This window comes from Pagrus major, chromosome 20, assembly GCF_040436345.1.
Source record: "Pagrus major chromosome 20, Pma_NU_1.0".
Classification (NCBI taxonomy): domain Eukaryota; kingdom Metazoa; phylum Chordata; class Actinopteri; order Spariformes; family Sparidae; genus Pagrus; species Pagrus major.
Genome location: NC_133234.1, coordinates 22517852 through 22636848, shown reverse-complemented (window position 1 = coordinate 22636848; position 118997 = coordinate 22517852). Strand labels below are relative to the sequence as shown.

Here is a 118997-nt window from a genome sequence, read left to right as displayed (position 1 = left end):
TACCATATATAATGGTAAAAGTAGAACTCAGTTAGGTAGTTTAAATAAAAATGCACAAAATAACATTGAACAATTGTAAATGTGTAAAACTGTATTGTCCAGGGTTTATAGCTTTGTGTCTGTGGTATAAAGGGAATTTTCATTAAGTAACTCCTTTTTTTTAAGTAAAAATGATCTGATTCCAGCTTCTTATGTAAATTAATTGCCAACTATTTTTGATAATTTGTTGATTTGAGTAACTTTTTGAGAGAGAGAGAGAAAAAAAGTCTTTCATTCCAGCTTTTTAAAAGTGAATATTTTCTGTTTTTTCCTCTAACTGAACATCTTTGGGTTGTGGACAAAACAACTGACATTGAAAGACGTCATCTTAGACATTGTTCACCTTTTTCTGATACTCTACAGAGCAAACAACAAATCGATTAACCGAGAAAAGAATCGACTTTGGCAGTAATCTTTAGTTGCATTTACCTGGCTGGTATCCAACACTAAATAAAACAGCAACATCCGTCCAAATGTCAAAATAATAATTTGATGTGACCATAAATTATGATGGTGTACAGACACTAGAGGACTGTAGGGGCATGAGGCAGACCAGACTAGTTGAGAGTACTATAAAAGCTTATGATTAAAATTAATGTAATACAGACTTCCTGTGGATCGACAGTACCTATAGAACCAACACACTCCATGCGTAAGTAAACCATCCTCGCAGTTCACCGGGTTCAGTTTGCATGTGCGCCTGCTGTGTGCGTGTGTTAGTGCGTGTGTGTGTGTGTGTGTCTATAGGTGGAGTTGTTTCCCAGCAGAGAGAGAGAGAGAGAGAGAGAGAGAGAGAGAGAGAGAGAGAGAGAGAGAGAGAGAGAGAGAGAGAGAGAGAGAGAGAGCAGCGCGCACAGAGCGCAGAGCGGCGCCCCACCACCGCCTTTGCGTCAGCCGTCCTCACCACAGCCTCTCTGACACAACACAACATCAGCCCCCTCGCAGCATCCGCATCTCACGGCCGGGGAAGGACCAGGAGCACATCTTCATCTCAGCAGCATCCATTCCACAACTGCCTGCCGGGCATCCGCACACCAGGCGTTGTAGCCCTCATCCACCGCTTTGCTTTTTTTTATATCGCATCGGGCTCGGATTATTTTTTCTGTGTTGCATTTATGATCCTCTCCGAGATGGTTTTGTGTTTTTATCGCGTCTTGTGAGGGGGAATAAAAAAAACAACAACCAAAAAAACACAAAAACAGGCGGAGCATCATCCTTACAGCGCGGTTATCTTCTCATAGAGGAGGAAATCTGGTGAGTCTGCTCTCATTTTTGGAACATAATTGCGTAAAAGTGTGGGGATCTTAACTGTGGGTGCATTATATACCTATATGATAAAACAGGAGATGCGCAGCTGCATCTATTAATAAAAAGGGCAGTACATTTAAAGATATAGGGATGTGAGGGTTATATGCAGCCAGACACATAGAGAGACACCGTAAGAGAGAGATGAGATGAGTGTTTTCTTCATGTTTAAGCCACCGCCTATGATGGCCAGCGCTTTCATTTCGACGCAGACGCTCAGTTTCAGCACCATGGAGAGCAGCCGATGTACACAACTACCCCATCCGATCAGCAACCATCCTTTTAATTTCAGCCCGGTGGAGTCACATTAAAAAGGCTGTGGCGTTGTGGAGTCTCTCCTCATTAGATCAGCCAGATTGATAACGAGGGTGAAGGAATGGAGGATGGTGGAGGCAGCTTTTTGCCAGCTCTGCGCAAGAGAGCAAAGTCGATCCATCGAGCTGTCTTTCATGTGCATAGGTGCTGCAGTGAGGCTGAAAAACATGTCGTGCAAAGAAGGAATCATGCTCCTCTTTGTGTGTCTAGTTTCTGCTAAAGGAGGTGCAGTGTGTGACCTTGGATTTTGCGCTTTAAACACGCTTGAATCTCCTCTGCATCGGAGGCGACCTTCACCTGTTATTAAAGGTGTTTACGTTTCTGTCATCCATTTTGGTGAGAGGGGAGGCGCGTGGTTCACTCGTCGGCCATTGCCCATAAAATATGGATCTCATTATGAAACGTTTATGATACAGTATAGGATGCAGATCAGTCGAGTGTGGGTTCAAACCCGCCCATATTATTATTACTATTATTATTATTTCCTTCTGCGTGTATTTATAATGTACTGCAGATGAATAGTTTGTGATATTCGCCTGATTATCGCTCTGATCGTCTGCAGCCAGGAGGATCTGTCCTGATTGAATAAATCAGTATCAGCAGGCTGATCCATTCCACCACTTTACTGAGGCAAATCAATCCTGCTAATAAGCCTGAGGTACAGTCAGATAAAGCATTACAGAGCTGGTGACTGCGATAATATCTGATCTGACTGCGGGATCACATACATTCTGTTTGCTGTTTGTCAGATTTCAAGCTAATTGATCCTTCACCAATTAGTTTTCTCATTATTGATCTTCTCTGCTCCCTGCAGAGGCCACCCGGAGAGCTGAGAGCCGGCAGAGACTGTTTAAGTCGAGGTGATCGTTATCCCCTGCAGAGGCTTTAGATGCCCAGCGGCAGCCTGTAGCCCCGGGACCCCCAGCTCCCAGCAGCACCGAGGCCCTGAGACCCTCCGGACCCCCCTCTCCCACCACCCCTGGCAGACTCTCTTCTGACCCAGCGCGGCTGAAGCCCCTGGACGCCCCCCCACACTCACCATGGGAACCGTGCTGTCTTTGTCCCCCAGCTACCGGAAGGCGGCTCTGTTCGAGGATGGACCGGCCACCGTGGGCCACTACACGGCTGTCCAGAACAGCAAGAACGCCAAAGACAAGAACCTGAAGCGCCACTCGCTCATCAACGTGCTCCCGTGGAAGCGGATTGTAGCGGTGTCGGCCAAGAAGAAGGGCTCCAAGAAGGTGCAGCCCAACGGCAACTACCAGAACAATGTGACCCACCTGAACAATGAGAACCTGAAGAAGTCGCAGTCATGCGCCAACCTGTCCACCTTCACCCAGGACCAGAGCACCCCAGCTCTCACCAAGAGCTCCAACAACACAGTATCGTCCGTGAAGAAGGCCCCTCTGGCCAACTCCAATGTGGCCCCCGGGACCCCGAAGAGAGTGATCGTGCAGGCCTCCACCAGCGAGCTGCTGCGCTGCCTCGGGGAGTTTCTGTGCCGGCGCTGTTACCGGCTGAAGCACCTGTCACCCACTGACCCAGTGCTGTGGCTGCGCAGCGTGGACCGCTCCCTGCTGCTGCAGGGCTGGCAGGACCAGGGCTTCATCACCCCCGCCAACGTGGTCTTCGTCTACATGCTGTGCCGCGACGTGGTCTCCTCCGAGGTGGCCACGGAGCACGAGCTGCAGGCCGTGCTGCTCACCTGCCTCTACCTGTCCTACTCCTACATGGGCAACGAGATCTCCTACCCGCTCAAGCCCTTCCTGGTGGAGAGCTCCAAGGAGACCTTCTGGGACCGCTGCCTGTCCATCATCAACCTGATGAGCGCCAAGATGCTGCAGATCAACTCCGACCCGCACTATTTCACTCAGGTGTTCGCCGACCTGAAGAACGAGAGCCAGAAGGAGGAGGAGAGGAGCCGCCTGCTCATCGGCCTGGACCGGTGAGGGGATGCTGGGGGGGGGAGGGGAGGAGGGGGAGCAGAGGGGTGAGGGATGAGGGGAGGAGGGGGATACTCCAGTCTGGCATTTTTGAAGGATTATTTATGATGCTTTTTTATTTATTATTGTCCAAACTGCAGGATAGGAAGTGTTTCACACTTACAACACCTTTGTTTCCAGTAAGGGAGGCTGACTTTCACTGGTTTTGAAATGTCTGCATTGAACCTGAGGGACAAAAGTTGCCTAAGAATTGGATTTTAAAAGCAAGAGCGCCCTTTCTGCCTCTTGAAAACGTATAATCATCGAGGGTAAATCCTATTTCCAAACATCGCAAAGGATGGATTCTCTGCAAAAACCTGAGAATGAAAGCTTTTTTGACAATGATACATAAACAAACAAAAGACAAAATGCCAGACTCGGGTGAATCCTTTGCTTACACACAGATATATATCTATATGAAATACTGAAAATCTTAAAAAACAAAAGACAAAAAAAACATTAGAAAAAGGAAGCATACATCTACAGCAATGAATGTGGACAGGACTGAGGCTGCAGCAGCCAACCAGTGACCTTCTGACTGTCTGACGATGTGATGTGCACTGCCTACTGCAGGAGGGTGAGGGCCATCGCCTGACTGGCTTTCTTCAAGCATCATGGATGAGCAGGCACCCACCCTGCCCCCCCACCCCCGGCTGCAAAAACCCCCGGCTCTCTTACTCTCTCTGGAGCGCCAACACCACGTCCCTGCTCCATGAACACGGATACGACTGGACTTTTTTTCTGCTGCGATGCATATCTGAAAGAACAGCAGGGGCCGTCGATGCTGGATCCATATTTTTGTGGTGGTGGTGGTGGTGGTGGGGTTCTGTTTGGGGGGGGGGCTCCACGCCAGGACTTCTACTGTACAGCAAAACACTGCATTGTGGGACTTTTGATAAGGAGACGACAGGAGCCAGGAAAGGACGTGTCCTATGGCCCCCTGTGATGAGTGGTCGTACTGTGTGTGTTCAGAAACACTTTATTTTCATCTAGAAAAAAAATAAAAGAACAAGTTAATGGATGTTTTACTCCCCAGAGGCTTACACCCTTATGGAGGCTTATTTATTGCTTTTTTCTGGAACAAGTTTTCTTTGATTTCTTTCTTTTTTTTTACTTAGAAAATGTAATGTTTTTGCACGTGTGCCATGCAATTTTACAGAGTTTTTCCGGGAGGGCAGGAGCAATCTTCTTCTTCTTTCTTTCTTTTTACTTGATTTGTAAAAACCAACTGCATCTGCATTAGAGAATGCTGTGAACAAAGTGACACTAGTTTCTTTTTTAGCTATGCTTGCTAAAATAGGCTATTTGTTTACCAGGGAACTTCTTTTTGTACTTTTGTCGATAGGTTGTGTTGCAACCACTTTGGAATGATGTTTGATTTTGTGCTTATGATTCAGCATAGAAAATGTTAAAACAGTGCCATATCTTTGATGAAAATCCCCACAGGTCTGAAATACTGTACTGTCTGTCCAGCTGTTGAATGACCAGGTGGATTTTCATCTACTAATAACTACTTACTGACACCTAATTTATTGCCATTTACGTATTTATTTAGGCACATTTAATGTAAATGAAAGATCACGATGAGAGACTTTGAAAAAGGGAAGGACACGAGGAGGGGGTTTGCTGGTAGAGCAGGTGTGCTTATCTTTGGTGGGAATGAAGATTGATCTGGTTGATGCAAATGAATGTTGCAGGAGTTTATCGATGAATATCTAATGAAACAGCCCCCGGTCAGATCTGACCATCACCAGAGTGACATCATCAAGGACACCTTGACAGAAACAACACACGCCCTGAAAACATCTTTTCGACCCAACCTGCTGTCCCACATATCAGACAGAGAAAGCACACACACACATTTTCTTCCAGGGGGATGAATTGTTCCAGTGACACTCGTTCAGAGAAGCACAGCTTACCTTGAGGATGATCCATCAGCAGCGCCTGCGTGTAAATCAAACGCGAGGCGACATCACATTCATCGAGGGGCTGTAGGGGATGAGGTGACCTCCACAGGAATAATCACAATTTCAATCATAGAAGACCACTTGACCAAAATTATACGGAGGACTGAAGCTGCAGAAACAAAACATAAATGAAGAAATAAATAAATAGTTTAATAAAGAAGTTAAAATGCCATTTAATTCATAAAATGTGGCATAACTTGATATTTCTGTTTTAATTTGCTTCTGTATTTATTTATTTATCTATTTATTTACAATCCCATTTATTTATTTATTAAATTATTCATTTACGTATTAATTCTTGTATTTATGTCTGTCTCCCTTTTCCCTTTGCATTTTGCAAGATAACACAAAATATACATAATTATGTAGATACATGTAAAATAATATGATGAATTCATAAATTAAATGGCAGAACACATTGGAAAGCAACTAAACATTATTAAATAAATAATACAAATTCAATCTGTTTAATGAATTAAGTAATTGTATATTTTTTAATATTTTGAATTTATTTATTTTAAGTATTTTCTTTGGTGTATTTAATCACATATTCACTTGTTTATTGAGACTTTTTTAAATTAATTGATTTATTTTTTGATTTTGGCAGTTTCAGTCCTCCATAAAATGACATGCTGCGGTGTGCAATGGCAACGACCTGACAACCAAAACAGAACGCATGCAGAACACTTGAGATGTGCATCCTTTTTGCTCCACAGGAGAACATCTGAAGCTATTTGTCTCCATAACGGCTTCAATCGCTTGTGAGGCGACAGTATTTCCGTCCAGAAGTGTATGAGAACTGGTTTTCACGTCTGATCAGGATGTAGACAAATTGTGCGCACTCTCTTTCTTTAGCAGTGTTGTGAAAACCACAATCGACTGCTGGTGCCAACAAAAGGCTTCTGCAATGTTTTAAAAGCTGTTCTCAGAGAGTGAAGGCTCCTCCGCTGCTGCGTTAGTGTGAATCAGAGGAAACGAGCAGCTGCGATGGGTCACGACCTCTTGCTGCAGGATTGTGTCTGGAGTCAGACCAGTGAGAGAAAGTTCATTTGGAGTGTTTGTACTGGCACAATAGGGGGACACGCACTTTGGATGGGCTTCTGCTCCGGCAGAACGAAGCAGGGCCTCAAAAAAGAATCGTTTTACTCTCCGTCCACTCGCCCCGACTCACTTGAAACGTGCCATTTCTTTTTCCACTTTGCATCATCGAGTAGTTGTTTGAGAAAAATACTTTCAAAAGCTTATAAAATATGAAAAAAGACTCAAGTGATAGTTAAAGATTTCTGTCAAAATTCTTTTCTGTATCTTGTTGCGTACTTTGTAGATAAAAAAACGAAACAGTGGTTCAGAAACTTCAAGAAGAAGAGAGGCATTCGATGGCTGCATGTGTGCGCGAATGTGTGTGTGTGTGTGTGTGAGCGAGTGTGTGTGACAGCGTTTTATTTGTACAGAAGAATGTGTGACATGTTGTTTTTCTTATGGACATGGAGCATACACCGACCACACTGGTACCAAGGAGTTGTTTTCCCTCGGTGGGGTGAGGGAGGGGTGTCGATGCTGTTCAATAAAAATGTTCTTTTTTGGAAAAAGACAAAAAAGCCGTTGCTGTAATTGAAACTTTTTTCAGTTAGTTTCTGCTTATTTTAATTTATTTTTGTACTGTGATGGAAAAATAAAAATGCACTGATCGTTCAAGAGGGCCACTTGTCTTTTTGTGCCTCCAGCTGCGGACTGACGTGGACTCATTTAGTCGAGATCTGCACAGAATGTGACAGTGAACATCTCTTTACAAACACAAACACAATTGGATCTGCTGGCCGGTTAACCTGGGGGTTTGCTAAAGGGCGTTACTCTTTCCCCCAGACTGGCAATTTGTGTGCTAATCTGAGGATCGAACGTGTGAACAAGCCTGCTTTACAATTCATTCTCTGGTTATCTTGTTTTCACTGAATCAAAACCAATGAGTTTAACTCTAAATATTCCTCTGGGGTAGCTGTTATTCTAAGAGTAGGCTATTAATTGTATGGTTGGTAGTTTGATCCCCACCTCAACCAATCAAATGTCACTGAACAATGACACTACGGCACCAAATTGCTCCCAATGTGTGCGTCTTTTTAGGAAAAATTTAAGCTGCATTGGATAAAAAAAAAAGTATAGATTGGATTTGACTGTGTTTTTCTGTCTGTGTGTCAACTTCCACGACCAAATAAAGGCAAAAATATAGAAAAACAGGATAAGGGACAGCAAAGAAATATGAAATATCCTTCCTCTCTTCCGGATTAGTTGTCTCCAGATGCAGCATGCAGGTTTAATTCTAACTAAACAGTGCAGGATTTGATTTTAGTTTTGATTGAAAGCGTGGCCAACTGCTGTGGTGCCTGGCTAATGGAGGACAGAGTTAAACGTTATTGGTTTGGACGGCACAGGGCTGAGACCAGTCAAAACAAGTCACTTTTATTTAAAAGAGCCCAAAACCACAAGTCAGCGAACAGATTACAACCTCCTCTGTCGTTAGATACTTAATTTTGATAGGGACAAACTCCGAAGACCCAGAGAAAAACCCTTAAACACAACAGAGGAGTGACAAGCATGCAGTAGATACGTTAAAAAGTGTAGACAGAGCCGGACCAACATCCTAAATTGTCTGCCTGTTGTTGAGATGTGACTCTATGTCAGGTATACAAACAGTTTCGGGTTCAAAAAGGTGAGAACACAGCGGTTTTAAACCCCTACAACCCTAAATTTAGATTATTTTAGGTGGATTTGATTTGAAAATTTGTTCCACTCACACCAAAGTTGTAGAAACTGTAGGTGCCAAACGTTCATCCATTACTTTCTTATGTCATCATCTCAATTTTCTGCCATTTAAAAGAAAATACTGTATCTATCTCCTTCGACTTGGTTGGTAAGAGCCTTGTTCTTGGCAGTCTGCCTCATTGTGGCTGGTAGCTTCTTCTTTAATGTGACGGTAATTATACTAAATATGACATCCATTTGTAATCCTACTCTAAACTACACAACAACACACAGATTTCACAAGATTGAGTGTAAAAGCAGTGACGCTGCAGCACTCTCTTATATAACTCAGAGGATGTGTGCTGTATTACAGTCACCTCTGTGGGTCGTCCTCAGTTGATCTGCCCATTATCATTATCATGTTGTGTTTATGTTCCTCCAAAACACAAATATGTGGATGATAAAACCCTCCGGAAGCTGCGGGGCTAACACTCAGCGCTGGATGGGAATCAGTGCTGCATCTCCAAACACACCGAGAGCCCCCCCCCCCACATATACACATTATACTGGGTCAGTTCACTCATCACGTATCACTCTCTATCCATTAATTCCCATTTACTTAACCACCAGGTCAGTCAGTAATGTCTTACTAAGTCACTCCCCTCAGGGAAAAAAAAAACAACACAGTCATCCCACTTTTCACAGCAGACAGTCATCCATCAGCCGGTGGATTATAAACCCCTGCTGAGGTAGCTGCCGATGGCTGACACACAGTGGCAGTGGGAAGTGGCGTTGTCATGCCGACTGCAGGGGTTTTTTAGCCTGTCTCGACGTCACCCGGTGAAAACAGCTGTTAGTGGGTGGATTAACGTTCACCACATCGCACGTTACAGGCTGCGGCCGGCCTCCAGGAAACATCTGAGTCAGTGTTTGCATGGCAACAATGACTTCTGACCTCCCTGATCACCCCCACGTATACAGACAAACACAAGATAAGATAAGAAAATGACTCCGGAAGCAGCTACTGAAGCAAATAAATTTATTAATAAAATGATTAATGAAATATTTTCATTATGGAACATCATGGAATGCATCATCTGCATTTATACAGAATACATTTGCACAAAAATAGTATCACAACGGTAAAGTTTTCCTTTAGACTTGATCTGGATATTACAGTATATTTACGGTATGTAATCACAAATATGCAACATATAAACTTAATATAAAATTAGGCACTTGCTGAATGGATGGTGCGTACGTACAGGTTTTTGCTTAAAGCAACAGAATATAGAATAAATTATGGGAAATAATTTGTTATTCTTTGGCTGACATGAATGATCCGTCAATCGTTTCTGGAACAAAACCACTGAAAAACTCCCAATAAGATCCAACAATAGAGAAGAGTGAAGGGAAAAACACAATGGCACAAGTCTCCATGAGTTAAAGGAACAGCTCGCCAAAATGTTTAAATTCAGTCATTATCTCCTCACCCTCACGCTGATGGAAAGTCAGGTGAAGTTTGGTAGTCAACAAAACATTTCTGGAGCTTCACAGCAAAACAGCGCTGCAGCCTTCTCTTAAACAACTGAAGTAGATGGAGACTTGTTTTTTAAAATGAGATAAAACAGCATGAAATGTTTTGTGGACTATGAAACTTAACTTTCCATCAGCATGAGGGTGAGTAGATAATGACTGAATTTTCATTATTAGGTGAACTTTTCCTTTAATTCATATTTGACATTATTTTATATCCATTTATGAAGTGTTATTTAGGAAAAGCCTGTGATAATCAACATAATGGAATTGGGTTTGCACACCAAAAATAATCACTTTTTGTAGAATTGGTTAACAATAATAAAGATATAGAACGACACTATCCTGATCCTTTAATGAGTTTTGGTTCCACAGTATTTACACGTCAGGTTAATGTACTTCTTGTTGCTGCATGGTACTCCTATTGTTCTTGTTGCTGGTGTAGTTTCCCTTTTTATTTCCACACCTCCTGGGCACAGGACGCTGAAGGAAAAAAAATACAGAAAAATAGGAAAACCTTCACTGCCCTGCAGGACGGTAGAGTCAGCCCAAGTGGGCGAGGAGTGAAGTGATTTGACAGAGGAAGGAAAGAGGGAGAAAAAAAAAAGAGGAGAGGGAGTTGAGAAGAAGAGGAGGAGGAGGCCAAGCGAGGCTTTGTTCACCAACCCCCCCTTTTGCCTTAAGAAAAGCCGAGAGAGAAGCGCTGAAGTGAGAAGTGACACGGAGTCCATCCTAATGATGAGCGGTGAATAGCAGAGCAGAGAGGAGGAGAGGCCCTGTGGGAGATTACCATGCTGAAGGATATGGAGAGCTGCAGCGTTATAGTCCACACACACACAAACACACACTCATCAGAGGCAGCTCCTGCGCCTGAGCTCCTTAAAGCTACCCATGTCACTTCCTTAATCCACGCTATGAATGCACCATTTTCCCCAAACAACTCCTCCCTGCATCAAAGTGCCTCATCGAGCGACAGGACAAGGTCAGCCGCCACAAAGCTGCTGCGAGGTAGAATGGAGATTTGCTTTTCCTCAAAAGACGCCGGCGCTCGCAAACTAATTAAGATAAACGACCTGTGTTTGGACAACAATTAGAGGGGCTGTGTCGCCGCGGCTTAAGCGACTGGTAGTAAGTTTTCCTCCTCGCTGAACTGAAGTGCCTCTGCCGCCTCAACTAGGCCAGACACCGAGGGAGCGTTGATTCATAACCTTGGGCTGTCGTTTCCTCAACCAGCAGTCTTTACACAGAGACAATACAGATAATTCTCTGAGGTGCGAGACGTGGTACAATTTCTATTTTCTCATCCTGACAATTTTTGATGTTTACTGTCTCTCCACTATGACGACCTCTAATCAGAACGAAATATCTGTTTTGAATAAAGAGTGTGAACATGACACTCCTTTTACAGTTAGCAAGCGAGCGAGGAACAATCATGAGAAGAAACTGTTAGGGGTCAGTAAACTGCCCAGCAAAGAGAAACTAGAAAGATACTGGAAAGCTGATGGACCAGCGTTACCGTGTGCCCAGTTGGAGAGAATATCAGAGGTTAGCGCCCGGCTAGCTTGAACGGGAATTAATGATTCAACCTTTGGGCTCTTCTAGACTTTCTAGATGTTATCGGACCTCATGGCTAAAATTCTGATGGTGAAACGAGTCATTTCCCAGCGGTTGTGATGCAAAAAAAAAATTACATTCACTGTTTTACAGCCATATTTACAGTCCTTTTGGGCCCCAGTGCATCACGTGACGTTGTTATTACACAAGCCTGGCGCTCTTTCTGAGGGCTTGGTTTGTTGGAGTTTAGCTCTCTAATAGCTTGTGGTGAGGTTGTTTCCTTAACTATTTCTTTACTCCTTATGTATTCAGTCTGTGCATATTAATATTAAACACACTGTAAAGCCAGAAAGCATGAGCTTCTGTGCTGCCACAAATGTTTGCAGAACATATTGTAAAGTGCTAACACTTTAAAAGCAGAGTGAACGTTTTTTCAACACAGTCGGCAGATTGTGAGAACAGAGAAAAACCAAAAGCGTTCGAGTGCTGATGATTTGATAAGTGTGATTTGGCTGAGAGAGAAGTGAATGGAGTTTAGCAGCAGCAACAGCAGCAGCAGCAGATGAAAATCAAGTCTCCAAATAGTCCTGCTAGTCTCATACGAAACGTCATTTCCATCATAAGACAGCGAGGTAAACTAGGCCAGCAGACTTCACACCCTTCTGTCTCCGCTCGTTCACTGTGGCCATTAGCCAGACGCTCGGTCTCAGAGCCAAGAAGAGGAGAGCTAACAGAGCTAATCGACACACTTACACTGTCGTACTCACACACTCTCTTTTCTCTGTGAGGAAGGGGATATTTGTCAAATGGAAGTCACTAAGCTATTCACTCAGCACAAAAGACAGCAAATGAGACTAAATGTTCAGGGGCTGGAGTTCACGCGGGATTATACAGCGCTGGCCTCTGCTGCGAAACTAGAGCATTAAATCTTACAACGAAAAAAGATCTTTACATTTGCCTTCTGTTGTAGTTATAGCATCCCTTTTTATACTGAATGCAGTATAAGTGATGTGCTGAATAAAGTATATTCTAACCTTTGATATATAAGCTGTATTAGAGTATTATAAAGTACAAACACCGCAGTAGAGAGTATAAGAAGCAGGATTTAAATTAATAGCTTTGCATGAAGCAGGCTGCGATGCTCAGGATATGCTCAACACATCCTGCGACTAACGAACTAACAATGAATTCGACACCGACTGAACCACCGCATCACATTTTCTGTTCCCACATGTGATTGTAAACATTCAGTAAAGTGAAAGCGGACGCTGCGTTTCCTTTCATTTACCGTGTCGACACTATTATTCCTTAGAATACAAATCACAAAAAAGAGTTTTCTTCTATTTTTTGATCAGATAATCAAACACACATAATCGTACATAAATATCGTCTTACTTCATTTTTTCAGGGTTTCACTTTTGATCTGGCTCCTGCACAGAAAAGCTGCAGGGATTATAAATTCCTGCAAAGCCCTTTGGGTTTTTTTTTTTTTCATTATGCAACACGAGTGGTTCAGAGAACAGTTGCCGTGTAATCTCCTCTCACCTTGACTACTACATTATTCCATCGACAGTGAAGTAAATATTGCACAAAGCAAATCATCTGAAATTTTGGATTTGAAAAAGGAAAGAACACCACTTTGGTGGATTATCCTGTAGTGCATTTTTCTAAACCTATTTAGCGAATGACATTTTTGCATGTAGGCGTATTGTACACGTCCCATTTATAGCAACATTGCATAGAAATCTACAAAACAGGTCAAATTTGGCATGGCTTTGCATTTTTTGAGGATTCAATTACTCCAATCCTCCTACAGAGCTGCTATATAAATCGTCACTTTATCAGCAGCCCTGCATGAAACACATGAAGTGAATCAGAAGTGAATCATCATCGTCATCATCTCGGCCTCGTTTCATATCAGCTGTCACTGTTTTTTCCCCCCCTCGTTTGGCCCTCTTTAATTGCCAGGGACAGCCAGAATGTAACCAGATCGGCTCTTGGTGAAGTCTGGCTGCGATTGGTTGATCTTGGGCTCCACGATGACCGTGCACTTCCTCCCGTTCATGCTGCACTGGATGGGACTGGCGATGTTGACCTGCAGCTTCCTCTTCTCGCTGCGGAGAAGACGATAAAAGATGGAGGACAGACAGAAAGAGAGAGAGAGACGTTATTGGTTACCGGCAGTTGAAAACATTTACGGATATAATCAAAGTTTACTCATAAACTCGTATTACTTGCAACTCTAATATACAAGCGGCGTGCCTCAGTGGCTTCACATTACATTCAGTCATAGTTTAATGCGCAGGAATAAAATATGAAGATCCATTAGTGACCCAAAGTGTGTGTGTGTTGGTGTGAGAGAGCAAAAAGTATGAGGGTCATAAATCATTCTTGCTCTCACACACATACAGCATAATAATCTCACAAATACACCACATTCATTCACACACACGCCACTATTATACACACTTCTATATGCACAGTCATACTCTCTCTCTCTCACACACACACACACACAGTACTGTTTGGGGCCATAAATCACACTCGCTCACACAAACACTTGAACTTTCGTACAAACACACGTATTTAATCACACTTTTACACATATTATACCCCTCACAGTAGTGTTGTCAGACTGATTGTGCAGAAGACAGAATGATTTTGTCCTGAAGATTAGATGAGCAGCATATTAAAGGCCCCCACAGGTGTTTTCATTTACCTACATGCTGTGCTGTGACCAAATTCTATGAACGCCTGTTTAGCGTTTTGAATGTATCGCCGCGGGAAACTTTAATTTCATCTTTTAACAGCTTGTAAATGTTGGCAGAGACAGAATCTTTTCCTTTTGGATTCAGCCACAACGAAACTACGAGGAAAATGTGTTTATTAGATTGTTCACAGTACTGCTGGTCCACATGGTGTTTTGTTTATGTGCTGCACAGGGCCGTCGATTCAAGTCAGAAAAAGAGAGGAAACCACAGTCTAATGACACAAACCGGCACAGTGCTGCTCAGGTTGTAAAGTGTTTAATTCTCCGGCGTTTACAGGTGCAGCAACACTAACATCAGTCTGTTGGCTTCAGTGGAAAAAGGCAACAATCAGCATTGATTCTCGGGTCAAATGACTCTGCAGTAGTCACGGGTATTTATCGGCTCTAGATCAGCAGTGATGGAAACACAACACTCTGGTGGAAACATACATTTTTGCCCCCTTTTCTGGCACTACGACTCGTGTTGAAGAAAAAAAAAACGTTTTCCATCCGTCTATGTTCAGTCGCTGTCTACTGTTCCCTGTTTTAATGACTTTCAACATACACAAACTGGTCCACTGTCAATGGGAAAAGAGTCGGTGTGACAGTTGGTGAGTTTACCCACGTTTAAAAACCTGCATACACGAGCTTATTTTGGTATAAAAACAGGAGAGCAGATGTGAGCTGTCAACCAAACCCAGAGGCCTAATGGCACCTATGACTGTGAGAAGTTTATTGCATCACAGATTTATTTAACTTGGATAGGAAACCAAGTTTCATAAATGTAGACTGTACGACTGAATTGTAGGCTACGACCGAGTCCTGCAGCAAAATGGCACAGTGGTTAAGCACTGTTGCCTCACAGCCATAAGGTCCTGGGTTTGAATCCCAGGGGCGGGGCTTGTCTTTGCTGGGTTTGCATGTACCCCCCATGCTTACGTGGGTTTCCTCCACGTATTTCAGTTTCCCCCACCATCAAAACATACACATTAAGTTGATTCCTTGGTCAGTGCCCTTGACCAAGGCACCAACTGAGAAATAAGAAATGTTGTGAAATGTTCAATCTTAATTTCTGCCGGTATCAGAATTTGTCCCAGGCCATCTTTGGTTGCAAGACTGTGAACAGCCTCTCACAGTTGGATGTAGGAGTCAAGATGTTGATCATCTTTTGTCTACGACAGCCCAAAATAGTAAAGTGTATTCAGACCTACAGAAGTAAAAAACACGCACGTCAGTGCAACATTTAGTTGTTGCATGTGACATAAACTTCTCATCTGTCAGCAAGAAACCAATTCCCAGGAAATCTATTCCTTTAAAAACCACAGTAATGTAATTGAACTGGAGGTTGATGTAGCTTGACTTGTTTGCAGCCTCGTTGAAAACAAAGCATGTAGCTGCTCAGCGGCACAGATTAAAAAAAAACATTTCACCTACCAGGAGCATTTAAATAAAGCCATGATGAGCTGTCTTCCATTTACTATCATGACAGAGTTTAATGTGGGAGTGCGGTTGTATTGTAGTGTGATGCTGTATATAACAGAGGATGAAGTCAGAGGGTATAGGAGTGTGTGTGGGAGTGAATGTGTGCAGGATTATGCAGCTGTATGTCCTCAAATCCTCTCATACAGGAGAGATTGTATATATGTGAGCATGTTTGAGCAGAGAGACGAATATTAAGACGAATAACAGAGAAGAAATCAAGCCTGGGTCCTGTTGAAGTAATGATCCATATGGCGTTGCCGGGCTGAAGCAGCAGCGGCGGCAGTGGATTGGCTTTTAGTGCCTGTCACATCTAGTTAGAGCCTTTCTGGGTGAACGGCTGCTTTGGCTCGTTTGCTCTTAAACAGGATCGATGACGGGAATCAACGAGTGAGAAGAAAAAGGCGGTTCAGAGACAGAGAGAAATGTAATGTGATGTAAATGTGAGGGGGAATGAGAAGATGACGGCCTGCTAATGTAAACCTGAAGTGGCTCGGAGAGGGAGAGGTGCTGACAGGAGGCTAAAAGCGTGATAAACACACACGCAGCTCTTCGGTCAAGTGCTCGTCGTGACACACTTTCTCACTGGCACGGTTACCCATTATGGCCCGCCTGCGTGTCGTTCGGAAACACAAATCCATTAGCAGCAATTACTGCGGCGGTCACACAAAGGCGCCGATCTCGGCCCCTCAGATCTAAACTTAGGAAATGAGTCGAGGACCTGATGACACCGACTTGTTGCGCAACAACAATAAGTCATAAACAACGAGCAAAAGGCTTCTGCTGCCCACGCCGCACTCCTCTGCAGAGCTCGTATCTCGGCTTATATGCAGAGTGGAGAAGCTCAGGGTAGCGCTGATGCTGGTTTCCATGGCAACCCCCATGAACTGAACTCCCCCATCTGTCATGGCTGCCAGCCAGCCAATGGTGCTGTGTGTATCCGTGTGTGTGTGTGTTTGTGTTGTGTCTCTTTCTCTGTCCGTCTCTCATCCCGTTACTTGTGCATCTCAGTGAAATGCCAGAGGGGGGAAGCAGCTCTGTGCTCCTCTTGAAGGGCAAACAGGGTTAGGCTCACATTCACAGAAATAAACCCACGTGTAAACACACACACACAATGTAACACACCCCTAACCAAGCTACCATTTGGTGCACCAAACAGGTCTTTGACACCTTTCCGATCCGATCCAAACCTTTGCCTCTGAATGAGCGCTCTGGCATCCCAATAAAAACCAATAAAACACTTCATCTGTGAATAGAAAACATGATCAGATGAGTGTTAAGGTCACAGGCTGGCCTTTCCCATCAGGAGCTGGCCTGAGCCAGTCAGACCCCCGAGGGCAGACTTAGTCCTTCACTGGATGGCCCTCTCTGACTGGAAAATCAATTCTTCCCTTTCCCTGCCCCCCTGTTCCCTTTGTGTGTCTTCGCCCTTCATGCCATGTGAGTCCAGGCTCACTTGCTCCCAAAAGTACCTCCTCTGTCTTAGGAAGGATGGAGGAAGGGGAAGAGGAGAAAGAGAAATGGGAGTTTAAGTGACACAGAAGTGAAAATAAAAAGTTGAAGACAATTTCTCAAGGAAGAGTTTCAGGGTGGAGAAAATTAGAAAAAGAGGGAGTGTGGAAAATGATTTATAGGAGGGAATATGTAAAAAGTACAGAGCAAAAAGTAGGAGTGCTGAAAGGTATCAGAGTGAGGAGAGGCGCTGCCTAAATGAGAACAGGGGAAGAGAAGTGAGAGAGGACGATCATGGCTATTTTCAGGTCGAGGAGCCCGGATTACCTCCAGTCTGTGAAGCCATCCGGTCCCACTTCTGAGTCATCCCTCTAATAATACCTGGCTCTCCCCCAAGCTCTCTGCTGCTGAAAAATATATGAGCGCTGCAGGTGGGGAGGAGAGGAGGAGGGGCACTCTGCAAAGCTGACTTGCTTATAAAGACTTTGAGGAGGTGATCAAAGTTGGAGCTTTCTTCACTTTTAACTATGATGACAGAGCCATTTCAGAACTAAAGAAGAGAATAAAGAGCAGCAAGTGAAGGAGCTAAAAGACTGACGGTGAAGAATCACGTAGAGCTGCAACGATTTATCGATTAGATGTCAACTACCAAATTAATGACCGACTATTTTGATGGTCATGGTAATTGGTTTGAGCAATATTTCAGAGAGAAAAGTCAATTTCCTCTGATTCCAGCTTCTCATGCAAAAACGAAAATTCAGCCAATGGCGATGGAAAGTTTCGTAGCCCGCAAAACATTTCTGGAGCTTCACAGCAAAACCGTGCTGCAGCATTCTTTTAAACAACTGAAGAAGATGGAGACTTCCGAAAAAACACCCCAAAACATAAAATGGCTCCATACAGCTTGTCCGGTATAATCCAAGTCAGATGGGGTGCATGCTAATGCTTTTAGCTTAGCGGCTACAGAGAAGATTTCAGCTTCAGAAAGGGTGAAAATAATGTCTTTTCAAATCAATCTGTAATCTTTGGAGGATCCGGAGACTTGGATTACACCGGAGAGCTTAATGAAGCCATTTTATTAGTTTTTTGGATTGTTTTTTTTTACATTTTAAAACAAGTCCCCATCTACCTGAGTTGTTTAGGAGAATGCTGCAACACTGCTCGCTGTTGAAGATCCAGAAACGCTTTGTGGACGCCAAAAAATTGACAGGACTTTCCATTGACAAGGGGTTGAGTAGATAATGACTGAACTGGCATTTTTGTGTGCACTGTTCCTTTTAATGTGATTATTTTCTGGTTTCTTTCCTCCTCTATGATAGTAAACTGAATCTCTTTAGGTTGTGGATGAAAAAACTAACATTTTGCAGACTAAACAACAAAGCGATTAATCAAGAAAATAATTGAAAAAGGAAAAAATCTTTAGCTGCAGCCCTAAAATCATGTTTCCAAAGGACATCTTTCAAACTAATTCAAGCTCAAGGACATGTAAAACAAAGTCTGCAGTAAAATCTGAATTATATTAACTTGTGGTCAGAGAACATCATCATTGAATTTATCCAATTTTGCTCTTCAAATTAGCATAAAAAGCACTTCAGCGTCCAACTCTCTCCGTCTTATAATTAGAGATTTCATTGCTAATTTTGGTGTCATCTTATTCAACCGGTTCTCAGGGAGACAGCAGTGTAGGAGGCAATTATTTGCATTGGTGGAAAGAAGATGAGACCAGTGGTTATGAATAGTGCAGACTCTGAGCCAAAAGTATCCAGAAACACAACAATATTTCCTCCTGAAGGAATGCACCGAGGATAAACAAATCAAACAGATGCATGTGCACGCTGACAGACACCTGTACTCCAGCAGGTTGATGCAGACGGGAGCAGGAGGTGAACTCACGCTGTTGATCTGTCAGAGAGCTGATCTCCTCCTCCACACACACACACACACAGCCCTGAACAAGTGACGCCACTTTCTTGTTTTGAAAAGTCTCCTCGCATCAATATTTCAGTTTGTGAGACCACACTGAGATCAAGACAGAAAATGCATGGAGCGAGGGAGAAAGCGTACACACATGTATACTGCATGTGCCCTCCTGACAGGGTGTGTGTGAAGGTCAGGCACCATGGGGCAGGAGTGCACACTGCAGACAGAACCACGCTGCCTTCATGATTGATGGATAGCCGGGCTCTATTTTTCCAGACTCCTTGTGCACAGCAGGGTCAGACACAATACATCAGTACGGAGGCAGTTTTATTTCAAATATGAGTGCGCTGCAAACCAGTCGCTGAGAAAATTAGAGCATTATTATATTTATGCATCGCAGGAAACCTCCCAGCTGGTTGAACTGCTTTTGATTATTCAGTTTTTTAAGGCTCCGCTCTGGATGAGATTATATAGCCACACATATTAAGGTGAGACTTTATGGCTTTGGGAAAAAAAGTTTTTTTAACACATGTCGAGGTGTTGTTATGCCCAAGTAAAGTACAAGTACAGTGTTTGAGCAAATGTAATCAGTTACATTCCAGCACTGCGGTAGAGACAGCCCACGTTTCTGTATCCCTTCACATCTTTCATTTTTCTCTCTTCCCACTTACATACATGGATTTGCATTTAACACCAAACCTCACACTTTGTCTCCCTTCCTCTCACTGTCACACCCTTCCTCTGTCTCACATGGCTGCATCACACATCTCACGTGCTTCAGTGTGCTACATCCACACCGGAGAGGAAACGGGAAGATGCACACGGAGCATGAAGCAGCACAAACACACAACACGAGACAAAGCTGCATCAAACTGAAACTAAAATCTAAACAGGCCTTTAACGATCATCACAAAGAGAGAGTGAAACTGTAACGGCTCGGTCTGTCCCAGTTTTAAGTGGCTGGGGTTTGGACTGGTTCAACGTGCGAAAACTGCCTAAGAGGCTTTCTGAGTGCACTTCTTTAATTAGCATCAGTGTGCCCAAGTTATACAGTTCTGCTTGTACTGCAGCTGCAGATGTGGTGTATGAATAATAGAGAAAACGCAGTGGGAGAGGCAGAACTCAGGCAGTATTGACGGCATGGTGGTTGTGTTGATGATACAGATGCTTTAGCTCAGCGTTACGGTTCTGGTGCTGTAAGGCAGGGGTGTCGCGATCAATGTTATATGCGATAACTGTGATATCTAAAAATTAAATACTGATTTCCTGCAAGTCATACACATATTAGGATAGTGTGTAAATAATACAGCACCTCTTAAATACTTTTTGTTTTGTTCTGTTCATGCTTTGTCAGAGTAGATGTGGGGAATTTATTTTTTTTGTCATAGACAGTGTTAAACAAAGTGTGTTAAGTCTTTCCTTACTAAACAACTCACAACACTGGGGATTTACCTCCCTCTTTATCTCCTCGCTCTCGCTGACTGTAGTTGATGTGGCTGCTTTGACTCACTCAGTATGTTCTGTTAAAGTTTGTTCAATGTTCTCAAAGTGTTGTAAATTGTTGTTAAAAACTGCGATACATAAGTTATCCTGGCCATTTACAGTGATGACTTTAAATCGACTGACCCCTCAGCTCCCTCAACTGTGACTGACTTACAGCATCCAAGGATATTGCGATAATATTGTAAATGTTAATTGATCAGTAAAAATCTGATATGGTGATAAAAGCCCTAAAAGAAGGCTGGAGGGATATCAACAAGTCGGAACCAATTTGAACTGTAGATAACTTCGGCATTAGGAAAAGTTGCCCTTTTCTTCTCTAAAGGTACCACTTCAAACTTTTCTCTCCTTTTCTTTCTTCTATGTTGACAAAATGCATCTTTTTCAGTGCTGAAGAGCCTCAAAGTTAAGCTGCAAACTACAAAGAGTAAAATGTTTAGAGGCAAAGAAAAACCCCGAAGACCAGATAAAAAGCAGCACTGAAAACCTTCTTGAACAACCGTCTTTGGTTATTTCAGCAGGTTTAGTGCAACAAATTATACCATAAAGCAGCCTTTGCTCACAGTATTTACTGAGCTGTGAAAATACAGAAAATACGGGTATAGATATCTTATTTTTATGCCTTTTTTCCCTGCCTCCTTCTAATTGTGTGTTCCCTTTCTCAGCTCTTATCTTTTCTTCTTTCAGCTGCACTCACAAGGGGGGAGATTACTAAAGTAGGTCATTTAAAAAACGGGGTGAAAATGCACTAACAGCAGAAATGCTGCCGGTTAAAATGTGTACAGAAAGGAAAAGAGAGGTCGATCTTGAGTCCACATGCAGAAGCGGTGGAGTTCAGAGGTGGAGCTGCCAGAGCGAGGCTTACATCAAAGATGCGGCTGAGCGTCAGCGCTGCTGCAGGCCTCTGCACGAGACAAAGAGAAGGGTCAGGAGATAAGGAAGGAGTGGGCAGTGGACGACGCTGTAAACCTACACGTTCATCACGCTCGCAGACATGAAGCTGCCCAGTGAGACACATTTGACTTGAAAATATTATGAGAACTAATCTCCAATACTCCCATGAGAAGCTGGATCATACATGAACAGTAAACACAAGCTTAAAAAAAGGTTGCTGCTTGTTAATATGCTAAGCTAGTATTTCTGCTTCTTTATGCACAGTAAGCGAGATCTCTGGAGCTGCAGTGGGGGGAATACAGGCGCTGACTATCAAGGGCGCCCCGAGGGTCCCCGGGGTGCCTTGAATAAAATGTCTTTTGTGATCATCAAGTCTGAAATTATAAATATTTTATAGATTTCCCCCCCCCCAGTTTAGGTTGAAATCTCTCAAAATGAAAACAAATATTCTGCAGCTGCTGTGTCATCTGATGAGAATGTAACAAGCAGCGGCTCAGTTTCTTATCTGCTCTCCAGATCCTGAAAAAATGACTACTGATGTGAAAAAATTTGCAATGGCAGCTAAATAGCCACAAAACTATGATTTTAATCAGGAGTTATTGTCCTGTAAGTGAATGTGTGAACAGTACATTTTTGCCTGATTTAAAGGTGATTTTGTATTACACTTCCATAAAGTTGAGGAACTTGCAAGAGACGGACAAAGAACAGATCTAAAGTGATGCAGCAGAGACCGTTTATACAGATTTTAACTTTAAATCTTTTTTATAAAGGCAAAAATATATCTTTAAAAGATTCTGAAAGGACTGAATTCACTCTGCATTATATCAGTATATTATTATATAACGATGCTCACTGGGCACATTACGCAAAACTGTTTCTCAGGCTTCCAGCTGCGAGCCTGACGACCGATGTGATAAAATAATTTGCTCGTTACGCAGAACCTTCTGAGAAGTCGTCCTTGGAAACTGTTGTGGAAGAGTGGAGGCTTTTTCAAAAAACACTTGGCAGGGGATTGGATCCACCACTTATCGCTGTCTGTCACATCTGTGATGTCGTAGGAGAGCCAATGGCGGTCAAGAGAAGAACAAAAACATCTGTGCCCTCCAGTCCTGACATAACTGATGCTACAGCAGCTACGCTAACCTCTTGTTTTCAAACATCACACCCGTAGTTCCTCATAGGATGCCGACTGGCCTGTACCACAAGCGCCGCCCATCTTTGAAGCTTTTCTAACCTCAAATTCTGGTGCATTTGTGACACTCTGTGACATGATTGTGTATGAGCCCAGCCCTGTTCCTGCAGGCTCAGCCAAGACAAAAACCTCCTGTGGCCAGAGCCCGTAACTCCTTGCGATGCCCCGGAGGAGAACATAAGATGGAGCGGACAACATGCAGGCTGACCCATTGGCAGGTTCCACACATGGCATCTGGAGATTCCTCCCACAGGACAGCAGGTGAATGATGGCCGTCAATAACAGTTACAAGCTGTTCAAAGGCCCAGTGTTCACAGATCACTGGTTAAACAAAGGACACACTTCTCACCTCTGTGTTTCTCTGTTTAAGAGATCAGTGGGAGATGAAACAGGACCGGAAACGGACAAAGCAAAGGCCTCAGTCTCTGGGGAGGAGACTAGGTGCTACACAGATGGCGGAGGCAACCTCACACTGCAGAGCCATAATAACCACACAGCAGGAGGGTTAAACAAGCGTGTGTTTATGTGTATGAGGTCAGATCCCTTCTTTCTCATTGTTGTGAAACCAGTGAGCTAAATCTTACTCACTGCTCAGCCGCATCTTCGGCCTTTTCAGGACTCTCCACGTTCTCAAGGCTGAATGGAGTTGGTTTAAAAACACATTAGGCAAATCAATAAGCTGGACCACAGTGAGTCAAAACAGAAGAGATGGACAAGGAGCTTCAATTGGTTGCTCATTACCGAAGGGAGACCGCTCACTTCTCGAGTGGCTCGGCCTCCAATTCTGTTCATTAAAGGCAATCAATACATCAATCAAAGGTTCATCTGTTCTCATCTGCTGACACGTGGCTGTTTTTCTGTTCAGTGGCAGGAAGGTTTGAATCTCCACGATGAATCACCATCAGGGACGTGCGTGGGTGATGCAGGTCTCAGTTTTGCTTCTCAACCAGTTAAATGTGGGTTAAAAAAGGGGCGATGTGCAAGATATGGCCAGAAAAAACAAGAACGTGTGATACACGTAACGATAGATTAGACTCTCGTTATTTTCATCATCATGGTCGTTTTTACAAAGACCACCACGTCTTCAAAATAATCCAGAGACGACGCACAACAGATCAGTTATAAAACATGAAAAAATCATATTTTCCAGCACTGTCGTTGTGCAGGGAAAAGAGGTTTTATTTTCAGATGTCACACTTTTTATTCATAGACTTGTCACTGAATTGGCCTATTGAAATGTCCTTGCAAATGTTTTATCCTAACTGTAATAAAGAGGGCTTTGTACCTTGAACTAGTTACTATTTTGGCCATGTTTCACAGTCTGAAAAGCACATAATGCAAAGGTTTTTTTGGAATTAGACAGCTTGGAGCGACTGAAAGAGTCAGACACTCCTTCAAGCTTTTGAGTCAATCTGTAGGGGTTTCTGCACTCCTTTGTGTTTTATCTGACGGAGACGTTTTACTACACGTTAGATCAAAGTCATAGCTCTCTTTGTGCAGACAGCCCCAGGTCAGTAGATTTGATTTGCTTCGAGGCTGGACATTACATAAGGTGGGATAATTAACAGATGACCAGGGAGGGTAAAGGGAGAAAAAACAGAGGGAGGTGGAACAAAGGAGGGGTGGAGGTGTAATGAATGAGTGATGTGAAGGAAATTAAAGCATGTGAGTAAAAGGAGGACGAGATGAAGGGAAGCAAAGATGGAAGCAGGAAAAAAGGCGCCTGACCAAAAGACGTTAAGGTGGAGGAGATTAATGGCAAGGTGGGAAATGAAGAAGGAAGCAGGTACAGGAGGATAGAGGGGCAGATCAAGGGAGGGAGGAAAAAGGAAAAGAGGAGGTGAAGGAGGGGAGGAGGGGAGGAGGGTGTGTGCTGAGCCTAATCATAATTGGCCTGACAGTGGGAGATGGTATGGTGCTGTTGCTGGGTGGAACATGTGTGTTTGGGGGGGTTGGGGGAGGGTAAACGCAGAGGTCACCGAAGAGATGGAGTCCATAAAATATCAAGGCTCCTACTGTATCGTCGTAACTGTTCAGCACTTAACCGATGCTTTTATCCAAAGTGACACTGAGCCGGTCGACTACAGTGAGAGCGTAGATACATTCAGCTCCTGTGGGAACGCAGAGGCAGCTTTAAGTGGCCATGAGGAAATTAAATATAGCTCATCCATCCACATCCCTTCACATTTTGACTACTATACAGTGTATATATATAGTACAGCAGAGTTTTTAGTTTTTCATTCTTTTTTTTTGTTTTTATTTCATTTTTCAGTTCGTTTCCAGAGTGGGTTTGCTCGTTTTAGTTCAGTTTTTACTGTTTATAAAGGTTCAGTATTAGTTTATTAAATTATAATATGGAGGTATTTTCAGGGGCAAGATTTAAGCAGTTCAGAATAGGTATTGTGTATTTATTCGATTCATTCAAACCGTTATTTAAACTCGAGGGAACCACAGAGAGGTGAAGTCATACCCCTTCTGGTGGACCACCATGGGACCTTGTTTCAGAAAAAATATATGGTAGTGATGGTGAAAGATAAATAATTTCAGTTAGTTTTCTTCTATTTCCTCTATTGTTTTTTGTTTAGTTTTAGTGAACCATCATAACCTCGGAGTGAAGAATATAAAATGTGCTTGAATTTAGGCGGTTAATCATGAGAATTATTAATCTAAGAGTACAAATAACTTATTTGCTTGATCATAAACCCCCCTGACGCCTGCTGGGCTCTGTACATACCATTTATAGACAGAGGATGTTTGAGTTTTACTGCAGCAGCTTTCCAACCGAACCCGACCACATATTTACACATCTTTGTGCCTCCTCCCGCAGTTTGTTTGAGTTGGACACGGGCCTGTTGTGCCCAACATTTACAATAACCACACAATCGGTTCCTACGCTCTTTGAAAAATGGTGGTTACACTGCACGTAACAGACAGGACTACACTGGACTGAAGACAGAAAACAGTCCTGACCCATCTTAGTTATGTAATGATGAAAAAAAAACAGTAAACCAGTAAAGCTTGACATCTGAGGAGCTGGAATCACTGAAGTTTTGGCACTTTTGCCTAAAAAAATGACATAAACAGTTGATTGTTTGCACTCTAATTGTGGTGCTGAGTACTGAAATTATGTATGTAAATATTCTGACCCAAACAGTTGCTGCAATAATTCAACACGCTGCAAATATATACATTTTTATACAAACACACAATATATTTTATGCCAAATAAAGTTGAAATTAAATGAAAACAAAAAAAGTTAACTGTTACAAAAATGATGAGGGCCTTATTTATGACATCAAAGCAAATTTGCGCCGAGCCTTTCATTCAATTTGCACTCGCAATCTGTTTGTAATTAGTGTGTGATTTACTAAGACAGAAACTAATCATGCAGTCAACAACTGGGACTGTGTTTAACTGCATTTTGCAGTAGAGGGGGAGCCTCAGAGGCAAAGTTCAGAGTTGCGATTCGTCTTGAGATCAACAAGCTAAAAAATCATGATCTGAAATAAACCCGCTCATTAATGAAGTATCAGCATTTCAAATAATCACTGAGGCTGCAATTAAAAAACTTCAGAGGCAGAGAATTTTTCCAAGCAAAACTGATCCTCGCAAATGAGTGTGAACTCGACTAAATCCAGCGACACTTTTATCTCTTCCCATTAGAACGCGTTTGAAATGAGGCTTAATAAATCTGTCCCCGAGTGCTGGATCTGTCAGAGGGTCAGAGCTCATTACAAGTGTGCAATTTTGTTCACATGTTGCGTGAGATTGCGTGCGTCGCTGCAGTGCTGGAGGACGGAAGATGATACAAACAGATGTATGAGCAGTATTCTGGTAACAAGCACACGACTGTTTGATCTATAAAGTGTCAGAAAATGGTGACAAGTGCTCATGGTCAGTTTTTCAGAGCCCCAGGAGATGTCTGCAAGATCCAAATATACGTATGTTATATTGAATTTGTATGAAATAGTTTTTGTATCCTGCATTCTGGTGACTAATAAGTACACCGCGACCACATGTTTATGTTTAATACTTTGAACTTTACTTTTAATTCTCAAGAAAGACTGCAGAGTAAGTTGCCACTCTGTTGTGAATCTCTGGTAATTTTCATTTATTCCACAATTTTTTACCCCTTTCACGAAAAGAGCCTGTGCACGCCACTGCCCTGCGTTTCACGTACCTTTCCTTTAAAAATTCCCATAAGAAATGTGAATTCTTCTTTCCAGGAAGTCTTAAACTTGCTTGAAAATTTCTTTTGCTTCTCCATTTCTCTGTACCGAGGAGGACGAGGTGCAACAGAACAGTAGACTTCCCGATGTATAGTGCCAGAAACAGGTTGTGCCAACCAAAAAGAGGAAAAGGGTGTGAAAAGGAGAATAGGAAATACAGGAGAATTGTGGCCCCGGGAGGAAACCTGGGGCGGCATATAAAAATGAGTCTCCTCTGGGAAAATCATCGGGGTTGACAAGTATGCATATTTGGATGAGATGGTGGAGCTGTAGAGGATATTCTGATTGGATCTGACTGAGAACCCTGTAGCAACTTGTAAATCACAAGGCTGCCACGCCCTAAAACATACCCAACATCGTGCTGTATTGAAGAAGACTTGAAACTAGCGGTTGAGACCATAAACTCATTAGGAAACTGTTTACAGAGGTGATAAATCAAGTGAGAAATGGGGTCATTTTCTCATAAGCTTACATGCAATCAGGCTTCTTCTTGCTAGCTGGAAGCTAAATCCATAATTTATTTGTCATTGATGAAATTATATTATTTTTTAAGGTTTGAACATTGTTGGAAACAGTTGTGATGAAATGTAAGTACAAAAATAAACACATATATAACAAAAATCTTGTCATTGTCAGACATGTTAATAAGGAATTGTTACATATCTTATCTTTAAAATATACACAATAATCTAAACAGTTTAGTACAGGGCTGCTGGAGTCATTATTTCGGCACTAGTTCACCTTGAAGCTTTATATTTGACCCGTACATCTGTTACTGAAGCTCGCTCCACTTCCTCTGCTTATACCGCATAATAAAAAACACAACATGGTGCTATTAGTGGGGTTAAAACCTCTGTAACACACTCCACTAAGTGTGTTTGCTCTTGTGTGTGTGAGGGTAAAAGAGATGGAGAGGAGAGAAAGGTTGCTTGGCAGTGATTCGGGGAGGGCTGCAGCGGAAAAAGTAGGTCAGACCCAAGTCTCACATCGACTCCTCTTTCATTCATACACAAACCCCTGATGCACGCTGTGCGTTTTTTTTTTTCCACACCTTTAATATTATCTCTAAAGTGTACTTACACAGTCAGCACGCACAAACACACACAAACACACGCTGGCCTGGCCACTCGCCATCCATCACTCCACCCAGCCGGCCTCCTCCCCCAGGCTGCAGCACAGTGCCAATGAGACGAGCAGGACTCCCCACTGGCCCACATAACAATGACTCTGAGTGTGTGTGTGTGTGTGTGTGTGTGCGCGCGCTGGTCTGCTTTATACATGTGAGAGAATTTGTGAACTTGCACGCAATTTTGACTTTGCAAATTGGAGGTTATATAACGACTATGCAGATAGATTTATCCTTGAAGACACTTTGGTGACTGCACAAAGTTTTCGGCTTTTGTCGAATCAACAATAGCTGTTTTTTGATGACAAACGATACTTTGACAGCTTGCTTTGAGAAATATCAACGTGTTTTTTCATTTGACAGAAGAAGTTCTTGTCGCAAAGGTGTACAAGAAGTTTGCCTGAGGAAAAATAGTCAGAATTTGATTTAAATCAGAGTGATGTGAAGAAAGAAGGTGGAAAATAAGATTACAGACATTTGGTTCTTGCAAGTTTTTCTACATTTGATGCTGCGCTCACATTTGAGTTAATCACAACGTATAGAGGATTGATATCCTGCCCTAATTTTCTGTAAAGCTCTATAAGCTTGAGCTGATTCCTCTCCATCCTCTTTTATGTCCTCCATCTTTCTTCCTCTCTAATCTTTACATTCCTCTCACAGTCTATACTCTTTGGTTTTGTTTGCATGTGTCTCCGGCCCCTCTGTCTGTGGCACTGGTAGGGAGATGTGCCGTTATTATCTCCAGCCAGCAGGGTTATTAATGGATCGCATACGTATCAGACAAACATGGGTCCAATGGTTGCCATGGGAACTGCATCCGCAGCGCCCCAGAAAGGATGGAGAGGGAGAGAGAGGGGGGAGAGAGAGAGAGAGTGAGGGAGGAGAGGATGAGGAGAGAAGTGGAATGTGAAGTGAAAAACAAGAGGGGGGAGGGTGAGCAGCAGCAGCGGCAGCAGTGGGGCGGGTGATTAATGGAGAAAGAGGAAATAGAGAAGGAGGGATGGAGGAGGAAGAGGAGAAGAGAGAAGCCCACTTCTATCAGTCTGAAACATTTGATTCAGCAGAAAGGGTGACCTTGGTGAGGAAGACAAAGGCAGCTTTGCTTTCTCTCTCTCTCTCTCTGTTTGTCTTATCACTTGTCTCTGCCACCGCCCTCTCTCATCCTCCCTTTTATTAACGATGTTCGTGCCATCTCCAGATATAAAGAGAAAATGCACTTTGACACATTTATTTAACAAAGCAATTTTTGTTCTTAAATATTCATCACTCTCTGGAGCTCAGCAACAGATATAACTCCTCCAGGAAGAAAAACAACATTACAATGACAGCCTTTATTTCATTATAGGGGCATAACAGCGATTTTGCAGGTTTTAGCAAAACATGCAGGTTTGTTTTAGAAATTTGGATGTATTTTTACCACAATGCCAGGTAGGTAGGGATATGCTGATCCAATATACAGGATCAGTATCTATAGAAATTGTTGTGTTTCATCCTCAGTTACAACCACCTCGTCACAGTGGGTTGTATTATAGTTTTTTGTGAAGCAGCCGTCCCTGGCCTATATGCTCCATGCAGATTTCAGTTGAGGATCTACAGGATCAGTGAGTCTGTATTGCAGACACTCTGACTTGAGGTATCAGAAGAGAAAATGTTGGATTGTTGTGTTCCAGGCAGGCAGCCATTGGTTTCCTTTAATTTCCATGGAAATAAATCACATTACCACTTAACATTTTGGCTTGAACACGCCTGAAATATGGACTTTCTATAGCGCTTTTCCAGTCTAACGACCACTCAAAGTGCTTTACAACACTTGTCACATTCCCCCATTCATACACTGATGGCAGAGGTTGCCACGTAAGACGCCACCTGCTCATCAGGAGCAATTTTGGGTTCAGTATCTTGCTCAAGGATGCTTCGATATGCTGGGAGCGTGGGTGCTGGGGAATCGAACCAGCAACCTTCCGATTACTGGACGACCTGCTCTACCTCCTGAGCTACGGCTGGCCCGATTTCCAGATTTAGGAAAAGAAGAAAGAATCCAGCCCACCTCCTCCATCTGCTGAATCACCTCACTTCCTCTTTTGCTCCCCTCATAATTACTACACCCACTCGAGGTCTTCACCCAACAATAAACATAAATACGGGTCATACTGAGCTGATTGCACAGGCGACGACAGGGAAATGCCTTTTGTAATGAACACTACATGAATCTGAAAGAAGAGACACAGTATTTACTTGACTGTGTTTCAAGACTGTGTGCAGAACAGTTAACAATACAAATTAAATTTGAAAGCAACTATTCAAAACTAAAACTTTTGGATTCCCCTATTAAGTGTTTCCTGAGTTTTTTAAAATTTACTTTAAATGATGATGAAATCTGTATCAGACACACTAAAATAACAGCTGTCGCTACTTATTCTGACAGTTTTTATGTCCTGTTGATGTATTCTGACTCCTGAAGTGAGAGAAGACGCAACACGGTTGTACAGTGATTGTTACAGAGTGGACCATCTTCTCTTACAAGCAATCAGACTTCAGTTGGCAGAGAGCACTTTAACCAGACCGGTTTATCTCGCCCCGATATCAAGTTACAAACGAAATTAGCTTAAAAATTAGAAGACGTTAGCTGAGAGCAGCTTAGCAAATCCTACGTTTTGTCAAGCCACACATGAGAATTTAACACCGATGTTGAACTGAATGGAAACTCACTGAGAACATTTGCAATTGAGGAGCTAAAATGTGGAAAAACACCGGTATGGTCCAGAACATCATAACTTAGCAAGATGATGAAGCCTTACGCAGAGAAAGCACCTAAAACACCCATGTTGACTGAACAGAAACTGAAGGTAAAAGACTGACAAAGCACACTGACGCCAACATGTCTGCACTGACACCATCTTATCTCTGCAGACTAATGTTCCCGATAGGCCGTCTAAAAACCTCGGATGACTCAGATTTGGTGTGTGTTTGTTCTTCATACCCGACACGTTCTATATTTCACCACTTATTTTTCACGTGCTTCATTTTGCATCGTTTGCACTCTCTTCTTTCCACCTCGATGTCACCTCTCTCATCATTCCTGACACGCTCTCAGCAACACTTTCTTTCTGTGTTTCCTCGTCTGTTTCTAAATCCACTTTTTTTGTCTCCCTGAGCAGTCCGGCTTAGCGCTCTCCCCCCTCTCCTAAAATCCCTTCTGCAGTGTCAGGAGCAAGCAGGGGGGAGGCTAAACGCTCAGGTCTTCGGGGAGAGGGGGCACAAGCAAGGGCAGAAATGGAATATGACCACATCACTCTGACAGATCAATGGAGGGCTGTAGACTACCGCTGACTCATACTGTAGGATGGGTGAGGGTGGGGGTGAAGACGAAAGGAGAAAGAGAGGAAGGATGAGAGCCAGTGGGAGGGAGACAGGAAGGACAAAGGGTGGTGGTGGTGGTGGTGGAGGTTAGAGGAGAGTAAGACAGAGAAAGTATGAATGGATGTAGCCATGCTTGAAGACAGATACTGTGTGCAGGAGGTAAATCTATAAACATCTGTCACAGAGACAGATGTGGACAATTTACAGTGGTGGAAGGAGGGAGGAGGGCTGAGAAGGATGTCCTCTCACACACTGTAGGTCTTAAGCACCAGAATAAATCATCAAAAACGGCAACAAACGATTAAATATCACTTTATTTAATTAGCAATTAATCCTGTGGTTCCCAACCTGGGTGTTGGGACCCTCCACAGGGTCACGAGATGACTGTAAGGGGTCGCAAGATTATTTCTGACGTATTAAACCACAAATACATTTATGAAAAAAGGGGGAATGTCTGCTACACATAATTATCTTGTTTATTTTTCATACTTTTTTAGAGGTGACAATGTCTGTCTGCACCACTGGATGGATGTCCATTAAAATTTTGCAAAGATTTTCATGTCCCACTCAAGATGAATTGTAAATACTCTGGTGATTTATATTCAGCGCAATCTTGAAATGTGTCCAGTTCTGCGGTTGAAGGCTGCAGCTAACGGACATTTTCATTGTCAGTGATTTTCTCGCTTCATCGATTAGTTGTTCGGTCTATAAAATGGCGATCAGTGTTTCCAAAAGCCCAAGATGACATCTTCAAATGTCTCTTTTTTTAGTCAATGTCTCTTGTTTAACTCTCAACGGGATACACAACAACAACGTTAAATCCAGACAGACAGAAGTACATGAGAGTGAGTGAGGAGAATCCATGCTGCTACTAGCAGAGCGGTGTGGAGGACGACACAGAGAATAACAGTCTGTGGAAAATCACACTGAAATAAATCGTCTGCTCCGCGACCTGACAGAGTGATTGTTTGAAGGCCGAGGTGATGGATCGACATTTCTCACGCTACCGTGTTGGAAAGCCGCGTCACGAACGTACGTAGTGACTGACGCCTACCAGTTACCACAGCAACCCACGCAGATAGGATGGTGAGTGACAGTCTGACTTCAGAAAAACAAGTCGGATTTGCCTGCAGTCTAATAATAGCCATAAAAACAGAAAATATTCATATTTAAGAAGCTGTAATCAGACAAGTTTTACTTTTTTCCCAAAGTTATCAAGAATAATGCTGATTAATTTAATAGTTGAAAAGTAAGTATGCTGATGCTAGCATTTAGCTCAAAGCACCACCGTGCTTACAGCCTCACAGATGCTAACATGGCTGCAGACTCTTGTTTTCTGTAAAAAATAAAAATAGTTTTGCTCTTTAAGGCCTCGCAACTCAGTCATACAACCTGTGACGAGGAGTTGAGGCTTTGTATTAATGAAGGAAAAAAGTTGAGAGCCTCTAGACTATTCTGCTGACATTTTTTCTTTTGTTGCGTCTATAAAATGAGAGAAAGTAGAGAAAAATAGTCCAAGGTAACACCTTCAAATGCCTTTTTTTATCTGACCACCGGTCCAAATATATTCAATTTCAATAATAAAAGAGTGAAAAGCAGCACATGCTCTCATTTGTAAAGCTGAAAAGCCCGAGGGATGTTTGGTATTTTTGTCTTGTGAAGGTCTTATAAAACCATGGCTGGTTATTCAGCATTAAAATGTTATTTGTAATGAAAGAAATGTGTTATTTAGTTATTCTTTGACAACATTTCTGCTGCACAGCTGTTTGTAACTGGACAAAATTAAACATGTAATTATTTTGCCTTTTGTTGTTAAATGAGAAAGAAAATGTTTCTATTTTAAATGATTCCCAACTCTTTGACAAAAATGATACATTTTCTGTCCATTGACGAATCAATCCATCATTTCAGCGCTGAGACCATCAATGTGCTCGATGCACCAAAACGCACACAGAGGACAGCAGGCTGGGGTTAATAAAATCATGTCAATGGCGTCCATCACACACACACACACACACACACACACACACACACACACACACACACACACACACACACACACACACACACACACACACACACACACACACACACACACACACACACACACAATATCAATCTGGTGCTCAGGGTTTTTCATTAGTCACTGTGGACACTGACAGCGGTGGTAGCTGTCGATGGAGCCGAACCAAGCTGTTGCTACAGAAACAACCCGAAGTGCTTTTCTAAGAAACCAATTCCAGCTGCTTACACAACACAGAGACTACAATGACATGAAGACAGAGCAGATTATGTGAACCAGGGATTTACAAGACTCGGTCATGGGGCAACTTTGTCATTAGGTCGTGACTGACACAGAGAAAATGTGCCAAGAGGCTGTGAACGACACGCTGTGCACGAAACGATCTCGACACATTTAACGTCAAAACATGTTCCTGCCTATAAGTAACAAGAACATTTCTGCACTTAGTGTGATGTTGTGTTGTGTTTGAAGGAGCAAAAATCTTTAAACTTCAGTTTATCACCTGTGAGATTGGAGGATGTGGATGAATAATTCAACACCAGGTTTATTTTTACATTCAGATCTCAGTGGGAAAAGTGTGAAGCAGCGTGCGAGTGTGTGATAACAGCGCTGACTGAGAGATAAACACTTAGAAATGTTTGAAAACTGAACAAGATGAAATAAAAATGATAAATAAAAGTAAAAATGCTTTTTCAGATTCAGCGTCAAGTCACAAGAGATTTTAAAATATTTTGTTACACCTCAGTAAAACACTTCACTAAGCAAGTCCAATACAGGGGTGCAGGTTAAACTTGTTGCTCAAGGGCACGTAGGTTGGCAGAGACTTTTATTTTTCCTGTTTGTCTTCAGTGTAGGGCTGGGCAATGTAGTACCAATTTCAAAGGTAATTCTGTCTTTCTGCTGCATTAACAGCCTAGTTTTATGCAAGAGCCATCTTTCCAGCGATGAAATACATATTTTACTTAGCATAAAACCTTTAATGAGATGACCCCAGGTGTACTTGCTTTCATCAAGCACCTGAAACAACCCCTATTCCTCATTCTCCTCATTATTTAACGCATGATACTGTATATCATAGAGCATAAAAGCTGCGATTGTGTGAAGTGTATATCATTACACAACACTACATACACAAGGAGATGGTCAATGGCAATGTTACAATGAGAGACCTATTCATCTGTTGCTTAACGGCGGCTGAAAAGACAGCAAAGTAGGAGTGATTATGATTATTAGTGAATGAAATCGGAGGCAGAAACACAGTGCAACAGCGATCCTTACATTTCTAAAGATCTTTGCGCTCTTTCTATTTGTGTATTTATAACTGACTTTCCTTGAAGACAGCTTTCCTTGTGTTTTCACATCAATAAAACTGATTCTGATGCGAGCGAGTCACAAAAGTGGAGTCAGGTTAACAGCAAAAAGCCAAAACCAGGAGACGTCTTATTAAAAGATGATAAAACTACGTATAAATCTGGGTTAATTGAGAATAACGATGATCTCTAATCTAAAAAACTAGTTAAAAAAGTCTTATATTCTATCTCTAGAGAATGTAAAGTAATCAATGCGAGGGAGGAACATGTAGTGCGGCTGAACGTCTTATTGATTTTGCAGAGTTTGTGTGTGACAGATGCAGAGTGTCTGCTCTGCTATCCTGGCAGCGGATGGTGGGAGTACTGCAGTCGCTGCTGCGTGGGGTGCATGTCAACACACACTCACCCACACACAGAGAGAGAGAGAGAGAGAGAGAGAGAGAGAGAGGGAGGGAGACGGAGAGAAAAGGGGGTGGCTCTGTCTCATCTAAATATAGGCCTCAACAGCAGCACAGTCTTAAATATTTCATTGCCTCCTCTCCAGAAATGAAGACGGGGGGAGCCGGGGGAGAAGACGGGGGAAGATTTGGAGAGAGAGACGAGGAAGCGCAGGGGGGGGCCGCAAGGGGTTCATCAGTACAAAGGAGATATAGTCAAAAATAGGAAACCGAAAAAAGGCATGAAGGGGGGGGAGGATGGAGGGAGGAAGGGAGGAGGCATGGGAATCTAATCCCCCCCCTCCATCCTTTTTATGCAAAATAAGAATGAAGTATTTCTGAATTTCTCGAGACAACTGGTGCGTCATGGCCGATAAGAGGGTTATCTTCTTATGGATGCGCTGCAGAAAAATCTCTGAATCACTTCAGCTTGAGACAACTTGGTGTGGTATTGATAAGTCTGCTCTTTAAAGAAATAAAAATAAAAAACTGAAATAAGTCAGCCTTGACGCAAAAAAAAAAACCCCCACTCCAGTCCTTCGAAATATCAAAAAATTCAGAATAACATGAAAGAAAACAGATTAACGCCGAGCAGATTTAGAAACTGTCATGAAAACTCAAGTATCCTGACACGAGCGATGACGGGAAGAGGGTTTTATTCCCAGCAGTGTGTCATTCTGCTTTGGCCTCACTGTCATTTTGAGGAGGATAAAGTGATGCTTTGTTGCTGCTGTAAGCTGCCCTTCTCCCTGCTCGCTATTGTGCATATTGTGCAGTGTGCAGCATGTTGAAGGAGAGATAAAGGTTAAAGCCACGTCTACGGGGAGGCTGCAGTGGTGGGGACGCTGCATGCAGAGGATCATACAGCGCCGATGCACAACCGTCGCATGCAGGCTGCCTCTCAGGAATCTCTCACACACATGCACGTCAATGCAGCCAGAGGAAACGCACACACATATTTTGCACATGCCGGTGTGCCCTTTGTTCTATCAGTGTTTCACAGTGATGGATGAGTCGGCATGCCGAGCACATGGAGGGTCATTACATGAGGCCCGGTGGAGGCCTTTTCTCAGCCCCGACACCTACAGAGAAATGAGCTCCACCGTGGAACGAGATACCATCACAGAATGAAAACGACTGAGCCAATACACACCTCCCCTACACACACACACGCACACACACACATTGAGATAAGCAGATTCAGAAACATCTGTCTGCACGCACACATGCTGTCTCTCTCACTCTCTCACACACGCACAGACAATCATAGACACAAAGAGAGACAAACATGAATACAAAAATCAATACGAGTGCCAGACTGTTGTGGAGGAGTCAATTCAATAATCAGTGAAATGAGCGACGTCGGTGATATAAAAACACGCTCCATCAAAAACAAACACAGCAGCGGAGGTTTAGAGTCATCAGATCATCTGAACTAGTCAAACATTAACACAAATTACCTTTTATTTTTAACCCATTGATTGGAAATCTTCCACAGCTCAATTAATGAGTTTACTTAAATACGAGATTGAGTGTTTAAATTTGGTGATGAAATTCTCTTTTTCCCTTTTACACACACACTCGTAGACACCAGACACCTAAATACGCCCCATTTCTTTCATCAAGATCCATGCATTGTGCCCTGAAATTAACAACAATCTGGCAATGTTAAAGAAAGTTAGAAAATCAATTCCTGGATCTGTTCTTTTATCTGGATCTGAACCAACAGTTAATGGGGTGTATTCTGGGCTCAGATCCATCCTCCATCCAAGTTTCGTGTAAATCCGTTCAGTCGTTTTTGGGTAATCCTGCTGACAATCAAAAAACAGACACAACTAAAAACAACCTATTTGGCGAAGGTAATCATGGACCACGAACTTGGAAGTATCAGCTGTGATGTCACTTTGGATTTGGGCTTTAATGAGTGATTGTTCCTGGAGCCAGAAAATCTCAAATTTGGCAAAGATGGGTCGAGCTGTCGAGGAACAAGACTGAACCTGTCCGTCTCTGATATATATCTTTTTTTAGCCTTGTTAGCGGCATAGCTTTGGATGGCAATGTTGATCCTTCAGATGGTCGGTCTGTCTAAAGACATAAAACCTGACGACTTTGTTGATCCACTGACTTTGCTTCTAGTGCTACCAACAGGTCTACATTTTGATTTGTTCAATTTCTAATGACCCAAAAACACAAAATCACCCATTTGGTTTGTGGACTACCGTTTTGAACCAAATAGTTTGGCACCACAGCCGTCGCCATCTTGGTTTTCTAGAGACAGAAGTGACCACATTTGGACAAAAGGGTGGAACTAGGGATGATAACCTGACTGGATCTGATTGAAAACCAGAGGACACGCCGTGTTAGCATCTTGTCAATCACAAGGTAGCCACGCCCTAAAGCACTCCCTGCCTGATCAGCTATTTCACTCTAAATGGGACCATAATTTACAAAATGAACATCAAACTGTGTTAAAGACGACTTGAGACTAGAGATTGAGACCATAAACTCAACAGGAAACTATTTACAGATGTAATGAATCAAATGAGAAGTAGGGTCATTTTTTCATAAGCTTACATCCAGTCTGACTTCTCTTTGCAACCAGTGGAGTCGCACACTGTTTCTCACCAGCTTCACCTTTGTGTTTACTGCTGCTTAGCAAATGTTAGCATGTTAACTAGGGCGGTGAGCACGGTAAACATCAGCATTAGCATGTTTGCATTTAGCTCACTGAGACTAGAGACTGCTGGCATGGCTGCAGACTCTAAAGCCTGTTAAAGACAATGTATTTTTAAAGACTACAGAGCCAACAAATAACAAAAGTCTAGAAGAGCTGTTGAGAATTTCCTCAGCCACTTGAACATACTTGTCAGACCACATAGCAGCGCAGTCAAAAGGTCTAAATAAAACTACTTAATAACCACAGTAGAAATCAGTGAAAGCAACACGAGGAGGGGAAGAAGGCCAACAACGTTTACAGCAGTACAGACAGACTTGATGACAAATCCAATTCAAAGAGCAAATAAAGTGCAGCGAGTTGAAGTGGGGACAAAAGGTCCAGTTAGTACAAAAACTTTTTCTGTGTGCAGTCAAATGAAGAAGTAGAAACAAAAGAGAAATCAACAACTGTAGGTGACAACAAACATGACCCTGAAGGACAAATACAGGACATGAAGTACTTCAGCTTTTATAAGTCTCCTTTTCTGATATTTCAATTGCATTTTGTGCTCTTTTTTTTATTGCTTTCATTTATTTTTCTGTGTGATAGTTGTCTTCTCCTAGGACACACTTGTTGCTGGAGCTGCTTTGTTTAAATTGTTCTGGGGGAGGCTGTCGGATGAGAAAAACACAAGGAGTCAAGTGGTGTCCCTGCTAATGTGTAGCTTAACCTTTCGGGAGCTGCTTGTGATAAGGAGACAGTTACCATAACACAATTAATAGCATGTGACAGCATCTTAATTTGTTATATAAGAGAAAACCCTTTGATTTGAACTACTACATAATGAAACGTACAACTCAAAGAGTAAACTGAGGACGACCTGAGGTCAGTTTGGTGTGAGAGGAAGCCAGTGGGTGCTTGATTTTGTTGACGCTAAGAGAGAAAGACAAGCAGACCTAATGCAGCTGGAGTCACCTCATGTGAACTGAATGAAATAAATAAACTCAGCTCAGGGAAGAGACGTTTTAATACCCTCTCCACAAGGTTTACCTTGTACTAACAACTAAACAAAACAGGATAATCTGTGCGAAATATTCTGATCGCCCAGTTCGTAAACAAAGTACTTAAGTATATGTATTAGAAACGTGCACGTGAATGAATTCAATAGGTTGATATCTGTGGCTATTCTTCAGCTCCTCAATGCGATAAAAGGTATAAAGTGCGGTATGAAAGGAGACAGTCCTGATGTGAACCTCACAGACTGCAGGATTCAAGGATTTCTTTGACTTCGTATCTTTCTCTCCGCCTCTGAGGCTGGAAACAAAATTAATGCCGGCCTCCACAGTATTATGTCCTGAAGAGGGCTTTGTTTAACTGAACATTAAGGTTCATGTTAGGACAGCTGTAACTATGAACTCCATCTGCCCTGTAATCCTCCTGCCACAGGGTCACACCGGTCAATGCCGCACATCTGGACAGATGCTATTGGATTTGACACAGTGTTTCAGAAATTCAACAATCGTTTTCTAACTTCACAAAAAATGAAAAGAATGAGGTGGCCTCTACGCTCACCTCAAGCAGAGGTTATTTCATTCAGCAAACTATAGTCATGTTTTTAAAAATGACAGCTCACTCCCAAATAAACCAGAAAAGTAAGGCCTTTGCACATAAATCTGTTATTTTCATATGCAATCTTTTAATCCATCATCCGATTAAAAAAACCTTACACGCAGAATTCTTGCACACTGAGTCAGAGGCGTTAATTATTCTATTTGCCAAAAAAATCGAGTTTCCAGCAGTGAACATGATTTTGTGGTGCTCTCACTTCTTCAACAAAGAAAAAAGAAAATACTTGGTCCAACACAAGAGCGAGGGGAGTTTCACCTGCTGATGAAGGAGCAGCAGGTGTGTCCTGATTGCTTCCTGGTGGCATTTCAGGATGCCAGTGGTCCAGTTTGATACACTGCACTGAACCACACATTATTTCTGCAAACCAGCTGATCCTGAAAATCTGCTGGCAGTATGTCTAAACTAGGGACACACACGCACACCATATACACATCACTTCAGGCAAAGACGCAGAAAAACAGAAAATCAAACCTGTTCCAAAAAATGTATGACAGACAAAGTGTTGGTCTAAGTGTTGGTTTACTTGTCTTTACTCAAGTACGACTTTCAGGTACTTTTTACAACACTGCTCTTGTATATAATGGAACTAGATGGGACCTTAGCTTTCTAAGCTAACTAAGCTAGCTAATGTTACAGCTCAGCCGAGGAGGACGCCATTAATGTTTACATCCTAAGCTGTCACGAGAACGAGCATCTCGTCCATGAGCAGGTGCTTCCTCCTGCGCAGTGATACGGAGGGAAAATAGTTCCAACATGAAACTGTTCAGTACACGGTCTGTGGATTATCTTGTGTAACCAGGTCACGATTTATGAAATTCTGAAAAAAAGGTAGATAAATTCAGCTTCTACCACCACTTGTTGCCCCATTGCCTCCCGCCGTCACTCACCTCTTGAAGTGGCTGAGTAAGGTGCCAACCAGCTCCCCGATGCGGCTCTCATTGGCAGGCACCATGCCCTGCAGGCACACCACGAGGTCCCTGCTGTCCTTGGTGTGGAACACAACCAGCTGGTCCTTCCCGGGGGACACGCTCACTCCAGTCACCTGGGACGGCGCCAGAAAGAGAGAGAGAGAGAGGACACACAGTTAAACACAGATAAACATGTACACAGAGAAACACAAACATGTGAAAAGGCAGGAATGCGGGTTGAGAAACGTATCACGTAACCATCTGTACTGTAGATGAACACAAATACAGCTGATACAGACACAGATGCATATCAGAGGTGTGAGCTGGGGCGTCCCAGAGGAGGTGAATTCACCGGGGTCGACAATTCATCATGTTTACCTTCCACAGGAAGTAAAGAGAGGAGACCTGGGGTTCGCTTATTCAGCACATCCTTTGCTTTAGTGGGAAAAGACAAAGGCACTGCTTATGTTATTTTGTTCTCAGTAATTAGGACATCTAATTCAGTGAACCGTTAAAAATACTTCCGTGTGGCTCAATGGACAAAGTGCTTGCGCTCATGTTGCAGCCACAAATACTTCAACTATCTGATCTGATGGTTTCATCAGTGAGAATACATCCCAAATTTGCTAATAGGGCTAATGATAATGAGGACATTCTGACACAGTGATGAGTATTTAGCTGCTTCAGTTTCTGGGTCCTGGTATCCTGCGTGCTGTCTCACTGTCACACTGGTGAAAGCCAGACAGACAATGTATGGATTAAGCGTGACGTAAGCCCTGAATTTTAGAATCAGGGCACATAACTGCTAGATTAGTCGGCGTTTGATGTGCAGACAAAAAGGGAGAAAGACTCTGCAGATCTTCTATGAATGGAAAGTAAGAGAAAAGAAAAAAGAACATTTGGAGGAAGATGTGGAATATTTCTCTGTTCCTGTTTCTTTTTTTCTGCAGCAAAGTCTCGAGACTACGGTTTCTGCTACAACATGTAAAATACTACTTTAATAATATCAAACATTGACCACATTAGAGTAGGAAAGCCAACTGTGGACAGCCAACTAAATCATCGTGCATGCCAGAAATCCAAGTGATCGTCAGAAAAACAGACTGTTGGTTAAATAAATGCATTTACTGGGACACTTGTGAGTATTTTTCATAACCTGTCATGGAGGCAAAGTTGCAGTGTTTTAAAAAATTTTGGCTCAAGTTTCACAACAAACACTGAAATGCAAAGAGCCGAATCACAGAGTGTGAAACACAAAATCGCCTGCTCGGTTCTCAGAGTGCTGGCAACTAATACCACTAGAGTTTCAACACTTATCACTAAACATACAGGTCACTCCATCATCTCAACATGTGTTTGGAAAACATAATTGCTAATCACTTCACCACCTCTACAAAACAGTTATTTTCCATTTGAGTACTCTCTTTATTTGTGATGATTAAATATACAAGTTAAAATATCTAATGTTTGGTTTCTTTGATAAAAAGCCCAACCATTACTGGACGAGTGGGAGTGACGCAGATACTGATATCTATATTATATTTTTAAGTGCCATTGATATATCCGCTGATATTCTTATATAGAATATAAACATAAACACACATTTTCTGCAATGAGGAACAACAATAAACGTATCAGCCGATGATTACTGGTCACGCTTTAATCTGCAGAGCCGAGTCAGACTCCTGAGTACATTATCTACAGTCACGGCGATAACGTATGTTTAATCGAAAATACTATAATATATATATATACATATTTAATGTTGTTTTAATTCATGCTTTGAGAAAATCACCGTTGCATATTCTGTTTTGAGGTAAATTAGTTATTGATTGATGGCATGGTACGGACTGGGCGGTGAAAAATCGAAACAATCCTGAAACAACATCTTAAAATCATCACAGTATAAAAGCCTGAATGAAATGCTTTAGGATATAGCTGTTTTTAGAGCTTTTCACATTTAAACTGAGCCAAAACTGGAAAAAACAGGCTAATATCTGGTGTCTATTGGCATATGGGATCTCTCCCACTCAAGGCTTAAATCAGTGCTTGCAGTATCGATTTATTGATCAGCATCCCAAAGGCCCAATCGAATTTTTTCCACTCAGAGCCCCTGAACGACAAACCAACGCAGAGCAGCCAGGCTAAAAGGGGAATCCCAGCTTTTGCGGTTGGGTTGTTTAGCGTTACAGGTCTTCAGTGAGGAAACAACAGGAAGAAACCGATATCTTCACAGGTAAACACATCTCAGGAGGAAAAAAGGAGCTCATTAACTCCTCATTTCTTTCTCCTTTCTCCTCTTTCTACTCTTATCTCTCTTCCTTTTAGCGTAGCTTTCCTCTTGTCTTCTTTGTTACTCCCTCTCTCAGGTTTCCAGCCATTTATTTCCCTCTTAATTTGTCTTTTTCGAAGCTGAACGGAGGCTTGTTGAGGAAAAACGGCCACAGGGCAGCCAGTCAGGTAACATTAATATCCACTCAGCAGACTGCTGCAATGCTTGGACAGATTCTCCATCAGGAGGAGGGACAGGATACCACCGGCGGCTAAAACCACCAGCTAGCTTATTTAGCTCCAACATGACTCCAGAAACAAACACTTCACATAATCACCGTGAATTAAAGCCCAAAGCCATGCCTCTCTGTCTAGCAATGCACCCGCAGTTAATTACATGGAGCCGATTACATTTACATTTATATTAAAGGCTTAATTGATTGGAACGACAGTCAGTGTTTCTAATGAGCTGGCTAATGATACATTCTGATTCGCTTCCTTGTCTAATTTTTTGTCTTGATTTACCCCGAGTACGAGATCTGTTAGAGGCATTTATCTGCGCAGCCATCTGTTCGAGTGTTTGTCTAGTCGACCCAAACAAATCCGACAAAAACTTGAGGGTGATGATACATTTCAGTCCAACTTATACGCGTTAATTTCCTTCAGTTCATAATGATCTGGCTCATTGTAACACTTAGCGAGACGGGACTAATAGATTTTTGGATGCAATCTGTGAATACGTCAAGATATCAATTGTTGAAGCTTCTCAATTGAGAAGATTTTTGCTTGTCTTTGTTTTGTCAGGAAATTTTGATGGCCATTTTCCCTACTTTCTGACAGCTTATGATAGATTTTATGTTTCGAGAAGATAATCAGTGAGTTGCAGCCGAGTAGGAGTAGGCGTTCTGACCATTTTAGATCGGGATCAATCTTGAAGGCGTCCATGATCTACTTTCAGGAGATCACATCATTTAGTATCCTCTTACTTCTGTTTTCTAAACTTAACTTAACCTCGCTGACTAGCAAATCTGCGCCAAGATGGCTAAACTGACTGAGTTATAGCTAGCAGCATGGTGGATGAGGAGCTTGTGCCAGAGAAATAACTATCTCTAATACAATATTGATCAAGTCAAGTCATACTGAATTGATGGATTGTTTTAACTCCACACAAGTTGGAAAGAATCCTCTGAAAACATTTCCAAACATCCAAATTAATTGAGAAAAGACAGATGAAATCATTTCTAAAAGTTAGAATATGTTTTTATCTGATAAAATATTCTGCTTTAATCCATATTTGTTTGGGCTCAGCCTTCCAAAACAACATTTTCACTGCGGTCAAAAAACGGTCCGCTCTCCAGTTTTGCCGCACATAAAAGGAGGCTCATCAACTTATTTTAATCTGATGAAACACTTTATTCAATTTGAGGCCCTTATTAGAGGAGTCATGACGTCATAAAATATGATGAAAGACACCGACATTCAAAGCTTCTTACGAAAACCTCACCAAAAACTTTGAATGTTATATAAATGAAGTTTGGTGCAGCCCTGATGATTACATTATAATTTCACAGATTGAGCGTGCAACCCTAAACAGTTTTTTCGTCCATGTGTCCCACCCTTACGTAAATGCTGTGTGCTTTTCCTCTTTTTCATTCTTTAACATTACTAAATATGTTTGAGAATATTTGGTCTTATTCACACCGATTGGCTGCAGGACTGTTTGTTACTATTTGTCCCAGGAGAACGGCACAAACTCTGAAGGTCAACTTCTTTTCTGATGTCTGGTCCGGGTTTAGAAACGCCTCGTTCCCAAACAGTAACACCAGCGAGTCCTTTTTGATAAAAGCACTCATGAACAAACTCCTGTACAGGCAGTACCACAATGCTTTTTTTTGTCAAGTGCTCTCGGGCCTGATCCACTCTGCTCTGCGGTTGTCATGAGGACGTTATTTTGAACAGCAGGTTCTCCCAGTGTATCCTCATGGGAGCAACTTATTGGTTATATAACACGTCTCACAGCAAGTCCTGTAAATATAGAAGTGGGGGGGGGGGAACAGCGAGCGCGCAGGGTGGGGCCTCTGTGATTAAGTGATTATAATATGATGAGCTAAGCTTTGCAGCCATTCATGTTGTGAGGCTATGAGGGCAAACAGTGAGCCAGACAGGGGATGTTTACGGGGCAAAAAACAGTGAAGTTGCCCCCGTGATATATGAATTTATTATTACAATTTTTGCTTCATCAACTTCTAATCCTGATCTTGTATACGACGTAAGTAGATCTGCATAATTTAAGACTTCCTTACAGACAGCAGACACCTCTTTTGTTAAACATATTGTTGCACATGCGCCCCATTTTTTTTAAATCTATATGATCACACACTGCAGCTGTGGGTGGTGGTAGGCTGAGAACAAACAGACTGGAGTGAAGGGATCAACGGGTGAATGAAGAAAAAAAAAAAACAAGGCGAGAAAGAACGCGAGGAAGACGAGAGCCGCAGGGATCACAAACAAGCCTCGCTGGGAGAAGAGCGCACATACGGGAGAGCGATTTGTGCACATGCCTGAACGACACCAGACATCAGCTGATCTGCCCTGCCGCTCGGTATCCATGACAACACTGTCTCCTGGGAAGTTGGCATGACAACAACGGGAAGAGAGAAGCGGCAGCAGCGAGAGGAGAGAGAGAGGAGGGGGAGGAGGAGGGGGGGGAAAAAGGAAATGTGAATAGGGAAGAAAAGATGGCGAGAAGCAGCGAGATGAGTCACTGATGCAGAATGGATATTTCACCGTATTTGTTTTTTTATGCAACGAGAGATACAGCGTGATGATGTCACTTTTGCTGCACTGGCATTAATTGGTGTATAAATCCTTTGGCAGACAGTCGTTGGCTCCTCGCTGTAGCACTGGCCATCTATCAGCCCGGGCCGTTCCACCTTTAGCTGCCCTGCAAGAGCAGCAGTAAATACACCGTGTAGGGCAGCCAAGGGGGATGCTACGCTGTTAGCCTATCAGTGCTAATCAACAATGAGCTAACTGCTCTCCCCTTCTGTTTGACCTTCCCCGATCGATAGCCTCGCGTCACGCTGCCGTGGCTCCAAGACTTACAGAACATCTCTATCTCTGCCTCCTCACCCCTCTCGCTTTCCGTCTCTCTACACTTCTTCTCAGCCGCCTCCTTTGCACCTTTTTAACTCTCCCACTCAGTTTGACATTTACGTGGTTGAATAAGGCCCGGTGTTATGGCTACAGAAGGGCAGCGGTTATAATCAGTGATGTGGAGGTGACGGAAAAGATGAATGAACCTCTCTGACAGCCATGTTTATGAGCTAAAACACATTATAAGTCTCAAGTCATTATTTTTGATCTTTTAACGCCACTTTCTGCACCTAGACTCTGTAGGTCTGGCAATCAACGGCTGTCTAGTGAAAAGGATGCTCATATTCTTTATTTCTGTCACGATGAACAAAAAAACGAGACCATAAACAATAATACTTGTCTCCTGTATTGAAAATGAAATATATTTGTGTGTTTTTAAAGCTTTGCATCTTCAGTAGGAACCGATGGGCTCGCTGATGAGTTTAATACACTTGAGGGATGAAAAATATCCGATATTCTGATATTTTCCAACACATTCTGGCTGATTGCCATGAATGCACTTATTTTTTTTCCACCTTTAATTGCAGATAACATCAAGTCTCTCCTGCTACGAGATTAATATATTATTATGCCCACTCTTGGAGTTGAGTGCAGAATATTAAAGCTTCATTTTATCGGCCTGTCATATTTTTCTCAGGCTGAAATGTTTGCTTCAGGCCGATGCGGATATTTAATTTTAAAGTCATTATTGGCTGATGCGTATATACAGTCTGAGCAGAGACGGAAATTATTGAGACAAACTAACTCCTTGGTGGTTCTGGCCTTTTCATGGGATTTGTCAACTATAGTAAAAATAAAAATGAGACCAGTCTTGTCCAAGAAAAATTACACAGATCAAAAACTCTGTAAAGGTACATCTGGGCATGTGAGTATTGAATGAATTAAGACACATTTTAGTGAATGGGAGCCGATCCTTTAATACTAACAGGACGTCCTTCCTGTGACACTCAGCCGAAAGCCACTTACTTCCTACTTAAGATGCAAATCTTTAAAAAGTGTTGTTAGGGACTTTTTTCAACTGCGGATTAAGAGACGTTTGGATTTCTGGTGAGTATTAACAGCATATTTATGATTTATGTCTAATTGAGCCAAATCCATGATGGTGTGTTTTTCAATGATTTTAGGGGCAACGATGGAGCTCGATTGCACAGAGGAAGAAGCTATAACAGGCTTTGGATAGACAGACCATACTTGTTGACAATAATATATCGTATAGAAGCAACAAATTCCTAATTGTAAAGAAACGGACACAAAATTGTTGTCTCGTGGTTTAAAAGGGGGATTAAAACAGCTGTAAATGTCTCTACCCTCGAGCAGATCTCTGGTTGTAATGTGTATGAGGAGCTCAGGGTGCACTTTACTCTTGTTGTGTCACTGTCGAGGTGTGAAAGCTGCAAACTACGTCCCCCCTGTCCTCCAACGCTTCCCATATGACTTGTGGATGGGAGTGAGCCTCATCTATCAAACTCAGTGTGTATCTGTGTGTGTGTGTGTGTGTGTGTGTGTGTGTGTGAGAGACTCACTCTGAATGAACAATAACTAAAAAATCTCCTTAACTCATGCTGCTCTCTCTCTACCACCATCTGTCTCAGCTCCATCCCCTCATTTCACTTCCAGATGCAGCGATACAGGCTTTCGGATGTCCGTCTCAAATCTCCCTAATTCCCCCTTGTCACTTTGTCAGATTGAAACACTGGGGCGTCTTGTCACAGTTGTCACCGCACACCGGCCTCATATCTCACTCATTCCACCAGACGACGGGGGCGTATACCGCCGCTGAGATTAATGCATTACACCTTCACTTCCTGTCTCATTTCTGCCTCACCTCCAGGGTCAGCGACGGTGCGAATAGACTGCGTAAGCAATATTTGTCATAGCGGAGCATCAGTGAGGGAGATGGTTGATTCAGAAATGTCACCAAAAGTTTGTTTACAGGAAGATTCGTCAGGAAATGTAAATTCAACTGCATAAATTAGTTTGTGAAAGCTCTTTATAAGGATCTATTTGATTTTTCTACCATACCTCTACCTCACCAACTGAGTGTTAAGACTTGGGTTTGGGATTATGAAATGTCTATAAAATGTACTTGACGTGATTTGATTAGTTGTGGATGTCTTGTCTTGTCCCTAACGCTGCTATTTTTGACTCTGTCTTGGCTCGGTCTCACTTGGAAGAGGGATTTTAATCTCAAGGTGACTTCGTAGTTACAGTTCGACATTCTGGGAAATGTGCTTGCCATAAATGTTGTGTTTTGTTTATGTTGTTAACCAAAACCGTGAAATAGGAACAACTGGAATTAATGAGTAGAGAAACTGTACTCCTGGCCTGCTTTCTGGCATCTTCCTCTCTCTGCAGGAGGTCGAATGAGTTTCTTTGAAGCCGGCCCTTTCAAGGAAAAAGCTCATGTTTTCTTTCCATCGACATGTTATGTAATAAAACGTTTTGTTGGATGCAGCTGGTTGCCTTGAATATTTTTCCACCATTGACCCGACGTCTTTCTTGGCTTAGATTGACAGTTTCTGACCGTCTTTTATATTCACTTGTGGATGTTATGTGAATATCTTAATAAGATAACCTTCAGATGTGACTATTTATGACCATGTAAGTACTAAACACTATTATTGCATTCATACTGTAAATGTATTCAATATAACGGATGCTATAGCAGCTACGCTAACCTCTTGAAGAGCCCCCATTGTTGATTTTTCAAACAAACAGTTGCTTCCGTCAGTTACAACATGATGTGTTCATCTTTAATAAAAATTGCCGCAAGTATAGTCGCTACTGCTGTCAGTCCTGCCTCAATACCACTTGACCGCATGGCAACAAGATCAACTCCCTTTTTCATGGGTTTGGGTGAAGACAAGACACCAGGAAGTCTCATGTGAGTGGTATTGATCTTCAGCGTGAAAATGAATACAAGTATTTCCCCGTCAAATGCCTGATTGTCTTTTCTTAGACCAACAAGGTTAAAAACAAAAGGATCCACCAAAGCTTTTTACTAGAAATGAATAATAACGAATATATTGCACAAAAAATAAAACGCAAGTGATTTTTGCACATGAAAACATGAAGTCAACACACAAACACACACAGGACACATTTGCCATGGAAACAGCCTCATGTGCTGTGTGCATGTAGCAGCTTAATGGGCCTATCACAGTGTGAATGTGAATTAAAGCCAGCCAATTGTAGAGCCGAAGGGGATTTTTGCATATTGACATGTTGCCACAGAATAAAGGGCTGTTGGGAAATCAGAGATAATGCTGTCACCTCTGCCACAGCTTCAGGAAGGATGGCTTCCCTGTGTTGTTATCACATACTGTATCACATACAGTATGGTTTACAGAAGGAAAACTGCAAGAATATCATATCGCTAATGTTTTACTGTACTTTGAAGTAACATTTCTGATAGAAAACCTCAGTCTGGGCAGCAACTAATGATTATTTTCATTAATAATAATTCTGTTTCCGTTTTATTTCTCCGGTTGGTCAAATAATTCTTTATTCTGGAAAATGTCAAGTTGTTTTGTCAACCAGAATCCAAACATATTCAGAAAAAAATAAGCAAATCCTCACTTTTGAGATGCTTGAACCACCAATTATTTGGTGTTTTTTGCTTGTTAAATGACCTTAATGGTCAACTGATTATCTATAAAGTTGATGATGAATTTACTGATGTTTACAAAGAAGTAAATCCATTAATTGTTTCATCACTTGTCGTCGTTAGGCTTGTATCCAGGGCTTTCTCTAAGCACTAATCATTTGTTGTAGGATATAAACAAAACTGTATTATCTGTAAACAAGATGATTGTAACCTAAATATAAACCTATTTAAAATGACATCTGTTCAACCAGTTTCAAACTATAATATATCCTTAAAAATGGGATGAAATGATGAAATATAGATATAATATTTCACTTATGACGTCTGTTTACAAAGATTAATAAAGTGCAAAGCAACATAATCTGTCAAAATCTACCTTCCTTCACCATATCCACCCTCAAACTCATTTTTCTTAATCATATATGAATATGTTGACGTGAATTTCACACCAGGCTACACGTTAGATGAATCACCAACAAAAAACAAAAGACTCATTTCTTGAGCTAATATGATTCATGGCGCTTCATTTTGAAACTGCTCAAGTGTGAAACATGTAAGTCAGATTGAATCAGAAGCAATTCTGCATAAATAAGTCAAATTCTGATGCATATTTATGAGCTGCACAGGAACCAGTGTTTTATTGATTTGCATCTAGAAGATCTTCTTTCGAGCTAATATCAGTAATCTCTTTGGAAATCTGCACTATAACACTTTCACACCTGTGTCTAATGAGCCGCCATCTGTGTTTGTACTAAAAGGAGGCTGAGAAAGGATTAGGGGATCATACGTTGTAGAGGGGGATGCTCTTCATGGGCTTGTACTGCTTCAGGGGGTCCATCTTGTACAGGTGGCGGTCAGTGATGAGCACAGCGCGGTCCTCCGCCTTGTGGAAACGGTTGATCTGGAAAACACAAAGCCCCTCATTAGTCACAAGTCCCACAAGTTAAAAGTGCACACACACACACATCTGAACTCCCTACAGGGAGATGGAGCAAACCAGGAGCAGTTGGGTTTATTTGTTTGTGCAGACAGAAACATGTCGTGTGTTCGTGTGGTTAGCGGTGGATAAATGCTTTAAAAAGCCTCCAACCTTGCGCACGTTGCAGGAGAAGAGAACTCGCATGAATTTGTCTTTCCGCTGCAGCTCGCTGGAGACCAGTGTGAACGATGCAGCTGTGTCGGGGCTGTCTCGCTTCTGTCGGCCACAAAGAAACAAAACAGAGAAAAACTGTTAAAACAGAGGAATTCAGAGACAGCACTGGTGTTCGTTAGTTGCCTCTTTACTGGTTAGCTTAGCTTAGCACAAAGACTGGAAACAGGGGAAAAACTAGCATTGTTATTCACAGTTACGTGTTTCTTGGCCTTGAGCAGTGACTTCTTCGAGAAGTGAATGAGCAGATTTCCCCCCAAATTTCAAACTTTTCCTTCAGAGAACAGCTACAACATTAAATGGCATCTAACCAGAAGTTCAATCAACCAATCAGTCCACAGTCTGATCAATAATATCCAACTTGTCATACTGTAATAAAACCAGTAAATCTACTATTAATTGAGGAAGAAACACGTGTCATGTGTCCTCAGTATTGAGTTGCACTTCTAAATTTCTGTAGTCTGTTGTTGTAAAGTCTACCTGTGACAAGCACTTGTAAATATGTATGCTGAGGTGTCTTGTCTTGCATAACTTTTAACATCAAGTCTGGAACATTTACATAAATGTTTATTCTAGTGTTCAGTCCCAGATAAATAGATACATGCTACAAAGTAAGTAAAAATCTATTTAAACATTATGCCAACAAAAGAAAGGATCATCCCATATCATTAACGTTAACGAAAGAGTTATTGCTGTTTATAGTTTGTGAGGTATTTATCATAATAAAGTGCATTTTTTGAAATACTCAACTCCATACTTTGAGAAATAAATGTTTTTTCTTGAAAACAGCCTTTATATTGAACCAAAGACGACAGTAAAACCTCCAGTACCAGACAGTAAAAGACAAAAAAACATAAGTAAATCTCACAAAAGATCTTTCTTTGTTTACTTTCTCCGTTCCAACATATAAAGACACATATTACTGTACTCCACCCACACCCTCACTGCAGTCCCATCTACTCACCAGGTAGTTTCCTTCCCAGGCCCTCTGCAGACCCAAGTCGGCCCTCTGGCCCTTCAGGGCCTCCAGGCTGGCTACCTTGGCTCTCACCTGCAGGGCTTCTTCTGGAGAGAGGCCTTTGATCAGCGTCCAAGCCCACCACCTGGAGGTAAACACACACACAAAGAGGAAAGTAAGAAACAGAGGAAGATCGACTTTCTCCACCGGGGCTGTTGCACAAGTTCTTGATAGTGAGGTCAACAGGAACTGCAGCAAACCCCAGCTGTACTGTACTTATTGGCCTTTCACTCACACATGCTGACAGCCAACATTATTCTCTAGGAAGGCTATTTTCTCACTGTGCCCAGCTTCAAATAGAAGAAAAGCAAACAAACAGACGTCGGGATGAAAGGCAGTGATGAGTCTTTGATGGAGGAAGGGAAATCAATGCCCAGTGTGAGCCCAAGGCAGAAGGAAACATGTGTAAGTTGCTTCAAACGGACTCATCTGGATGTAAAATTACACTCGAGGCCACACGTTTTCTCCTGCAGTCAGACCCACTTATAGCTCAGCCAATTTAAGAAACCCATTTTCTTCAGAAGGAAGCACTTTAAAACATCTTATTTGAAAAAGATTCTTCTTCTGTTCTGATTTATATTACTGTGAACAAAAGTTATACTGTTAAACATTTGAACTGTTTTAAATAAAAGACAATCGTCCCCAAACTACCTGAAAAAGCGAGAACCTTTGTCTAAATCTTGCTGCCGATTATTTTCACAATTGATCGATTGACGACGTCTTCAAATTGCTTCTTTTTTCCAAACAAACATTTCAAAAACAGAAAGACTCACACAAAGAAGCAAAGAAAAGCAGTAAATCCTCACATTTAAGAAGCTGGAACCAGCAAATGTCTGACATTTTTGCTTGAACGACTCACCATTTATCAAAATGTTTGCCAATTAATTTCCTTTTGATCGACTAATCAATTAATCGACTAAAGTAAGGTTATCTAGAATGTTTTATTCAGGAAATACCTGTTATAGATGCTTCTGAGAGCCTCCTCAAACTTGCGCAGGACTTTGGGCGGCGTGGGCCACTTCACATGCCTGCCGTAGTCCTTCATGGATCGGACATTTTTGAAGCGCCGGTTGACGTCGCGGATGTAGGACTTGACTTTGTAGCGTCTGTAGGCCCGCAGGATGACGAGGGCCGCTCTCATCCGCCGGTATCGCATCCTGGCTATGGTGCCCCTCCAGACCTGGAGACACAGGACAGTGAAAATGTACGTCACTGCAAGTAATGAAGCCTCTGTAGATAACACATTCTGCTTTTAATACATGCTTGGAACACAAAATCTGCAAAGATCCTCGAGAAATAAGTTCAGGTACACAGACTAGAGACATAAAATGAGACCTTTCTGATGGGGGTGACATTTGGAAGGAGTCTGACGCCAATCCTGGATCCTGGCTCAAAACTTAATCTGACTCTAAGGGTAAAATCGGTGGCGTTGCCCTTTAAGTAATGTCGAATTTTAATAATGCAGAAGGGATGAGGAGACGATTACAACTGCTGTTTCCAGATGTTTAAGTATTTACTAGAATATATCACTACCTTAATGTAATTTACTCTTCTTATTTAAGAGGTGCGGCCTCTGCACCAAACTCTAAGCCACGAGTGAATGTACAGAAAATAGCTTTAAATAATTGAAATAAATGTGCATTTCAATGTGTCACACAGCCATTTTCTTAACTTACAATTACACAAAGAAACCGTTTAGTTGTTGTTGTTGTTGTTATTTGTTCGGTGCAGCAGTGCTTGTATTGCTCTGATAACATGGATTCAGACTGAAACAAGGGCTAAATTAAGGACCCCGAAGCTGCCTGTAACCAAACATAGGTTGAGTGGCTATCAGACCCTCTAAAGCATGAATAATAGATGTAAGTGGGACCCCAGGGAGCCATAACTCCTGGTTCGCCCTCGCTAAAATCACCACCATATGCTCCCCTTTTACTGTAACCTCTCTCTTTCTCTCACACACACTGCATCTCAATTATTTACACTTTCATTCGACTGCATTGTACCTAAATAATCCTGAAGTATCAGTAAAACCGTGGATTTAGTGTCACAGACTAAACATTCATACATTAAAGGCGATACTGCACTGGAGGCTCACTTCAGGATATCATCTAAGTGTGATGCAGTATAATCATGGAGATATATTTAATCTTTTAAAGTGTGGGGGAGGCCCGAAGGCACAGAAAAAAAGGATTTCCTGCATTTACATATTATAACGGTGGAGGAGGCTTTTTTTCACCTGATGAGACTGGTGGTGTAATAATTGGAAGAGAAGAAGGTAAGTCATGCACCGCTGGAATATAGAGGCAGCAGATTCATTCACGTCTTCATCAGGACGATAACCTTTCAACCACATAAGCTGCATGTATGTGTTTAAGTTGCACTGTATTGCATTATTCACTAATGCAGAGTGTCACTAATGAATCAAAGTCATGCAGCATGGAGCCACTGGTCCTCTGAAGAAGCTGAATCATACTGAAATTAATAAAAGAAGGCCGGACAGACATCTACATCACCAAGCCAGCCTGGTCATACTGTGTTTCTCAGAAGAAGGACGGTTTTATTTGGATCATTTGAGTCCTGAAGTTTATGTAATCATGTGTTATATGTCCAGTAATCTGAGATCAGCCCTATCAGGCTAAAATAAAGGACAGATCTGTCCTCATGATGTCATCTGATATAGACTAAAGCCTACCGGCCTGGTTTCTGGGCTTAAAATCTCAGATTCCTAAATAGTTTAATTATTACAAGTGTTACTTTCACTTCAAATTAAAAGGTAAGATATCGTATTAAAATATAACTTATTCTACTAAATACTTCTTCGAGTGAGACTCATACAAATAGCCCTTTAGTAAAAGTATCTGATATTAACTGTACTAAAGGTGCACTATGTAGTTTTGGGGAAGAAATTTTAATCAGAAAAGAAAAAAAAAAAAACTATAAATGTATTCTAACATATGTAATTATACATATTTTTACATGTATGTATTACTGTATACTATGGGTTGACAGATTATTCACTTACATAAATCAATTAAAATAAATTAATTTGAAAATACGCTACTTTGGCTCTGATGCAGCATGCAATCTGCAAAGTAGCAAATAAATGTAGTGGAGTAAGGAGCACAATATCTGCCTCCAAAATGACGCAGAGTGGAAGTAAAAAGTAGTAGAAAGTGGTTAAGTACTGCACAAGTACAACTACGACTAACACTTTAAAAACACATTCAACTACCTGAACTATCTGTTTTTCTTATCTTGTGATTTATGTCCAAACATTACATACTCTCCTTGATTTCTTCATGTTTATGCAAAGCAAACAACATCTCTTCATGTATAAATCAGCTCCTCTAATGCTGCGTTACTGCAAGTCTCCAATGGTGCTTCTCTGGCAAAATGGCAGTCGACGACCTTTTCCTCTGTTTCCTCCGTGCTGCACCGTCTCTAATACATAATGTATGAGAGTGAGAAAAAGAGGAGCAGCTACATATTCATCATTAATCGACCCGTGAGATGACTCAGTGGGAGGAATGAATGGTTTTTACTGCCTGCCCTGACTTGGTTGTCTCTGTGGACAAGGTTAAAAGTTACTTTCATTCATATTCAGAGTGTTACGGTAAATTAGGCAGTAGTTTTAAGAGCGGGCATCGGGTCAAACATTTCAGTCAAAATGGTCCTGGTGCAAATGCTCCACTATGAGTGCGTTTCAACATGAATTGGAGCCTTTTAAGGTAAGTAAATAAAAATGTTATGTCTGAGCTCAATTTCCCGCTCATATCCTGAGTTTATGTGATTCTTAATTCATTTTTTATTATCCACAGCTTTTTCATTATATTGTCTGCCCGGATTTACTCACATACCTAAAGAAAAAACTAATTTCCTGTTGACGCCATGACGCAGAAGAAAGGTGAATAACTGATAACCTGCACAGTATATTTTCATATAGACAAAACAACCATGTCGTCAAGAAGTGGAGAGAAATCTAATTTTCACAACGCTGAGCAGACCCTTGACATTATGGATAGTTCTGACTAAAGGTGTGATTATGGCATGGATAATCGATATATGGATATTCAACTTCCTGGCGGGCAGGCCCCAGTTGGTGAGAGCATTGAACGGGAGCACCACAGGGTTGTGTGCTCGGCCCCCTTCTGTACTTCCTGCTAACTTACGACTGTACCGCCAAGCAAAGCTCGAGTGTTGTCTTACGCTTGCTGATGATACAACCATCTTGGTCCGCATCAGGGACAACATTTGATGTTATTGTGTCATATTAGACTCTTTACTTAATATTTCTTTCAAGCGATTATATTTTCCTGGTTTTTCTGTATGATTTGGTTCAATTAAAGGTTATCTGTCTCCCCTATCCCTATTTTAACTTGATGATAAAAACTACTATTTTTGAGGGATTTAAAGGGTTTACAGTTATTGTATCTAGTGTTAGAGATGTGGCTGCACTTTTGATTGTTATGGTAAAAAGATGCTATTTAAACTTTGATCTCTGATGAAGATCCATGACGTTTTAAACATTCATATCTATATCTGAACCAGTGAACCTCTAAAATGTACTCTCAGCACATAAAACACTCCTCTACCCTCCCAAACAGAGTCCCACCCCATATGTGCTCACATGATACACTGAGTAACAAAGCAAAAAAAGTGGCCAAAAGAGATCTTCAGTGAGAGCTTCAGTTAAGATGTCGCCTGTATAATATCCACATGGGGCACGGACCTATGCCAGATCAACAACTGTGTTTCTTAGCCACAAATCACTAATTAAATTATAAATGACTGAGGTTGGAGGTGCGAGGCAGAAGAGGAGAAATAAAAACAAATCCCACCATAAAGCAACAATGAATCAGATAACGGCAGACATAAAATGTGTCCACTGTCTTCTGAGCCTCATTAAGGTGTGTGACAGGTGGAAAGTGGCGAGAGGTTAGAGTTATGATGGGGCCATACAGCCGCCCACACAGGCACAAACACCATAAACACCATCTTCTGCTCCACAAACAGTCGAGCAGACCGGCTGCGATGGCGCTGGTGAGCTGATGAAGATGACACTCGGGGGGAATGTGGATAAATCAGGCCAATAACAAGGCCCCTGACGGTCTGCCCCCTTACTCTCCTGGCCAATAAAGCCATCTGATCATCCTTTTTAGAGACTCTGCCATCATGGAGCCGGCCCCTCACCACGCTCCGGAGCCCGGGATTTACGAGCTCATCAAAGCCAGATTGGGGATCTGTGGTTGCGACAAAGCGGGACAGATTGCTGGGGTTTTACTCGGGGGCTTGGCTGGTTTGAAACGGGGAAAAAGCATTCACAAATCACACGTGCCAGGGCAACTGGTGAGAGCTGGAAGGTTTCGGTTGAGATGCTGGGCGGGGCAGAACAGAGACAGGGTCCAATACTGTGCACTGAATGTCTTTAAGCAGAGTTAGTGGTGGCTATAATAACAAATATCAGCAGATAAATGTTATATTTAGATATGCAAATGATGCATTATCTAATTAAAAAAGCACGACTTTGCATACATTTCCAGAACCAAATCTGAACACTGGGTAAAGCCAGTTTCAACGTTTTTCTTTTCATTCTGTCGACATATTAGTATCAAAAGCTGAATTTTGGATTTCTGCTTTTACTGTGAAACTACTGTCAACAGCAATAATAAAAAAATAAAATAAAATAAATGTTCACCACTTTTTCTTGCTCTGAAACCTTGCAAGAGTTGAGTTGTTGCAGTAAGATGTCTGTGGAAATATGAATCAGAATTGGAGTGTACTAAGAGGAACTGCCAGCAAGAATTTATTTCCAAAGTCACGGCTGCATATTTGACGGATTCTGACAGGAAACAACTGTAAGAACTCACCTCTCGTAAGATTTCAGAGAGAGACATTTCTGAACACAAAATGGGATCTTACTATTCAACAGAAAAGGTCTATCATCTGTAGGAAAAGCAAACACTGCCAAACAAGCACTTTTGGTAGATGTAACTTTGAAGGTTGTAGTCGCCCCCAAAGGATTCGCCGTGTTGTGGCTGCTAGCTGAGGCGATCTACTGCAGAGATTCCCAAACTTTTGAAAAGTATGAATCATTTACACGTCGAAACATATAAATATAGGGCCAAGGTTTTAAAAATACTGGTGTTTCCCCTTTAATAATTTAACTGGAAAGTTTGGTGTATGTAAGGGCTACTGAAGTGGAGATTTCTGGCTCAAAGTCTGAGAAAACGACCTTTACTTTTTACAAATTTTAACAAATATATGCCAACATGAGACTTCCCCAGTTGAGACAATTATTTTTTTTATTTCTGGTTTCTAATATTCTATGTTTAATAAGAAAATGGCACTATCTAGTTAAATATGTACTAATTTGCAGAAATGTCCAGAACAGAAATCTGAACTAAATTAATTACATTTTGGATGTTTTCTTTCCACTAGTCTGAAAGAAGACGCAGAAATGCCCAGGCCAGGATAAAAAAAACACACAGACCCTTCACCTTGTCGTCGCCTCGGGGGGAGTTAAGAAAAAAACCTGACCAAATTCCAACATGGAAAGACAGATAGGCTGGCCTGCACCATTGACACACTTGACTGCAGAACGCCTGAGTTTCCACGTCCTCTGGGGGATATCGAGCTGGTTTTCCAGTGACATGCTCGATGCACACGGCGGGCGGAGGGAGGCGGAATCGAGAGCATGCGACACAATTTAGTGAGGCTGCAACGTGCCCTGACCACAGGCTGTCATAGGCAGAAGCACAGGCCAGCGGTCATTATCATAAATCGATAAAGTGCTCGGGTGAGCAGCACACACTCGCCAGCAGCACTAACGCCACCGTACTGACACCAATTCTCATTCCTTCGATCATGACTCCCAGTATTGTGTCATTTTAAGGTTTTTAGCTCTGGGCTAACGTAGAGTACAGTGTTATGAACGTGCTCAAACAGATCTTGAACAACACGGTCTAATTAGAAGGGACGGTATTGAAGAATAAATTGAATGGCTCTGGATGGTCCATCCATCAATTAGATGGGACAGGACAAAATAGATCGGAAGAATATTGCCAATGGTCAGCAGTCTGAGCTTAAAGTGACACACACAGTTCAGAAGAGTTTGAAGGACACTCAAGATAATCAACTTACTGAAGACGCAAAGCATGAACACAGCTTATTATCAACCCAATTAAACCATCATGTTAAAATGAAAGAAGAGACAGCAAATCATTAAAGGGTAACTCCACCAATTGTATGTAGTATGAGGCCTTTTGTGGCTCCAGAGGAAGCTGCTTTTAATCTGATAAATTACCTCCAGGGATGCCACTCAGTAGCATAGTTGCATTGTGGGTAAATGTAGGTGCTAGGTGGCATTGCTCTCCTTTAACACTGTTAGAAGTGGAAGCAAAACTTTTGTTTAAATCGGTAAACTCTGGCGGTGAGCCACAAGTCAGTTGCCATGGAGAGAGGTCCATGGATACAGGAGTTTTTACACTTGCCAAAAGGTGTTGTGTACTGTAGGGTATTTTTAGGCTGCAGCACAAAGAAAGAAAAATTCACTTGATACTGCAGCCTTCAAATCATTGGTTTTGAATGTTTTATTTGAAATGGATTACCACTATACGACTGAAGGACGGCTGGAAGGTCAGAACAGAAACACAAAATATGCTGCAGGTTTGCAAAGCTTCATTTTTTAAATGGCACAAGAATGTCTGACACAAGAAGAGAAAAGCCCTTGAGTCCCAGAATCAATGGTAAAACAATCTAACAAAGGGAAAGTCAGGTCACAGTGGAAGATACAAAGAGAGTCGGTTTCCACATCGCAGCTTTCTGAGAACAGAGGAAGCACATTTACTCTCCTCCAAATCCAGCCGTGTGATTGTTACAAAAAAAGTTAAAGCTTCCTTCTTTGATGTGCTGCTGTGTTCTCAAACCTCCGACGTTTTTAGTGGAGGTGATAGCTTTGGATGATAACTGAAGCACTTTGCAGGTTCAGAGGGGATCAGAGGATTAGAGATCATGTTTCTGCTGAGTTCTAGCAGCAGGCAGATCAGTTCTGGACAGTTGAGCAGAGGAGGAGGCAGCGCTAGCCTCGCACTAAGTAGCCTGCTATTCACAAGAGGGCTACACAGAGCTATCCGCAGATTACTCTCCTCCTTCATGTCAGCCAGATCCTCCAAAAAACGAGATTTGATTTTATTACAGCACAATTTACTTCCTCAAGACATGAGCTTTCCACTGGGTAACGCGACTAAATTAAAACAAATAAGGGTCTATCCTTTTTAAACGTCTTCATTTAGCTTGTGCTCAGACAACCCCCCGATGGCCACGCTGTGAAAGCTGACTACCCAAGACATAACACTCGCCACGTCTGATAAACCCCCTGCAACACAGACACTGTGTAAAGCTTTTGGAAAGCAATTAAGGCGGCGGCTCGGGATACACGAGAGGGGGGGGGGAGTCTCTCCTCTCGTCATCACTGCGGCTCTGACAAGCACCGACAGTTAATGTGATGTGGATGGCTGAGCTTGAATTTATGAAATATTCATTTTAACAGAGAGAGGGTGAGGGTGGGGGTTGTCTATGTTTAATTTATAATATCTGTATTTATGTCAGATTGTGTGCCTTTTTTTAGCCGTCTTCCAGTTGACAGTTTACGTTCCTGTAATCCACGGATATGTTGAGATTTATACGTCATACAGCCAATATTGACATTTCTACTATAAGTGTCATATCACATTACATGTTTATGAGCTGACTTTTATGGTGGGAGGGGATGATGGTGCCTTTACAGATAGTAGAGACAACTGTTCAAGATGGCATTTTCATCATTTTCTGACGAGACTTCAGGACTTTTTCCAGCTGCGTTTGTGGCAACAAAACCGGTTATTTTTCACGAGAGGTGGGGACATTTATCAGACGTGCGAGTGGCAACAATACTGGATATATTTGCAAGACATCCGGTCAATTTCCAGTCGTATAAGTGGCAACAAAACCAGATTTTTTGACATGAGGTGCAGTCATTTTCCAGTCGTGTTTGTAGCAACAAACAAGATATTTTTGATAAGATGTCAGGACAGTTTCCAGCCGTGTTAGTGGCAACAAAACCGGAGATGCTTGCTGAGATATCAGGACATTTTGCAGCCCTGTTGGTGACAACAAAACCGGATATATTTGACATGATGTGTTTTTTTTTGCCTTAACCTAAACAGACTGTGAGCACAGTGTTGTCACAACATACAATCAAAAAATCAATCTAAAGAAATGTGAAGTTGCAACATGAAGTTAGGTAAAGTTTCATCATAACCTTGGTCTGACGAAACAAACATTGACAACATTACTCTGGCGTTTGTGCCGTCCAGTTTCCATCTCTTAAAGTGGTGATGATTGGATTGCTCTGTACAAGGTGCAGCTTTCAGTGTTGTCGATGCAGGATCGCATACAGGAGGATGTAGAGCAATCACCGGTAATGCATACAGGGCATGATTGCAATAAATTTCAGGTGGGGTGGACTGAGTGTAGAGTGTGGAGAGAAGAGGTAAGAGCCCATGAAGAGAGGAGTGAAGGATGGAGAGAATGGTGGGATTAAATGGAGCTGTGAAGGAGCATCCTCCCCCTCCTCCTCCTGGCTCAATCATTTCCTATAGCTACTCCCCCACCTCCTCTGAGGAGGAGAGGTTATGCTGATTTAAAATGAGTGCAGCTACAGAAAAACACAATGTTCTCACAACCTGGACAAGAAGTGGGAGCACTCAACCTGATTTTTTAGGAAGCGTGCACATTCACAGATTTTTTTTGTCTTTGTTGCTTGATGGGGCAAGCTAAGTGGTATTATTAGAAATCCATGAGGCAAACGGAGGGACGAGAAGTGTGTCTGAGCCCTCAGTCACAGGCTGACGGTCCTGGCACTGTGGTCCCGACTGGCATAAGGCAGTGTGGTGTGCCAGGTGCTGATAAGGGGATTGCTTGGCGCAGCAGATCAGACTCAGGCTGGGATGTTTGTTTGAATAACAGCATGGTAGATACAGGAGTCAATACTGCTGTCACACCACTATTTGATTTTTGCCTGCGTGTCAGTGAGTGCATATAGCATGAGTGAAGCTACATACTGCATGCTTGGCCTTCACACTGACAGAGGTTAAGATTAAATATGTCTGCTCCCGACACCTCTGCCACACTGTGATGTTTGTTTTGGCGGAAACGCGGAGATTCCTCTGGGCTTTCCCTTCATTATCAAAGCCTGCTTATCCTGGGAGATACAAGATAGGATTCTCCTGAGGGAGCGGTGGAAGGATCGCCCGTCTGGTGTGTCTGTGGGAAGAGCCCACAAAGGGTCACACAGATCAATAGAAAGGTCATCCAATCAATCCACGACAGGGGTTAATTTGGCTGGACTTTCATGTCTCGGAGCTTGGGGAAAAAAAGACATGAAAGCAACGCGGCGTGGAGGAATCTGCCCACATGATCCTGATGTAATTACAGGTTTGGGAAAATGTACAAGTGTCATTCACATGGCTCCCAGGTGTGGGATGTGATGCTTCAAGTGCCAAGACGATGTTTGCTAGAGGGGGTTTCTGCAGCAACACAGCGGTTTTTGAGCTACCTGCCTGTCAGAGATGGCATTTTTACAAGACGATTCACGCGGTGCATCCTGATTCTACAGCCAGACAGAAGCAGTACCGCATGTTTACAAACCGATCTGTCAAAGTGACAAAAGTTTTGCTCTCCATGCTGATTTGACAGGTGTCAGCTCGCGCACCATAATCACACCAAGATGCTGCCACTCTCGCCTGAAGTTGTCATCGAACCACTGACGCATGAGAAGGATTACTGAGACGCACAGGCAGCGATCAATATTCATAGCAGATCATTTGAGGGGAAAATGGATACTCCAGTCAGAGAGCAATAAGATAAGAAAACATTCTGTTTAGTCTAAGTGGAACTGAACTGGATGAAAACTTTACTCAGTAATCAGTTTCTGACCAGCAAAACAAAAACAAGAACCCGATTTGGCTCCATGTTAACAGACAAACCTGCACTGTATTAAAGTTTTCAATCAGGCACAAGGAGCATTCAAGTCACTGCTGAAAACTCTGAAACATTTCAAATTATAAATCTGAGATCCACTCAGCCATCTAACAACTTCACAAGAGCTGTGTGGGTGAAAACTCAGACCGAGAGAAAGAGAAGAGAGACAGAAACATTCACCCTGAGCGATATAAGAGACTAATAATACAAGATTAGATTAGCTCTAAAAATACCGCCGTGCTTGTATAAAAATTTGACTAGAGTTTTTCTGGTCTCCGAGCTTATTCATATGCAGAACAAGAGATGATGAATATCAATGAGAGCCCGACTCGGGGCCTTGAAACCAGAACATCCTCGTGGTCTTGTCTAAAGGCCCTCATCAGATAATAGCTGGTGATGACTGGCAATCAGAGGTATTCACAATGACAGATGTTTGCAAATAGGAAACGCTTTCATTATCATCAAATACTGTGAAAAAGGAAAGTGTTCATTTAGTTCATTGGTTTAAATTCAAGACAAAATCAGGGAGAGATAACAGAAGAATATGAAAAGGAAGAAAAGTAATAAATCTGTGACTCCAGGGGGTTTCTCAAGTTCCCCTCTTGCAATTTCACAAATTCTGAGTTTCCCCGTCGGGGTCTTGTCATTATCTGAGCTCATAAGCTGCCGTGATGTATTCAGACTTACCTTCTGGAGGAAGAGGACGATTCTCTGGACCATCTCTGCTCGCTGCTCCTCCAGGCTGAAGAGGGTACGTGGCGTGCGGATGAAGACCTTGGTCTTGCCGTAGGCGACGTCGTGGTCGAACCCGCAGCCCTGCATGAGCCTCTTCACTGCGTCTTTGTCTGATGGCAAGTCGTGGTTTGGCCATGTGAACTCTGAGATCATCTTGTACCTGCGGGAGGGACAAAGCAGTGGTATCGGTAAAAGGAAAGACGGAAGGAGCATGAAGTGGGATCCGGATCATAGTTTATACAGACCAAGAAACTTCTGCACACAACTAACATGTGTTTAGTCCATAAAAAGTGTAAAATTGTGTAAAATGCAGATAACAATTTCCCAGAGTCTAAAGTGACCCTTTAAATTGCTTCTTTTATCCCTTATATCAGCCCAAAACAGCTGTACAAGCATCTTTTGTGTGAACATTTACAAAATGTTGATATCTATCACACTTAAAATGGCTTTTATTTCTTTTTTCTCTTCTTCTGCTTGTATCATATCTCATGGAGGAAAAAGGTGGCCTGGGAATACTGTACATGGCCATATAGATCTTCTTAATTACTAAGAAAGCATGGGACTTCTCTCCTGGCATGTTGCCATGGAAATCACTTCATTTAATACATGAAAAGGGGATTAATTATCAAATAGTGCACCTGCAGCCCGGCGCAGGAGGTGAGGGGTCAAATTACACTCTTTAGAGTCTTTCTAGGGACTGGATTCGACTGAAATGCATCAACTTTGATGAAAGCTTTTAAGGCCTTAAATAATTTTTCTCAACCACCAATTTTGTGTTTTTAAGACCTGTTCATGCCTGTGACAAGGAGTCATAATATCTAGACATACTCTAGACACATAAAAGTGTTAAATCTATCTCATAAAATCATTTTTTTCCCCAGAACTATGCTCTCCTTAATTGATTAGTCTCTTGTTTTTATTTGTTTTTAATGTGTTTAAGTAACACTTACTTGTTTTTATCACTGCATCAGCTGTACTTCATTTATTATTACCTGGTAATTGCTTTAGTTTTTATGTCTTTGTAAAGCCCTTTGTAGCTTTAAGAGTGCTTCTATAGAGTCCATGTAAAATCCTGAAATAACTGCGATCCTCATCATCATCATCATCATCATCACAATCTCCATCATTCGAGATCCAAAAGATCCCAGCACTCATGGACAGACTGCATCCCTGTGTCATTTCACAGCCGACCCACTGGCAAGGCTGTGATGTAATCCCAAGTCCAAAATCATCAGCAGGAGGATTGGACGGAGAGAGTTGGATGACTTCTTTGCATGTTACGCAAAAGACCCATTACTTATCCTCCGTCCAGCACGACGGTTTCTACGAGGGCAGTGGGCAAATGTGACAGCTGGGGAATAAGGCCACGGCTACAACATGTGTGCGTGTGTGTGTGTGTGTGTACTATTTAGGATTGTTGTAGTACAGTATAGCATGTGTGTGTGTGGGTCTGTTGTGGAACATTAGAACAAAACAATCTTGTAACCAAATCATTAAGTAAAAACAGCTTAAAGTAGCCTGTCAGGCTTAAGATCTCATCTATTACACAACGAGCGCAGCGTGTGTGCAAGTACAATGTATCTGCTCTCTCTCGTCCCCCGGAGGGAAACATAAGGTGACGTTCGAGGCTCCAAGGATCCTGATCTGACTCACATCAGCTCCGGCCCTCTCTCTTCTGTCTCTTTTTGTTCTGAGCCAACACAGAAGATCCTTGTGAAAGATCTTGTGTGCAAGACTTTTGTCAAGATTAGAGATTTTTATGCTGTAAATTTAGTCCAAGGTCCTCCAAACTTTTATCCTCTGGGAGCTATTTTGACACAATGAAAGTTATAGAGAGCTTCTCATGTTTTATATTGTTGGTAACATTTTATGACATCCCTTATGTCAATCCAAAACAGCTGTACACTCATTTTTTGTATCAAAACATCTTAAATTCAGCAGAATGTGCATGTGTTTTTCTATAAACCAAGCAGCTTTGTGTCATTTAATTGTCATGTCATTAAGAGCTACTGGCAGCTTGTGCGCTTTGAGTAGGAGACCCCTGGTTTAGCCAATAAAATGTCACATGAATTGTGAAAAAATATAATATATAGGTTTTTCACAGGTCTTCAGATGATTTAATTTGTAAAAATATAAAGACAAGCAGCAAATCTTTACACACTAGAGGTTGTGACAAGAGAACATTTCCTGTTTTTGCTTGATGAAACTGTTAAAATTGAGTACAATTTATTTTCTTTTGATCGACTAATCAATTAATCAACAAGTTGTTTCAGTTCTAGAGATATAATCAGACAATTTTAACACATCACAGATGACCTTTCTGGTGTTTACTTGCTTTTATCTTGTTAATTTCTCTCCAGATGCTTCCTGTTCTTTATTGTTTCATACTATATTTTATACTGTATTTCCTGTTTGTTTAAACGCGTTATATAAATCACCTTGAATAGCCGTTTTTTATGAAATGTGACATTGCCTCACATTGGCTTTTCTACTTTTGATTCTTATCCTCTACACTCATTTAATTTGCAGTTAAATTTAGCCATTTTTTGCTCAGCTATCGATTTTGTTTAACTGCGTGAGATATATGACTTTTCCACCTAAATATCGATATTGAGGTCAGCCGCAGAAAATCCATTGTTGATACAAATTACTGCTAATTTGTATGTAAGCAGACTCGTGATGTCAGGTGTTTGTGTTCCCACAAGTAATGAATAAAACATGAGTTATCAGCGCAGGTCGTTCAATAATAGTTGTTTGCTGCTTTACTGCATTAAAGAAGGTTACATTGAAATGTTTTACCACAATGTGTCTCTTGAGTATTCATAATCCAGGGTTGCTTTTAATGAAGGTCAGAGGAGAAAAATATTATTCTCGTAGCAAGCTGAAAAAAAAAACAGGGTTACGTGTAATGGCTGCTGGATATGTAACTGATCAGCTGAGAGATCTGATTAGATGTGAGCTGATTGGAGTTACACAACACGTATTCACACCCTGCAGTCAGGAAGTGTCACGTAATATCCTTCTTGGCTGCCCCGATGTGCAGCCTCGGGGGGGTTTCATGCTTCATGTTTGTCCAGAACACTTAAATATAAAAAAGTGTGTGAGGTGAGGGTGGAGGTGTTACTCCATCACTTCTTCCACACAGATTTTTAAAAGCAAGTCCCCACGAGCAAAACACTTCACCTTCAAATCACAACCGTAACATGATTTGACACATTATGAAATATGCCTGTAATTTGGGTAATTTTTCCTCAAAGGCTCAAATCTACTGAACCAAATTAAGCGACTGCAGCACCAATAATGAGTGCACAGCGACATTTTGGTCGGGGGCACGGCATCGTTAATCGACTTGTTCCACTGAAATGTCATGTTTTGTAAAAGTTGAATAAAACAAGCACCTTCAAGCTGAACAATCACACAGTTTTAAGTATTTCAGCTAGAACTGACAGCAGTTATTTCACTTTTTATGTTTGATCCTTCCTGTATTTTCATGTATTTTTTTTTTAGAGCCGTGACATTTAGTAACTTATTCGATTGAAAACCAAATGAATCACCAACTATTATCAGGAAAAATGTCAAACATTTTTCTAGTTTTAGCTTCTTAAATGTGAAGATTTCCTGCTTGTCTCTGTTCCTTATGATAATAAACTGAATCTTTTTTGAATTTTGGAGTTTTTGTGTCAGATGCATCTACATCTACTGCAATCTACTAAGTTTTCTGATTCCAGCTTCTGGTTTCTTTCCTCCTCTATGACAGGAGAAAATAAACTGAATATCTTTGGAGACATGTGAGGACGTCATCTTGGGCTTTGGGAAACACTGAACAACATTTTTCACCATTTTCTGACATTTTATAGACCAAACAACTCATCAATTGTTTAAGAATATAATCAACAAGTTGCAGCTAGACATGCAGTGAATAAAAACATTTCAGGGGAGCAAGATTGAAATCGCTGCAACAACTTTTATCACTTGTCCAAGGTGCTTATTGTGATGATTACCTCTGCAGGAAGCGAGGGTACGTCTGTCTGTAGGCGAAGCCGGCACGTCGCACTCTGACGTTCTCCAGCAGCCCGAGGTACTCCACCTGATGGCGGCAGCGCTCCTGCTCGAACAGCAGAGGGGACTTGACGTCGTTGGGCTTGATGCAGCGAACATAGTAGGGTTCCTGCAGACAACAACAGGGGGCAAAAGTGAGTTAACAACAACTGACGATTGATATATTTTTATTATTTGAATCAACATCTGTAGGAGCAGATATTAGTAGTAAAGTTAGTGCTCAGAGGACTCAAATAATGGCCCTGACCTCAGGATGTCGTTGCTGAATTGTATGGCGGTCAGGGAGGTGATAACGATGTACTACAGCTGTTCTTTTTTATCTGATTGTCAAGCGAATTTGAAGCAAACTTTTGAGATGGTGAAATGAGAGAAAAAACAGCGAATAAGGTGCGTTTCAGCTGGTTTGAAGTGAATAAAACAGGCTACACGAAATGTTGATTTGACCCAAGTTGGAAGTATAAACTTCATTATTCACGGCTGTAACAAAGAGTAAAAGCTCATCTTTATATCAGATGTCAAACGTCCCTATGAGCTCTCATTCTTCACTCTACTCCCATGGGGTTTACAGTCCACCTGCTAGCTTCAGCTCAAGAAGGCTTTTGATAAAAGTCCTGCTTAGCACGTGTGGGTGGTGGGTTTATAGTCGCTCCGTGTTAAAAGGATGCATTAATGCTGACATGATGATACCACGGTTCCACCGAAAAAACAAAACAAAGCCTTGAATTTGCAGAACAAACTGAGAGGGAGCCTGGTTTGAGATCACAAACAGGAGAAACGAGATGTGAAGTGTGTGTGTAAACTCTCAGAGTGGGCTGTGTAAATGCCATTTCAGAATCTGAGAGGTGGGTAAACGGTGCGTGTTTACCCTCCACTAGAGTGCCACGTATAAGGCTTGTTAAATCTCATCTGCCCTGACTCATCACCTTGCAGGCCAGGTTCTCCACCAGTGAGATCATGGAGTTTTTGAAGAGTGTTGCGGCTGTCAGCGGCCGTTTGGTGACTTCTGTGATTCTCAGTTTGCCCTCAGGCCACATCGCCTTCAGCACTGGGTTAGAGCTGGAGAGACAGAGTTGGATAAGTGGAGACAACAACACTTACATGACTACTGGGTGAAAATCAGAGCACAGTTCTGTGTTTTGGGCCATTTAACATTTATGAAAAAGGGTTCAAACATTATAACGAGCAGGAGTTGTATTCAAATGACTCCCACCTTTCATCATTTCTATTTTAACCCTCTGGTTACAAAACCAAAACCAAATCCAAAAAAGTTTCCATTATATCATCAGCACAGCAGTTAAACATCTCTGGCTGCTGTCCAAACACCCTGTTTTTGACCCGTGTAAAAGAGTATCATAAAATGCACATTAGACAGGTCAGGAATTACTAAGACCTCACATTTATATTCAGCAGAGGAAGAACACCAGAGGATTGGAGAAGAGCAGCAGCAGCAGCAGGAGGAGGAGGATAAGAGTGAGCTGAGAGGAGATTAGTTGTACCAGCTCTGTGCTGGGTTTTTTTTTCTAAAGGGGTGTCATGTAATCAAAGTGCTGAAAGGAAAACAGAGAAGAGTGTGTGGAAGTGATTGAAGCAGTGTGTGTGTGTGTGTGTGTGTGTGTGTGTGTGTGTGTGTGTCACCTGTTGTACAGCAGTCTCTTGAAATCCTGGAACAGGGTGTCTTTGTTCTTATCTATGAAACCCACCACGGAGTACCTGTGAAGAGAGGGAGGCAGGTAAACGCATGTCCACACATACAGTCCTGCTTACTGTCACTAACAAGAAACATCATGACTAAATAACTATTTTATCCATGCTGACATGAAGCATCTGCAGCTGCTCTCAGGCGCTGCTCTATTGGATTGAGATCTGATGACTGTGGAGGTGAGTGCAGTTACCCCAAACTCATTGTCATGTTATGTCAGCCTGAGATGACACATGCTCTGTGAAATGAGGCATTATCCTGCTGGAAGTGGCCATTAGAGGATGGTGTGCTGCTCCAACTTACTTAAAGTTGATGGACGATGTTTCCCAGATGTCGGGTTTTTAATGCTAAAACACTCACCATCTTATCACCGCCATCTTGTTGCTGCCGTTTACATTCTCCCAGACGCAGATAAAATTATTGTTTTAATCTATTCTACTCTAAATTAGAATATTTGCAGTGTTTCCCACACACCGACCCATTTTAGCATATTTATTTTATAGGCTACTTTTATTCTTTAAATCCATCTGAGAGAAGGACGCCATCCAACACTACATAATGTACTGTAGGCAAACCGTTAAAGCGATTCTGCAGAAAGATAGTTGATTGAGAGTTGAGAGTCTCATTCTTAAGTCGTTATATATCGACATTATTATACACAATTATCACATATTTATAACATTCTTACAATATTGTTTTTAGCTTTAAAGTGAGGAAGAAAAATACAAAAATGAAAAAAGGGGGAAAACAAAACAAAATAAGCAAAAGGCTAATACTTCTATTAGTACTATCATATATCATGTCATCATAAAGATGTAAAGATTCATTAAGTTATTGTGATGCATTGGTATTTGAGCTACTGCTGCCTTCCTGTGAACTTGAACCAGTCTTCTCCTTTGTCCTCTCTCATTAGCAAGAAACTTCTACCCACAAAACTGCAGCTTACTGGATGTGTTTTGTTTTTGCTTCCTTCTCTTTTCACTATACTCTAGAGACTGTCGTCTGTGAAAATCACAGGAGATCAGCTGTTTCTGATGCACTCGAACCGGCACCAACAATCGCTCTACCGTCAAACTTCACCAGATGCTAACCCTCTTCTGTGCATTAAGTTGCTGCAAAGTGGCCACTGAGTGTGGTTTGATATGATCTAAATATAGTGATGTATGTTAATGTGCGCTGTTAGTAATGAACCTTCTATAAATAACAGCGCTGTCCGCTGTGAGATGGTCTAAGTGGCTCAGGGATCAATCAGTCCTCCCCTAGGCAGGAGACACTCAGCCCTCACAAATGGGCTCAACACGTTTCCCTGAGAGCACTTTTTTTGGGGGGCTTAGCGTGTGTGATTTTATTCATTTGAATGATGTCCAAGTGCATCAGGGATTTGAGAGCTGCTGTCATTTTTTTTTTTTTTTTTTTTGGGGGGGGGGGCGTCCTTCAGTGAAGATGCAGTTTAAATGTTCAAGTGAGTGTGTTTGAGTGTTTGTCTCCAAGTTTAAATGTCAAGAGGAGGCAGATATTTGGCTGTTTTATGACTGATGTACATGTTTGCAACAGGCTTTAGTTGCTTTTAGTGGTTTTGTTATTTTATGTTTTGGAAATTGATGGTTGACGTTTTATTATGTTTTACATTTTTGTCTCATTGCCATTTGTTGTTGTTATGTGCCTTTTTATTGACATTTGTGCCAATTTATGCAAGTTACTCTGTATTTTTGTGGTGAATAGACTTGACATTACTGAGAGAATTCCCTTATTTGACCACAATGTGGACTTTTTGTTCTCAGTGATCGAGGACATGCTCACTGGGTCCTCATTATAATAGATTACACAACTTAAAATTAACATCCGGGCTGATTAAAACTCCTTCCATGTGGGAATACGTCTGAAAGTTTTGTGTGCATAAAATAATCTTTGATCAACTATTCTTTATTCACACTGATCCAAGATTAATGTGCATTTTCATTATGGGTTATGATGTTTTGATGTTTTTTCTCCTTTTTGCCGAAAAGCTGACGGATATCTTTTTTGATCCTCAGTTGGCAAGTTTAAAAATGCATCTGAAAATATAAATGTTGCAGTGAGGTTGACTGAATGTTTTTGGGTCTGACTGAAGAAGATGGAGTCTAATTTTAACTGTATCCTCAGTAGAGCATGATACTGCACATTTGTATGATACGGTACTGATACTGTGTATTTGCATATTGCACATTGTACATGTTCTGTATATAGTTGTATCTTATTATTCTTATTGTTTCTCATATTTTTACACAAGTTTTTCATTGTAAAGAGTGGAAGGCAAAGGTAGAATTTCATCGTACAGGAAAACTTTTTTCTTTAACTGTGCATGTGACGATAAATACCTTGAATCTTGAATTTTATTTAGGTCACAACGTGCCCCCCGACTGATAATTCTCTTAAGTGATATTTTGGCTGACAGATACTGCGCACGGGGGTATCTTCAGTTTTTTGGACAAGATTTCAACTGTCAGTTTACTCTCAGCTATTTAAGTACTGCGTGAAACCTTGAATCGATTGTTTTCAGCTAAAAAGAGATATGATGTTAAAGCTAAGATGATCATCTTCTTTCGATAAGTTTAACAAAGTTTTGCCTGTGGATGAAAACCCTTCCTTTCAGCTTCAATGTACACAGTCACATTAGTTTTATCGGTGCACAGTAATGGAAATTCCCCTTTTTCTTCTGTTATATTTAAATGACTTAATCAAAGATGTTACATAAAGTAAGGGTTTAGAGAATGATTCATCCGTACTCAGACAGCAGTGACGGCTGAATAGACAAAGCAGCTCTAGTTATGAAAACAATATAAAGTGTGAATGAGTGATGCTCCCACATCTCCAGAACAACCGTCGAGTTTCATTCAGGAACTCAAACTCCCGTCGCTCTCTCTCCAAGAGCCCAGAAGTACAAGACTGTGGTTTTAGTCGGCAGCTCTGAGACATGAATATGTAAAAATGTACAAATGTGGGAAAAGAGCATGAATCACTGGTAAAAGCTTCTCCTGAATAAATAAAACTTTAAGATACTTACACCACATCTCCTGCGTAGTGCCGGATACGAAAGTCTCTGTCAAACTCCAGGCTCTTGTCAGTCGGCGAGAGCTGCAGAGAGACGGACGGACAGAGAGCAGTCAGTGAGCGAGCCAGTGATAAAGCTTTAAGTCAAAGAAATGACACTTTGATACTAGTACTTACTTTGATATTACTGGGAGAAATACATTTCAAAAACCCCATTATCACTTGTAAGTCTCGTGTCCTGGGTTTTAGTTTAGTTATTTCCTGTTTTATGTTGAAAGAGAGCATTAAGCTTCCTGTCTTTGTGCTTTTCCCACCTGTTTTCTGTGTTTACTTGTGTTCATTAGTTAATCAGTTCCTGTATATAGTCGGTGTGTTCCTCTCTTTCAGCTGTGAGGGTGTCTGTGTCAGTTCCCTAGTCCTGCATTTTCCCATTGATCTTTTGTTGGACCGCACTTGTTTGGATGACTCTCTGTTGGACTTCATGTTTTCCAGCCGCTCTTAGTTACTTTGTGTTGCCACCATCAGTAAAGTTAACTTTTGTTCATTTTTACTTCCATAACTGCGACATCTTGTGTCCTAATGAGTCCAAAACGTGCCCTTTTAGAACGGGATGATTGCCCGGGCTCCGCTTTTTACTGCTTGAAGCTTTCTCGAGAACCACTCATCCAAACTACTTCAAACTCGACACTCGGCTCCTCAGCAATACACCCGACATGTGTATGGAGTCAATTGGAAGAATAGTTGTGGAGAAATTCAAGTACAGAGAAAGATTTCATCCTTTTTTAGTGAGTACAAACTGTACACAAAACAAAATGTCACAATGTCAGCCTTCGCCACATGTTTCTGACTGCCCTTTGTTCTAAATAAATAACGGCCAACCGGGAAAGTAACCGATGTCTTTGAAAACACATAAGGGATCTCCCAGCCTCTGTCTGTGAGAGACACGCTTTGTTGTAACCAGGATGAGTTACTGTTGCGGCTTTTGAACATCTTTCTTTCAAAGATGTGTTTCTATATTCAAAATGTATTTCTATAGTGGATTTAAAAACAACATGAGTTGACTAAAGTGCTTTACAAACGACAAAAGAGGACAAAAGAAAATAAGAACAAAACATAAAGTTCAAGTTGAAAAGTGTGGCAATGCAAAGCCTGTCTGGCGCCTTCAACACAATGATTATGTAACGCTTTTGACATTCGGCCTCAAGTAAGTCGAGTCTCAGAGAGGTCAAACAACAAGAACTTTTGAGGACAAACACTCACAAGAGTACTTCAGCTGCAGGAACACAGACATGCTGTTAAAGAGGTTCCTGTGAGGTTGCTGTGGTCTAGCTGCGGGCGCTTTCCTTCACTCCACTTGGCAGCGGTGTCCTGAGACTTTTGAGAAACCTCTTAAAATCTAATCTTACACATAATGATTCCAGAAATCCTGCTGACCACTGCCAGAAAAATGAACTCCCATTGCCAGCAGATTGTGGCTGTCAGAAGTGAACAGTTGCATACCTCTGTAGGAGAATCACTCATCTTGGTCTCTCTTGTTTCCGTCTGGCAACTTGTGTTTACCGCCATTACCAGTCTTTAAAGCTATCTGTCATTATCATTTCACTTATTTCACTTTATTGTCTTTCTGTTTTGTTTTTGAAACGTCAATGTGCGGCTGTGTAGTTTGTAAACTATTTGAAAAACTAAATAAAATAGGTTCCTTTAATTTTTATGACGATGCATATCATATCATGTTATTCTGTCATAACTTCTGTATGAGACCTACTGTTCTGTCCACAAGTGTGCAAACACACACATAAATAAGATGGAAAGATGTAGAAGAGGACGAACAAGATAAAAACTTCTCAGATCTCACAGATTTAATCATGATCACTCATTTTACAACAACCGTCACTTACAGAGAGCATCTGTATTAAAGATGAAACGCTTAAAACGTCAATGAAACGTGTAGTTTTTCTCCTGCAGGTTCCACAAATGAAGGATGAATTTTATGACCATCTTTACCTGAAGATTCTTTCGGGAAACAGTGCAAGTTAAGTCAAAAAAGGAAATTTTTGTGACTCGAGTCCACGTTTCAAGTCTATAGCTTCAGACGTTATATAAGGCGGGAAACTCTAATCTAATCTGACAAATACGACAGCTTCCCTGCAGCAGAGGGAGAGAAACCTCCACTGAATCAACGCTGGCTATAAATCTGGCTGAAATATCACTTGCAAGTTTGTTTTTGTCAAAATGGCCGATTCATAGTGAAGGTTGACAAATCGAACCGTCTGCATTGTTTTTTATACTCTAAGAATGATTCGCAAAACTGCAGAGCTGCTGCAAAAGCAGATGCATTGATGCGGAAAACAGCATCACTGTCAGGGTGGATAAAGTCTTACAGAGAAGAGGAGGAGGAGGAGGAGAAGAAGAGCAAGACAGGAATACATGTGCAATCAAAGAAAGGGGGGGGACACAGACGTCAGACAAGAACTGAGGAGGAGGAAGATGAAGAGAGGTGAGTATCGTATGATGAGACGGGACAAGCCTCAAAAAGTGTGTGAAAGTGTGTGTGTGATACTGATGCCCGTATGTAGGCCAGTTAGCAGGAGAGAAGCATGAATGGAAATGCAGAGAGGTCTGTCACAGCCTCACAGCCGCTTCTGATGATGGTTGGGTTTCTTGTCACTGAAAGTATTACGCTGACATCAGAGATTAGAGGAAGAGAAGTGGAGGGATGTATCCTGCACCCTCATCATCGACTTATACAACGACAGATACATAATGAAGCCAAAAACATGAGGATATCCCTGTGCACCTTTGAACTGGCCCTTGGCTCCATTAAAAGCATACTACAAGGAACTTTTAACTGGTTACGTAACCGTCTAAATGTAATACAGATGCCTCTATGACCACATAAACAATCATCTTTTATGGCAGAGTGCTGAGGAGGACTTTAAGAATAAACAAGATATGTTGTGGGTGGTGGTCAGTTTCTGGGCTTTGTGCTAAGCTAAGCGAACCCTGTCCACCAGTTCAAGCGTCAACCTCCATGTTTCCTGACAACTGTAAGGTGGTTGAATTTTTACATTACTTACTTGTTCCACTGATTTTAAGGCTTAAAGTTATGCATAATTAAGAGAGTCTGCACTTTGGTTGATAACTAGCCGCCAGCAACCAGCTTTCATTGAACCTGCCTCAGTTACACACCTTTTTTTTTCTCTCCATGCCTGTTTTTGCATTAGCCTGGAGTTGAGCAGAGTCAGGCACAGCTAAGATGGGAACAGCTGCAGCTTTAAAGTGGTTCTTCAGAAACCTATGGGTGCATGGTGGAGACTATGTTTTCTATAGTCAATGCTCCAGCTTCATATGTAAACAGACTCACTGTCAGACAAAAAGCAAATACAAATTTGAACCCATTTCTAATTAATTAACACTGTGTTTCCAACTTTTGCAGCAGTTTGTGTTTGTCCCTTTCCTGTTTTTAACACGACGATGCTCTCGTGCACAGAGGCTGGCGTGGAAGAACTTGACTGGCCTGCACAGAACCACACCTTATCACCAAACATCAGTGTTGGACCTCACTTACGCTCTTGTGGGACTACAGGATAACATGTGGCTGAAATGTGTGGTTGTCCACATACTTTTGGCCATGTCATGTACTTATAATCGCATCAATACCGGACACTGGTGTGGAGGAGCAGAGCAGGAGGAGGACTGGAAAACACAGCCATCAAATAAAACTTTTAAAGCCACACTCTCGTCTACCTTGATGCTATTTCCGTCAGTCGAGCTAACACAGTGTGTTCTGGTACTTTGTGAAAATGCTGAATGAGTCACCGTAAAGCTCAGAGCTCTCACACACAAACACACACACTAAGACACTGAAAGAAAGGACCGTCCCTTCTGAGAGGAAATATTGTAAACAGAATAAAAACCTCACAGATTTACATCAGAGAGCTGAATGAATCAGTCAGCTTTGATTGAGGTCCAAACCCACACAGGACACCAAAGTAAATCCTTGACGGAGCCAAAGTGAAATTCCTCAGAGAAATCAGAAAACTATTTACCTCAGTGACACTTCAGAAATGCACTGAAGCATTGAAGTGCTGCCAGTAACACTCGCAGACGTTTGTCACTGCTAACAGTGACGTGCTCGGCAGACAAAGGGAAGAAAATGCCTTTAAAACAGAAAATCTGGATCATAACTTCAACCCTGCGTGGATGAAAATTGACCGTCTTAAGATACATTAATAATCTAGACAGAAATTAAGAGAGCGTGCAAACACTTCAGGGGTTAAATACGAGTAACCGTCGCAGGAAAAACATACATGACCGCACACAAACACACAGAACAACAGATGCACTGACAGACAGACAGCCTGCATCTGCTGGAAGCCACACTGCCCCTCATCCATCACAATCAGTCACACTCCAACACACACACACACACACACACACACACACACACACACACACAGACACACACACACACACACACACACACACACCGTCACTGTCACACCCTCGCTCTTAACATTAGGCTGAATCCCAAACACAGAGGAGGTGCTAATAAAAAAGCTGCCAAGGATTGTGTGCGTGTGTGTGTGTGTGTGTGTGTGTGGAGAGAGAGAGAGAAGGAGGGCAAACTAATAGAAACAAGGTCAGAATAATAAGAAGAGGAAGTGGTGAGAGGAGGAACATAAGCCTGAGTCAACAGGCGACAGAGAGACTTTCGATTCAGGAGAAATAATCAACAGCAGGAGCACATCGTGTGCTGATACTGATCAAGTCTATTTATATTACAGCATTTATTACAACCTACAGTAGTGACACAGATGTTGTTTGAAGAGTCACAATTATAGGAGTCATTTAATACACAAAAATGTGATTAAACCTGGATTTTGTAAGACATTTATTAGGTAAAAATGCTGCTTACAGCCTCTCAAATGTGAGTTTTTGTTGCTTTTCTCTGGTTTTAAATCACAGAAAATTAAATATCTATTGGTTCTGGACTGTTTGATGCACTTTGGACTCTTTTTGACATTTTATAGACAAAATAAAATGATCAATCAAGAGTTACCTGATGATAAAAAAAAAGTACTGTATGACAAGTTGTTTTTACATTTGTGTTGATGTTTAAGTCATTTATGTTACCAGTACAAGTACACGTGCTAATTTAACAACTTTTTCTTTCCTTATTTCTGAAAATGTTGATTCACAAATATAATATTCTCAAGAATTTAAAAACTAATTGCTCTTAGAAAGGGTATATATTTGCAATATATCAGAGGCATAAACAGTCATCAAATAACAATAATATTGTGTATCGCAGTTATTTCTGTGCCGATATGTTGTGACGTTGTTGTGACAGACCGACTCATTTGAAGATGTCTTTGTCTTTACAGTCGAACTACTGACAGCCTGATGGTTAAGCTGTAAAATATCCTTCCTCTGTTACGAATCTTTGAGGGATGACTGCAAAAAAAATGTGTGAGTATTGGCCGCTACATTTGAATTTTTTAACTCCGTAACATCCTCGAGAGACAAATCAACAGATTAATTAAGTGGATTTCAGGCGCAGCGTGACACTGAAACAAGACAGAAAAAGGGTCAAAGTGACACATGAAGAAAAAATAATTAGCTCAGGAGATGCAAAGAGGCAACAAGTGTTTAACGGATGTTAGTTTTCAGTGTAATTAAATAAAATAAAGACAAAGGCAGAGCAGAGCAGCAAGGGCGGTGACAGGAACATATCATTTAGAGAGAAAAACTGTGAACGGGGGGAGAAGTGAAGCGAGAAGGCGAGAGACGGAAAGGGGGAGAAAATAACGAGAACATGGTGGACTGAGTGTGATCAGGTACACACTGTTGCAGGAAGTGACTATATGATAGAGGTATTGTTATATATATATATACGTAGATAAATTTATATAGACATAGATATTATATATACGTAGATATTGTTCGTAGAGAAAACACAAATCACCACAATAAATCTTCACTACAACTATAAAAATTAAAAGAACAGGATTCTTCTTTTTCCTTCCACATATTTCATCCTTTTGTGGAAATTGTAAAGTATTCAGGCTGAAGGCGGCCATGAGATTTAACAAAAGGTCCTCAGCAGCAACAGAGGCAACACTTGAAGGCCATATACGCCAATGTATGACGGGTGACAATTCAAAGGAAGAAAGAGAAGAAAAAAAGTGATGCAAATGCGTCCATACAGGTTCCTCGAGGGGTCACTGAGTAGTCAAAGGCGTGACTCATATGCTCTCAACACCTACAGGTATGGGAGTAAATGGAGTGAGATGTTACACGGCGCTCGAATGACGTTCAACCAAAGGTTTTCTGTTGAACAACGGCTTACGTAGACACTTTACGCTGGCGTTTCCTTTGATTTGTCAACCTTTCACACCCCCCTGGACTGTCTCACATCTAAAAATACTCACTTATAATTTTGGTGGTAAGTATTGACCTTCTTAAACAATAAGTTTACAACAAGTATTTATTCCTGTTATTGAATCAGGATCCTTTTAAATCCTTTACAGATTCTTATAAGGGTTATGCTTTGTAACCGAAGGCTAAAACTCAACTCAGAGATGTCTGATCACCTTATATTGGGTGAGAAGACAGAAACAGGACAGCTTCCAGCGTCACGTCTAATTAATGTTCACAACCTGTGTTAATTAAATGCATCTGACATGTTGAATTAACAGCTGTAGCCTGCTGTACCTGACAGGTTACCAGCGATACAGTCGATGTCATGTTCAGTGGATGATATATTTCTCTGAAAAAAGTCACTTTTGCTTTAATGTCCTCTGTTATGATTTAATAACCTTTCTATTTACTCTCTGAACTTTGTTGGATGGAGCTTAAGTTAAGGCCAGTAAATGAAATAGCCTATAAGATTTTTACTGAAAGACACAGAGGATAATATCATATTAAATGGCCAAATTACAAACTTTCCCACCATGCAGATATCTGTCTCTGCTGCCACTTCGATACAACCGAGGTTAGTCAAATTTTGTATGTGGAGCGAAATGTATAACTCAAGCAGATTTTTCCATATTAAAGTTTTCACAATCATTTAATATCTCTGAGTTTATTTGGCCTCTGCTTGTAAATCGATGGGCAAGACTGTTTATATGCAAGACTGATCCTTTCTTCAGTTTCCAGAGAATGTGCTGTTTCACAACATAAAATCACAGATACACCAAGATTGAAGATTTTCATTCATATTGTCCACTCATGGCTGGATACTAGTCAGTGTAAAGTCAGAAAATATGTGGGATTTTGGTGATTTGGCGCGTAAACAGTTACCAGTCAGTAACACCCATAACAGCTTCCGACACTTCAGTCGTCCCTCCGTACAGACAAAACAAACTTTGTTGGATTGCAGACTTCTCTCCGGCAGAACAGATTGTTCTTTTTTTCTTCGTACAGTAAATTATTTTTACCAATTCGAGAGAAGTTCCACCTCAATCTGACCCTTTCTAACTCCAAACCCACTTCCCTCCCTCCAGCAACTCCTGCAATCATTTCTCCGACTACCCTTTCTGCCACCTTTGCCCTTCCTGCTCTCTGTGGACAGAAAAATCCAGGACAGCACAAGCCAGACCTCCCGCTGAGCAGCGTCTGACTGTCTGCAAACTTGTCAAGAACTCTCAGTGGGGACCACGGGAGCTGATCCAGGCGGCAGATGACGACATGGATTTTACATTTCATGCCCAGTGCTCTGACTGGCAGCTGTCAGGGTATTAAAACAACATCTTAAAGTGACATCCTCACTCGTGACAGAGGTATATATGAGTACAACTCACGTAAAACTCATCAAACTGAACCTCCATGTGTCCTTGTTGCTCACGATGACCTTGTGCCTCGATGACTAGCATCGACCAGCACATGGCCTATGAAAGCTTTACCACTGAGCGCAGACCCCTAACATGTAATCATACATGTGGCAGCGGGCAGAGGACACACACATACACACACACTTCACATCCTATTAGTATGCTGCACCTGTACATGCAACGTGCTGAGAGGCTTCTGTAAAGTAAATATGGTGGCAGATGAGATGAGATGAGAAAAGGACGACAATGGGAGTGAAGACTAGAGGGAGTTATTGAAACAGGGATTGTGAAAGAGCTCAATAAAAAGAAGAGAGAGGCAAACAGAAGTACTGTGTCAGCACTCGATACTGAAATTGGGTAGAAAAAAGCAGATTTGGAAGATCAAAGTAGCATAAAGTGAGACGAGGAGGGAACGAGGAGTGTTGGGAAACACGCCGATGCTTCAGCTAAGTTTTGATTTAAGGATACGGCTGCTGTTATGATACAAAATGATCAAATCCCATAAAAAGAACAAAAACAACAACACATTATCTTTCTCTGACTTCCCTATCCTGCCCACAAGCTGACTGCGTTCCAATGAAGTTGCCTCGTAAATATTTAAACCTGCAATAACTGATTTTTTGACCATCTGAGGGCAGCAGAAACGAGCTGTAAACACAAGTCTGACAAATATTTTTTAATATATTTTTTTAATTCATCACCACGAGCAAAAAATGTAAAAAATATAGATTGTAGCAACTGTAAAAAGGAAGCGAAAAACATAGTTTCATCAGTAAATTATTTGGGGACTTCTTTCGGTTGAGGATTATTATGCCTCGGATGCTCTGCTGAGTAATTACCTGAGTAAAACCTACGAAGACCAACTTTCTTTCTTCAGCACAGTATATTTAGTTTGCTGTACAGCTATGCACCTACATGAATAGTGCGAGGAGAAGATTGTGTTTTTAATAGTTTTTTGAACAACAGTAAAGCTCCATGGCACAGAGTAAACAGCTACAGTCAGGCGGTAACACATTGAGAAAAATACAGACCATCATCAGTCAGTTCGGTTGTGGTGCAGTGACCTAAAAATAACATTAAAAAGATATATGACTCAAGTAAACAAGTGCGCAGCTCGCTGGCTGTAGGTCAACAAGAGTGAAACATTCATGAAACTTGTTAAAGTTCAGTGTGATGAAAGCATCTGCAAAAAACACAACCTGATAGAAAACAACTGGAGACACATTTCACTGCACCGACGCATTAGCAAAAAATAAACAAATCAGAGTGAGGCATCATCCGCAGAGTATTAGATTCAAGCGTTTTCCCTTTAGGTAAGACGTCTCTGTAAACAAGCCCGAAGCTGCCGTGCATCAAAAGCGCCTGATTAATTCACAACAAGGCTGCGACGCCTGCAAGCCAATAAAAATAATTTCTCATCAGCAGACAGCAGATCCAGAACAGCGTGCGTCTGCTAGTGATCGAAACTTTGTCTCCTTACTTCCTCCTCCTGCTTTTAATCTCTTATCAAATGTGTGTTGACATGTGCACATACATCTTTGTATACTGAGAGCATGTGATGTGAATTCACTGTTCACATGTAGTGATTGAATGGACGGCAGCAGGGCGTGTGCGCTGTATGCAACATCATTCGGTGCTGGAAGGAGGGTGAGAACATAAGTGCAGACACAGAGCACCGCTCGTGTTACAGAGCATCTCCTGGAATAGATCTCTGACTCATTTTCTTTCCTGTCGACTCTTTTTTGTCTCCTCGGTTCTTGGCAGTGAGGCTCTCAGGCTGATACTCAATATGTATATTTTATTTGTTTTGTGAGGGCAGCGGCGGTGCTAAGAGACAGGATACACTCTTGACCCTGGAAACAGCAGCTCGACAGGAACATCTCAGCTCCAGGTCAACTTTACAGTCCACACCCTTTGTTTGTCAAGCTACAGTACTTTTTGATTACAAGTTGCTTTATAGGAGTTTGTTTTAGGGTGTATTTTTTATGTATTAAACATGAGACATCTACACATCTACACTGTATACTGAACATACTGCATTCGAGGATGTCTTCCAACGTGTTGTTTTAGACCAGAGGACGCCAAAGTTAAAGTGTGTTTTGCAGCTCCAGAGGAAGCTGCATGTAATCTGATAAATTGCCTCCACTGATGTCACTCAGTAGCTAAGTTGCATTGTGGGTAATGTTGGCACCTGATTTTGAAAAGGGAGAAGACTGTGTGAAATAAAAAAGGTGATATCTCTGGTTCTGCTGTATCGATTCGGATCATAATGAGTCTATAATTAGTCCAACAGTGTTACAGCAGTGCATTGCTAGAACAGTCGACTGCTTTTCAAAACCTGACGCCTACATTACCCACAGTGCAACAGTCACACTGAGTTTCTGGACATCACTGATTGTGGAGAAGGAGATTTGATTGTTGGGTCTCATTTCCAGGTTGGGTTGGTGGCTCGACTATTATAATCTACAAATCCGAGACTTCAGTATGACCTTGCTAACCGTGGCTTAAGAACTGGAACATTTTCAACAGCTCATGCTATAAATACATCATCCAACATATATTAAGTTGCTTATTCACACATTGGAGCAACATTAGCTTTCATTTGGAGTCGTGTTTCTGGCCACCTGATGAATCAAGTCTAATATTAACTCTACTTTAAACAGTTTTTGTCTCCACCAACTCTTGAAAAAAATATTTCTCTTTTAGCTGCTAAATTTTTCAGTGTTCACCAGCTAGTCGCTAACTTTGTCTGTCTGCCGTTTGATGCTGGGCAGATGGTGTACAGTGGTGAGATGAGAGCAAAGTCTGTGGACCAGAAAACCAAAATAACGAGCTACAAGAGCCGAAAACGAAGGAACACGGAGAGCTGCAGATTTGGGTGATAACTCTCCGGGTTTCTGTCATCACAAGCCACCCATTCATACTATATATAGTCACTTGATCCACTGTTAAAATAAGAAATAAACTAAAACTATGCCACTAAATCGGGTGCTGCATCAGACATCACTGACTTTATTCTGAGCCCTGGTTTCCTCCCCGTCTGCATGTCTCAGCCCTTTTTCTCTCCCTTGATGTTCATATCTCACTTCCTCTCACATTTAATTCCCGGTCTCTCCCTGCGCTCCTCTCTTCCTCTCTCTCCTCTTCTCTCTCTCTTTCTGTCGCACTTCATCTTTCTTTCCACCTTCACACTTTTATCCTGGCAGACAGACGTGGAGAGACGTGAGCTTTGAGGCTGGAGAGCAGCGGTGGGTGTTTAAAGTCTGCAGAGCTTGTGTACACTTTGTTCCCCTCGCAGCCCTGAAATTTCCTGAACTTTCCCCAAGAGCTAATTTGCATCACGAGTGTGGCTTAGGATATCTATTTCAGGTCACACTATAATACACAGAATATTTCATTCTCTTTTTTCTTCGGCTGAGAGTAATTCAACAATCTCAGGGTTCTTCTCCCCTCCTGAAATTTAAGAGACCCTCTCCACTGCAAAGTCATTAAAAGTCAGCGTTTTTTCCGACTTATCATATAATTTATTTCTGTTTTTTTGTCGTCTGCGTCGTGCTTGTCCTTAAATGTCTCGTTCTGTCTAACCATTTTATTTGTTGTTGTTGTTCCTTGTTATTATTCAGGTGACTGTGAATGTGTATTAAAAACATGTTTCTCCACAAACTTTGCTTTTCAATTATTTTACACAAAGAACAATAAATAGTCTCAGTAAATAAAATGTGCATTCAATATCTACATAAAGATTCTCATTAGACTGCAGATATTACTACGACCACTAAGTGGTGCTAAGATCACAATGTCTAATAAGCGTGGCAGCTCTAACTGCTCCACCTTTTCAATTAACGTCCATATGGGACAATTAATCACCCTCGAAATGAATCACCATAACATCAATCAATGCACAAAAGACCCCTTAATGTATGCAAGTCCACAGACAATAACAAATCACCGGAAACTACACAAAAAAAACTGGGCTCATTATTAGATTGGTTAAAGAAAGGTTGCATACAACCCACGTGGCTCTATTGTGTTCATTGTATGAAGCCAGTAATCCACCTCTCTCACGCTGGGAGTGTTTTTGTTTCTCTTCCAATTAATTTAAGAAAGGAAACGGAACCAAAAATATGAATATGTACCTCTACATACTCTTCATACTCTTGTTCCTCATGAGTATCTTTTCGTTATGATGAGGAAATTAATGATCTAATTAAAAACCTGCAGTATGAAGTGAAAGAGGCAATTATAGTTTCTAGTATGCAACTCATATGTTTTATATTAATTTATACGAAGACCCCGGATAATTGATAATTTTTCATAATCTGAGCACAGCGGACAGAGTGACAGGAAGTCGGTCAAAACAGAAATGATAGCTACCTCCAGAAAATACTGACTGGAGCAGCTAAGAAAGCAATCACTAGTAAAAGGTTGCAGACAGACCCCGCCTGCAGTAGATAACTGGCTTAAAGTCGTCGAAGAGATTCAGGAGAGGAAAAAAGAAACGACTTATACATTGCAAGATGGAAAAAAATGATAATTTATTTGCTGAAATAAAGAACGTGGCTGGTGGCTTTTTTCCTTCTCATCCGCTCAAAATGTAATTTACCTTCCTTCCATTTAAGATCCGTCTATTCTCCACTGATCATGGAAACTTAATTACAAGTTATGAAGTGTTGTATAATAACCACCTGTCCATAAACTCTACCATAAAATGTACCTGGAAGCTTTTGATGTAGTAGTGCCTGGCAATGATGTTGTTGTACCGTGTTGTAAGTGTTAAAACACAAACACAACTCGTTCTGTGAATGAACACAGTTGTAAAAATATAAAAATGTATCTTTGTAGGCATTAATTAACATTTAAAATGTCATTATACCTGCATACAAACACATTATGGTGTGTTATAAACCATTTATTAAGTGCCAAGTGGAGGGAGGGGTCCGTTTGCCCCTGTGGATTTGCCCACGGATGAATTTTAATGACACCGACATTAAAAGTTATATGAAAGCCTCGTCTCGCTGGATTAACTTTCATCATGACTGTTAATTTAAACAGTAATACACACTGTCAAAAATGCCCTGGAGATCGACTAAAGCCCCCAGCAATCCACACTGCTTCCTGACAAAAAGGTCCATTATGTTAAGTTGCCTGGCAACAGGACTCCAGACAGTACAGGAGAAAAGAGAAGATTTCTGGCTAATATTGATTTGCACCAATATTGGCTCCAGGAAGTAACAGCTGGATGACTGTAAGTTTCAACCCTTCATTTCACATGTGTGCTGCTGCCAGAGGAGCAGGTCAGGAGGGCGACAGCAGGGAGCGTATCGACTCCCAGATGACAGAGACGCTTCACGAATCAATACAGCCTGCAGCGCAGTGCAATCTTTACCCCATCTTGACTCATCCTTTCTTATTCTCAGCTCCCTTGTCACTGTGTGCTTTGTTCACTGGAAGGGGGAAACAGTTTGTCTGCAGGATTTGGAGCCTTTTAGCTAGATAAATGTTATTTCTTTGCATCAAATGGAAGCACAAAGTTGTTTTTTCCAAGGTGTTTCACTTTGGAGCCTGTTGTTTTGAAAAGGTGCAATCTGTAAGAAATGGCAAGAAAAACTACAGGGGACAGCATCAACAATCACTGCTACTCTGTCTGCTCTTTTCTGTAGCCATCTCTGGCTGTAGCGAATAGTTGCCATTAGCAAGTAGCTGACGGGAGTCACCAAAGTCAGCAGGGCCTAGCTCAGCGGCCTCCCAGTGGACACGGCTGGACACCAGACTGGGACTGAAAACAGATGCCAGTTTGTAAACAGTGGGTACAGTATGGAGGTGATTTACAGCAGCTCTGACTATGACTCCGGGGATGAGACGAGTTGGGTATCCGAAGCGGGAAAAAATGGTGTGTAGAATATTTTTACATCTTACTCGGTGAAGTGAGGATTTATTTTGACCAAACCAGAGGTGAGGTCAGTAAAGCTCGTCTTAGCTCAGTAAAAAAGAGAAACTTGATTTCAGTGTGGGTGTATTTTTTTTTGTAGGTGTAAAAATATTTCTGTCCTTGGGATTATGTGAGGTTTGCTTTTCTTTAACTTTTTAGAATAAGTAGAAAACTCACTGCTTTTCATCTCTCAGCTGAAGCTACGGGGACTATCAGACTACTGCCTCCTATAGGACCCCTCAGACCCTCTGCTTTGGTTTCAAAATCCAGTTTACCAACGGCTGCATCATCATCTCACTCCCCCTCGTCCTCACAGTTTCTCTGTTTGCTTCTCCTCATACATTTGTGAAAACATCCTCTTCACCTCCCTGTCCCTCCAACACCCGTTCTAACACAGCAGAGCACCAGCTCCACACACTCCCATTGGCTGGCAGTGACATCACTTGTGCAAAGTGTCGAGTCAGACTCCTGCTCGCTCTCTCTGACAGCTGATGCCCTCTTGTGTCCACAGAGGACACTGCAGTCCTTTAAAAAAAACACTGCTGCGCTTTCACGTCTGCTTATCAGCCCCTAACATGTTTAACAACTGCAGAGAAGCTGAAACACACTGACCCCAGATCAGCGATGATGAGGAGCGACTTTCTCTTTATCTAAGTCATCTGATCCCGAACACAAACTGAGGATGTTAGCAAAGTAAATTGGCTCATGTTTTGTCTGCCAGTACAAGCCATTAGAGTGAATTAGGCTGTAAGCCTTCCTGATTATTCAAACTAACAGGATCAGGTTCAATCTCTCTGCTCTGTGCCGCTGATGGTTACTCACTGCGTGGTGTAATCTGCCCTCTGGTGTTCTCAGCTTCCTGCAGCACCACAAACTCATCTAATGTTTGATGTCTCGGTTTTATTGCTGGTTTTATTGTTTTGATTATTTGATTACATTAGCAAACTGTGACTGAAAATCAGCTGTCATGTGCTATAAAATCCACAATTACTTCAACGTTGTTCAGCAGAGGGCTGCAAGATATTATCAGTTCTGTTATAGATTAATGTGTTGATTATTTTTAATTGACTGAGTGATTCTTTGTTTTGTTTTGACCGACCAACAGCCCGAAACCCAAAATATTCAGTTCGCTATATTGTTAAGATGAAGAATTCGGACATTAGAGAAGCTACAACGATACAATAATTGACATTTTTCCTTGATAAATGCCTTAAATTGACCATCTATATAGTTGCTGGTAAATTCTCTGTCAGTAGATAAATTAAAGAGATTAATCATCATATTGTTGCAGTTCAAAGGGAGACCCCCAAAAGTCATATTTGTGTATAAGTAAAGAAATCATGATAAAATATTACTTTAGTAAAACTGACAGTCATCCATACGAATAGTACTCGAGTAAAAGTCTTAAAGTATCTGATATTAAATGTACTTAAGTGCCAGAGGTACAAATAAAAGTAAATTATTCATACTTTTACATATACAGATGAAGGAGAGTATATTTAAACCCATTTAACATGTAAAGGCAGCATTTTGTCTTCAGGTAAAGAAATATAAACAGTTAAATTCATGAATCATTTACACATATAAAGATGGATAACATGACATCTTGAGCGCCCCCTGGTGGCTTGCTGCAGTATAGGTCATAAATCCCTTCTTCTTCTTCTTTATTTCACACTGATGGATGTTCAAGTGTTACTTTGTCTGATATTTTTGGTTTTAATTAGTTATTTGATGCTGTAAAAGGGGGTTAAACGCCATGATGGACAGCTGAGCTCTGCCTGTGATTGAGTCAGGCGGATGTTTGGGTGAGAACTCCATCCCATTGCTCCTCCACTCGATCACTACTGTACAGACTCTGGACCCAAATTATGTCACCAGTGCAAAATGGCAGCGGTCGCATCCTAAACATTTACATTTTTGTACAATAGGAGGAAGTGGAGACACGTTATCCATCTTTATATGTGAGTGTCATGTAGTGGAAAAAGGTGAACTGTCTTAGATTATGACGATGGAGTTAAGGTTTCTTACCTTGCGACTGGTGTAGTGGACGTGTTTGGCCAGTTTGCCGTTGAGTCCTTGCAGGAAAACCTCATCTGTGACTTTACCCACATTCATACAGGCTTCATCCAGCACAGAGAAGATGCCCTTATGCTGCTGCTCCACCAGATCCACGATGATCTGATTATTGAAGTAATCAATCTAACAACGAAGGACACAGAGGACAAAAGACAAAGTCAAAGATGTTGAATTTTGTTCTGTACTATTTGTAAAGACAGAGAAACATCCAACATCCACTGAACAAACAGATTTCAACATCCATAACACAGATAAATTAAACACAGTAGGACCAAAAAATATCCTCCGTACATGTTTCCAGGGGATTCCTTCTCGCTGATACTCTTCCTGCTCCTGCCTCAGCACCAGCTGGATGAAGAGCTGCTGCAGCTTCTCATTACAGTAGTTGATGCAGAACTGTTCAAAGCTACAACACAAACAGAGGAGAATGAACTTTACTGAGCATCCCAACTTTTTTAATATCAAGGTTGCATACAGATTATTTGTGATGTTTGCTGCGCTACAACCCATAAAATCAAATGTTAAAATAGTCAATAAAAACGGACATAAATGTAAAATATTGTACACAAAGACGCAGGTGTTTTGATGTTTTTTATATGGGTGGAATATTTGATATCATTCAAACCTGTTGTTCTGGAAGATCTCAAAACCATAGATGTCCAGCACCCCGATGACTGTGTTCTTCCCGTGGACTCTGGCGTCGTAGTTTCTCACCTCGATGATGTCATTGATCCGTCCCACAATCCAGCAGAACAGACGCTCGTACATGGCCTGAGGACGACACAAAACATCCATCGGGACAAGTGTGTAGTAGATGATTGACTGCCAGCACAGAGTAGTCTAGCACACAGACAATGAACAGTCACAGATGGGACCGCTATGAGTGAAAATGTCACAATATCAGTGAGTCAGACTTTTTGTTCACAGCCCACAGTGCTGGTTTAAAATCTGCCCACATGCATCGCTTCCTCCACAGTCTCCAGCCTCTGTCTGGAGTCATAACATTGTGACTCATGCTTGTGTGAATCAGTGTGAACCACTGTGAAAATATCGCCAAGTGTTTAGTGAAATGTCACTACCCTGCGGACATCAACAGGCCGGTGTTGTTTTTTGCCTTTGTCGTGCAGCCTGACAGACGACCACAACATGTAATTTTGTGTTTTTCCAACAATAACCTTGGCCAGAGCGTCCCGTCCGTAGCTGGCCTCTTGCGCCGTGTGCTGTTTCTCGATGACGTCTCGACCCGTGGCCACAGTGCGGTAGAGCAGGGCCTTCTCCACGTTCTCTTCTTTGGTGGACAACAGCTCCCTGAGTATCGACACCAGCTTTGTGTTCTCTATCAAGGTCACGTCGCCGTCCACCCCGAAAGTCAGGTTGCCCTAGAAGAGAGGCCAGAGAGGATGGCTTATTGATTAAAAGTTCAACACTAGGCAAGAATATCATTACCAATTTCATGTCTGTGCACTACATATGAAGCTAGAGTTGGCAGGTTAGCTTGGCAGAGACTGGAAGCAGAGGGACACCAAGCAGCAACCTCCAGGGCTGAATAATGAGGCCAGCGTAGACGAACCATAAACTGCAGTTGCTTGAATGGCCACTTGAGGCCAAGAAATTCAATCTCAGAATTTTTATATTTACAATATTTTTGAGGTAATAATACCAACTCAGAAATATAACTTTTTTCTATAAGTGAATAAACAAGCTGTTCCTTGTCTTTATGCTAATATAAGCTATCTGTAACTTCTTATTTAACATACTAAAGTGAGAGTGGTGTCACTCTTCTCATCTAACGTTTGACAGGAAATAAAATAAATGTAAATTTAAGAACAGGAAGATTCCTGGGAAAAGACTATGTTATTACATACTTTATATTACAATGGAGATGGATTTATTACTTATTTTTTTACAGTAGTTCAGCTGTAAAAATGTGAATTTATTCTGCAGGTAAACATTTCAACATGTGTCAAAAATAAAGTTTTCAGTAATACACAAATAATGACTGGATGTTTACTTGTTGATGAAGCAGGTTTTCCAAGAAAGTTCCTCTGAAAATCAACAACATCTGGGATAAACTCAAACAAGACTAAACTGTGGTTAAACTTTGTCTCTATTTTTTCCGATCAAGAGCAACAAATAAAGTTACTTTTTACAGGGAACTTCAAAAGAAATGATCAGGAACCTGCAATACAGATGTGTAAAATGAACCATTACGAGATTTTTAAGTGCATTGTCAAATCTGTATTCTCACCATCTATCTTGGCAACACTGGTCCACACTCATTTGTCTAAAATCTATACGCAGCACAAAATCGATACTGGGACACAGCTGGCGAGAGAGAAAAGAGCAGGGATTGGATATTATCGAGTATTACCAGATGTAGGATGGTGGCCTGGATCTTGTAAACGGTCTGAACCTCATCCCCGGTGAAACCGATTACTTTCATGGCATCGGCCACGGCTTTGAAATCAGCCCCGTCGTTGATAGAAGACTGGAGAGGGAGAAAGGAGAAATATTAGAAAACAACAAAAAACGGAAGGAAACAAGTGTATTGGATCAGATTTGTATTGTGTTGTCAGCTTTTCAACGTCTTGTGTTGTGCTACATTCTTTGTTTTGTCCCGGAAACACAGCTTCTTCTTTTCCCCTCCAATTAATCAAGCCGGGATATCAAATTCCCACGGTTAATTAAATTACAACCTAGAGCTTAACTGCGATGTGGCATTATATAAAAATAGGAGCCGCTGAGACACGCAGGGTACAGACCGCCACCTCAGCTGTTTGGTCGTGTTTTGTTCCATGACATCAGGCTGTTTGTTGCTGTCAAGTGGTTTTGTTCCTACTCATTAAGCTTGTGCAAAGACATCAGCGCACAGCAGAGCTCTAAAAAACAAAACAAAACACTCCTCTGTAGAGCGTCACAGAGATGATGAGTGCTGAAATACTTTTCCTACATTTAAAATGTTAAACTCCAAATATGTGACTGGTGTGGTTTGTTTCAAAAACACACATCTGAGAGTCGTGTGATTGGTTGTTTTTCTCCCCCTGCAAACAAACTCTCACTCAGACTTTCGTTTTTAGTGGTTTTCATGCACGTCTATTTGTCTGACTGCGTGTATGTGAGCTGATTTTCATGTGAATTGTTTAGTCTACCTTAATCTGGCCTCCAACTTTGATGTAGTTGTAGGCTGTCGGGTCCTTCTGGATGTGAAGAGAGCGTAGCAGGGAGTCTGGAGCTCCTCTGAGCAGCTAGTGAAGGAGCAGAAACACACAGACTTTACTTACACAACTTCACACAGTAGCTTTGATATGTTTTGCATTATTAGAAGGGCCATCATGTCTGAATTTAATGCATCTATTTCCTCATTCTCTCACACTCAACATCCAACACAAACTGTGACGTCATTTTCACCTCCGTAAACTCCTACATGTAGGAACAAAATGCCTCTTGATGACTCAGTAATGCTGCGTGGGTTCAGCCTTACACAAACAAAATAAAAGTTTGCATGCACACACACAAACACATGCAAACAAACACATGCACACACACACGTTTACCTGGTAGAATGAATGAAAGCTCCTCTCTCCTGACTGCTGGAAAATGACCCTCGACTGTAAACAAACAAAACAGGACAGTGTAACATCACAACTGTCTGAACGGAAGAAAAAGGGGAGGAGATTTTTGTCACTGCAGTATGCTGATGTCTGAATGTAAAAGCTCTTTACTACCTAGGCCAGGTGTTTACAATGTTTTTTGAACTTGTGACCCTTTAAAGTGGAGCCATGTCCCTTGTCATAGTCTGGAGGGAAAATTTCTCTTTGGTTACAGCTCAACCTGTTTCGTTTGCATAGTTTTTGCAAGCCTTAAAGCAGAGATGCTGGAAGTCAGTCGCAGTTAGGGGTGCTGAGGGGTCATGATGCTATTGTAAAGGGTGCGAATTCATTCATTGTTGTATTAATTTGAAGGGACAGGACCAAAACAGACAGTAAACTTGAAAACAAACATCAGCAGCCACATCAACTACAGTCAACAACAACAAGGAGATGAAAGGGGATAGAAATTCCCCAGACTCCCTTATAAAATTACTCAATTTTGTGAGTTGTTGAGCTGGGAGAACATCTTTCGCCTTTGTGAAACGCCGTCTATGACAAATTCTTAATCATTTGGGCCTGCTTGTAAATTCGGCATATGTTAACAACAACAACAATTGATGGTTTTCATTATGCTTCAGCCGTAGTTTCTACAAGGGGAAAACTCTTCAGTATTTCACAAGAAATACAGGCAAAATTAGAGATAAGTCCAAAAAGGTCTAGTCTGTGTAGTGGAACAAATTTAAATTTCTTGCAGTATCCTGTTTATCAAGACACAACCCCTCAGATTTCCAACATCCTGAATCCCCAATGGGCGTCCAGACCTCCAGGTTGGGATCTACTCATGCATGCAACGGAGGGACAAAGAGGAACATGGCCACCAGATGACGGTCCAATGTGGGAATTATCAGAGCACATTTGGATCACATTTTAATTTAATGCTTGGCTGAAACAACCGATTGTATAATACAAAATGTTAAACCTTTTTCCTTCTGCACTTACAATCAAGACTATCGAACTAAATCGGTAAAACAAACCTTCACTGTCACCAGATTATAGATACTGTATGACTATCCTTGTCCGCCTTTACCTTTTCCAGCAGGTAGTTGTTGATGTGGCCTCCGATGGGATCTCCCTTGAAGTCAAAGTTGATGTCCATGTACTTGCCAAAGCGGCTGGAGTTGTCGTTGCGGTTGGTCTTGGCGTTCCCGAAGGCCTCCAGGACACAGTTGGATTTAAGCAGCATGTTTTTTACCCTGTGGGGAGGCAGGACGATATTACAGGTGACTCATACTGATGCAGAACCCACATCTGTAGACCCACATGTGTTACTATGCAAAGATCAAAAACTGTCCTCTACAGCCTTCACTTTTTTCAAGTCCAGCTTGGTTTTGAGATCTACTTTGAAGATATTACTTTCCCCCAGCAGTCACTTTAAATAAGTTAAAGCTGTTTTAATCCAGAATCCCCAGCAGGCAAGAGTAGCATATTTCTACAAGGTTTGGCAGAAACATGATTCAAAATAAGTGAATTGATCTTAATCACATTCACCATATAAACTTAATAATATGATAATCTGCCAGTGTTGCGTGTGTAGCTTGTTTGCCTCCCCCAAGTGGCCAAATAATTCAGGTTTTATACTGAAACTTGTATCTACAATCTCTTATTTTGCTAATAACAAAGTGTTGTTTATCTTAAAAATGTTTCACCTTTTATACACTTGGATTTATAACCTGAAGATAATAATACTGATCACACAATATTATCTAATCTCATAAATTCAAATGCAATACAGCTCTGTGGAAAGTTGTTATATTGTGGTGCCAAAGGTTAAAACACAGGCTGCACATTCTCCTGTGACACAGACCCAAGTTAGATCATGATGACCTACATTTTACAAAATTACAATCATTACTTTATTACATGACACCATTATGACCATTCTGCTGTTTCATGTTTGTTTGGTACGTGTGGATTTGTGCAGCAGTGACGTTTTACAACCACTTGATTTTATATATTCAAATGTTTCTCCAGGAGTTTGTTTTCAACGTCCAGCTGCAACAGTTGACCTTAAAACCTTATTCTTACACAGATCTTAACTTAATCTCTGACCTACATTTTGTCTACTTCAAATCAAAGCTTCTCTCTTCACAGCTATCTACTTTCAACACGGTTAAATATTTGTAATATGGCACAGTTTTTCCTGTTATGTGTTAGGTCCACACCTACTCAGTTATCAGTGACCTTGTTGAACTGTAACTAGATCTCGCTATGATTTAAAAGACTTAACTGGCGGTATTTATTTACTGGAGCGTGTGTAACAATGACTAACTTCATACAACAATAGCTGTGATAAAATAAGAAAAATGACCTGTAATAAACGCCACTGCTGTCTGATCTGGTAATAGTAAATGAGAAATAAGTTCCTGTAGCTGTCAGGAAAGAAAATGAGTTATTAAAGACCTTTTCCTGACAAAGAGGAAACAATATTAAGTATTTTTTGTCATAAAACCTGTTTGTTTATCTGAAGCAAGAGCATTGATGAATCGACAATTGTAATACAAGAATCCACAGTAAAAAAAGGCTCCTCATCTGAGAAGATTTGATGTTTAGTCACCAAACCGAGCCTGTGCCCACTTTAACATGTTCAGGTGTAACTGTGTCCATGGCAGCAGCAGCTCACCTTTCAACTTCAGCCCTCTGATTGGGATTGGTGATAGCAGCAATGTATTGCATGATGTACTTGCTGGCTTCTGTCTTTCCTGCTCCACTTTCCCCTGCAAAACAGCAAACACACACACACACAAAAACACACACACACAGCAAATTAACCAACCGAAAAAACCACCAAACCTCAAGTGAATTAAATAACCAAATATTAAAAATGTGGACCAAACTGTTAAAACATAAAAAACATAACATAAAGTCAAAGGGTTTTGTCATCAGACGGAAGAAGAAGAATATATGTTTGTCTCTCTAAAGCAAGACAGACTGTAATGTCATTTACAAATGAAAACTATGCTGTGTTTTTGTCTTGGTAAGGACATTATATGAGGAGCTCAGTTCCCCCTCTGACCACTGAGTGGTGCTTCATCCTCTGTGTGGTTTCTCCGTGCTGCAGCTTGTGACCACATGAAATATTGGTTTGGAAAAATGCTTGTATTTTTAACTGAACAGCGGTTTTATAAATATGTCTATTCTCGAGAACTTCTCTCAGGAGAGAAAACATCTGAGGATAAGAGGAAATAATAGATTATTACAGCAGGACTGTTTATTTTTTACCAATACGACAGAAATTGTTCAGAAAACTTGTCCCAAACATGTAATTATACGAGAGAGTGAATCATCTGTGTGCTTTGTGTCTGTCCCATGCAGGAGGGGGGCTTCCAGTGTTACCTGAGATGACGATACACGTGTCTTTGTTCCTCCTCTTCATTGCTTTGTAAGCAGCGTCAGCGATGGCAAAGAGGTGGGGCGGCCTCTCGTACAGCTCGCGGCCCTTGTACTGCTCGATGGTGTCGCGGCCGTAGATGTTCATGGCACGGTAAGGATTGACGGACACCACCACCTCTCCGATGTAGCTGTAGATCCTCCCCTTCTCAAACCTGAGGATGAAATGGACATTGGAGAATATGATCAAATATGAGATATGGAAGAAAAATACTATTGACAATTTATGAGCTGCTTTGCATTTCTCGGGGTTCAGGGTTAGAAAAACTTCAGTTGCGTGATCTGATCGGCCTTTATAGAGACTACTGATAAAACTACTTCGAGTTAATATCGACAATGGCTGATAAACAAAGTACCCTTAACGTCAAGTGTGCTTGAAGTGTAATCGGTGTTGATGTGTTGTTTAGGCGTGGGACTCACTTGCCTACAAACTGGTGGCATTTAAACGTCAGAAATACTTTTATCTAGATTAAACCAACATTTTTCTGTTTGAAATAGACCAAAATAAGAAGAAGAGACGCTTCTGTTGTCTCAAGAAGTGGTTTAAGACTGGACACACAAAGGGGGAGCAAAAGAAAGGTGAAAAAAGAAAATGAAGAGAACAGATGAAAAGAAGGCAAAGGACGAAAGATAGAAGTCGAAAAGAAAAAAAGGAATTAAAACGCAGCGAAGATGGAGAAGAAGAAAAGTTGTATGAGCCGTTCAGTTCAGGTCGGTCAACAGTAGCTCCCTCTTCCTCCCCTCTTCACCACGGAGGTGATTTCTAGCTGGAAGGAGTTTTGCCTTTGCAGTCACAGCAGTTGACTTCACTTTATAAAAAGCTAAACATTAGCCATTGTCATAAATTTATCAGATGCCGTCATTGCTGAAATAAGCCATAAATAGTTCACCATCTGTCCAAGGGCACAATTTTCCATGTTACAATCTCACAGAGGAGTTTTACTCACACTGTCAATCATTGTCAGTACAGAAGGCACTATATGAGACAGAGCTGCAAAGTTGAGTCGATTAATTGATTTTGATTAATTGTTTCAGTCATTTTTTGGTTCCAGCTTCTTAAACGTAAGGATTTGCTGAGTCTTTGGGTTTTAGACTGTTGGTTGGACAAGAAAAGAAACCTGAATACATTATGTTGGGCTCTGGGAAATTGTGATGATCATTTTCCACATGTTTTTTTAATTAAACAATCCCTATTATCAGACACCATTATCATGTCAAGGTAGAGATCCAGCTTCTGCCTCCTCTCTCTCTTTCCTGTCAACATTCCTTTTGTGTTAAGGACAAAAGGTGTGCTTCCAACTTTGTGTCAACTGTTTGTGTTCGTCCACTTCCCGTTTCCCCCATGACAATTCCCTCGTGCACAAAGCCAGGGACATAAAGAAACGGTGTTAAATAAATGTAACTGGCTTTCACGGAAACCTGATCACAACCTCATCCAACACCTTTGGGATGAATCTGGAAACTGACGCTAAATCAAGCAAATCCCTGCAGTCAGGATCAAAAATGTGGTGGCGAGACTGAAACCAGAAGTAATCGTAATTATCATCGTTATCATTATACAAGTTAAATGTTTGGGTGTCCACACACTTTTGGAGATATACGGTAGCTTTGTCTCACTTTGTCTGGCCCTCACTTTCTGTGCCCTTCTCTCTCTCTCTCACCCACATAATCTTTCTATCTCTCTCTCTCTCTCTCTCTCAGCTCCTCTCTCTCTCCGCCCCGGGCCGCCTGCCTGACTTCCTTCCTCTCCACAGAGGACCAGGATCCCAGCTTCTCTCCACAGAAAAGAATGGTCTCTTTCTTCACAGCTGCCAAACCTCTGCCGCTGCCTGGCAAACAAGGCCAGAAGCGCATTATTCCGAAAAAACAGTGCTAACAGGGCCTAAGTGTTCGTGACTGTGGGTTTGAAGCGATCGCCAGATAAACTCAATCAAGCTCATATTTGCTTAAAGTCGTGCCAGATGTTGAGATATCATTTTTGTGAATTAAAATGCTCACTCGCCGGGAGAACGACAAATCAAACACTGATGAAAGCACAATTTCTGTTAACTCAAAAGGACCTTGAGGCTGTTGACAGACGACGCTGTTGTAGTTTATGAGCGTCTCCTAAACCTTGGCTTTTTGTACGGACTTGAGCCTTGACTCGTGTAATCCATCTTATCTTGTCTAAACTTTTAAAAGTAAAAACACAAAAAGTGTCATGACAGTAAGGCAACTTGTACTGTATGTTGAGTTTATTTAAGTATGTGACAGTAACAGAAGAATAGAAAACGGGTAAGTAACAACAACTTGCTATGGGGGTGGGATTACATACAGTAGCTAGAAACAACAATGCTACAGTACATGCACTTAAAACACATTACTCAACAGCACATGCTCTGATTAGCTCATCCTTGTGTGTCAGATTTGTGTGCCATCATTTATACTGTATGTCAGCCCATGCACAGACTGGCACGACAAGCTGACAATGACATGAGATGCTCATGTGTCCCGGACAGCTGAGCATCTCTCTCTGAGTCCTATACTTTACTAATACATATTAATGCCTATTTACCACAAATCATGTACACTATACATAATACATTATATTAAAGCTAATTGCAAATGATGCAGCTGTGTTTTCGAAAGTTAGTTTCTATTTATTTCAAGTTCACTGGAAGCACATTACAAAGGGATCTGGAAAAGGAGGAATGATTACACTGAGAACAACCTGTTTAAGCGTTCATAGATGCACCTGATTACAATTACAGACTAAAGAAATCAAACTAGTTGCAAGTTAAAAGAAAATACATGGAAAGGAAACAAGAGTTCCTAATAAATACAAAGATCTAATGACTGTAGCATGCATGTGAAGTTCATGCATTTGTTTATTAAAGAGCTAAAACCTGCAAACACACTGGTTTGTTGGTCCAAATATGGCCAAATAATGTATACTTATACGTGTATGAAAAAAAAAAATATTGAAACCATAAGTAGTTTGACTTGTTGGCGGCTGTACCAAACAAACATCTGGAGAACAAGACTTACAGGATAAGCCAGGACATCTCTGCAGCACTTCATTATAAAGTGGATTTGTCAAACATCTGACCTTTATGAAAAAAACATTCTGCTTCTTGGCCATTTAGTGATTTTGATAATATAACAATTGATTGTGCAGCCAAACTACAATCAGGAGGATAAATTACACACTGAGCAGGTTTGCTATGATCTCTCTGAGCCTGCTAAGCTAACATGCTGGCTCTTCCTCCTCTGGCGCTGCAGAAAAAGACCCATTGTGCCATCCCCTCCCCTCGGTCAGGAGGCTGCTGTGTGCCCGCTCCATTGTTCGGACGTCAATCGGAGGTCTTTGTCTGAGACGGGCCCTGTGTCTCCCCCTACATGGGCCGACGCAGCGAGCTGCCCACTTAACGCACATGTACAATAGCTCCTGGAGGATTGTCAACAATGGTTTACATGATGGGAGGGGCGTGTCTGGAGTCCCAGCTGGGTATGCATAGAGGGAAGGTGACGCGGTCTGATATAAATAATGAGAACAACCTACAGGTAGTTTCCATATTAGACACCAAGCTGATTCCAAAGAGGCCTTGTGTGCACTGACCAGAACAAGAGATGGGTCATAAATGCAATATTTTATAATATATTCCACATATATTGAGCGTTTTGAGGACATTTTATACTAAGTTGATATTATTAAACTCCTGCTACCTCTGTGTTAAGTGCTATAAATCATAAGCAGCAGTGATTTATGGAAATATCAGACTGACAGTATTTTTTCTACATCAGTGTGATGCTGACAGTGATTCAAGGGTCTAGGAACAGGCTTATGAATTATCATGATTTATTAGGTATTTAATTCAATGTGTCTACCAGAAACAGACAGAACCATCACAGGGATTTATCTCTAAATTAATTCTATATCAACTTTCCAGAGAGTGTTTGTAAATCCTGATACAAAGACAGGTGACAGATTGAAGGAAAACCCTGATTAGATAAGTTAAGCTGGGTTGATAAGTATGATTAAAATGATGTGAGTCATACATATACCTATGCCAAGATGAGCTGGAGGGATGTGTTGAAACAGAGTGCTCACACTGTATGTGAAATAACAGCCCGACGGCCCATGGGGACCGCCCTGGCTATTGACAATTATCAATAAAGATTAGTTTGAAAGCTCAAAGGCAGGTCTTAGCAACAATGCTAACAAAGAAGAAGCGTGCTGCCTTGATAATCTGTGCAATCCTGTGTGCCGAAACCTCCAAGAAAAAGAGTCGCCGGTGCATATGGACTCGGAGATGGCTCGGAAGACGTGGACAGTATGGCTTTAGTATAGTTGCCACAGCTCGACCGACCTGGCCTCCATATTTTCTGTCCATTGTCGTGTTGCCATGGCGTTTTCAGATGCTCTGTTTGCTACTTCACGCAGGCGCAGTGAGAAAGAAAGGCAGTGACGTTGTGGAATCGACTTGCGGCTCTGCTTCAACTGTGCGAGAGTCGGCCGAGCAAAATTTCAGAACAGATGATTGAATCACAGCTGCTGAAGATAACAGTTATCAGATGTGGAGTGATATAACAGCAATAAATACAGCTGTTGCAGCAACTGTCTGACAAACACTCAAGCTAATTCAAACACACTTCTGAACAAGCTGACTTATTTCTACCACAGTTTGTCTTTTCCCAACTGTATTACAAAGATTTCACTTACGGTCAGATGAGCAAAACTGCAAGATTCAGTTTCAACAATGATCCAAAATCATCATACATACGTCAGAGGGATATCTGAGTAAATGTTTTTAAAAGGGAGTGTCAGTGTGGCATTGTGGTTTTCATTTTCCCCACACATTAACAAAACATGACACACTGGACAAACAAAACCGCAACCAAACTACACAAAACCATCACGAATCTTTGTGACGCTGCACAGGTTGGAACAACAGGCAGAGTTTAAATCGGTGAAAGAGAAGAGAAGAGAAGAGAAGAGAAGAGAAGAGAAGAGAAGAGAAGAGAAGAGAAGAGAAGAGAAGAGGAATCAATCAGCTGGAGTGTGTCAGCAGAGAGACGGGGTTGGCTGATCCATCTGTTCCACTCTCATCTAGGAGGATTTAAATGGACACACAGGACAGAGATTAGAGAACCTTATGGGTCGTAATAGTCTCGAGAAATGCTATTTATAGTTGCATGAAGGCGGAATGAGATTTATAATTGGTAACACGGGCATCTGTCTGTTTGTTTTTGGAGCCACGGGATAGATAGATACAGGTTGAGATATGAGTTTGAAAGTACATAAAACTGGAACGGAGGGTTGATGAGCCATAAATCCTCCCTCTACATCATCTCCCATTCAACCCTTCATCTTTCTGTCCGCCCAGCTGTGAAGGGAAGTGAGTCTAAACTGGTCTGACCTGCGGCCGTGTGATCTCTTTCCAAAAAAGGACCCCTCCCAAGAGCTGCCAGGAAATGAGAGACAGGCGGGCAGAAAGAGGAGGCAGAGGAGGTCGAAGAGAAAGAGGGAGGAAGATCATACGTGCATGCAGCAAATTGTGAGACATCTGATGATTCATGTACAGACTCACACTCAGGAATGTGCCGTTATCAGATAGTGGTGAAGAATTTCATGATGAAGGTTAATTTCATGATTATCACCAAACTGTCCCTGAAGTTTGTTCTAAATATAAAGAAATATCTTCATGCAATGAATCATCAAATACGCTGAAACACCATACAGAAATGCAGGTTGATTGTTTGACGTTGAAGACGTTTGACTGGAAATGACTTTAAAACATCTGTCTCTCTCAGAGTCTATGCACCTGTTCATGTTCTGATATTCTTTCTGGAAGTTAATAGTTAGAAACAGACATAAAATCCTGCACAGTGTTGATCACTCATACTCGCTTTATTTACAACGGTTTGGTCCTTGGATCTTCATAAAAGGTAAAAATCATAAATTTAATTTTAGGGTGTAAAAATTTGGGGGGTTCTTTCACAGTTTAAGATCAGACCCACCTGTATAAAAGACTTTCTGAAGTGCAAAGGCTTTGTAGCAACAAACTACAGAACTTACAGTTGATTTTCATGACAGAGATCTTTTACATCTAATACTGTTAATCATCCTGTTTCATGCTTTCCACAGCCTTAAAAGATAAACCTTTTTTATTCTACGGGATCTGCGGCAGCTTCTTTAAGTACCTGGGATCACATTTACACCTGGTACTGAGCTGTGATCTGTATTCCAGCATGCTATCAGGATCCTGTTTTAATACCAGCTGTCAAATGGGGTGTAAATTTCAAAAGGATGAAACTGGGACTGATGTTAGTGAAGCAGAAAATGTATCAGGCTCTTCTTTCTTTTGTGTTGGTGTCTGTGTGAGAAAAGTTTAATGAAGATATGTGTTTAATAAAAGTCATATAAGCTTTTTAACAGCACCACCCGCCTCTCTGCACAACATCTCCACACTGCTGCTGACAAATTTCACAGCCAGAGTAAACCGACTTGAGGAAGAACATAATGTGAGCTTCTTCGTCACTCACATAAAATGCATCCTCACTGCCCTCTCTCACTAAATGTTGCCACTCAGCAGCCACAAACTACCAGTGCTCCAGTAGGTCAGTGAGCTAATGTTAGCGTAGCGAGTCACGGGTAGCTACACAGACAAGGAGCTGGTTCTGTGGTCCTGCTATGACTCTGACACTCACAAAAGCAGATGCAGACAGCTGTGCAGAGATATTAAAAAAGTGACTTCAAAGCAGAAATGTGACCAATGTTTGTCACTTTACCGAGGAACCCTGTCTGCCCCCGAAATACCAGAGGAGCCCTGATGCCACAAACACACTGACGTACGAACCTACAGCATGTATACACATATGCGCGCACACACAACCACACTCCCCCTCAGATGTGAATTACAGAGTGAAGCCGAGCATGACCGCTGTCTCCAATCTTGTTTGGGTGGGTCTATTTTATGGTTAACTTTAAGGAGGAGCGCCACCAATTTATGACATTTTCTCACCAGCAGCCCCTCCCCTCCTCTCTCCACACACACACACACACACACACACACACACACACACACACACACACACACACACACACACACACACACACACACACACACACACACACACACAAACACAAAAGTTTCAGAAAAGAATTAAGAGGTAAATGTGATTAAAATAATGACGTGAGAATGAGACCCTGAACATCTTAATTATGATAATTATGACATTTTATATGATTTTATTCATTACTTTATACACTTTTATGTGTGTGTGCCATAAAAGTCGTCGTAATTGAGGACCTGATTTAAAATTGTGTCCTATATTGGCCCGAACTGGTGCAATCCGTGGCCCATATTGGCGCGAGCTGAGCCGGCACGTGTCGTCATCATGATGTGTTTTGAACTTTAGGGTCATTCTAGGAATTATGAAGGCAGATAATCTGTGTCCGTTCCACTTTTTATCTCTCAGGGTTCATTACCATCACAGCTCTTGTTTAGACTAATAGCAGTATGCTTTGGGGGCTTATCTCCCCGTGGCTGCTGGGTAAGGAACATCTCGTCTTTCAAAAGTCGTTTTTTCTTATTTTTTTTTCATCTAATCCGTACGGCCGGAGTCCGTTCTGTTCTTTCTTAAATGTTGTAACGCAAAGCTGATGACAGATTTAGGACAAGATTTTGGAGCTGCTGCAGTGATGAGTCAGTCAGTTGATAATCAAATTACTGTTTTAATCAGTTTTCAAGCAAACGTGCCAAACATCTGGTGGTTCCAGCTTCACATAAGTGAAGTTTTTATTCACCTTATATGATAATAAAGTGAATATATTTTTTTTGGTTTTGGACTGGAAGTCGGATAAAACAAGTCATCTTTAAGACATCGCTTTTTGGCTCAGGGTTTTTATAAAAGAAGTTTTTACACAATTTTCTGATATTTTATTGAGAAAATTATAACAAAACACTCAGAATATCTCTCTCTCTCTTATAAAGCTGCAGGAACGGTGCTATTATTCACCTTCGGCCCTGCTCCAGCTGGGATTCGAACCCTTTACCTTCTGCACCACCAATAATCTATTTCTCTGGCACATCTCTCTGGAGTCATTTCATCATTCACTACCCTCTGCTGTGTGAAGGGATCAAGACAAGCTCATTGTCATTCACAGCAAATAAACTCAGTGAGGATGAGAAAGCTAAGTAGGCAGTTTGGCAGATGGATGCAATGATAAGTGATGACGGCTCTCGATGGACAAGAGGAAAACAACAGCAACAACAGTAATCCAGCATCACTTCTCAACAATCATGTCAAATCTGGTCTAATGCCGCCTCTGAGGGGGTTATCAAATACTTCAGACCAAAGTCGGATGATGGCATCAACAGAGACAAAGCAAACAGAACATGGATGTTAACATCCAGCTGATTGTTCATAATCCTGAGTTGATTTAATACTGTAACCGATGCAATTATTGTCAAGTGACGCAGGCTCCACCTTTATTATATACAGGACTATACCTTAGCACTTAGCAGCTAGACAGCTTTTTCAAGTCATTCAATTCAAATTCAAATTCACCACGATCAACTTATCCCAAGTGTTTTTATCACCATGTGCAATATCTTTTACTGTCCCATCCCTAGCTGCATGCAAAACATGGAAAAAGCATTTTGACACACTAACACGACACACATGTGCGTTGTTGAACGTGTCATTCCAAAACCAGGGGCATTAATCTGCTGCTGTAACAGCCTCCACTCGTGTGGTTTCAGGTTTTTCCACCAGATTTTTTGGAAAAACCTGGCTGCAAGGGTTTGCTCCCATTCAGCCACAAGGCATTCCAGTTTGTCACAAATGGGGTTGAGGTCGTGGCTGTCTCCGGGCCACTAGCAGTCCAAAAGTTGGAAGTCCATTTCTCTATTGTTTGTCATGTTGCCATTGCCGTGCTGAAACAGGAAAGGACCAAACACAAACTGTTGCCGCAAACTTGGAAGCTCACTATTGTGCCGTAGTTTGACCTGTTGAGTGGAAGCAGCTGTGACAAACTGCTCCTGGAGGCAATTAGGAAGATTGTTGATTATTGTCTAAACTAAATCGTTGTGTGTTATGTGGTGTACAGCCGTCCATTTATCACCTCTCTATAACAGCTATTGCTCCTTCGAGGCTAATAAAGATCCACTCTGCTGTAGGACTAGAGTTCAGTGTTAACATCAGAGCAGGCTTTTGTCTCGGACACATCAGTGTAATTTTCATTCTGGAGATCCACCAGAAATGAGTCAAGTGTCGCTCTACTCCACCTTTCTCTCCTCCGCTCCACTCTTTCATGTACAGTGTGACAGAGGCCTCCTTCACGGTCTGCAGCCGTCAGACATCTGGGCTCTGCATTAGGGGATTTTCCGCTGCTTTGTAAAGCCTGCTTAGTGCTAAACAGCAGCTCCCAGACTGTCTGTAGGAGACGCAGCCCATCAACACGTAACACATCCAACCCTCCCTCAGGCCCGACATCAATCTTCTCCCAAAATCAGAAGAGGTAGTTTCCCTGCTACCAACACAGCTGGCCCGCAGTGAGGCTGGAGCAGGGAGACGGATTACGTAAGACCCTCACACAAGAGTTTATGAATCCTGAATTGTGCGTTTCAAGAGGTTCACCACAAAGATGTGTCACAAACCAAAATAATAAAATGATGTAACACAGAAAAAAACGTGTAACACAATGTCTTCTCATGATTACATCATCTTTTCATCTTCTTATCTCCTGATGACACAGGCTTGAGTAAATCTTCTATTATTTAATGCCTAAAGGATCCGGTTTGAACACAGGACTGTGTTCCGCTTCCCTGCCCTTTAATGACGCCGTGTCTGGCTGAGAGCAAATTATTTCATTTTATCAAATTAGAGGAGAGAGAGAGAGAGAGAGACATCCCATCTGTCAACACCGCAAAAAAAGCCAAAACATGAAGATGTGCAGGATGTGAAACACTGTGTAGGCTGTTGCTGTCTCCACTCTGTCCATTGCTGCAACAAGTCAAACAAGAAACACTCTGTCAGTCATCTTTAACTTGACTGGACTAATAAGGTTGCAACTAGGGTTGTAGCAATGGTTTCAAGTGTCATGTCTTCTCTGAGATGGTTATTGTACCATAAAAATGTGATACTGTTTACAACCCTAGCTGCAACAAAGCAACAACAGATTACATCATGTGTGCACAAATGATGTGCAATGTGCCAGCTCGTGTCCTCTGAACTTCAGTCAGTGCATGCATACTCAGTTCCCTGTGGATCCCTTGTGCATGGGCACATCATTTGGATCCAGCGTGGGAATGGTGGACTCCAGACTACAGATTATTTTCAAGATTAATTGTTGTCTATGTCACAAAAATGTGATAAACGCTCATCAAAACTTGTGATGTCTTCCATTTGCTTCTTTTGTCCAACCAACAGTGCAAAACCCAAAGACTCTTCATTTAAATGACAAAGAAAAGGCGCAAATCCTCACATTTAAGAAGCTGGAACTCAGAAATGTTTGACATTTTTGTAAACATCACTGTAGAAAGGTAACTAATGATCATGCTTGTAACAGTTATGACAAAATAAATACCAGTAAAGATTGGGTTTGACATTAGAGCTTTGCATCACAATATTAATTTTCACTGAAAGATGATGAGACACTTGTTGGGGTCTGCACCAAACATGTTTTCTTACATCTGGAGAAGAAGATTTGCAAACTTATCTTTGCACACTTTCCTGTTCATAACACAACTTCATATCTACACTTTACAGGCAGGTTACAGCAGCATTTCACCTGCTTTACTTTGAGAAAACCCTTTTTTTTCACTGTTTGACATCATCCCACAGAAGTCTGATCCAGGTCAGATTCACAACTCTGTGATAAGGAGATCGATATCAACTTGACCTCTGCATCTAGTCCACAGAGATTGACCTGGGTGTGTTTTAGTTCAAGTGGATGTTGAAGGTGTTAATCAAGACAGGAAATTATTTAAGCTTCGGTCACATCTAACCTGTATGTGCTCTGCAGGAAAAAACAATTGTTTTCACGTTGTAGCAACAACACAACATGCACACTCAAAGACAAAGCCAGAAAGTCATAAGTTCATGCTTTAATAGCACTAGAGAGCCTGTGTTCCTCACGTTCACACTACAGGATGTTCCCATGAGGCTGGCAGGCCTGGATACTTAGGGGAAATGGGAGCCATGTGTAAACAGCCTGGCTGCAGATCAGGTGGCTGACCCTCCTTTCTTTGCTGACTGGGATCACAGCCATCCACAGCCACACCCCCTTTACACACACACACACACACACACACTTGCACACACACAGCCACCACCAGGCTGTTACCGTAACACTGGATTCAATAAACGGGCTCTCTGGTGAAAGCAGGAGAAATGAAGGGAGGAGTCGTGGTGGGGTTTTTTGGACCTGGCTGCTCGCCTGATGCAGAACCTGTTTATGCTTTAACACACTGGCCCAGCAGCGGCTGATGTAAAAAATCACAGTGGGCTTGGAAATGAAAATGGATGACTGGATGGATTTAGAGAAACAGAGAGGGAAGGGAAGAGAAGAGGAAAAAAAGGAAAATGAACCCATCCAAGAGAAACCAGACATTACTCAACGAGCTATTTCAGGAAGGCACTATGATTTCTATCAGGGCTAAAAGAAGGGCAGAGAAGAGCACAAAAACAGGCAGAGGGACAAAGAATAACACGAGAATAGACAGCGGGAGGGAAAAATGGGCAGGGACAGAAACAATGGGATTATAGAGAGCAAAAACAGCAACTAAAAACATTTACTTGCAATGATGTAAAAATGCTCTTAAAAGAAAAAGTCTGGTACTCAAAGTAAGAAAACAGATATTATTAGAAAAATGTACGGTTTTGTTTTTACAGAATTGTTTTAACTGCTTCATATACAGTAAGATTGGTGCATTGGTCCTCAACCAAAAGTTTAAATAAGTCTGAGGAGTCGTGAGAAACACTACACACTTCAAATGTTTCATGCTTTTTTGTATTATTACCCGTTCTTTTGAGTAGCGGCATCTCATTTGTGAGTATTTTTATGTCACAAGGTTGGACAAGACAATTAAATCATCTTGAAATAAACTTGGAAGGAGGAAACGTTTATATTTATCTTTTGGAGTTTTATTTGGGAGTGGAAATCACCCTCTGGTAGAACTGCTAACAACTTGCAGACACTTGAAACTTGTGACAAAGGGTCGCAAGAAGTGCTTTAGTTTGACGATATATCATGCAACATTCATGCATTAAAATGTCTAAAATCTACAAGTTGTGTATTTACATTATCCTAAATGTTTCCAATAATGTTCAACCCCAGAGGGATGTAATTTACTCGAGATAAAGGATACACCAGAGAGTCGGTGAACGTGACTAAGCGTAGCGTGAATAAAACATTACCTCATGTGTGAACATTTCTGCCTGAGTCACCTCGGATAGATTTTCATCAGCAATAGCGGTTGTTTAACAATGAAGACCACAACTCCCATGAGCCCATGCTACTTCATGACATCATCACAGTACGTCTTCTGTTTTTCTTTGAGAGACCTCCGGCAGAAGAAGAACTGCATACTGTGCATTTAAGGGGTTTTGTATCGTACGCACTAAGCTCATCATGATTTTTTAATATCCTGTGATTTAAAACGATTACCCTGAAAGAATCATTTTCACCCCTTCCATTGTTACTGTCTCATGAGAGGTTTTAATGTTGTTAGGTGTCACATTAAAGCTGTCTGGCTCATGATTTAACAACCAGCCACATCCTCTGTCTGCAACATTACCCCCAGACACAACTTCCCAGAAGCCTCCCTCTGCGGCCCACACACACACAACATGAGACACAATGCATTCATGCTCTTATCTCCTATCTGAGCCTCATTCACTGAAGTAACGAGCGGTAACTTTTGCATGAATTGGCCTGCACGGCATCATGTCGGGGAATCCCTAATGATGCGTGTGAGTCAGATGGTGATGATGCACCGTGTGTGAGCGGATGGGTCGTTCCTTTGTGTGTCCCTGTGATGTCATTCTCTGCTTCCCCTCAGTGTTGTTTTGTTCTCTCGTCCACCTGTTGGAGTCGTGCCCCGAGCCGCGGTGGGGTGGAACAGCTTACTCACTTTCACAGCCAGCGCCACATCACTTCACAGTCACACACACACAGGGCTGGATTACTTACCTCCACTATTCAATGCACATTTTAGTCGCTTTAGCAATCTTTAGACAGTGGTGGAAGGTAACTAAGTACATTTGAGGTACTTTACTCATCAAAAGCAACAGAACAGCTATTGATCTTGTGGGGAAATTTTCTCAAATATTGTTTCTGAGGACAAGAAAATAAAAATTAGAAGAAATTCCCTCAGATATCACATTCGAGTCACGGTTATCGCTGGCACGATGGCATAAAAAGTCATTATTAACCTGATCAAGCATTCAATGCCAATTTTCAATACTAAAAACTAAGATACTTTTGATTTTAGATGCTACAGACATAGTTGGGTTCATAACAGGGCTGCAACTAAAGTCTTTTTAATTATCAACAAATCAATCATTGGTAATGGCTGCAATTTAAGATTATTTTCTGTAGATTTTTTCAAATGAATCGATTAATTGTTGCGCTTTGAGCCCAAAGAGATGCCTGTAAAGTGCTTCTTTAGTCCAACCAAAAGTCCAAAACCCCCGAAACTCTTCATTTACTGTCATAAATGACAAAGAAAATCAGCAAATCCGAAAAAAAGAAGAAGCTGGAAACAGCAAATACTTGACATTTTTGCTTGAAACAATTAATCGATTATTATCAAAAAAGCTGTTGGCTAATCGACTAATCACTGCAGCTCGAGTCAGTACTTTTAATACCCAGTCTTAAACCCCATCTCATCCTGCTGTCACTTAAAATATCATTGATGAAACATACTATGTCTTCACAAGAAACACATATCACATTGTATCAGAGCAACAGAATTAAAAGAGAAGATGGTGAAAGGCAGTGTTCAAATGAAACTATGACACTAAAAACAGAATAAAAACTGGTAAAAGTTTGTGCTGAGCGGCGTCCTGCTCCCGAACCCGCCTGCCAACTCATGGCAGTCCACAAATGAGACGTCTCTGAGAGCTGGTGAACTTATTTTAGAGGGGGAATAAAGCTCCACAAGCACAGCCCCTGTTTATGTAAGGATGGTAATGTGTTTCAGATTACAGATGGTTGTATGGAAATTCTTGTGGCGAGACTGGACTTTTCACTGCTGGGTTGCAGGGGGAGCAGGCCTACAAGGCATTTCTCAGAAAGGAGAACTCTCTTCATGACCAGTTCGAAAAATCTCCTGGGAATGTGAGTCTGAAGCGCTGAAGTATTACTCTCATGAGGAGTTTTTTATGAAGTTCTGACTACTACGACATAAAAGAAGCATATTTTATGAGCTCAACCGGCCTGCCATCTGCCTCAGATCCTGTGTCTTTAAGCCTGTGATTGTAAATGACATTGCACTCCCTCGCTGCTGCTTTAGGCAAGAGCTACTGGGCAAATGAGCAGGAAGTTAACTGGCGAACGCTTTTCTATCTTAGCATTCATCTATAAATATTTCTCCTCCCGTCTCCGACCACCGCTTAGAGGAAAAAACTTTAATAAGCGGGTTGGGATTAAATATTCTTAGAGGCATTTGCTGCACAGATTCACCCGTTTTCATCTGTGCAGCAGAGAATGAACACGTCGGCCAGAACTGTGTGTTTTGCACTTGGACTTTGGTTTTATTAGCACGGAGCGAACAAAGGACCCTGGGCTATAAATGCGTCAATACATCCAATACTTTTAATACTTTAATACTTAAGAATAATTAGTACTTTGATACTTTTACAGACATATAAACACTTGTTAGGGCATAAAAATGTCAGCTGTATCAACTTTGCTTTCACTAAAAAGAAAGTTCAGGCTTATTTACTCAACCGTATCTCACAGGAGGAGTACAAAGTCTGACCTTTGACTTTACTCTAGAGCCTTACTCTACCTGAGCCACGTGGGTACTTTGATCCCTCTGTTTATTCTGCAGGAGACAAGAGAGAAAGAGTAGGCTTGTCCCTTTCCTGCACCACACCTCTCCTCATCTACCTGCAGTCACAGCAGTTCACACAGAAGAATCATTGTTCATTCAGCAGCAGATGAAAATAATTTACAGAGCAATTTCACAGCGAAATCCAGGAAACACCAGAAATAGAGTGACAACTTTCACTTCAAAGGGGTTCAAATTGTGAGTTATGTAATACTAGAGAGCATGTGTGAATAAAGTCCACACAGCTTTGAATCTGTCTGCACACTGGATCCCCCAGCTAACCTATGAAGAGGGGCTGCAGGAAACAATGAAATGTGAGGAGCAAAGGCGAGGGGAAATGCCAGCTTTCCTGCCTCGCTGGCCTGCTCTATATTATTAGAGTCTTCCTGTTCCAAGTCCTCTTTAACTCCACATAGATGGGTTCAAAGGTCAAATCACTCGGAGCAGTTTATAAAGTCAAACAAATGGGAGCTTTCAGGAGTTTCGGCACAATATTTGGACTCATTCAGACGCGGTATTCCAGAGATTAAAATCTTCCTTCCCACTGGAAAAACACAAGGAGCAAAGAATGCTTTCTCTGCTATAACAGATAGTGGTGCATACCACATCTGGGCAATTCAGCCTGTTATGTACTAAGCTGACGTTCAAACAGTGCACATATTTGGGCTCTGATTGTGTTTTGCTATGGGATATAAGCCCCACCCGTCATGTACTCCGGCATGATTAAAACAAACATCCAGTCCTGTGGAGCTCAAAACCCTGTTAGATTTTTATCTGTTTTTGTGTTGATGAATGAAAACTTAAGTTTACATTGAGGAGAGCTTATGTTTTGTGATCTGGAATGTCCCGACACCCACGTGGAGAAAAGAATTTAAAAAAAACTGCTTCTGTAATTATTTGGAAAACACAAAGCAGTTTTGCAGGAATGTTTTTTTCCTGGATTCCAGAGGGGCACACAAAAACAATGCTGCCTTATAAAGACATTCAGCTGCAGTAAAATCATGCCTGGCTGCTGGGATACACACACATACAGTAGTCAAAGCTCACAGCATCATCAGACTCACAATATGCAGAGAGCTTTGGATCACTACTGTCAGTAGAGCCCGAGGAATATATCGGTTGGCCGACATCTACCTATCACAGATATATCGGTATTGGTGCATATGTTGTCCAATATGCGGCAAAATGAAAACTCTTTTGTGGTTTCAGTGCACTGATGTAACTTTAGATAATAAAGTTTACTGTTTAACAACGATATTTGAGGGATCATTACACAAACATGTGTGGATATCAGCCGATATATCAATATCAGAAGTTTTTTGGAAATTCCCCTACTATCTACTCATCTCTATGCGGATGGAAAATCTGGTGAAGGTTTGTAGTCCACAAAACATTTCTGGAGCATCACAGCAAAACAGCATTCTCCTAAACAACTGAAGAAGATGGAAACTTGTTTTACAGCTTTTTGGGTATAATCCAAGTCTCTGGAAGCCCCGAGATCCCATACTGATTTTAAAAGACGTTATTTACGCCATAATTTTAGATTAAATCTTCACCGTAGCTGCTATGCTAAGATAACTTAGCGTTACCGTGCATCCCGTCTGAAGTGCACAAGCTCGACTGCACATCAAGGGTCTAAATAACGTCTTTTCAAATCCATTTAGGATCTCAGGGCTTCAAGAAACTCCGATTACGCCAGACCAGCTGTATTTTGTTTCTTGCTGTTGTGTTTCTAAGCTTTAAAACAAGTCCCCATCTACTTCAATTATGCTGTGAAGCTCCAGAAATGCCGCCATAGGAGTGAGTAGATAATGACTGTTTGGGTGTTTTTGGGGTGAACTGTTCCTTTAAGGTAGATTAAGGTGAGAGGAGATCTACATCCAGGCACTTATGACATCCATTTTGCTCAGGAGCTCTTGCGCCAGACACTCAATCACTATCATTTGTAGGGGAACTCCTCAGCACGTCTGACTTGTGGCATCCCCATGGGCATCAATTACATATCAATTCAGAGAGGGAGGGAACAGAAAGTCTTAAACATGTATTTTGATACCATAATTCTCGTCAGTCTGTAACCAGCTGTATTTTCCCATCATGAGTCATTTTTAATCACACATCAGTTGATTCTCCTACATAAACACACGTTGCTCCAATGGGCCGCGTCGCACAGTTTTCAGTCTTATCTGCTGACTGGTCAATTCAAGCAAAATTCCCAAGATCCTTCCAGGAATTTGGCATGAACTTTTATCCTCCCAGACATCTCTGTGAAGAGACTGGGCATCTGCTGGGCTCTATTTAGAGACTGGGAGGCTCTCTGGAACGGGTCACACAGTTCAGCCTCAAGTCAAACAAAGTAAATGTCAATGTGAACAACCGTGTCCTGCCTCACCGAGGGGGAAACGAGCAATCTTTTCCAAAATCACGGCTCACACGCAGCCACTAGGAGACTCAATTACCTACTCAACATGGCAGGCATTTAATGACTCAAGTAGAAATCCCCCTGCACAGCAGTTTAATTCAGTTGGTTGCTTATCAAACTCAGCCAAAGGGAGTGTTACTAATGCTATTTTTACACCAAAATATGCATGAATATTAAAGTTTTATTAAACACAGGCAAACCCATATTTGGGTAAACCCATTGCCAGTAGAGGAGTTTTCCCTTTCTGTTTTTTAACACACCAGAAAACAAATTATTATTTTCATTATCGCTTACTCTGCTGATTATTTTCACAATTAATCTGTTTGTTCACATTGGAAACATCTGGAAACAATGAAAATTGCCAGCGCAACAATCCAAAACACAAAGATATTCAATTTTCTGTATTGTACGACAGGAAGAGCAGCAAATTCTCACATTTAAGAAGATTGGAAACATCAAATGTTTGCCTTGAGAAATGATGATTATTCAATCAACAAAAAAGTTGCCAATTGCTTGCAGGAGTTTCTGTTTCTATTTTTGTCTGGTGTGTCACATTCAATGTCCAAAATGGGCCGGAAAACGGGGAACTTTTTGGTAATCTTTTCCTTCAGTCTCTTTCAAACTCAACGCAAACTGAACGATGTTCAAGTGCTGCTTGAATGGAGAGGGATGGAAAAATATTTACACACCAACATCTGGAACTGCAGCACGTATAGCACTGCACCTGAAAAATGTGTAAAAATGACTGTGTCCACCCGGATTTCATGTTTCCATTGCTGCCAATCTGAAATGGAGCAGATAAGTACCGGTGAAAGTTTCACAAGTTCTGGAAGAGCAAACAATTTGCACTTCTTAATGTGCAAGCCTAATGAAGCACACACATGATGATCTCCCAGTACTTAGATATTCAAATTAATTAATTTTGTTAAGTGGGTCTGGAGCTGAGCTTTCCTGTGCAGCAGCAAGCCTTTTTCATTATGCCGGGCGTTTAACTGCAAGGCTGAGCTCCCACATGCAGCGTAAAATACACCCAGGAGAGATGTGCAGACGTGCTCCAGACCTCCTGGTTTTGGATAACTGTACCAGGACAAATGGAGGCCATTAGACGGTTCATGCCCTTTGGATCCCTCCTTCAAGTAGTCCACTCCCACTCAAACACACTCATGCATGCATGTATGCATGCGCTCACCCTCAGACCACTGGAAAAGGAGCAAAAAGGAAGCACTCCTGGCCGGTCACACCCTCGACAAATAACAATCTGCGCACGCCATCTCCGGACAGAGCTGTCTCGCTGGAGGGAAAACAAATGGACAGAAAATGGGAGCGAGTTGGGAAAATGAGGCCTGGTGCTGTCTGGTTGCTCTCAGGTCTTCCTGTCTGGCTGCCAGAGCTACTGTATGCACCACAGCAGCTTATGTTATTCACAAAGTATGGATACAAAAACACTGCGAACCAGAACTGCCCTGTCAACTGAGACCTAGTCCACCAGACATGGGTATTTCTTAGAACGCATTTTTTTGCAAGAACCAAAAACATCTCATGCATCCCTTCTGCTGCGACAACAATTTTTATCTGCAACATGCATGTATGAATTGGCATGAATTAAACAGACTATAACAGATGTGCTTGAAGCTAAATTATGTATGAGAACTTAATGGAAAGTCAGTGGAAACGCTGGCACAATCTATCGAGAGGCAGAAGAAAGACAGTAGATTAAATTTACAAGTGTCAAAAATTAAGCACAGAGCCAAGACTGTCTTCATTTATCACCCAGATGGCAGAAAAGGAATCAACAAGTTGGTGTGGAGGACATAACTTCCTTCTGCTTGGCCATAGAAGGGAAACCATGCAGAATACAAGCCACCAAGAGAAACCTGCATCCTTAAAATCCTCCAAATATTTATTCTGCGAGTCATTACTGGCAGTCTGCACCGGGACTGGCTTGAAAATGCAGTTTGCCAACCACTAGTGTAGGCATCACTGAGTAATTACAACCAGTAAGATGAAGTTGAGGAGGCTTACTCTCAGAGGATCAGTGATTCAAAGTCATGATTTATTCAATCTTCTCCACCTAAACTAAACATTTAACAACCATTGAAATCTGTGATCAATGGTAGACTAGAATATTTCAGGGTCTTTTCGAGGCATTTCATCATTAAATCAATACATACAACATCAAGACAGAACAGAGGAGGTGGCCTACGACATTGCTTATGCCCCACCTACAATGCTGTAATGAGTTACCTCCCCAGACAGGTTAACAACCATTCACACCTGGGCTCACCTAGCCCTAGCAACCCACATGAAGGCCGGCTAAGTCAACTACCCACAAGTGGCCCTAATGACTCTGTAAGGACACTCCCACACAGAGTTTAAAAGCCTGCAGCTCCCCTCCAGTTAGTTAGAACTGAAGAAGCCTCTTGGATGAGAGGTGAAACCTCTTCGAGGAACTGAAACATGTCCAGTTGCCTACAATACAGCACCATGACCTGGATGACATTTTTAAATAAGTTTATATTATCTGCAATCTGACAGAAAAATCACAGATATCTATAATTGGAAAATGCTGAATATCCACCCTGGTCGATAATCGGTGCACCCCTGGTAGAGAGCTACACTACTGATGTCCTTCTGACATGTGCAGCACTATGATTTGAGCACAGACACCAGGTCCTGCTGAGCAGCTCACTGACATCAGGGATCAGTTTGCACTTTCATTACAGATGGCAGAGGTGAGGGGAGGAGATGAGGAAACTGAAACTTAACGTTAACCCAACACTGCTCTGTCTGTCTGTCTGTTCATTCATTCACAAAGCATGCTTGACACTGAGCCACTGACAACACAGCTGACAGAAACCGGGCTGCAGCCCGAGTATCCGAGGGGAAAGGTGGAGTAATCACCTGCTGCTTGGGTGGAGCGGTGCAGCATTTTTCAGATGGGCACGATCAAAAGAAAACATCAAATGAATGTGGCTCATCCACTTCAATACAAGTGAGCTACTGTTGCAGAATCCAAAACACGCGAGATTTCACACATCAAACGCAGGTGCGGTGACACATAAATGACACGTTGAGCTGTTTGGAAAGTTTTGTTCATTCATGTGTTTTAAGTGACATAACACAGCAGTGAGTGAGCAGCAGGTAGCACCTGTTGTGAGGCTAAACACGACGCAGTGATACCAGAAAGATGCTAAACCCGTCCTCAGGTGAGCTCATTAGGCATTCAGTGGGTTTACACAGGTTTGCTGGCAGGGGTTTGTTCTCACCTGAGTTTCAGGTTGCCCATGAATTCCTCCATGGACACGTTGTCCAGAAGTACAAAGTCGGCTTTTCCATACTCCAGGCTCTCGTGCTCTGCCATGATGCCTGTCTGTCCTGTCTCTCACCGAAAAGTTCAACTCAACAGCTCTCTCTGAGGCGCCGACACAAGGTGAGCATTGGCGGGCTTCTCTGAGCGCCTCCTCTCCTTCAACGAACGATGCGCATCGCCATAAAAGTCAAACTGTAACTGCAGTCATGTTCAAATTATCGAAAAAAAAAACTGCTTTAAAAATATATCCTTCAGCTAGAAATAGTGAAAAAAGCGCGTTTTTTCCCCTTCAAATTCCTTCTTTTCTGTCAGAAATGGCGAGTTATCCCCAAGATATCCTCATGTCCATACAAAGTTCCCTCTTTACGCAGGAGTATCTCCTCGTCCCGTTACACCGTGCGTCAGGCAGCTCCGTCTCTTTTCCTGGAGTTTCTCTCCTGTCGTCCACACCGACCGTCCACCAATGGGATGGCAGCCGCCTGAGTGAGGCCCCGCCCTGGTCTGTGGAGAGGTGTTGGTCAGGCTGGCCCTGCTGGAAGGCGAATAGTTGTGCAGACCACAGCTCCACTGCTCCCTGATACATATTTCAGCGGTGACGGGGCCACGTCTGAGTTGTAAAACACCCGGAGAAAAAAAAAACTCTTACTTTTATGATGCCCTCTGTTACCATAAAAGGGAAAATGAGGGCTCATCAGAATTTTCTCAATGGGATATGAATGAATTAATACACAGAGTCATTCTGCAGAGGCAGCAGCTCTCTGTAATCAACCTGCTGACTTTGAATTGTCCTCAGTTGGACTCTCAGGTCTTTATCATTATATTTGATCTTCACTGAGGCCTCCTGTTTGAAGGCTCTGAGCTCTGAAGACCAGACTGCTGCCAGGCTTACACTGATGATAGTGCGCCATCTTGTGCAAAAGAGAGGCAAGTGCATGTTGGAATATTGTAGGTAGGTGTCACAGGCTACTGAACCTGCAAAGGTACATCAGTGTTTATGCCATAAGGCACAAAGATTTAACCCATCCCTTGACATTTTTCAAATTGGTTTGAGTTTAAGGCTTTTTCTTAACATTTTTCTTCAGTCATTAGACACAAGGGATCATAGGATCTTTTATTTTTCTTATGTGTTTTTTAATAATACAAATAGTAACCCCACTAATCACTAAACAGTGTGATACAGAAATGGCTGTATCTCAAAAACTTGTGGGACCATGACACACACTCGACATCTCAAAGAGTAAAACACATGAAAACGTTCCAATATTGTATATATAATAAACATATTAAACATTAATACATTTGGGCATCCTACAACTCATGTTCAAATTTTGTTCATTAACCAAATTTTGCACATTAAAATCTCATTTTATTCCATATATATACTTTTATTGGGAAACATTTTACAAAAGTGTTTTTTTTTTTCTAAAAATAAAACATATTTGGAACTAAAAGATGTATAAAAATAAGAATTATGCATAGAAACAACTGCTAGATAGATAGATAGACGCATGCTTTATTTCATTTGTACAAGCAGTGAGCCTCCAAATGTGATGGTGGTTGAAGCAGCACTGGCCCAGGACCTGCCACAGTTGTGAGTGACGAACACTTTGGCCCCTCTGCGGAGGAACGTCATGTACGTGGACAAGCTGCCAGCAGTGGAGCGGCGGGGGATGTGTGTGTGGGTGACAGCCACCCAGTAGCTGTTGATCACCAGCCACAGATCAGTCTTCAGACCGGAGTTGGATGTCTGAGTGGAGAAGAAGAACTGGTAGACTCCGTTAACAGGAGCCTTGAACACTCCGGTTCTCCTGTTGAAGGCCCGACCCACGTTCACCAGAACCTTACTGTACTTGATTCTGTTCACTTTGCCTAGGAGCTGGCCGGGGTAAGAGGCAAAGAAGTGGACCTTTTTGGAAGACACTGAGAGAAGAGGAGACATTATGGCTGGAGAAACTTAAATTCACATTTTTTCCCCCTTTATGTTGCTTAAAGCGACCACAAATGTTTAAACGGGGTCATGGTGATATCAGAGAACAGAGGATGGACCCTCTCCCACCAAAGAAACAAAAATAATAACTTACGTCTTTTCTTTGTCTTACACCTCCAGTTAATCTTATCTCTGCTCACACAGGACTGGTTTCTTCTGCACCGCCCACATGTTAGTGTGTTGATATCTGATAATAGACGTACAGCATCATTCAGACATTAACACTTAACATCATACCAAACCAAAGGTACTGCCCTCATTTCTCAGCGAACACAAATGTTTAATATGGTTCAGTACCTGCGCAGTAAGCCAGATAACAGGATGAAGGTGGAGTGAACTTGTAGACGAAGTAGTTGCCGCGACACTTCTTGACCTGGATGGGGGTGGACCGGAAGGCGCAGCAGTTCTTCTTCCAGTGGCCACACACTCTGCGGGTGACGATGCCCTGCCTTCTCTTGGGATGAGGCCCTGACATCCACAGCGGGGAGTGGGTGCCACATTTGTTCACAGGGACACACCTCTCAGGCATCTGAATACTCTTACCCTTGTAGAAGAGGCGGTACCAGCCTGTGGTAGATAAAATCAAGAAGAATCACAATTGCCATCATTGCCGTCATTAAAGTCAAAACAATCTTTGCAGAACATCTGGCTACCTTTCCATTTGACATTGCGGTCACACATCTTGAACTTGGTGGTGGTGTTGGTGGCTCGCCAGGCCTGGTCCAGGACCGTGTAGTGGAAGCAGGGGTCACCTCGCCTCCTCGAGTCTTCCTCGGGGAAATGCAGGTCGTCTTCACCATTGTTTGAACCATAAGTAAAGATGTTTGTTCCTGCATGACAGGAGACATTTTCCACCAGTGTTCAAAATGAGGTCGACAGAGTGCAGCAGAAGAACTGAGAGCAAATATTGTAAATCATTCTGTTTTATCCACAGAAAGTTGTTTTTGTTTTTTATTGACTGACCGACTTTCTTCTGAGCTCTGTCCTCACGACTTGATTTATGCGTCTGTGAATGAAAGATGAGAAATTACACTTTCAGTAGCTGATGTACAGCATGCAGACAGATTGTAAGGACTTTAAATAGAGGCTACCTGAGTCAGAGCATTCTGCTGCTGCTGCTGCTGCTGCTGCTGCTGCTGAAGTGTTGTTTGTTCACACCTCAGGCTCTCCATCTCCTGCAATACAGCACAGTGTGCACTTTTAGCGGTGATTGAGGTGTGAGAACCTCATTTGAAAAGACAGCAAATTCTCACGGATTCATTTTACTTGGGGATTAACATGATAATGAAGTCCAGAACAGTCAGAGACAGGGGTTTGG

General features: G+C 41.7%; 3 protein-coding genes across 3 annotated transcripts in view; 1 reads left to right on the top strand and 2 right to left on the bottom strand.

Moving 5' to 3' along the window:
- The first annotated feature begins 2699 nt into the window (after positions 1-2699).
- Positions 2700-3608, top strand: cdk5r1b (cyclin dependent kinase 5, regulatory subunit 1b (p35)). The gene has a single exon (XM_073489231.1). It carries the CDS (start codon positions 2700-2702, stop codon positions 3606-3608), a length of 909 nt encoding a protein of 302 aa, XP_073345332.1.
- Positions 3609-9369: 5761 nt separating this feature from the next.
- On the bottom strand, positions 9370-116109 carry myo1d (myosin 1D). The gene is made up of 22 exons (XM_073489228.1): positions 115649-116109; positions 94866-95074; positions 94153-94246; positions 92560-92725; positions 91437-91490; positions 91032-91127; positions 90254-90370; positions 89058-89261; positions 88508-88653; positions 88174-88288; positions 87835-88005; positions 72056-72126; positions 68949-69023; positions 68237-68369; positions 67256-67422; positions 63207-63414; positions 52457-52680; positions 51447-51585; positions 50423-50527; positions 50120-50233; positions 40278-40432; positions 9370-13548 (listed from the first exon to the last, which is right to left on the bottom strand). The coding sequence occupies exons 1-22, from the start codon at positions 115741-115743 to the stop codon at positions 13392-13394; spliced, it is 3015 nt and encodes a 1004-aa protein (XP_073345329.1). The 5' UTR covers positions 115744-116109; the 3' UTR covers positions 9370-13391.
- Positions 116110-117187: 1078 nt separating this feature from the next.
- LOC141015268 (uncharacterized) overlaps positions 117188-118997 on the bottom strand; it is a 3163-nt gene continuing 1353 nt past the window's right edge. Inside the window, exons 3-8 of the mRNA XM_073489229.1 lie at positions 118771-118854; positions 118643-118685; positions 118333-118509; positions 117977-118246; positions 117774-117866; positions 117188-117612 (exon numbers count right to left, since the gene is read on the bottom strand). Coding sequence (XP_073345330.1) covers positions 117206-117612; positions 117774-117866; positions 117977-118246; positions 118333-118509; positions 118643-118685; positions 118771-118851 — 1071 coding nt within the window. The 5' untranslated portion in view covers positions 118852-118854 and the 3' untranslated portion in view covers positions 117188-117205. The remainder of the gene's footprint in view (positions 117613-117773; positions 117867-117976; positions 118247-118332; positions 118510-118642; positions 118686-118770; positions 118855-118997) is intronic.

Excerpts from the sequence above, each read along its gene's own strand:
- cdk5r1b (XM_073489231.1), top strand. The coding sequence starts at position 2,700 with ATGGGAACCGTGCTGTCTTTGTCCCCCAGCTACCGGAAGGCGGCTCTG.
- myo1d (XM_073489228.1), bottom strand. The coding sequence starts at position 115,743 with ATGGCAGAGCACGAGAGCCTGGAGTATGGAAAAGCCGACTTTGTACTT. Across the intron at positions 95,075-115,648 it reads ATGGGCAACCTGAAACTCAG|GTTTGAGAAGGGGAGGATCT; the intron begins GTGAGAACAAAC and ends TTTCATCCTCAG. Across the intron at positions 13,549-40,277 it reads TTACTCAGCCACTTCAAGAG|CGAGAAGAGGAAGCTGCAGG; the intron begins GTGAGTGACGGC and ends TCTTCTCCGCAG.